Raw genomic sequence first — 129,813 nt, 5'->3', positions numbered from 1 at the left:
TGTAAACATCTATTTGAATTTACATTTTATTTAAGTGAATTACCATTTTTCTCTAGCAGTGGAATTCAGCTGAAAATGCATGACTAAAACATATTTTATGGTTTCGCATTGTCACTGCTATTACTCAGAAAAACTATATGTCATTCATCTTGTTCTCGGATTTCCGTTTTCGTAAATAATAATAATCAGTGAGTAATTTCTCATGTATCCTATCTTTCGACTAACTAACTGTGAAGCAAAATAATCTTGTGGTCAAAAGTGTAACATATCAAGATGGAAGCTTGGAAATTCTGTAAATTGTTTATCTGTATTACGTCTTATTTTCACTGTCTGCAAGGCAAGTACATTTTTACAAATCGTTTCTTTAAGATTCTGTTTCGTTTTGTGATATAATGCATATGATGATAATAAGCATTGATAGAAGTCCGTCGGGTGACTGAAAGAATTAATGAATGTAACAAGATAAACTTCAGCATTGTAGATATGTCCTCAGCTTGGTGGTGTTTGGTTTCTGTGCACTAGCCTATGTTTACATGAAATCCATTTTTGCCACTTTATATCAAAATTTAACATCTGAGTGGAAAAATTCTAAACTTTTATGCTATTCACCGAATGGTTTAAACTAATTGTTTTGTCAATTATAGTGCAGGACTTAGAATGCAGGATTCTGGTGTCTGATATCAATATTTTAATATGTCTTTCTTTTGGTTCAATAATATAAGATTCTTTCACTGGTTATAGGTGCAGATGGGAATTTCCGGTCTCGAGGGTAACTGTTTAGGCGGTAACGAGGTTCCTACCGAGTTACCGCCTAAACAGTTACCCGAGAGCCGGATATTTCCATCTGCACCTATAACCAGTGACAGAATCTTTTTCTTGCATTCCAATATCAAGATAAAATAATAAAGATAAAATCAGTCGAACGGCCTTCTTTTTAGAACTATTTCTTATAGCAGCGTATTTAAACAAAGCACGGGAAATCAACGTCCGTAAACAGGAAAGACGTCATGACGTTTCAAAGACAAATAACAATGTTTAGTTCCGGTTTTGTTTTATCAGTTCTGGCGTAACGTTATGAATTTTCGATAAAATAACGTGTTTTGAATCGAGAAATATACTATCAGGAACAAAGAGGAACTGTCAAGGTATTGGATTTTTATTCCGTTTCCGAGATAAAATATAAATAAATACATAAATCTTCTACATATATGTTGTTCGTAATACGTCATTTAAAGCACGAGAGTCATCTTACACCCTGGGGTGTAAGATGGATTTTTCTTGCATACCAGACGGGGATGTCCGGTATTTTTACCGGTGCTGGAAAAATTAGCCTAAACAGTTACCCTCGAGGCCGGAAGTTCCCATCTGCCACTATAACCAGTGAAAGAATCTTATATTCCAGCACCGGCAAAAATACCGGAAATCCCTGCCTGGTATGCAAGAAATGAATATCCGTTTATTCAATCAGTCGGCCAGGATAATGTGAATTAAGAATCAGTCATTCGTTTATTCTTATATTCAAATAAACCGGCGCTCTTCTTATTTTTTTTTCAATTCATGGCAATGTATACTTCCGTCTCATGCTAAAGTCTTTTGATAGTCTGAAGTTACGTTACGGCGGAATAACGGCGCTCGGTGTATTCGTACTTGTAGAGCCTCAGGGCACATATTTGCCGCCACAAAGGTACAATTATGCACATATAATAACACGTTATTTTATCTATACAAAATACAGCTTTATTTTCTAATTTCATTGCATTATGTATTATTGTTGACGCAGTCGCAAGTTAGGATATCTTTTTAGCATCAAATGTTATCGAATGTTTTAGAAGTTAAAATAAATCTAGCCTTCTACAATCAAAGTTCAAAATTATGACTAATGCATTTTTCATCCGAAATGCATACAAATTTGCAATAATCATGTCAAGTGCATTCTTACGTCTCAAAAGTTTAAAAGTTTACATTAATATATACAAATACAGCTTTGTGTTCGAATTTTATTATCGATTTAATGAAATAAAAAAGTGGAAACTCCACTCGTCGCTAAACACGACAAAAACGAAAATGTACTTCGAACTTCGAACCTTATGATCTATTACAATCAGTTTTGCAGTAATATTATATACATTTTGTGTCCATATTTAAAACAATATTCTTTTCAAATCGCGTTGATTTTTAAAGTATGTTTAATTGAATTTAATTTTTTGTGAATATCGTTGCAAAGTCTTATGCTTAATTGCATTTAATTTTTTGTGGATATCGTTGCAAACGTTTTATAAACTGTTGGCAATCTATTGGCTAGTGGTAATCTCAAAAGGTAAATAACCGAGAAGAATATACCCAAGATCATAGCTGGCGTTTTTATATTGAGATAAAATGTTTTCTGAAAAAAAAAAAACGACAAGTACTAAGTAAATGCTATGAAACTGCGGTATAAGTAGACGAAATTAAATGTTTAATCCTACACAAGTGTGAAAATTGTGTTCGACGTGAAGCCGTCATAGATAACGTAGCCTACTGCATAATTCTGACGAGATAATTTATCAAAAGATCAAATGTAATTTCTGTATAATTTTCAAAAAAAAATGAATCGGCATATTTTCTGTCTTTTTCATAAATGTGGACAGGGTATATTAAAGCTAAATTAATAAAATAATTCCGTATAAAATAATTCGGTACCTTTATTTTTTTGCATGTGTCACTGAAATCAATATGAGTATACTATTTAAGGTAGTGGACACGTCATATCAATCGACAATTTCCGTTTGATGACGTATTTTTCCGTGTGCGAATTTCCGTTTGATGACGTATTTTTCCGTGTACGATTCCGGTTTATTCCGGCAGGCATGAAAATCATTATGTTGAGGACAGCCGAAGACTGACGAAGTAGAATACGGAAAATACGTAATTGCACGGAAATTGCCGAGTGTCGTTAGTGAACTACCTTAACAACAACATTATATTAACAAAGCACTGTAAGCATGCTATCTTTTGTATTTTGCAGTCCTATTACTGTATTTGTGGTATGAGCTTTCGTGGGACTCCTAAACATGTCAGTTGTGAATATAAATGTCCAGGAAACCAGAATGAAATCTGTGGAGGTCCAAACAAAATGTCAGTATATGACATAAGGTGTAAGTGTGAAACTTTCTAACAACTTATAAGAAGACAAAATATCACTTGATTACCGTTATTTGTGTGTTTTAATTTTTTTTAAAGATTTGACATTTGAATCCAACAAGTAGATCTATTGCTTAAATCATCATAAGGAAATAAGATACGTCACGTCGACGTGATTTTCTGTGCCATGCATGTATTGAGAAATAGCACTTTCAAATTTGATCTAACTTAAAAAAAAAAACATTCTGTCATAACCTACAACTGTCTTGATTCTTTAAGACATACACTCAGTTGGTTATTCGCTATGTAAAATACTTCGCAATCATTTGCGCCCTAAATGAATTATTCCCCAAGACAATTTTCGGCCCTGGCTAGATAGACGACGTACCATTTGGCGACATACATGCGCGAATTAATTTTTTTTATCATATTTGATGTAAATTTAACAATGAAAGACATATATGAATCGAACTCATTTATAGCAATACACTCCTGCTGTTGCACGTCGTACGACGATCCATGCCCTCGTGAAAATATTACGCTCAACGTATAACCGACTATCTTGTATAGATAGTGTAAAAGCACAGTTGTAACACCACGTGCCTCTTTGCAGAGCATATATCAAGAAATTCAGCAATTTTTAACACACATTTATATTATTTTACAAGCTGAACCATACTAGAAATTGGTCCAAGTAATATGAAATAAGGCAATGCCTCAATCGGAATCGTTACAGTCCATCAGCTTGCTCAGAAATATGCGTTTGTATCAATTTAAAGGTAGAGTTTGGAATAAAAACAATACTGCAAATATCTGTACTGATGTGCAAGACGTTGCGGTTCGGACAAGTTATGTGGACGCTTATTACGCACACGGAAAACGCGTATTCTTCCAAAAAATCCGAAGTCAGACGCTCTGTGCACGTGCAGAAAGACCACATTTTTTAATTCAATAGTATATCTCATTCGGTATATATCGCATGTTACCGTAGAGGGATCGATCCTGATTTTTGTTCGCGACGAAAATCGGTAGGATCGATTCCCTATAAATACATCAGATTCATAAACAGATTTTGTCCCACGACATACATTTAAATGATTTACGCTTCTAAGTCGAAAATTTGTTGGAGTAGTAAATATCAACCATATCCAGAACGTGTAAACAAAACAATTAGAATTTGTCAGAGATATTTGAATTTTCTACCCTAAACAATATCCGATAAAATAAACACAATGGTGACTGGCTGAAAACTGACCTGCACGGTTTTGCTATAAATTATTTCTTTAATAAGAACTTACTGTGTTGTGCTTTTATTACAGTAATTGATACGAAATCAAAACCACCACCAAAAACTCATACATTGACAACAACAATAGAAAGTATCAACAGCTTCTCTGAACAATCTATGTACAATAAAGGTAAGGCGTGTCAACTTTCGTGTATGAGAAAATGATACAATGTTGTGAGAAACTTAACTGAACGTATTTAAGACGGTTTGTCTCATTTTGTTTGCAATCAAAATCCATTTCAACCGTCTCACTGGCAATATCTCAATGAATTAAACAGGTACGTATTAAGCGTCAAAACCCAACAGGCACAAGACTGTGACAATGCAGTAGATGTTGTGTTGCAGAAACAGTGACTGTCGTAACAGAATCGCCACCTAGCCAGCTCGAAATGTCATCATTATAACCATCAAATTTAACTAATATATCAGCTGAATGGTACGGTCAACGTTTTTCATCAAAACCAATTTCTAGGCGAATATTTCATCACGAGTCGGGCACCTGGGTAGAACCACCGAATATCGCCGTATATACCCGATTTGAAAAACACATGTTTGCTAAATTTCGCGTGACTTCGCTGCAATAATCACCAATGAAAGGTTTGTTGACGCCTACAAAAATATGCCCACTTCGCGGTCATTAAAGAAGTAATTACTCATTGATGTTAAATGATCAATTAATTACATATGTTCTATTGTCGATTTAAACTGTTTGTAGAAAAGGTGCGACATCGGCTTCATTGATTTAAGATGTTTAATGATTTGTTATGAAGGCCCTACATCGTTACAGTTTTTTCCAAACAAAAGATCAAAACTACCTCGTGCTTCGCACGTAGCATTGTAAAGTATTTCTTTTTACTTTGCTGGGTTTAACGTCGCACCGACACAATTATAGGTCATATGGCGACTTTCCAGCTTTGAAGGTGGAGGAAGACCCCAGGTGTCCTTTCGTGCATTATTTCATCACGAGCCGGGCACCTGGGTAGAACCACCGACCTTCCGTTAGCCACAGGATGGCTTCTTCACATGAAGAATTCAAGCCACGAGTGAGACTCGAACCCACATCGATGAGGGGCAAGTTTAGTTTTGGGTTTAATGTCGTTTTTGACAGTATTTCAGTTATGTAAGGCAGACAGTCAACCTATCCTGGATTCTGAAGCACATGAATCTGTGATGGTTACGCATTATTTTAGACACTTTGTGATCAACTCCTCACAGAAAACATAAACCTGGACTCAGGGCTGAACTCCATGATCCGTTTAACCAAGTCCGTGTTTATAAATTAATCTAAACAGTTATGCTATATAACATTTCGTTTTAAACATGTTTAAAGTAAAATATTTCATCAAAGTTTAAAGCGCTATTTCTTGATGCGTACACGGCGCTAAATAACACGTCAACGTGACGTCAACATAATAAAATTGCCTAGATATGCTAAAATTCGATTTCTGGTCATTTGAATAGACAATTATTAATGTTTGTCATATTACTGTGCTAGCAATTTAACCATTTGCGGGGTTAATATTTTGCTAAGGAGTAAGCCGATATGCTTACACGTTATCAATTTCTATTCCCTTTATAATGACATATTATATAAATAATGCAAGAAAATGTTAAATTGTCGAGTTGGAGACGGTTCTGAGGATGTACTTAGATCACTTTTGCTTTAATCTCTCATCGCCGTACCTACACACACGGTCAGATAATAACAAAACTTTGAAAGTCTTAACGAAAATGCATTCGGGTCTGAAATCGCAAGACCTGCTTTTCTTTGGTATAATTGTGTATCCTAACCTCATCGCAAAAGAGAATCAATTGCATTTCAATAAAGATGGGGCTGTTCACGTTTTTCGCTAAGATAATAATATGACATTCCTCATTCTGTGATAAATTGATTGAATTTTACGGGAGTGTCATCGACATTGTAAAACATGTATGTTCTGACGATTTGCTTGACATCCGGTCTTGAGTGTGAAATCTACAATAACAATTAACATGAATGAATACATAACGAATACATGACACATGATTGTACATGGCCATAAAACAAACGCGTTACGGAATTATTGAAAACAATATAGTTTCAAACCACATTGTTACTAATGAGCATTCATATATCTGATGTTATTTAGCATCTCTACTGTATCATATCAATAACAGTTTCAGGATGAATAATGGAATTGTTTATTCCTTTGTATATTATTGCGCATGATTTCTTATTTACATAATTCATTTTATATTCAAGTTTTACTTTCTTGTTATTGAAATCATTGATGCATGCATGACATTCATTTACCAACCAATCAGAGACGCTGAAGTTAAGAAGAAATACAGTCGATAGTGGGGCTTGTTTCCTAAATTATATGTCCTCTATTTTATTCGTATTCTTTTTTAATCCGCAGCGGAAATGTAGTTCAGTGAAGTCTTTATGCATTAGATCGACCAATTACAAATAAAATCAATAATAATGCTAAGATTCTAACCAAAACCATTGGCTACAATAACAAGAGATCCACCAAGCGGGACAATATACGCCCGAAGGGTTACATCAGAGGATGGGAGCAAATTTAAAGAACTTGACTGCAGTAACCCGAATGACTGGAACAACAAAAGAAAAACTTTAAAAAAGTCATTGTCCACAAAAAATATTCAAAGTCCAAATTTTTTTATCCTTATCAGGTACAGGTATGTAAAAATACACCTAAAAATTGGAGGTACCATCCATGTTGTACCACAGAAAAGTGGTCTCGGTTTTTCCCTACGACCAATAATAAAAAAGTTTCAAAATAAGCTATATTATAATATATAATACTTATTTGGATAATGTTTATAAGCACGTGTATTTAAAGCAGATGTGCAGACACCAATATCAGCTAAACAGACAACAAAAACAGCTGTACAGACAACAACAGCAACAATAGCAGCTGTACAGACAACAATAGTAGCTGAGACAACAATAGCAACTGTACAGACAAAAATAACAGCTGAAACAACCATAGCAACTGTACAGACAACAATAACAGCTGAACCGACAACAATTCGATCTACGACACCAAACACTTCCATGAAAACTACATCCGAACTTACGTCTACTGATTCAGGACAGGTTGATCTCGATACAGGTAAAACGACAAGGATAGATATCTTGTAGGAAACGATAATTAGCCATAGTAACTTCATTGTTCCATTGAATGGCACATAAACCAAAAATAGTTTTGTTTTAAATCACGAAATCATGAACATTTTGAATTAAAGTTACATTGGATTAGGAATTTGAAATTTCAAGCAAATCTCATGTAGTATCATAACCTAGTAAACGTACACTGTAAATGTATCCTTCTAATTTTGTTGTTGTTGTTGATTTAACGTCGCACCGACACATGATAGTTCATATGGCGACTTTCCAGTTTTAATGGTGGAGGAAGACCCCAGGTGCCCCTCGAATCCTTCTAAACTAAGAATTTTAGTACAATAAAGTGTATAGCAGTTTAAAACAATTTTTCGTTCACGACATCGCCTTGGTATCACTTTAAACACTACAGTATAAAAGAGTTTTTGTCTGTACACTTATCTAATTTAGCATTTTAAAAATACGTACCATTGAAACCATATTTATTTTCCCCTCATGTAGTGGTCGAGAGATAATGCTTTCAGTGCTGTCCGTCTGTCTGGCAGTCTGATCGTCTGACTGTCACAAAGTTTGTCATTACAACTTTTCATACACCACTAGGCGGATCTTCTCCGAGCCTAGTTGAGCATATGGTTTGATGACTTTCGTCAATATTAAAGTTTTCGGCTGCTTCTGTTCTATTCATAGACGGATTTCCACCAAACATTACAGTAGTGATCAATGGGCATTTTATCATAATGTTTAAGATTATTGATTTTCATTGAATGTTTGTCGTATTTTACCTTTTCCGAGCGCAATTTTCGATGTTAAGAGAAAGAAGTACTCCAAATTTCACAAAAGTAATAACTGCCGAGCGTAATAGTGCATGTCCTCGCCATGTTCCGGCTCAGTGGTTTTCAGTGAAGTTGTGGCCCTTGATTTGTTGTGTTTATAGCGTTTTCACAACTTGAAGTATGCCAATGGGCCAATGTTAACCAAAGCTCAAGAGCGGTCAGTGGGGGGACGTAGCTTAGTTTTGTTCATCGTTCATGTCGTTTGAATGTTATCCCAGGAAGCACAGTAACGTTGTGACAACGTTGTTACAACGTTGTGCTGTACGTTGTGACAACGTTAGAAACAACGTTGTGACAACGTAAAAGTGTGGAGTCGTGTCAACGTTGCGACAACGTTGTGGCATAACGTTGTGTTGCGGTCAGATACAACGTTGTGACAACGTAAAAATGTGGAGTCGTATCAACGTTGTGACAACGTTGTTGGTTAACGTTGTGAAACCACCAAAATACAACCTACTTTTGACAGCTCATGTTTAAATAAATAAGCAAAACAAAATTTCAATTACATATTTTAATTCAAGATCTAATTATAAAATTTACTAAAATATTTGTTAAAGTTCAGAAACAACGAAAGTAATCCCTTAAGCAGTATATGGGAATACCGCACCCCTTGATAATACAATATAGTTTAAAGCATACGTAACAATTATTTAAATCCATCAAATACAAAAAACTTATGTAGTTTAACAATATATGATAATTCAAGTCCAAAATTACCGGTATAAAAAGATTATGTAGTTTAACGATAACGATAATTCAATTTAATTAAATACAAAAAGCTTATGTAGTTAAACGATAACAAAATCTAATACAATGACATGCCCACAGGAACAAGGTAAATACAGACTTCATGAGCTGCAAGATCGGCAAAGGTGAACTAGAAGATGATTTTGAAGAAAAATGCATGTCTCCCCAAATGCATAGTCGTATAGGCAAGAAGTCAATAGGGGACAGGAGTAAAAGTCAAAGAGACAATGATGGTTGGCTGCAAAAGGGATCATCTACTTGGCATGTCCAATCATCCGACTAAGTTTCAAAATACTGGACTTAGTGGTTCTTAAGTTATGAAATGGAAACTGTTTCTCACGTTCAGGTCCAGTGACCCCCAAAATAAATAGGGGTCATAAACTCTGCATGTGCAATCATCCTATTATGTTTTAACATTCTAGGTAAAGTGGTTCTCAAGTTACTGATTAAAACATCTATGCTGTACCACAAAAAGGTGGTCTTGGTTTTTCCATATGATCAATTACAAAAAAGTTACAATGTAAGTTATTTATAGTAACAACTAAGGGAAGTTAATCTTTAAAAAAAAATTCCCCCCCCCCCCCCCCACCACCCAAAAAAAAATTGCAAGTCCACACAAAAATCTTACCAGGTAGAGACAGGTCAAAATACATCTCAGAATTGGATGTATCATGCATGTTGCACTACAGAAAAGTGATCTCCATTTTTCCCTACGACTAGTAATGAAAAAGTTGCAATGTAAGGCGTAAAAAAAATTGTTTGTTTCCGGTATCCCTACCTACCCTAAATTTTTGGCCCGACCCTAAATGTTTTTATGGCCTTTGAGAATATTTTTTTCAACTTTCAAAAAGTTGAAAAACTGCACTTTTTATGTTTAAAACATGGCCAGTGATGTTAGAAAACAACTTACTGATGCTCTAAAGGCATAACCTCCTTATTTGTATCCATTTTTGACACAAAAATAATTTCCGAAAAGTCTCCCTTAATAAAAAAAAAAATATTTTCCGACCTACCTACCCTAATTTTTTTGAGCATGTTACCGGAAACAAAGAATTTTTTTTTAGGCCTAAACTATTTATAGTAACAACAAAGGAAGGTAATTCTAAATAAGGGACCTGCGCATAACACTCCGTCTCATGATGGTGTACAATTGTGCCAAGTTACATCAAAGTCCCTCTATGCATGAAGAAGAAATGCTTCGGACAATGTTATTCTTGTATCTGAACTTTAGCCTCTAAGTATGACCATGACCTTAGACCTAGGGACCTGGTTCTTGCGCATGACACTGTCTCGTGGTGGTTAACATTTGTGCCAAGTAATATCAAAATCCCTCCATGCATGAAGAAGAAATGCTCCGAACAAAGTTTTCATTCTTGTATCCTTTGACCTCTAATTGTGACCTTGACCTTAGACCTAGGGACCTGGTTCTTGCACATGACACTCCGTCTCATGATGGTGAACAATTGTGCCAAGCTTCATCAAAATTCATCCATGCATGAAGAAGAAATGCTCCGGATAAAGTCATTATTGAATTTAACCTTTGACCTCTAAGTGTGACCTTGACCTTCGAGATAGGAACCTGTGGTCTGCACATGACTCCGTCTCACTGAGGTTAACATTCATGCCAAATATAAACGAGATTACTCCATGCATGTCAAAGTTACAGTCTGGACAATCAAATCCGGACACACGCACGGATGCACATACTCTGAACAGCCCTAGTGACCTGGTTCTTGCACACGACACTCCGTCTCATGATGGTGAGCAACTGTGCCAAGTTTCATCAAAATCCCTCCATGCATGAAGAAGATATGCTCCGGACGTCATCTGCCGGCCCGCCAGGGGCGTTCCCATAATACGTCCAATTTTTCAAACGGGCGTATAAAAAGGGCAATAATTCTTAGAAAATGATCCTTTATAGAGTTACCTCCTCTTGTCTAACAAATTGGGTCATCACAATAAATTATGTCAAGTATCATGTCAATACCTATGATAAGATACTGGGTAATTGGATTGAAAAAAAAAAACTGAAAATTTAAGGTCGAAAAAGTGCAATAGCTCAACAAAAAAATCATTGAAAGTCACCTAGTCAGCAGAATGAGGTCACCACTGTAAAGAAGAAAAATACCTTGTTACATTGTATTGAGAAACTGGAGACTGACAGGCAGTAAGGGGTATTACCTCTGTAAAAACAAATCACAGGGTTACCTGCATTGCAATGAATAAAATGTGTAAAAGTGAACAAGTTTTCCAAGTTTCAAATGGTTACCTTTGACAGTTTTTGAGAAAAACAAAATTTAAGTAACGCAGACGATCAATAATTTGATTTTCTGATAAAAAATAGTAAAAGAATAAACAAAGAATGTGTTAGAATCAACTCTCTTTTGACCTTTGACCAAAGTGTGACCTTGACCATGGTTATATGGATGCGACTGGTGTGCAACACATCAGAGTGAAGATTTGCGACAACAAATTTGAAATTCTCTAAGGGATCTCAACAAAAAGAGCTGTCTGTAAGACAGCGCGCTCCACTATTCGGCGATTTGACAGTAATATGGCAACTGGAGAGTCTTGCATCAGCTCGTGTTAGCGCGTTATATTATTTCACGTTATATTATTTCAAAGTGTTTGCCGATTTGATCAGTCATGATCAAATCAACAGATGCTTACTGAAGTATTAAACTGGCAGTACAGCCGGTGTAACATTAGATATTGACCCCATTGATCAAAATTTAATGTTGAAATGTTGGTGGGACCATTTCTCAACGCTGAAAAAGGATCTTTTGATCAAAATTTAATGTTGAAATGTTGACGGGGTCAATTCTCAACGTTGAAAAATGACCCTTTGATCAAAATTTGATGTTGAAATGTTGATGGGGTCAATTCTCAACGTCGAAAAGGATCTACGGGGTCAATTTTCAACGTGGTCAGTATTTAATGTTACACTGGCGTGTAATAAACCGAATCGAGCCCATTTTACAACAACTGTTGATTTCTCAGACTTCCAATCAAAAATTCATTGCTTTCCTGTGTAGAAAATACTGATAACATTATTAAAAAAGTACCATTAGCATTATACACAAACAATGAAGTTTTCTTATTTCAAAGCATTTGCTGACGATCAATTGTGATCAAATATGCTTACTAAAACGAGATCTCATTCAGCTGCCATGTGATGTTGGCGAGATTTGCTCTATACGCCTTTCAAGTTGCCAATCTATTTTTCTTTGGTATAATATACAAGTTTGTAGTCATGCTGTGAAATATTTAAAGAGCGTGAAAAGTTTTTGAGTTAATTGAAGAATATTAAGTTATAGATAATTTTTTTTACTAAGATCCTTTATGAATACAGGCCCAGATCTAGTTTAACAATATCAATAATTTAAATCACTACAGTATGTTTTTATTTTATGCCTTCTTTTGGTTCATAAATATCATTCAGAGATCAGGCCATATGATTATCTGTATCGAGCAGTGAACTTGTTCACTTTCTACAGTATATAATCATGGGCCTATATCACCAATACTGGTATTAAACAAAAGCTCATGACGTCAACAAGACCGCTTCAATTTCTTTGAGTTATGTAGTTTGAGCAAATTGTCATAGCTCAATTTTGAAAACTGACATACTTTCACACACACTAAAACCCTTGTGAAAACTTAAATCACAAGCAAGTCCACATTAAAGACATTACAGTATATCTCCAAATCCTCTGGCTGACCGTCAAATCCTCCCTGCCTGCAGTAGCCGCACCCGTCACACCTTTCTGTAATAATATTGAATGTTTTTGTTTTAATATAATTCATTAATATTAAGTACTTGTGTAAAACAATGTCAATGATAGAATGATTCTGGAGCAAAGACACATTATTTGTTTAAATTGTTTCTGAAACTTAAATTTATGTTTTAAGCAAACTTTAAGGATGAAGATTTGGTTCTTTAATTTTATATCAGTTCAACCATCCTGAATCCTGCAGTAAAACCTGAATCAAATTATGCTGGCCTTTTTAGTGCAACACCAAAAATAAAGAAGTAAAGCTGAAGATTATCAAGAGCTCAAGTTACACTGATCTTTAGATACATTTAACTGTAACCTAAGTCAGTTTGCCCTTCAAAGCAAGTGCTGTTTTAATGTTGTAAATTTTCTGACTTATCCAAAAAGCATCAACACTGAACAATAGAAAAGCAATAGAATCTATAAGCCTACCTTAAATTTCAATCCACCATTTTTGAATGGAACATGTTTTAAAAACAGCATCCTCAGCTTCTTTTTTTTGTTATTGTCTTATGAGTTTTCATAAGAGCATCTGAAAAAAAATCATTACAGTGGTGTAAAGTGGTAATCAAATTGCCGTTATCACAAAAAAGGCATCCACATTAGGCGCCATGCTCACATGTATGTTAATCTAAATCTTATATTCTATTAATGAAACAACAAATGAGATTTAAAACAGCTATTTAAATGGATTCCCGATTGATTATGATGTTTTAGATAAAACAACAAATGAGACTGAAAAATGGTTTGAGAACATGAGGCCCAGCTGAGTTTTTTCTTTTCTGAATTGTCCTAAAAAAATACCCGTCAATGATGATGATTTATGTTATCAATATTCTAAACATGTTTTTTTTTTAATTACCAAGCTACCTATCCTCTTTCTCTGGACATGTTAAAAACAAATTTACTCCACACTGTAACAGTATACAGAACTTACTCAATATTGACCTGCAGCCAGCATTGGCCTGCGGATAGGCATGCAGGTCTTCCAGTTTCTTTTCTCCTCTTGTTCCTTTCAGGGAATACAATGACCAAACCTTATTCGATCCTGTAAAACTCATCATCAGACGACATGTGGTGTCAACATCTTTGCTACCGAATTGCAATAATATTGGGACTGTAAAAAGGAAACAAAACAGTTAAACTGTTGTAAATATGTAGGTCCAATCAGTTCTACAGCAATCGTATTGACAAAAGTAGATCGCATTATAAGAACAAGACAGTACTCATTGAATAAACTTTTTATGCCATTAATGGTATCAAATGATTCAATTTCAGTCATTAAATCTTTAAAATTTAAATAACTAGAGCTATCACTGAAGGTGATGAATACCTTCATATCGTACGGCACCTAAATTGCTTATTTTCTGAAGACACTGACTTTAAAAGTATCTCAAGTCAAGGTGAAGGTCAAAGTTACATGTAAATGCACGTGTTCCTTGCGCTCATGATGGTGATGTGCATGTAAAATTATTTGAAAATTTAGAGAGCAGTTTAGAGACCTAACTGTAGATGGACAGACTGATGTGACTCCATATATAGCCATGATACTAGATCTCTAGGTATGACGTACTTAAGAATTTACATCATGCAAGCTGGTATCTACATGCATTTATACCATCTCTCATGTCTCACTTGACATGAGGATCATACCAATAAGGTATTCGCCACCTCTCCGTCGGCAACAAGGCCTGAAGATTGACAAAGAAACATGAGATAGCTTTCAGATTTGAATTGGTTTTACTATGTATGACATACTTAAATATTTACATCATAGAATGCAAGTCTTGGTACCTACATGCATTTGTACCACCTCTCCTAATCTATCCTACTTGGCATGAGGATCGTAACATTTAAGGTATTCGCCACCTCTCCATGTAAACAGGCCTGAGGATTGACAAAGAAACATGAGATAGCTTTCAGATTTGAATTGGTTTTACTATGTATGACATACTTAAATATTTACATCATGCAAGTCTTGGTATCTACATGCATTTGTACCACCTCTCCTAATCTATCCTACTTGGCATGAGGATCGTAACATTTAAGGTATTCGCCACCTCTCCATGTAAACAGGCCTGAGGATTGACAAAGAAACACGAGATATCTTTCAGATTTGAATTGATTTTTACGACGTATGACAAACTTAGGTATTTACATCCTGAAAGTCTTGGTATCTGCATGCATTTGTACCACCTCTCCTGTCCTACTTGGCATGAGGATCGAACCATTTAAGGTATTTGCCACCTCTCCATGTAAACAGGCCTGAGGATTGACAAAGAAACACGAGATATCTTTCAGATTTGAGTTGGTTTTTACTACGTATGACAAACTTTGGTAGCGTATTACATCCTGCAAATCTTGGTATCTACATGCATTTGTACCACCTCTCCTGTCCTACTTGCATGAGGATCGAACCATTTAAGGTATTTGCCACCTCTCCATGTAAACAGGCCTGAGGATTGACAAGAAAATGAGATAGCTTTCAGATTTGAATTGAATGGTTTTTTAACCTATACTGTGTTGGTGGCGTAAAACCTAAATAAATTAATTAGTTTTACTATATTGTATAAGTACTTAAGTATTTACATCATGCAAGTCTTGGTATCTACATGCATTTGTACCACCTCTTCTCGTCCTACTTTGCACAAGGATCATACCATTTACGGTACTACTCTGTATTCGCCACCTCTCCATGTAAACAGGCCGAGGATTGACAAAGAAACAATGTAATAGCTTTCAGACTTGAATTAGTTTACTATGACATACTAAGTAGACATGCAAATTTGGTATCTACATGCATTTGTACCACCTCTCCTGTCCTACTTGGCATGAGGATCGGACCAATTAAGGTATTCGCCACCTCTCCATGTAAACAGGCCTGAGGATTACAAAGAAACATGAGATATCTTCCAGATTTGAATTGGTTTTACTATAGCTTTCAGACTTGAATTAGTTTACTATGATATACTAAGTAGTAACATGCAAATGTTGGTATCTACATGCATTTGTACCACCTCTCCTGTCCTACTTGGCATGAGGATCTGACCAATTAAGGTATTCGCCACCTCTCCATGTAAACAGGCTGAGGATGACAAAGAAACACGAGATATCTTCCAGATTTGAATTGGTTTTACTGTAGTTTCAGAATTTAGTTTACAATGACTACTAGTAGTGACATGCAAATATTGGTATCTACATGCATTTGTACCACCTCTCCTGTCCTACTTGGCAGAGGATTGAACCAATTAAGGTATTCACCACCTCTCCATGTAAACAGGCTTGAGGATTGACAAAGAAACACGAGATATCTTCCAGATTTGAATTGGTTTTACTATGTATGACGTACTTAGGTATTTACATTATGCAAGTTTGGTATCTACATGCATATGTACACCTCCTGTCCTACTTGGCACGAGGATGACCATTAAGGTATCTGCCACCTCTCCATGTAAACAGGTTGAGATTGACAAAGGAACATGAGATAGCTTTAGACTTGAATTAGTTTACTAGTTTGATGCCCTAGAATGACATGCAGTTTCGGTATTTACATGCATTTGTACGCCTCTCCTGTCCCACTTGGCATGAGGATCATACCATTTAAGGTATTCGCCACCTCTCCATGTAAAAAGGCCTGAGATTTACAAAGAAACCTGACTTAGCTTTCACACTAGAATGAGTTTATAATATGACCTTAGTACTGACATGCAAGTCTTCGTATCTACATGCACGATTTAAAAGTAAATCTGTAGTATGTATTCACACAAAGTTTTGTTTGCAGACGAGTATCGACATCTATATTTTTTCAGTAAATAACAGGTATCATTACTTATTCATTAGGAAATCTATTACCAGATGGTTAGAAAATCCTTGAGGATTTGCTAGCCGTCTGGTAAAGGGATCTCAGATCGGCTAAATCTCAGACTAGGCATTCGGAAACCCGGACGGCTAGACACATCCTTGTGTTAATTTTATTAATTCAATCAGGTTTTCTGAAAATTTATTTTCATAAGTACGCAGCTTATCTGAAGCTCTGATTTAATACTTATATAGTTAAAAATATAAATATAATCTGAAAAGTAGATCCCTTGGAAGCACCGAGAAAAAAACAATTTTAACAAACAGTGAAAATTGCAGACTCAGTTTGATTGAGTCTGTTCATGAGCAGTTATGGATAATGCAACACTGCCCACGCCCCCTATCACCAGCTTTAGCAGTATTCAATCTTCAAATCTAAATCAGTAAATGAGTTGAAATCAATGATCCCGAAGGACTTGAAAATATATCAACACTGAAATGAAGTTGGGGCAACTTTTTTATGGCCGCCACACAGCACTTAACAAATCAAATCAATAATTATTTTATTGTCTGTAGATAAAATAACAATGTTGTGCTGTTGTGCTGTAAATATAATCTGAAAAGTAGATCCCGTGAAAGCACTGAAAGACTTCGAAACAGAAATTAAATAGTTGCGGACGCATTGGTCGAAAGGGCTAGCGCTAAGCGCTTTCCTACCTTGGGCAAGGCACTTTTATCACGATTGCCTCTGTCGACCCAGCTGTAAATGCATGGGTACCAGCAAATTGCAGGGGGTGAGGTATAATTGGTTTTAACTGTTAATATAGGGTCGCAGAAAAGCTCTAGAGAGCTTATGTTAATTGTTTCACCAAGCGACGGTAAATAAAACTTACCTTTACCAGTGCTGAATATTATATGGAAAGTTTCTTGTTTAACAGAAGTCGGTGGGGTAGGGCAGCAATTTGCATTCTTTTTTTTTCTTTACAGAAACTAGACTTTAGGGTTTTTACTGAATAAATTTCATGTTGCTGTTAACGAACGCATATGTAGGTTATTTGATCTGCAACAAAATCTTGACTTGGCCCAAATCTTGGGATAACTTAAATTTGCGCCAAAATGAATTTAAGAATTATCAAGATAGATCAGAGTATAAGTATTATAATTTATATGTACTTACCTCAGTCTTACGTAAAATACCAGATATATCGATAGTTAATTGAAAGGAGATTTTATTCAGTTGTTCTAATGTGTAAAAGTATCACCGAAAGACACCAAAAATACTGGACATTCCTTTTGTAAACATCGGCGCGCATGCAGATATTCAGGTCTCAGTACATCCGAATCAACGTTTCTTTTTAAGAAGGAGATACTCAAAGTAAATTTACGAAAAAATATTTAAGTTCAATGATATTACAGTATATTCGACAACTTAAATTAAAATAAACGAAATTATAAATGCAAAATATAGATTCGAACCTATCGCTACGAAGTCAGCTTTACATAATGAAATACTACAACAACAACAACAAAATATTGACACTAAAATAACCTAATTTATTTCAAGAAACAAGCTTATTTTTCAGAAGTTTGAAGTTCAGGTCATCAGTATTTCTGATGTACCCTCATAAATACATAATTTGCTTAAGCGTAGGTCCCAGGTATGATAGGGCGGGGGTGGGGTGGGGTGGGGGGCCGGGGGCATACTTCTATACTTTAGTATTCTTCTAAAAATTGACACTCGCAGTAATATTCGGGAACTTGTACAGTATATTTCTCCTTTGAGCTGAACTGCTCTTTAGAAGAAGCTCAATTCTATCCGAAAATTTAAACATCTTTCGGTCAATAAATTTATAAATTAAAGATTTGGTGTATTCCTGTATCGATATCTGAATTACAGTTTAGTCAAAACTGCAGGGTTAAACTTAGAATGCATATGAAGGTTTCTTTGTGTGATTTTCTGTCAATATTGACAACTTTGAATTTTTGGAAAATGTGAAAAAAATAAAGTGATCCATCTGTATAAAATAATTTCTATGTTTTTAATCTAGATCTACATGCTAAAGTAATGAGTGAAAAATTTCATTTTAACTTGCAGTTATGATTTAAATTGTAATTTTAACAGATCTCATACAACCAGTCTATATAAATTTATACTGAAAAATCTTCTGGACTTCAGATTTATATGGATTGTGCATATATTTACAGAATATCTATAAAAAAAGGAGAAAATTCTAGACCTGCATACAGCATATGCTGTACAAATTACCTATATAATTGGCAATGTTTTGCGGCAGAAGGGGAGTGGTGGTGTTGGAGACAAGGTGCCGGCTGCTTACCACGGAGACGTGGGTTTGAACCCTAATAATGGGTCATGACAGTTAACGTCCTCATTAAACGCCATTCCAACGAAGGTTTTCCAAGATACGGACTCAAAGCTTTATTCTTCACAATCGAGCGAAAAAAATTAGTATATAAGGGAGTAGCAAAGCAGTTCGTGTATGAGGCAGTTGACAGCTGCTGAGCAGGCGACCTCGGTAGCTCCACTAGTAGGCAGGCTTTTCTAGGCAACTGTCAGTTTTGAATATACTTTCATAACTATACCTTTCACTGAAAATTGGCAACATTGTAAAAACGTTAATATAACGTTACCTTAACAACGTTGTGATTCAAACTTGAGTAAAACGTTGTGACAACGTTACTTAACAACGTTGTGACAACGTTACAGCACTGTTACGTACACAACGTTGTAGCCCAACGTTTGCACAACGTTGTACTAACGTTGTAGATTTTACAAGATTCAGATAAAAACTCAGTGTGTCTTTTTATAGGGTCTTTTCAGTACATTCACACATTGCTTGCATAGGACTTTCTCCTATACATTTCAAATCACTACTTTGAATAGTTCTCAACGTTGTTACAACGTTGTCACAACGTTGTAAAATAACACAACTAACATACAACTAAAACACAACGTTGTCTTAACGTTGTGTGTTTGCTGGGATATAGTTAATTGATGATTTTAACTGGAGTTATTACCCTTAATTTGTGGCATTTTACAATGATCTCTGTGTATATGCTTTTCTCGTGAAAAGCAGTCTATAGTTTGTAATTGTTGCAGTAATAAAAAAGTTAATGATTCAGTAACTGCTTATGGGTCAATGATTGAAAGGAACAGTTTTTATACAGATTTGGATCAGGAAATAACATTTGAATTTAGTATTTAGTTTTTTTTTTGTTTTTTTTTTTTTGTTGTTGTTGTTGTTTTTTTTTTCTTCAATGCTGTACAGAAATAAATCAGTTTGATACGACAGTCGTAAATGTAGATTCTAACACGACCAGCAAGTAATCTACATACATGTAGAGCGAAATCTATCTCGGGTTATTCTGCAATAAACCACACGCGTGCAATGACGTCATTCCGATACAGGTGCGTAGCACGGTCGTAAAGAGTAGTTATTATTTTTTTTCTTACACTGTTGATACTAGTATGTCGTGTTAGAATCGAAATAATAAGTTCCCAAGTGTGACTTATCGTAGAATAACCAGAGTGTTTCGTTCTTATGCTTCGTGATATATTCTTACGCATATGAACTCAAAACTCAGGTTATTCTACGATAAACAACGTTTGGGAACTTATTATTTCTTAATTAAATCCAGGCGTCGAACAAGGGTTCGACAGAAACGGGTTTGCGATAGTCTGTTCTTAAAATGGTACAGAACTAGTAAAAATCTATCCAGGCAGCTAAGTGTTAGTTTCCCGTGATTGTTTTAAATGTATCAACAAGAATTATCGGATGAATTATTTGGTATATCTATCCAATGTATCCAATGTATACACAAGGCAAGAAGAGAAGCAAGAAACTATCAACTGTTCCTTTCATGTATAATTACAGAAATACGATGCTGATAATGTATATTGTACGCAGTGGAACTAAAAATACAAACTTCAAGCAAGCACTACATATTTTAGATGTATGTGTCACCGGCTGTAACAAAGTGGACTGTCTGAAAAAAGTACTTAAAGTATCATTTTCTGAAGAAGAGTTATTTAAGTGCATTATGAAACGATCATGTCAAGGAATGTATTATAGATCATATGGTGACTTTCATAGCTTTTGATGGCGGCGGAAGACATCAGGTTTCTCTCCGTAAATCATTTCATTTAGTAGAAGCACCGAGCTTCCTCAAGCCGGCTGGATAGCTTTCTCACGTGAAGAATTCAACGCCCGGAGCGAGACTCAAACCCATTCAGTGCCATCGACCTTAACCACTCGGCCGAGGGGCACTCCTCCCCCACACCCTCATCCCTTAAGGAAAGTGTAGCATTTTTAAGTGAAAATTTTTAACAAAATGTCGACTTTTTTAAGTTGAAACTATACAATATGACGAGATAGGTTTGTGGAAAAGCGATTTCTGGAAAGAGAGAGAACACTTTTTGATACCTACATCAATGCGTCAAAGTATGGGAAAAATATTTAGAAGTACTGGAAGTTAAGGAAAACAATTTCTGGACTGTTAGATGCAGGACTGTGTTATCCTGTATATAAGACAAAAGACTACTTTTCCGCTGCACTGACATAACATGTCTAGAACAAGGATTGAAAAACGGTGTTCACTCAACAATTTCACTCCTAAAACAGATTGTTTCCCTTGTATACAGAGGGTTTAATGAAAATCAACTTATTGTCACATTATGTCTTTGTGGGATTAATGTCATTCTACATTTTTAGGAAGAAGAACCAATGACCTCGTTTCCGTTTACATCTCAGTTCCAGTTTTGATCACGATTGCGGCTGCATTTACAGTAGTCATCATCTTGTGTCTTAGGCGGTAAGACATTTCAAACTATGCATCAGCAGTATTCCTAACGGTATTATAACTAATGTGAGCAAAGGAAACCAATAAATATAGCTTGGTCTTTTAGAACAATTATCACCGAGATATTATCAATACCGTTCACACTGTGAATGCTAATCTTTGCCGATCTACTTAAGGTTTAGCAGTATATCACGAAACAACAGATTTTTTTTAGCGAATGAACAGCATCTTGACACACAACTTATCTGTCCAATACATGTTTTACTGTTCTGTCCCACAGAGTTGGATACCTAAAATATTCTAAATGAGTTGTCCCCCTTTAAATAAGAATGCCATTTGTAAAGAAATAAATGTAAACAACGATGTTTTACCTAGTTATGTAAAGTTTAAACACTCGCACGATGTCGCAAATGCATCAAAATGAAGACATGTAACAGCTTTTTAAAAATGGTGAGTTTTTAAAGGCGCTGGACTGTCCAGAAGTTTGGCCCCTTCATGTAGTCCCTTTCCGGAATTCAATACATATATGAAAAAATTGACAATGGTTTTGTACAATAATATAAATGTTTTATATGCTGTTATATTTTCATGTAAAACAATGCTTTCTTTCTATGATTTGATGACGTTCGAACTTTTTTTCTCCGAAACTTGGACCTATACCTTAAATACTGTGCACGAGTGTCTACTTTTTCGTGTGAAACGGGTTTAAAATCATAAAATCGAGCTATGTTCTTTATGGTATATTATTCGATTCAAATAGTGTCTTATAACATTATACTGCAAATTATAAAATGAAATTTAACTTTATGCCGTGTATTTCTTTATAACGTCTCAAGATAACTTACGTAAGTTCCGTTTACGCGTTATTGTATCCTGCGCTGTCATCAAAATTTGTTGCACTTTAATGTAACCGAACGCTTGAAAAAAAATAGACAGATTGTCTCGTTTTTCGTTGAGCAATATTGCAACTTTAACCAAAAATAAACACATATTCTCTTTGTATTCAAAATTAGTCAGAGATCAGACATCAATCACATGTTTCAATGACTGTAGAACACAATCCGACTGGCAAGGATAGACTCATGTGTATGTTTCTTAAAGTATTAGTAAGTGCAACATTACTTTTTTATATTATAATAAATGTCTAAATTTGCAAAATTATCTTTTCTTTACATTTGAACTACATTTTTGTATTATGTTGGATTTCAGAAAAGGTCGACATATTTATGACCAACTCGTATGTTTCAGGCGAAAGAAAGTTACAAACAACAGATATCTGTTTAATTCTGCTGCAGATGATACATGCAATATGAACACTTTCAACGACTACATCAATTGTTCCCATCATTCTCCAATGGTCGTGCAGAACTCGAGTGCCGATTTATATGCTGAAATAGCGTTTGGCAGTACAGAGTCTTTACAAACATCAGAGAATGGATATAGCACTGTCTCTATTGGTCTACATCAGGGGCAATACACAACAGACGTAACCGAAGACGATAGAATATTAGACAGATATAGTGTCAAAAGTAGTGACCAGGACGACCGCTCACAGCATGAATATGACATACTCGAGCAAGAAGGATACTCTGTCGTACTTGAATAAAAATACTAAATCTAAGGCTTTCTTTCAGCGCATGCCACATTTTGTGTGAAATAAGATAACGTAAATGGGAATACATCTTAATACAGAGAAGTCAGATATGACATAATTGGAATTGTTTTGATAGCAACATTACATATTGTGTTTATAACTGTAGTGAAGAGAGAGGAGAGAGGGAGAGAGAGAGAGAGAGAGAGAGAGAGAGAGAGCGTTTCATTTGTGTGTTACTGTTGATTTTTTTCTAAAAGTACAGGTCATGCGAACATGATAACTAATTTGTTGTAGGTTTTGCAATCCTTTGCCCTCTTCCTATCTTTTTCATGTATGTTTCAGAAATCGAAAATTTGTTTTCCTGAAGAACTTTATGATTTTATTTTCTATATCATCTATATCATTTAGAAAATGTTTCATTAAGTTTAAAAATACATTCAAACCTTTTTGGGTAATTTTTTTGTCTACGGGTATTGCAAATGTGGGAACAACCGCCGTAACATTACTGAAATACGCTGTTACATAACATAAAAACGGCGTAACATAACGTTAAACCGCCGTAACATATCCTAAAAACGCCGTAACTTAACCTAATGCGCCATGACATAACTAAATACGCCGAAATGTAACCTAAATACGCTGTAACACTACACAAATAACATTGCCTAGATACGCAAAAACTTAGCCTAAACTCGACGTAAAATCACATAAATACACCACATAAATACGCCATAACATTACCTGGATACGGCGTTACATTACCTAAATACGCCGCCAATCCCTAAATACGCCGAAACACCACTTAAATACGCCGTAACATTACCTAAATAAGCAATAACATTACCTAATTACGCCGTACCAAAACTTAGATACGTCAAAACACCACCTAAATACGCATCGGCATACCAAATACTAGTACGCCGTAATATTACCTAAAAACGCCATTAAATTACCTAAAACGCCGTAACATCACATGAAAACGTCATAAATTACTTAACATTATTTAAATACGTCGTAACCTTACCTAATTACGCCTTAACATCACTTAAATACGCCGTAACTATACGTAGATACGCATTATCATCAATTAAATACACAATAACAACACCTGAATACGCCTTAAAGTAAGTTTAAAGATACATAACATTACCTAGATACGAAGTAACATCACAAAAATGCGCCGCAAAATTACCTATCTACGCCCTACTATCACGCCAAAAGACGTAACAATAGAGACAGATTTTTTGAAATAAGCTACCTATGTTACCTCTTTCTTTGGGACAGCACTTATTAGAGATTGAACGTAAGGTGGTCGGCCTATAACTCCAGGGCACTCATCAACGTTCTACAACGAAATCACTTTATAATTTCAAGTTCCAGATACATAATTTGATTCCAAGTGAAAACATTGCAAAGTTAAGGTGTTTCGAAAGTTTCACAGTCGATAACAAAAGTTAGACATTCTAGTGCTTTTGTCATATAACTAAATCTAAAAAAATGCAAAGACCGTTTTCACGGATAAGTTTAAGTAGTAAGAATCAAACAATGAACGGGTAAACTAGTCAACATCTTCATTAAGATGCAAGTGTACCTGATAACAAAATTTCAGGCAATTTTTAAGGAAATTTGGCAGGAACAACCATAGCAGGCTAAAAGCATTGTAATCTCTAATGTTGAGAGGAAATATTGTAAACGTCTACTTGATTTTGCTTTTAATTAGGTAAATCATCATTTTTCTCTAGCAGAGGAATAAAACTGAAATCTCGTGACTAAAACATATTTTATCATTTTGCATTGTCATTGCTATTACTCAGAAAAATATTTGTCATCTTATTATCTGATTTCCGTTTTCATGAATAACAATTTAATGAGTATATCATCGTGTATTCTAACTTTATTATTTACTTAAGGTGCAGCAAAATAATCTTCTGGTCAGAAGTGTAACATATCAAGATGGAAGCTTGGAAATTCTGTAAATTGTTTATCTGTATTATGCCTTATTTTCACTGTCTGCAAGGCAAGTACATTTTTACAAATTGTTTCGTTGAGACTCTGTTTCGTTTTGTGATAAATGCTGAAGCATCTGAACGATAAACCGTTGTAAATTAGATGATAAATCACAAGAAGGTATTGATTGTTTTCATTCTGACATACTCATTGAATTTGTTATAGCAATGCATATAATGGTATATAAGTATTGATAAGGTTCGTCAGGTGACTAAATGAATAAATGAATGTAATAAGATATAGTTGAGCAATGTGCACTCAGCTTCTGTGCACGATGTTTCCATGAATTCTATGTTTACCTTTTATATTTCAAAATTTAACATTTGAGAGACTTGAAAATTTGTAAACTTTTATGTATTTCACCTTATTGTTAAATCTATTGTTTTGTCAATTATATTGGAGGACATAGAATACAGGATTCTGGTGTCTGACAAAAAGTAGTCGGGACGCCATTTGCTTCCTGGGGAAAAATAATGCCATTATTTATGAATTTAATACTGAAACATTTATCGACGTTTTACCATTAAAAATATTATAGTACTCTAGTTGTTCATTGAGAAGCATTTTTACCACTGAGTAAAATGTATTTGTTTTACTTTTGGTTGTCTTTGTCAGTAGCTCTTGTGGACTTATTGCTTGAATGGATTGGTCATGTGTTTTCATAAGAAGCCTATAATTAATAAAAGGTATATCATATTAGGCCAAAGATCTGTTACAGGTAATTATGAAAACACTTGGCCATTGAAAACAAATATCAGTTGGAAAATTTATTCATTTATATGGAGAAAAACGATCATACTAACCTAATACCTTCTTGTCAAGCTTTAAACATCGCCGCTAAGGTCAAGTTGCAACACAAAGCCTGATTCAATTTTACAGGTCAAAGCTTTTCATATATTTAATTTTTTTATTTAAATAATTGAATATTCGTTAACTCAGACAGCTTGCAAAGACAATGTGAGTTATGCAACATTTTCTTTTTTATTGTTATATTACGATTAATTAGCAATATTCTTACTTTTTGATCCACTGCAATGCACATCCGTCTCCCGTTACTTAAGCGTCTCTAATTAGGTTATAGAGCACTATATTATTTATCATCTGTATTTGTAATCAAATATTATGAGTGTAAAGAAAAGTAAAAATAAAGATATCAAAATTGCGAAATAATCCTACATTGACCCAAGTAAAGTAATTTTTCTCTGACTTCATCATCATATTACTTTGGCAAGTAGCTAAGTACTGCTACAAATGCTATTCAGTTAATTGATAATAGATGCAGCTGCATTCTGTTTTTACTTGTCTTTATGCAGCACTAGAGTCATCTCGTTACATGGGCTGTTTTAAAGACGACATTTTCCGAAAAACCATTTGGTCACCGAAGACAGCTTTCAATAATGGCGATCGGTGTATTCGCATTTGTAGGACACTTATACGCCGCTACACATGTACAATCATACAAAAGCACATTCTTCTATGAATACAAAATGCAGCATTACCCATATGTTTAAATTGCATTTCATTTTTTTGCATCAATACAAATAAAATCTCACATTAATATTTAACTTCAGCAGACTGTTCAGCTGATTTGTTTCCAGTTTTTGCAGCGATTAAATAAACCCAACTTATTTGCATAAAAATCTAATACAATCATATGTTCAAAAAAAATGTGAAATGCGTTCTTATATTCAAAAATTATTAAATGTTATATCAATGTAAAAAAACAAAACAGTTTTATGCTCGAATTGTAGCAAATTTAAAGAAATTTTATTTTCTAATACACTCAGTTTTGCATTAACAGTATAATGATAAAACATTCAAGCATGCTACTTTTGTATTCTTCAGTCCTATTACTGTAAATGTGGCACGAGTATTCGTGGAAATCCCCAACAAGTCAGGTGTCAATATAGATGTCCAGGATACCGGAATGAAATCTGCGGAGGCCAAAACAGTATGTCAGTGTATTCCATAAGGTGTAAGTATTAAACTGTCTAACAAGTTACAGGAAGACAAAATATCACTTAAGTAGTGCTATTTATGTTTAAGTAAGATGTGATATTTGAATATGACTAGCAATGCTTAGATCACCACAGAGATATTATGTTGTCGTCACGTTGACGTGGTATTCTGTGCCATGTTTGTATAGAGAAATAGCGCCTTCTTAAATTAAAATAGTTTACTTAAAAACTGTTTAAAACGAACCAACTATCTTGATTAATCCACGCAAACACTGAGTTTACTTGGTTATTCGTTTTGCAAAATAATTAACCATCCTTTGCGCTCTAATGGAATTTCCCGCTAGACATATTACCATTTTCGGTCCTAGTGTGCATAAACAAAGGAGGGTAACAACCTACCATTTGGCGTCATGCATGCGCGAAGAAACAGGTCTATCATATCTAAGTATTACAGTAAAAGACATACATCATTACAATCGAAATAATTTATAGCAAAACCGTTTCTGAGCATTATTTTATACATATTACGGCTGTTGCACTTCGTACGAAATAATTTCACTTGGGCTGGATCCTCGTGAAATTATTACGCCCGACCGTGTATAAATAGAGATAAAACACAGTTGTAACAACACGCTCATCTTTACAGAGTATAGAGCATAGAAGTATGGAATTTTTAAAAACTGCAAGATAAACTTTACTAAGAATTGATCAAAGTATAAAAACATAAACTTCATAAACAGGTAAGTTATTTCTTTTAGTGAGAACTGTATTGTAACATGCTTATATTACAGTACTTGCTACGAAACCATCTCTACCAGCACAAACTAATGCATTGATATGGCCTAAAAAAAAATTCTTTGTTTCCGGTAACATGCTGAAAAAAATTAGGGTAGGTAGGTCGGAATTTTTTTTTTTTGGAATTTTTTTTTATTAAGGGGGACTTTTCGGAAATTATTTTTTTGTCAAAAAATGATTACAAATAAGGGGATTATGCCTTTAGAGCACCAGTAAGTTGATTTCTAACATCACTGGCTATGTTTAAAGCATAAAAAGTGCAGTTTTGCATCTTTTTGTTAAAAAGTTGAAAAAAATATTTTCCAGGGCCATAAAAACATTTAGGGTCGGGCCAAAAATTTAGGGTAGGTCGGGATACCGGAAACAAACAATTTTTTTTACGCCTAACATCAACAGAAAGTATCAACAGCTTCACTGAACAATATGTTTATAATGAAGGTAAGTCATGTTAGCTTTTGTATATGGAATAATGTTTTACCTTTAACATGCTAAGTTATTGAAGATATACTGTTCTTAGAAATTTGCTTGTATGTATAAAAAACAGCCTTTCTCTCATTTGCAATTTAATCCCTCACAACCGTCTCACTAGCAATATCTCAATGAATAAAATAGTAACCGTTTTACAAAATGAGTATCAATAATTTCGGGCCAACAGCTCAGTCAAAATCAAGGATCCCTGACCTCACAGCAACAGAACATTGTCATTTCTGTGCCCCCTCATGAGTGGCGGGGCATATAGATTTGCTCTTGTCCGTGCGTCCGTCTGTCCGTCCGAAGTTCGTGACGCGCCTAGCTCAAAAAGTATTTCATATAAATTGATGAAACCTTGCATGAGTCTTTATCATGATATGAACTTGCATACTTCTATTTTTCGTCTGGCTCCGCCCCCTGTTTTTAGAGTTGTGGCCCCTGAAATAATCAAAAATGTACGTTTTCAACTTGTGACGCGCCTAACTCAAAAAGTATTTAATATAAATTGATTAAACCTTGCATGAATCTTTATCATGATATGAACGTGCGCACCTCCTACTTTTTGTCTGCCTTTGCTCCCTATTTTCAGAGTTATGGCCGCTGAAATAGTCAAAAGTGCACATTTTCACCTTGTGACGCACCTAGCTCAAAAGTATATGTTATAAATGGATGATAACTTACACGAGCCTTTATCATGATATTAACTTGCATAACTCTCATTTATTTGCTGGCTCCTCCCCCTATGTTTAAAGTTATGGCCCCTGAAATAGTCAAAAAATGTACATTTTTACCTTATTATGTGCCTAACTCAAAAAGTATTTAATGTAAATTCATGAATAAATTTGCATTTCAGGTTTCTGTTTTATTTATTATGAAACATGTAAACGTTATTCCCTTCTCTATTCTTCCGACTGGTACGATTTGCATTCTCCCACCTTCTCAGTGAAATCAACGTACCTAAAACAATTACCTGTAAGACAACCAGTTGCTAGTTGTTTACGTAAATCAGGTATCCCAATCAAAACCCTATGATGACTGTAGGGAAGCGTAGATGAACCAGTATGCATCGAGCAGCTACTGAACCCAAAAAATAACCAAGTCGGTAATGGTCGCTATGACCTCAACAACAAAATCATTGAGGGCTGTTTATGACTTTGGTAAGGTTCTAAGAAAATCAAACGGATTAGACTGAAAGCAGATTCGACAGACTGTCAATGCTTAAAATGTTCAAATATTTATTTTCTTCTTTTTTTAAATCTTACGAACCTGTGTAACAAATTTTTAAAGATCTTACAAAACTGTGTAATAATTTTTTAGAAAATCTTACAAAAAACAGAGTGAGATTAAAAATTCAGTATGTTGAAGGCCCAATTAATATTCTCTGCATTTCAAGAAATCCAAAAACTGACTGTGTACACATTTGAAAATAATTGGGTCAGACTAGCAGCAGAAAAACAAAATATCACAAGAAGGTTGGCAAGACTAGCATCATATCAGTAATGAAAAATGCCCTCTAATTGTATTTTAATTATGAGTTACTACTATTTTTGCAAGTACTTCATAAAAGCCGACGACTTATATTTTAGCGGATTAATATAGTTAATATAGTTTACGTGTGTCATTTGCCTTGGTCACATGACAAATATTTATCGCCTAATTAAAGTAGTTCAACGCGTAGACAAAAATCAATACATTTATAAAATTTACATGTATATCCGATCAAAACCACATTTTTATTTAAAAATAAATTAATCAGTGTTCACATTAATTGCATATCCATAATAAATTTCATCGATCTGTTAACTCTCGTAGCTTTCAATTTCTTGTAAGTATTAAACTACTTTTACGGTGCATACATGGAGAAAGTTAGCGCTGAACCGGAACCATATGTTCTTGGTATTAGTCACGTGATAAATATTTACGTCGTAACGTAGTACAACGCCTAGACAAAGTACTTTGCAAGAACTTAAAATCCCTGCCATATTCTTCATTTACAAATCATAAGTGTTCACATTTATTGCATATGCTAAAGAAATGGTATCGATCTGTTTACTCTCAGACCCTTGAATTTCATAGAAGTACTGAACTACTTTCAAGCGTATGTATGGAGAAAGGTAGTAACGGCATTTGTAACTACAATCTCACAAATGTCGGTATACGTAGTTTGGCGACTTTGGGAAGGCTACGCTTCCCAAGAAAATGAACGCATAATGTAGGTTTAAGTATAGTTTTAGGACTATATATGACGGGGTTAAGGCCTTTGATATTTTCCAAGACGAAAAAGAAATGCATGTCTAGCACAATCCTGATCAAAGTTTCATGCTTAAAAGGACTGAACATTTTTATATCTTTTATACTTGAAGGAGAAGCAGACAGTGGCTGCTTACATCTCGGTGCCCGTTTCTGGAATTTTTGCAGTAGCCTGTACAACAGCATTCATTATCTTCATCTGCAGGTAAGTGTTTGTTTGTAAAATGACATCACTTCCATCATCATGACAAATACCTTATAAAGTGCCTAGGTTCTGTCAACAATTGCATGCTTTTAATAATTAAACTAGACAAAGCTACAATCGAAACAGTTCACGTGCATAAGAACGCATTTTCGCCCCCATGTAGATAATCAAAGCACTGTGAATACTTATGTGTCGGTGCATTTCAGCTGTATTTGTAACATGGCTTTATTTACTTGCAGTCACCTTTAAGACATTTAACATATGAAAAAAATGATGAAATACATATGTCTCCTGGCAACAATTGCAGACAAACAATAATATAGACGAAAAACAACAACAATGATTCAATGCACTGCGAAAAATATGTGCATATACGATAGTATACGGTCCCGTATATGTCTAATATACGAATATTATATAAAAGGTATCTTTCCTGAAAGTATGATCAAACCCTACGCCTTAAACATACTTTTGGACCGTGACAATCCCTAACTTTGAATACTGACATAAACTGTTGAAACGTATTTATGCTAAGTATGAATGAACGGATTCATGTGAGAAAAACATGAATGTCCAATTAAAGAATACGGGATTCCCGTATATGGAATGTTCCATATACGGGGAAAATGTTTCCGTATACGCCCGTACTTTAGGTCAATACGGAATGCGTACACTCCCGTATACGGAACCATTTTTCCGCAGTGATGGGGGAGGGGGGAAGGGGTGCGTTCAAAAGTCTTAATTTCTACAATATTCAATAATTATGGGAGGGTTTAATCTAGCTATTGTAACAAACCACAATAAAAATGCTCGTGAAAAGGTATACTAAAGTACAAGAAAGGTTTGAAGGACTATTACACGGATATACTCAATGTGGTTACGTAAAACAAGCCGCTGTTAAGGGAACGTGGAAAAAGACAAAATAACATATACCAGAGGAGCTTGTCCAAGTGCCTTGGATAGAGCCATCTGTTCCGCCAGTCATGTTGTTGAACTTTCGTATGTCGTCGTGTGATATAAAACCAGTAAAGTTAGTACTCAGGAATATTATATCGTACTTTCCACGGCCTTCCCTTTGCAATCCTAATTTTAGAACAAAACAAACATTCTATCTTTATTCAGAAAATGATAATCATGCGCTGGTGGTGAATAGCTATATGAAATTCGTTATGATCGTATTTATTTAATTCATTCCAGAAAAAGACGATCAGCCGATGACAATTATGTCTGTCACCACAGAAAACCAGACGCTGATAATTGTCATCTCTATAGGCATGCGACCAGTAATTCCCACGACTTCAATAATGTAAAGCATAAAGACAGTTCCAAGTACAGAACTGACGATATGCGGAAACCAAGTAGCAATGCATACACTGAAATACCTAGTGAACTCGTATCAGAAACATCTGAGAATGAACATAACAGTGCTTCGTTTTCTCTGCGTCATGGGCGATGTAAAACAGTTGTAACCAAAGCTAATGATTCATATGACACGCTACAAGGTCGTTTAAAAGTAGACACAAGAAAAACGACCGACAAATATAAAACCGGATATGATCACGTGGTCACGTGTTAATTGATAACCCAAATAAGCAGATTTACGGTACTGATAATTTTTCGCAACTTGATGCAGAAACGAACAATGTACATCACAACGAATTCAAAATAAATAACTACTATGTCAATGACGAAATTACATCAGGCAGGACTAGTTCCATTGGTGACCAGGATGGCCACTCTCTTTGTGAATATGTTGTTCTCGAGCTGGATGGTCACTACATTGTACATCGATGCCCTTTTCTGATATGCTGTAAAGACGTCAAATGAAATGAAAAGAAACTGAAAAAGTCTAATGGCATATAAGCTGGATATAAAAATGTTTAATACTTTTGACTACTGTTTTCATTTACAGTCTGGTGCGGAGTGAAATATAAGAAGAAATTATTAGGCTTAATAAAAACAAACGAAAAAACATCCATCCTTGACAAAACGAAATAATACCGGAACATTTGAAAAAACCAGTCAGTTCGCAGCCATTCAGTTACGTGCAGAGAAGCAAGGACTAGAGATGGAAACGAATCCAGATGGATATTTTGAACAAGTACGCAAAAGTAAAAAAAAAATAAAATAAAGGAAAAAAAGGAAAAAAGAAAGAAAGGAAGAAAAAAAAACGACGGAAGGTTACAATGTATTCAATATAATGCTCACTTGAAACTTTAGATACAATATTTGCTTCCTTGTAGGATATAAGTCATTATTGTTATAAATAACGCGCGCCGCATACATTTTTCCGTGAATGACACATTCAAATGCATAGAATGTTACTGTAAATCTTATTCAGAAAAAAACTATGATAGATTTATAATACTGCAATGGCACACTGACCCTTTTCATGTTCAAAATTATAGACCAGTAATAGAGATACAGCATACGTTTCGCAGTTTCTTTTACATTCTCTAAGAAGCTGCCCTACGTTTGTGGATTTGTGTTGTGGGGATGCTGAGGAACCTTACATTTTTTCCGTAGCTTTCCTCCCAAAGTTAAAAAAAATATTGGCTTGCATCTGTTTGATGTCATCATATTGACTTTTGAAATCATATAAACGATGTACTTATTACAGGAGTCCTTTCGGTAGTCGGTCGCTGTTTTTTTTTCAAAGGCACAAGCAATCTGTTTTCAAATTTGTTATCTACTGTCACTCATACAGAATAGAATTGTTCGAATCAAAGAACCTATATGGGCTTATATATACGATACAGTAATGAAGAACAAATGAGCCGCATCATGAGAAAACCAACATTTGTGACCAGCATAAATCCAGGTTAGCCTGCGCATCAGTGCAATCTGGACAGGATCCATGCTGTTCGCTTTCAAAGCCTATTGCAATGAGAGATACCGTTTACGTACAGCACGGATCCTGATCAGACTGTATGGACGCGCAGGCTGGTCTGGATCCATGCTGGTAGCAAATGCACTATTTTGGTTTTCTCATGATGCGGCTCAAATTTAGACCTTTTCTTGCGTGTTTTCAGCGATTTAATGTGTTCAATTATTAACTAAACTATTGTAGGCAGTTGTTTTGAATCGTTTTAAGGTTAAGAAAAAACAAGAAGCTTTAAAACAATTCTGGTATGTCGTATTCAACTTACTCGCAAGTGATACACACATATCTATATTTTACAAACTTTAAGCTTAATAGTCCACAGCCATTCGTAATCCTGCTCGAAAGTAGTTGAGAAATATAGCCACATATACCAAATTATTGCTTGGTCCAAGACAAAAATAATATGTATGTATCTCTTTTGGGGACCGCGACTGGATCCGGAAATGACGTCTTCAATATGGCGACCGTTTACGAAAATAATACTGCTGAATAATGATTAAAAATATTAGTAAAATTGCTTATAATATCGGATATGATGTTGTTAAACAAGCCAATTGGACATATCAAATATATTATATTTGCACTTTCTCAGTAGAAAGTATATTTAAGTTATTTTAATCTCTTTTTACCCCACCCGCCTAATTTACAAAGCATTTCTACATGTCGCTTCTACCTCTTGAAATAAAATATTTTCGACTAATCTTATGGCGTTGAATCCGAAATAAGATTATTTCCAAACGTTACAAGAAATATAACATACAATAAGGGAAAATACGTTATTAATATCTAGTTTTAATCAGTACCTTGAAGGAAAGGATTTTGTCGAAAATGTAATACAAAACAATGTCGGCACAAGTAATTTTCTATGCTGTTATTATTAGAACATGTACAGCATTTAGAATATGTGCATATTACATGCATTGTTTGCATTTTATTTAAACAAGAATTTAAGTACGATCAAGACGACTATGCCGTGGAAATTTAACAAATATTTTCTTAAAGTTAGATTCATAATAGTCGACTCAATACTCAGAATTACTGGTTAATCATATGCATTCAAACTTGACATCAACCACTGAAAGCGTTTTTAACTTTCGTCTCAGCTCCGCCATAACAAAAGTATCTATAAACAATATTATTTATTCATTTAAACATTTCCGTAATTATGTTTAGCTATTGCTGGAGGAGGTGCATCAGGGCATGAGATAATCATTTCATTTCTTTCTTTCATCATTCTTTCTCTGAAACGAAAATATTTCTTAACAGATCCGATTTGTGATAAACTCTGATTCATGTTAATGCAACGCATATTTGAACTGTAAAACTCTGCAGCAATGCATGTATAGGTTAGAATATGATAATTACCTGAACGAAGTAAAGCCAATAGACAGAAAGCTTAAAGCATAAAATAAAGGAACGTAGTGCGGCAAAGCCTTGGAATGTCAGTTGCAAAACAATGCTGATGTGCTTAAACAGTAGTTTGGAAATAATGCTCACACTCTATATCACCACCATATTCCAATGTTATAGATCATTGTACGTAAACTTAATCCCCCGACTGCTGAGTGTCTTATTCACACAAGGGAAACTGAGGGCAAGATATTAATTGAAACATAAAAATGATCGAGTAAATATCTACATTAAATATGTAAAAGCCTCTGGTCCTTTAGTATTATGAAGTCTGTTAAATATCATTATAATATAATTAAGCTTAAGCTGATGCTAAAGGTCGTGATATTATTATCTCTCGAAAAACTGCATTCCCTTACCGGACATCGTTTAATGAGGAGATGCTTTGACAAACTGCCTCACAGGTTCACATGAAAATAATTTTCAGCAATGTTACAGGCAGAAAAAGGCTTATCTGAAATTAAATACACAAGAAAAAGCGTTTAATTAAAGCAGTTTCTTTGTAATTTATTGGATTATTTGGTAAATAGGTATAAAGAGTAAAGGAATCATATGAAACGACGGAACAGCACACCCTGTAATTGCTGGATTTTAATTTTTCTGGGAATGTTTTTTTTTCAGAATCTGCATATACTTTGTTGCAATATATATTTTTCACATAAGGTTAATATCAGTTCGACATAAATTTATACGATTTAATAAATTAGAAGTGGTACATGTATTAGAGGTTAAATTATCTATGAAACGAACATAATCTAATTGTATATGCAATTAAGGAATCAAAAATAGTATTGCTGATCATATATGCGAGCTTTGCTTAAAAATACAAATGAAGGGATGTTATTAGTGACCAAATCTTGTTCATTGAAAGGACTCAATGTGTAGTTTTTAGTATCATAAATTTTCCTCTGTAAAACGTAAATATACTGTAGCGCTAAACGACGATGACATCATAGACCACTAGTATGCTGGACAAAAACATTCTTTGAGAAATCTTCTGATGATTCCTTTCGTAGATATCTTTAACTTAGTTTTTACTGATTGGATTTATCAATTTCAATAGGAGAATCTGCATTACAAAATAGTTTACCAAAATGTAAATGTATAAGAAAAAAGCATTTTTAAAATTGTAATAGATATTTTTTTCTATTGATTTTAAGTTCTGACCACAGTGTCGGGGCATTAAGCAGATCTGACACACTCATACAGATAACAAGGGTATATAGATACATATAATTATGCTAATCGACTATTGTAGTGATAGATTATCAGCCAGATTATCAGCCTATTTCTATTTTAAATCGAACAAACTGCGCCATTAAATAGACATTTGCTCACTTAATATCATTATTCAGTCATTTTCGTCATTTTTTGATATATATGGATATTTTTTTTTTCATTTTATGCATAATGAATTCCATCCTTTTCCATAAAAGTGTTTAATCTGCTAGAATAAACATTACTTTCACTAAATATATCAATTTTGCAATCATAACATAGTTTTCAAAGACGTTGTCACCTGTATTATTTTTTATTTTCTCTTAAGCCGCCATATTTATGACGTCATAACTTTTTCCAGTCGCGTGTCTTGAAAGAGATACATGGGAAATTACAATAACTCACTTCAATCTACAATGTGGTATAGGTCTCTATATTTCTCGATATTTTTCTCACGGCGGCTCATATTCCCACAATTTGACATGCACTATAAAGTACTTGAAGTTGCGGAAGTATTTCATTCGATTATATTTCCTGTAAGACATCTTCCTTGTTTTGTGAAATATAAAATGGAAAAATTGTGTATATTATTTATGATTTTTCTGGCTTTGAAAGGCATTCGATGTAAGTAATGTGATATATTATATGTGTTAATACTAAATTTTTTTTTTCAAAGATCTCTCTGGTATTTTCAAGAAAGTATAAGATGACGAATATTTATCTAAAACATGAAATAAACTTTTATGTCTTGAAATAAAGATTATTTATTTTGTCTTACCTATAAGTATCTGTAACCCCTGAACACAATATCTTACACGTTCATGTAAAACATTTGGTGTTTAGATCTACTACTACAACAACAACAACAACATTTACGTTTATTACTGTCAGGCTCATATACTAAGGAACAACATGACTTGATGGTAGATATTTTGACGTATACCAGGATCAAAAACATATACTCATATTATTTTAAAACGTCTGTTCAGTGAGCTAAGATAAGTTTTCCCCTTAAAACTAATTTATAAATGAACTAATAATCAGCTTATTTTGGCGTTATGTCGCTTAGATATATCATTTACGTCATATGCTTGCAACGTCAATTATGTTTTGTACAGGCTAACTGGATAAGAAAGTAAGGTAAGTAAGTTACAAACCTGGACACAAACCATTTACATCATATGTTTGCAACGTCAATTATGTTTTGTACAGGCTTACTGGATAAGAAAGTTAGGTAAGTAAGTTACAAACCTGGACACAAACCATTTACATCATATGTTTGCAACGTCAATTATGTTTTGTACAGGCTACCTGGATAAGAAAGTAAGGTAAGTAAGTTACAAACCTGGACACAAACCATTTACATCATATGTTTGCAACGTCAATTATGTTTTGTACAGACTTACTGGATAAGAAAGTAAGGTAAGTAAGTTACAAACCTGGACACAAACCATTTACATCATATGTTTGCAACGTCAATTATGTTTTGTACAGGCTTACTGGATAAGAAAGTTAGGTAAGTAAGTTACAAACCTGGACACAAACCATTTACATCATATGTTTGCAACGTCAATTATGTTTTGTACAGGCTTACTGGATAAGAAAGTTAGGTAAGTAAGTTACAAACCTGGACACAAACTAGTTACGTCATATGTTTGCAACGTCAATTATGTTTTGTACAGGCTTACTGGATAAGAAAGTTAGGTAAGTAAGTTACAAACCTGGACACAAACCATTTATGTCATATGTTTGCAACGTCAATTATGTTTTGTACAGGCTTACTGGATAAGAAAGTTAGGTAAGTATGTTACAAACCTGGACACAAACCATTTACATCATATGTTTGCAACGTCAATTATGTTTTGTACAGGCTTATTGGATAAGAAAGTTAGGTAAGTAAGTTACAAACCTGGACACAAACTATTTACATCATATGTTTTCAACGTCAGTTATGTTTTGTACAGGCTAACTGGATAAGAAAGTTAGTTAAGTAAGGTACAAACATGGACACAAACTATTTACGTCATAAGTTTTGTAATATTCCTGACGTAATCTATCCATGATTGTTTAAGCATAATTTCAACATTTAACATCAGAATGAAGTCAAATTGATAACATTTAGTGTGTGATAAAATGTTTTCGTTATGTTTTCGTCCGTACGCAGTTACACATTCACTCTTGTCTAGCTGGTGTTCAATCGGTGAAACTATATCAATCTAACACGGTTGAAAACAAACAAATATCCTGTATGTAATTAAGATATTTCACTTTGCTTTTAAAAACAGGCTCGGACGAGGAACAGGGAAAATTTACTTATCCATCCTGTGTTGAAAGTGAACTTTGGGTGCCTTTTAAAGGCAAGAGTAAAAGTACGCTTTTCCAAGAAAATAATACGGGCATTGTATGTAAACGGTACTGCTTGTCGTTACAGTACAAATTAGCTGGTACAAAGGTATTTGTTTCGACATTTTTAACATACAATGCTGTCACAATGCTGTCACAGTGCTGTCACAATGCTGTCACATTGTCACAATGCTGTCACAGTGCTTTCACAATGCTGTCACAGTGCTGTCACAGTGCTGTCACAATGCTGTCACAATGTCATAATGCTATCACAATGCTGTCACAATGTCATAATGCTGTCACAATGCTGTCACAGTGCTGTCACAATGTCACAATGCTGTCACAGTGCTGTCACAATGCTGTCACAATGTCATAATGCTGTCACAATGCTGTCACAATGTCATAATGCTGTCACAATGCTGTCACAATGCACTTAAAGTAGATTACCAGTTTTTCGTTAACATATTGTTCTAACTGAAAAAGATATACTCAATGTTAGTTTGTTAAATCAGGAAAGAGCGATAGTGTTTGAAACTATGCCTAAATCTGCTCATTCAATGTAATAAAAAATGAAGTAAAAGAATGAAGAAAAGAAATAAGTGTACTTGTAAAGAAGATGAATACATTATTGCATCAAAATATTACAGATGTTTGCACTTGCAGTTGAAGAATACTAAAAATACGCTTTTATTCAGTTGTTTAAAAAAATCTTGATCCGGCTTAAAATTTGTTTTTATACGATAGGGGAAGTTTTGCTTTTGTGGTAACCGCCTCAAAAAAGGTGTAAACTTTAGCACTTGTTCCAAGAAATGTCCAGGAGATGAACACGAATCTTGTGGAGGGCAGTACGGAATTTCACTTCATGACACTGGGTGTATGTATCGCCTTATTTCTGTTTTTGTTCAAACGGCAATTTGGTTGAAATTTGTATCATTTTAAAACTGTACTCATTAACGAGAATGACAATTATGGTTGTTATTGTTCTTGTACCTTATTTTCCTAAAACGAAAGTCACCATAAACTTTGCCATTCCATAGTTAATGTCATATCTAACTGTACTACAAATCTTGTACAGCATAATATTGTCCGCTTGTATTTTTTGTTTTTGTTTTGAAAACTGCTAGATAAGTCATAAACAAAAAATACAAACGCCGGGTTTAATACTGACTTTACAGTTCATGATGAAGGAACAACCGTAGTTGACATGACAACAGAGTCAACACAAACAACAACGGAAACTGCAGAGACGGCTTTACCACATTCAACAACAAAAACTCAATCGAGCACAGAAGCAGCAAGTACCAGAACTCAGATCACTGAGGAAAGCCTGATATCTGGAACTAAAGATACAGCGAAAACAGAAAGTTTGTCGAAAGAAATTGTTTATATTGCCGTTCCCGTTGTAATCGTAGTATCTGGAGCCATTGCTGTACTCATCTGCCTAATCGTGAGGTAAAAATCTTATTTTTATGCCTATCACAGAATAATGGAGTAAAAATCTTTTGTTTGTTTATTTGTCTTTTGTTTGTTTGTTTGTTTGGTTTAACGTCGCACCAACACAAATTTATGTCATATGGCGACTTTTCAGCTTTTATGGTGGAGGAAGACCCCAGGTGCCCCTCCTTGCATTATTTCATCACGAGCGGACACCTTGGTAGAACCACGGACCTTCCGTAAGCCAGCTGGATGGCTTCCTCACATGAAGAATTCAACGCCGCGACTGAGGCTCGAACCCTCGATGAGGGGCAAGTGATTTGAAGTCAGCGACCTTAACCACTTGGTCACGGAGCCCCCCTTATTTGTTTTTTATCTCATAAAAGATTTAATGAATATAAATGTAATGAAATACTCATAAACATTAATGTGAAGAGGGTTATCGTCATTAACCAATACATTTGTTGCATTACCTATAAATATTAAGGTAGTTCTGCATGTTTGATAAACCGGAAGTGATGGCGTAAAGTCATGTATCCGGAAAGCGTAGAATAAAGCCTGGAGTTGGAATACGGAAAGGAAAGGAATATCATTTAATGAATTTAATGGCAACCGAGAAGATAATTTATTCCAACAGGAACCTTACTTTCGGTCTAAAGTTAAAATATAATATTAAGACATTTGATACTTTAAATTAAAAAAAAAAATGCATTAAAATCAGATAGATTGAAATGCATGTACGTCTTAAATCACGGGAAAATATCTAAGAACAAGCACATGAATCAATACATTTTTCATCATATTATAGGTCACACTGTCCTGTACATCTGTAAGAAGTACCATTAAAATCTACATTGTAGAAAAAAATTGTATTCGCCCATCAGGACTGTGATTTCCCCATTGTGTCAAATTATGAAAAAAAAATGTTAGAGTCATGTTTTCAAATTAGTCTAGCAAATATTCAAACACATAACTTTTCCAAGTATATTTCGAAGTTTAAACAATCAGGGTGTAATCAAATTCTACATTGTAGAAAAAATATCCAGACGCACAGAGCTACCTTAATAATTATATTTTAAATCGTATATACTTTTTCTTTTCAAGTAATGGTAAAGCCTGATTGTGTGATCTACAACAAAGTGCATTCTTCAAACTTTTTGTTTCACTTTCTTTTTAAGGCGACGGCGAGTTAAACGTGAATGCAGTGTCAGATATCATACAGACAATCCTCATCCACCCGGTCATAATTCTGAGGTTGACAAGAACGCGGAAAACGACAGTCTCATTGAAAACCCTAATGATAACCAGCTGAGTACTAAACTTCGGGTAGAAAATTCAACCTCAGCTGCTGACAGTGTTACTGAATACAACACAGTATATTCAGCCGGAAGTCCACAATCCGTAAACACCTACAGTTGCTTGAGGACACATCCAGGTATCGGTCTGACAACATCGTCAGAGTATTCCCATATGAAAGTAATAACAACAACTAATCCTATTGCAATTTGCACGGACAACACGTATTCGCATATCGGAGATGACAGCGAAATTGGTAAGAAGTCACGAGAACAATCAACCGAAAATGTATCAGAAAGAGACAATACGTATAACACTCTACAAGCTAGCCCTCAGAAGCATGCGGTAGACAAAATTAGTAGATCTGAAGGGGATCCAGATACTGTATACGACCACGCAACCCATGCAGAAGCGGGTGTTGGATACCAGAAGGGAAACACTGCGGACGAATATGAACATTTGAATTCTATAAAAACAGGAACGGTTACAGCAGGCCAATGTAACATTGCGAGAGAGAAAGTAAATCTTGTATGTGAATCGCTGGACAGTGAAAGCAATGGAATGTATGAGGAAGCTGGACATAATTATTTCATTCTCGAGCCAAAAACATGAAACTCTGAATGAGATGATAAATTGCTTCTTTAACAAGGATTCTGAAAAATGCCTTGCTCTCTTTGGACCTCCTTAGCCAATGGCAAAACTTCCTATTAAACTCACTGGAACGAAAACGGAAATGAAAACGTAGATTAGTAGTATGTAGATGATATAGAGATAAAATATAAATGATCGAAAGATCCTTTAGAAGGAAAATGTAGAATCCAAGCAAACTAATAGCCGACACAATATATTACACCGTGGAGGCACATCTAATCCAAGTCTAGGATGTATTTCACCGTTATAGACTCGTGGTACTATAAACGTTTAAATCTACCCTTCATTATTGACCTGTTCTTAACTAGTAACCATTCAAATATGAAGTTTTTGTTCTTAAAACATCAGTAAAACACCATCTTGTCATTTTTCCCGAACCTTTAAATCCCACGCATTTTGCAATGGTAAAAATTGAATTAGTAAAACAATCAACTTTTGAATAACTGAAATGAGCCGCGCCAAGTGAAAACCAACATAATGGGTTTGCGACCAGCATGGATCCAGACCAGCGTGCGCATCAGCTGTTCGCTTTTAAAGCCTACTGCAATTAGAGAAACCGTCAGCGAACAGCATGGATGCTGACCAGACTGCGCAGGCTGGTCTGGATCCCTGCTGGTCGCAAACCCACTATGTTGGTTTTCCCATATCACGGCTCAAATGTGATGGAGCAAGTGCTATATTTAAGAGTACTTTGATCAAAGCTCTGTTTGACGTTGTCCAGTTTATTATAATATATACATATTCAGTTTACTTGTTATTTTAAAAACTGACTTCTACGCAGACTGGTGTTAGAGAGCATGGACGGTAGCATGTATTGCTATAACCGTCTGTTGACAGGCTAAGTCAAGCCTTGTGCTAGCTGATCGACATGTGGGTCCATTTTTTTCTATTTTAACGTTAGAATGTTACTTGTTGAACTTCATGATAAAATGATTATTATAGTAACTACAGTTATTACTCATGTACAGTATTCGGTCATCGACTGATCAAGAAAACAACACAAAAATGTATGTGTTTACCAGGAAGTGAAACAGAAAGCATTTAATCTCTTCCTCGGTAAGGGGGCCCTTAGTACAAACAAGCTATTCTGACACTGGAAAAAGTGCAACACAGGGGTGCCCGTTTTGTTACTGGAAACCATTCTTACAGAGACAGCGTTACATCTATGCTGAACGATTCTCAATGACCTCCTCTTAAACAACGCAGGCAGCAAAAACGACTGACTACCTTCTACAACGTGTCTTCTGTTGCCATCCAGGAATACCTTCAATGTCCTGTCTATTATCTATGCGCGTCGATGACGACATTGCATGCATCATAAACAGTAATTAACTTAATTTCAACGTTGTTTACTGCGCCTTCCGCGACCAAATGACGCTATACCCTCCATACATGTCTCCCAAGCGTGTGCCGCACTTCAGCGTGCATAATGTTGGAGATGGTTGGTAGTACATATAGAAACGTTCACCTCACGCATTTTACCTCCAAAAAAGATCTTAAATTTTCTGTCATTCTCGCATACGAGAGGTTTACCATGGTAACTTCTGATGGATCAGAATGATTTTCTGTCTGCTAAATACCTAAATTTATACACGTCATACCAGAAGTTTACCATGAAACGTCATTATCTTTCAAAGGATAATAGTGAACTCTGGCTCATTTCCAAACGAACACTGTCCCCGTGCGTCTCTTTAAATAAAAATGTGGGTAGAATAGCAGATTTATTTTCATAATGTAATCAAGACTTACTTTCGAAACTTGAAGAGAACAGCAGACACTAGTTAATAATTGCAGCGGATGTTGCAAAGACTTTAATTTTTTTCTTACTGATGTGATAGTCTGAATTATATACAGGTAGTCGTTCGGTGACGGGCAGTTAGTAGTGATTCCATTCAATGTAATCAGTTGGCTCATTCGACGAATCTATATCTGTCAAATGATCGAACTCAACCAAGCAACAAAATGGCGGACTCGGTTTGACTAAGTCTGCTCCTGGGAGGTAATAAAAAATTTAACACGTATCACGCCACTTGTACCGGCTTAAGCAGACTTTTTCCAGTAAAGATTTTTATTTGTAATGACCCCAAGGGATCAGAAAATATAACAACAGCGAATCCAAGTACGGGAAGATTTTATACAGCGGCCACATGGCACTTAAAGACCACTGTAATGATAGTCAATAGAGCATGTCAAAAGATCCTTTGGAAACATAGAACTCAACCAAGTAACATAAAAGCAGATTCGGTGTGAATGAGATACTCTTGTCTTTAGGATCCTGATACTGTTGTAGTTGCCTGGGAAACAGTTTTTAGTTTTTCGTGTTTTGCTGTCAAATGAAATACGATTTAATATCAGCTGTGTAGTAATCTAATCACGAAGGTCGAAGGCAAGACAATACGGGGAAGATATTTACACATTTAAGGTACTGTAGTGGTCCCGGAATGACAGTCGATAGTTTCCGTTCAGTTACGTATTTCTTCGTATTTGATTTCGGCAGTTTCCGACTGTCCCCGAAACCATTACTCACCACATGTGTGCACTGCATTGGCTGCCGAAGAATTCCGAAACAACAGACGAGAAAGGTAAACAGCGCGAAATTTACGGGTTCATTACCATAATGGTAGTCAGCCATTCTCGTGTGATAACGTATTTTCCGTTTGCAAAATCGGATTTCCTGGCTGGGGTTCGGAATGCCCTCTTCTCATAGTAGGTACATTTAGAGACCTAGAATGCTAAAAGTGTAATTACGGGTCCTGTACGTTAAGCTGGTTTATACAAACTGAATATCTCATAAGGGACAGGCTTGATACAAGGATAGTCTGTATATTGATCAGCACATGTCAAGTCCAGACACGTTGTTATGGAGTAACCCTCATCCCCCAAGCACTGGTATTAGCAGAAAATCGACTCAGTTATTTTACAGGGCCTAAATAATATAATAAGAACATTAATTTAGTAAGTCAGAAAATTAAGCACTTCAAGTGTAACTGTATAAATATGATGAAAAACAGCCGTTTATCATGCTTTGCTGTTTCACTTTTCGGCAATAATACGAATACATTATATTTGATTCTTAAAATAACTCAAACCTAATATATAACTAACACTGATTTGTTTCAGATGGGTTTTAATTTGTTAGCATTTTTGAAACATACAACAGTCTACTGGCTTCACATTTACACACGCTACATTTCTCTCTGACTTCACAATAAAGTGATAAAGTTTTAATAATTTTCTCTCTTAATATAATCATTGGATTTAAAGTATATAAGATAGATTTATTTATATACAATATAGTGTCCATCTGGCTCAAGTATGACATATTCGTGAAGAGAGTGTTCATCCTGGTCACTGCTACTGGCACTATTTCTCTCCGATTGGTTGTCTCCTCTGTTGCTATGATTATCCGCAATATTAAAATGTGTTTGCTGCACGTTGTTCACTTGTGCACTAAGATGGGAATAATTATCTGAAGCACAAATGCATTTAGCGTCGTTATCAGCTATCACGTGATCATACGCTGACTTAAAACCATATGCCGTTTTAGTTCTTACAGAATTTGCTTTTGAATTAGTTTGTAACGTGTCATAGTTGCCATTAGATTCAGCTTCGCCTGAAACATTGCGATCGATATCTGGATCAATGGAAACAGTGCTATATTTAGAAACACTGCTATATTTAGAAACACTGTTATATCCGTTCATTGATGTTTCAATTGACTCCGCACTCCCGAAAGTTATTTCTGTGTATATATTGGGGTTTGATGTCCACACATTTACAGCGGAACTCTTGACATCTTCGTTTTCTTCTAAACTGTTGCATTCGCAGGTTTTATCGGCTGAAACTTTGTATAGGTGAAAGTTATCATTTAAAACTTTGTTGTGGTAACATTCTCCATTGTCGCCAATTAGCCGCCATTTCCTGGAACGAGATACTTTCATTACATCATACATGCTTTCTCATTGCTTTTTGGTTACGTTATTACACATCTGCTGAACAGATCAACTTTGTTATTAAACAGAAATTATAATATGCTTTTCTCTTTTAAAGCACTATTACGACAGAATGACGTAACGCTAACGTGCGGTGACGTCGATTTTTTCTTGCGACCAAGAAAGAGCGCTACTGTATTTTTTCTACAGTTTTAGATTAAGGATTACGGGCATTTAAGAATCAGAATAATGTACAGCAAAACCGTAGTTTAACACTATTTATACCCTCAGGTGATAATACGTAGTACAAATTATTCCACTCGGGCTGCGCCTTCACAATATTATTACGCCTCACGTATAACCTCTAATCGTGTATAATTAGAGTTAATACACTCTTTTGCTATAAATTATTTCTTAATCAAAACGTAAGGGTAGATTTTCCTGAAGGAAGAAGCTCTGCTTACATAGCCAGAGCCAAATATCGCGGCAAAATAGTCCCACTACAATAGACTCTGTAGTGGAAAGATTTACTGTGACAAAGTGATGTTGTTTGATTGTTGTTGTTTTTGTTTTTGTTATTGTTGTTTTTTTCTGTACATTTTTTTTTTCGTTTTATTTGGAGAAGGGGGAAACATGGATGACAGTTCAAAGAGAGAAATCCAAACTCAGAAAAAAAAACAGAAGAAGAAAATAAAACAAGAAAAAATGAAGCCTCCCCAGATCATTATAACCATAGCACTGTAAGGGTGGACGCGCATGTTGACAGGGCAGAAGCCATGTTGTTCTTCAGACAACTACCGTTTCTATTTTCAAATGAATAAAGTCATTTCATCAACTATAGGCTGTCATTGCATGCGGGTTGGTAATTTTCATGAACGAATATTGTCGCTAATTTTCGCGACGAGAGCGACATCTGAATTAAAAACTGTTTTGATTAACCAAAAGCATTATCTCCAACAGTATAAATACCACGCAACGCAGTCATTTTAAACAGTCATGCCGCCGTTATTTTCTCTGATACATGATACAGAAACTGACAGAATTGTAATATTTTAGTAGATATTTCTATGTGTATCATATAAAATGCAGCTAAATTCCAGATTCCAGTGGCTTGATTAACACTTTTGACAGTTTCCTACCTTTTCTATTAGATGTCGTTATTGATACAAAAATCCTAACACGCTTATAATTATTTCAAATTTTCTATTTTCTTACAATTACTAGTAAAAGAATTATAAACGTAGCCGCGGGTATTCTTATATGATCTGTGTTGCTGTTCTTTTTCAATATTACATTACCGGTATTTTATTTCAGTATCCTCTCGAGTACACGTATATGGCAAGCCAATTGTTCAATAATTACATGAACCCTAGTTCACGGTCGAAAAACTAGGATTAACGATCGATAAACTAGGTTTTTCGAACGTAAAACTAGGTTTTTCGAATACTAACTTATATTTTCGAGCGAAAACATAGGATAACGCCGCGAACCATAGTTCACGCTCGTAAATGTAGGTTCACGATTGTAAACCCCAGCTCACGTTCGTAAACATAGGTTCACGTTCGTAAACTATGGTTTACGAGCGTGAACCGGGGTTTACGAGCGTAAACATAGGATAACGATCGTAAACATAGGATAACGACCGAAACTCATGGTTCAATCGAGAAACCTAGTTTATCAAACGTAAACCATGGTTTACGGTCGATATATTAGGATTATAGGATCAACAATGAATTTCGGGCGCGAACATGGGTTTACGGCCATGAACCTATGTTTACGGACGTGAACCTATGTTTACGACCGTGAACAATAGTTTACAGACCTGAACCTATATTTTCGAGCGTAAACCTATGTTTACGAACGTGAACTTGGGTTTACGAGCGTGAACTTAGGCTTACGTCCGATAAACCAGGTTTTTCAAACGTAAAACCAGGTTTTTCAAATATTAACCTATTTTTTCGAGCGAAAACATAGGATAATATCGTAAACCATAGTTCACGCTCGTAAACGTAGGTTCACGTTCGTAAACCCAAGTTTACGGTCGTAAACATAGGATAACGACCGAAATTCATAGTTCAATCGAGAAACCTAGTTTATCGAACGTAAACCATGGTTTACGATTGATATACTAGGATTATAAAATCAACTATCAATTTCGGCCGTAAACCTATGTTTACGGTCGTGAACCTAAATTTACGAGCGTAAACCTAGGTTTACGGCCGTGAACTACAGTTTACCTTCGTAAAACCGTGTTTATCGATTTGTAATTATATGGCAAGCCAATTGTCCAATAATTACGTGAACCCTAATTCACGGTCGAAAAACTAGGATTAACGACCGATAAACTAGGTTTTTCGAATACTAGCCTATATTTTCGAGCGAAAACATAGGATAACGCCGTGAACCATAGTTCACGCTCGTAAATGTAGGTTCACGATTGTAAACCCCAGCTCACGGTCGTAAACATAGGTTCACGTTCGTAAACTATGGTTTACGAGCGTGAACCGGAGTTTACGAACGTAAACATAGGATAACGATCGTAAACATAGGATAACGACCGAAACTCATAGTTCAGTCGAGAAACCTAGTTTATCAAACGTAAACCATGGTTTACGGTCAATTTATAAGGATTATAGAATCAACAATGAATTTCGGGCGTGAACATGGGTTTACGGCCATGAACCTATGTTTACGGACGTGAACCTATGTTTACGACCGTGAACCATAGTTTACGGACCTGAACCTATGTTTTCGAGCGTGAACCTATGTTTACGAACGTGAACTTGGGTTTACGAGCGTGAATTTAGGTTTACGTTCGATAAACCAGGTTTTTCAAACGTAAAACCAGGTTTTTCAAATACTAACCTATTTTTTCGAGCGAAAACATAGGATAACGTCGTAAACCATAGTTCACGCTCGTAAACGTAGGTTCACGTTCGTAAACCCAAGTTTACGGTCGTAAACAAAGGATAACGACCGAAATTCATAGTTCAATCGAGAAACCTAGTTTATCGAACGTAAACCTGGGTTCACGAGCGTAAACTATGGTTTACGCCCGGTATCTTATGTTTTCGCTCGAAAATATAGGTTAGTATTTGAAAAACCTAGTTTTACGTTCGAAAAACCTAGTTTATCGATCGTTAATCCTAGTTTTTCGAACGTGAACCAGGGTTCACGTAATTATTGGACAATCGGCTTGCCATACACGTATGCATGCACATTCAGATATGTCTAAAAAAAAAATTTAATGTACTTGGGTAATGTCTAAAAATATTAACTGAAGAATCAAAGGTTTAATTCAACATGTATCTTCGTTTGTACTTACGTTTAAAGCCTAACATACAAAAAACTTAAGAACTGCAAATACAAATGTACTCAAATGGCCATCACTTTTATTAGATCAAGTGTACACGAATGAAGTTCTCCTAACAGTCTGCAGCTACATGCATAATTTTACAATAATTTTATCAGTCTTTAATGTCCGCGTTTTAAAGTTTTACGGTGGTTCTGCACGTTACGTCATTTATCCGGAAAACCGTGATTCGGAGTACGGAAATTAATCATTTATTGTATTAATAAGAAGTGGTGAGTAGATCAATTACAATGGCAAATTTACTATGTCTCTTAAGTTAAAAAATGATATTAAAACATCCACTACTGGCAATACTACGAAAATACAATATAATAATCAGCTTGAAAAAACGCGGATCTCCCCAATCAGGGGCAAATTTCCAAACAATAAGCACACGAGCCTTTACTTTTCATTTCACCATATTATAAGCCATATACTAGTATTTATTTTCGACTGTGAGAAATTTGATTAAAATCTAGGCCTATATAGTAAAAAAAATTTTTCGTGAAATTAATTAAAACTGTGATTTTCCCCCTAGACCTGTGTGGGGTCAGGTTTTTTTTTTCAATTGGTAAAACCCGGACAAACGCCTATTTTTTTCTTTTGTGTTTTTCTATATTCTCAAATTTTCGAAAAAATTTGGTTTAAGAAAATTAAAAATTGTAAAAAAAAAAAATTTTTTCCGGGCTTGCAGAATTTTCCTTTAAAAATTTGGGGTATATCAATACCCTGAATTATTTACTCAATGAAGCTCCCCTGCTTCGTCCGCTACCGCAAGTTTTCCCAACAACGGGGACAAATGAAAACTGCTTGTTTTACGCGTTTTTCCCTTCAACTTTAAAAGGTAAAAAAAATTTATATAATTGGTTAAAATTTTCAATTTAAAAACCCTTTGCTTTTGTGCCAAAATGTGTTTATTTTGTTCTTTTAAAGGGAAAAAAAGGTTTCCCCTTTAATTAGTTTAACGAATGACCGCGCCTTGAGAAACCAAATGTGGTTTTTGCGTCGGCAGGGTTTAAACCAGCCCGCGCTTTTCGCGTTGTTCATGATCCTGTTTTTCGTTTAAAAAGCCTATCCCAATTAGAAAAACATTGCGAAAAAGGCCCTGACCGACTGCGCGGTTTTGCGGTTGCAAAAAAAAGCCTTTATGTTGGGTTTTTCTCAGGGCGCGGCTTTTTAAATAAAACGTAGTCTTGTAGTTTTGGGTTGTTTTAAAAACCTGTAAAAACTTCACGTATTCAAGGAAAATACTTTATTCACATTTCAACTGCTGTTTGTGTTTATGGAGACGATTGCAGGATAGGTGCACTTTTCCTACATGTGGTACATCGAAGGTGTCCCAAAAAAAAAGTAACAAATAACAAGTAAGTAAATTTGATTTAAACAAATCAGCCGTTTTATTTTTATTTCCCTCTTTTTAGTTTGGGTCTGTATTTTGTTTTATGGGTTAACCAATACTTCTGTGGACTTTTTAAGTAAATTTTTTTTCTCACGTGTCTTAGGGAAATTTATTTTGAAATTAACAGTTCCCCTTCAATTATAACAAAAATGTACACACGCAAAAGCATTTATTTTTAGAAAAAAATTTTAGTTTAATATACTAATTTCTTTTGTATTAAGGAATCTTTCTTCTTACCTTTCTCATGGTTAAAATGCTCGGAAGAAATTATGATATTGTCAGTCGTTATCAGTGTGCGGCTCGAAGTTTTGGGTCGAGTTTTGTTCTGTATGGCTATTGACCCTGTAAATTTGTTATCTGTATAGAATTATGTTTTATTATTACATGACTATGTGACTATAACATTATATGAAAACCCGGGCCCCATGTTTATTCGTATGACCAGTCTTTTCATTAAATTTACTCCATTCTTTTAAAAATTTTAAAATATAAAGCGGAAAAAAATAATTTGATGTCATTTTGATAAAACACTGAGCTTTTAAACAAATTTCTTTGAAAATTTGTGTCTCAGTTTAATTTTAAAAAGCAATTTTTTTATGCTCACAAATATGCATCAAGTTTTTGGGACGTCTAATGAAAAGTTTTTCCTTTTCGTCGTGTCCATGTTGTGGCCCCCTTTCAGAAAATTTGCCCTTTTTTACAGACAATAAAACCAAAAAAAAACTGCTTTAAAAGGGGTTTAAAATTTTCGACAAGAACAAGAAAATTTCCTTTCCGAGAAGCATGTTCAACTGTAGTGAGTCCTTTCCCGGTTTCTAAAAAAAGTACGTCCATTGATTCGGGTTGAGGCTTTTCTCTCTTTTCTGTAACGGCGTAAATAATGAAAAAAAAGTTGGAAAAAACGCAGGTGTTTTATCCCGTTTTTACATCTGCAAAATCTCGAGGGTTTAAATTTGGGTTCCGCCCCATCAGGGCGGGGTACCCTTTTTCCACGGGAATTCTGAAATGTTACAATTACCCTAAATACATATAGTCTTTTAAAGTAACAAAAGGGTTGGTTTTCGGCAGGTTTTTTTTAACCTATGAAAATCATAACGGCCCGGGCCGAAAACCAAAATCCACCCGTTAAAACACGGGCGCGTGAAACCCAAAGGCAGCTAAAAAACATTGTCAGTGCGCTTTCAACATGGGGCCGAGCAACGTTGAAGGTGTTATTGGAGTCATATGGGCCAATGGTCGTCTTTGGTCTTCACGTTAAATTTTTTTATCGCGAATTCCTGCGGGGTTTTTTTTAGTGAAAAATCAGGACAGGTAATATTTAATCGGAACTAAATTTCGAGTTTCTTCGTTTGGGTTTTAAAACAGCAGTTGCACCCACGATTTCAAAATTTTAGGGAATTTTGCAAGTTTCTTCAAAATGAAACTGTACGACTGCTCTTTAAACGATCTCTGGGAAGAAAATTGCTTTCTTTAAACTTATTATTTTTAATTCTTATATGCTGTCCTTTTTAAAAACCCTTACGCCAGATGACTCCGTTAAATTAAAAGCTTTTACGTCAAAATTGTTGTTGGGGCCCAAAAAAAAAAAGATGTTTTTTTTTTAAAAAACTGTTTGATTAAAGGGCATAAAAAAAACAAAATAATTTATAACTATAAAACCGGGTTTTTTTTTTTTTTAATTTTTTTTTTTTTGGGATTTCTTTCGCTCCGTCGTGAAAGGTCATTTTAAACGACTTTCCCAGCTTTGATGGGGGGAAACCCCCGGGTGCCCCCTTGTCATTTTTTCACCGAGGGGGCACCTGGGGCCCACCGATTTTTCCGTAATCACGGTGGCAACCGTGTTTTTAACTATTATACTATATACCCCAAGTGTTATCATTTTCCCCCGGTACATTTCACGCATTTTTCCATTTTTTAACACTTAAACGGTTTTAAAGGTCCTTCGGACTCAAAAAAAATAACCGGAAACAAAACCGGTATTTTCTTTTCCAGAAATTTGCTGAAATTTTATGGTAAAAATTTCCTCGTCTTTAAATTAATACATTTGTGTTAACCAAAATGTGGTAACATTGATTTTTTTTTTTTTTTTGGCCAAAAAGTTTGTAAAAAGAAGCTCGACGTTAGTAATTTACATGTTTTTTAATTAAGAAATTCACAATTATATAAAATAACTTCACCAAACAATTATATTCAAAATTTACTTACCTTGCACCAAAATGAAAAAAAAGCGTTAAACAGAAAAAGAAAATTCAATTTTTTTCCGTCCCCACTTTTTGCAAACTTTTGGAAGTTAATATGACTCGTCAAGAGTGGCATTATTTCGTATGTTTTGAAAAAAAAATAAAAAAAATAAAAATAGATACACAACACTATTTACACACTTTTTTTTTTTGTACGAGGAAATGACGAATCTAGAGCAGTTAAACTTTGTTATTTGATGGTCACGCTTTATTACTTACTTTATACTTATGTTAAAAGAAAAAAAAAAAAAAAAAAAAAAAAAAAAAAAAAAAACTTTTTTTTTTTGAAAAACAAATGAGAAAAAATTTATTTGTAATACACTTTGCCAAAATTTTCCCTCCAATTTTTTCGGGAAAAAAAAAAGCATAAAGCCTACTCCGCCCTCCCTTTTAACCTTTAAATTGTCACTAAAAAAAGCATGAAATCATGACATGAACTATGAAATAAAGTGTGACGCGGGGCCCCTTAAGTTACCTATTTTTATATTGTTGCTACTACAAGGGGAATTTGAATAGCCAGTAAGGGTTTTAAGTATAAATAAAAAAAGAAAAATATAGTAAACTTTTTTTTTTTAACACGCACAGTCTTTTTGATGGTTCATATGGGCCAGTTATGCTCAAAGGGAGAACTAGTAATTTCTTCCATCGTTTTCTCCTTCGTGAGTTCGGCACCTTCGGGTCATCAAATCCTTACTCTAGAGGTTTTAACCACTAAAATTGTTGTTTTTTTTATTAAAACTGCCCTATTTCCAATGACGACACACATCGGACCCTTTTAAAATTTCCGTAATTTAATTTCTTAAAGAATATTGTCGTGTTATAAAAATCAAAAGAAAAGGGGGATTTTTGTGAAAAGAAAAAAAAATTTTCGTCAAACACAAAAACTGAAAAATTTTGCTAAAAAAATGAGCCCCAAATTTAACTGGGGTGTATATCTAATTTCCAGAAAAAATTTTTGTCAGTTGTTATTTTCTTATAAAAATGTCCTACTGTCAAGCTAATCTGTCATGTATTTTAGAAAAAAAAGCAAAGAAAAAAAGGAAAATGTCTACAGAGCAAAAAAGCTGAGGACTTTTTTTGGTCCCCCATTTGCGACTCCCTTTTTTTTTTCGCGCCATTTTTCTATTTAGTGTTGTTTTCCATGACTACATTGACCGAAGCATGCCGAAAAAACACCCGCAAGGTGCCGAATGTCATGGTTATAAACACACTAAATATTTGTTGTTCTTTATTCTTATAAAATTGACAAAATTCCAATGACCGCAGCACACTAGGACCCATTTTAAATTTTTTTTAAACCCTACTTTTTTGAGAAATTGTCAGTACTAATAAAATCAAAAAAAAAGTTGGGGTCATTTTTTGATGCTAGAAAAATAATTTCGTCAAACACACAAACTGCAAAATCGCAAAAGAATGGACCCCAAAAAATTATACTGGTGGTGTATGATCTAAGTTTCCATAAAAACTTTTTGTAAATTGTTTTTTTCATTATAAAATGCTACCTACATTAAGCTAGATCTGTCAGTGATTTTAGAAAAAAAATTGAAAAAAAGTAAGGAAAATAGCTCTAAGAGCAAAAAACTGAGGGACTATTTGTACCCGCCATTTTTTCGCGCCATTTTTTCTTTTTAGTGTCTGTTGCCTATCACTTGTCTTTTACTTTAGGCTGAAACCACTAAATCCAGCTGTCTTTTTTTATAAAAACCCATTTACTTCATAAGGGTTTTTTTTCGACTTTTCGAATCGATTTTAAAGGCTTATATTCCCTTAAAAAACCTAGATTGCTACTTTACAAAAAAAAAAAGAAAAGGGGGTTTTAAACTTTTATATAAGAAAATACGTTGGTAAATACAACTCGCTGAATTTCTTTTTTTTTCGTTCTTTAATTTCTTTTGCGGGCATTAAATTCTTACGCCCCATTTTTACCAAAAATGCAAAGGGAACATCCCGATTTAAATAGAATGCAAATAAACATATAAAAAAGGGGTAGGGTAAAAAGAAAGCACGATCCCGGGGAACGAAAAAAAATTTTACTATTTATTTTTGGACTACTTGTGCTAGACCTTCGGGAGGCTTAATTTTTTGGGTGACAGCTTAAAGCAAACAAAAGAGCAGCAATAGATTTTAAAATATCAGTCCATGGTCGGACCTCCATGCATAAACAAAACTGGAAATAAAAGAAACGTTAACCTTCGAATAAGGTAAAATAATCTAAATCGTAAAGTAACATATGGGCAAAATTTAGGGTGGCATGGGGGGGACATAGAAAATTTTATTTATCACGTGCCCACTGATTAATTCACGTTCGCACTGTTACTATCACGTGGCAAAATGAAAAAAAATTTTTTCCTATGAAAAAGGGATAGTATCAGTGCGCACGTAAAAAAAATTTCCTAGCGAACGTGATGTTATACGTGGAAGGAAGCTAAAGTGCGAACGTGATATTTTAATCACGTGTGCAGTGTTAATTAACACGCCGCAAGTTTAGCAAACACTGCGCACGTGATAAATAAAAATTTTTCCTTGTCCCCTTTTGCACCGAATATGCCCCCGTACTAAGGGGAAAAGGGAAAATTTTTTATTCCCTTTCCATGGGAAAATTTTTTATATCGATTTTGCATGTTAGCAAAGCGTGGCACGTGTATATAAAAATTTTTCCTATGCCCCTCTACCCTTTTGTAACAAACCTAAAAGGATTTTTTCGATCTTTGAGCGTTTTGTACAGTTTTTTATTTTTTTGCTCTTTAAGAGTAAAAAAAAGTTTCTAACGGTTACACTTTAAAAATCATATTTTTCATCAAAATGCTCAAATGACACTGTTCCTTTTTTTTTTCGTTTCTGGTGGAACTTAAAAATTTCTTTGGAAAAAAAAATGTGATTAATATACTTTTTTGTATTTACGGAAGGAAAAAACCGCATCATTTTTTAAATGGAATTTTTACTATAGGGAAAAACAATCAGGGGTTTTAAAAACTTTATCAAATGTACAAATTTGGGTTTTATAATTTTTTTTAAAGCTTTGAATTTATATTCCTGGAATGTGCCCTAACCATTGTGGATTAAGGTGGGTATTTTTAAAATTTGAAGCTTTTTAATGCATTCAAGGGGTATAACCCACACGGGGTTTTTTTTGCACCCCTTAAAATGAATCGGGCAGTAAATTTATGCATAAAAACTTAAATTAGTTATGTAATCTTTTTGAAATATCAAGACTTAGTACTTTGGCCGAATTTCTGAAATAAGTTTCACAAGGAAAATTGGTTTTGAAAATCACCAGTAATGATAGTTACTGAATTGAGTAAATATGATAAATGAAGTTGTAGCTTACAGAAAAATAAGCTGCGAGTTACATATTTCAAAACAATGTTGGTTGTTGTGTTGTTTTTTTAAAAAGAAAAAAATTTAAGACCAAAAAAACATACTTTCAAGTACGCAAAATTTAAATTTCATTTTTTATTTAAGTACAAGGTTCAGGGTTAAAATTATTACAATTTCATGTCATGTAAAAAACTTGAAGAAATTTTATACTTACTGATGGCGATGGAAATCATGTCGGTCACTCGATAAATCGGGGCAAAAACTTTTCTAGTGAAAATAGTGATAAGCTATCCCGTTTGGTTTTTTTGTTTTTTGTTTAACGCATTTTCGACAGTATTTATGGGTACGTATAAAAATTTAAACCTTAACTAGGTTCCTGGATTTGTACCAGAAAAAAACCCTGTGTCCCCCTCAAGTTATTCCCAAATTTCCCCAACATGAATCGAGGAGGGGGAAAAATTTTTTAAGAAAGGGCTTCCTTTAAAGTCCAAAAAAACTCCCCCTGGGGGTTTAAATTTTCCAAAACTATTTGAAAACCCAACTTAAATAAAAATTTCAAAAACCCTTTGGGTTAATTTTTTTGAAAGCTGAAAATTTAAACATTAAAACAAACTAAAGGGAAAAGGAAAAAAAAAAAAACAAAAAAAAAAAAAACAAAAAAGCATTATCAATCTGTCTTTTTTAAAAATCTGTGTTGTGTCGGGTTATTTTTTAAAAAAAAAATGGAAATCTTCACTTTCTGGAACAGAAACATTTCTTTTGATTACAAGAATAGGTTTAAAAAAGAAAAATCAAGTTGCATCGCGTTTCGTATTAGTTTCTTCTTCAGGCAGACATACAAGTTTCAAAATTTCAAAAAAAACGTATGACGTCAGTTAACATGACTCTAACGTCAAATATGACGTTACGTTATAAAAGACGGAATCGCCTTTTTTTGGTTGCTGACGACTCTCGGCTGTAAATGCTTTGGAACTATAATATGTAGAAGATTTGTGTAGTTATTTATATTTCATTTCATAAAATGGAATAAAAATTCAATACCTTGACAGTTTTTTCTTTGTTCCTGATAGTATAGTATATTTTTCGATTAAAAAACGTTATTCTATCCAAAACTTCCATACTTTACGCTTAAGTGATAAAACAAAACCGGAACTAAGCAATGTTAGTTGTCTTTGAAACGTCATGGCATCGTTCCTGTTTATACGGACGTTGAATTCCCGTTTTTACGCTTCTTAAAGAAATAGATCAAAAAAGAAGATCGTCCGATTGATTTAATTTTTATTATTATTTCAAGAATACAGTATGCAAGAAAAGGATTCTTTCACTGGCTGTAGGTGAAGATGAGAATTTCCGGCTCTCCGGTAACTTTTTACGCGGTAACTCGACAGAGCCTCGTTATCACCTAAACAGTTTTCCTTGAGACCGGAAATTCCCATGTTCATCTGCAACCAGTGAAAAAACTTATATCTTGACTTTTAAATGTATAAAAAAAAAATGCCTCGCCTACGTACGCCGATAAACATTTATTATTACATATTTTAAAAATGTTTGCCTTTTTTAACACAGAGTATAAAAAAACTTGATCTATTAATTATTTCTCCATTTACCAGCCCATCCTATCATTTTCTTTTTCATTTAATTTATTTGTCTGTGGGGAATTTTTTAATAGTAATAGATTTTTTTAAAAACTATCTGATCATTCACTAACAAGAATAATTGGTCAACATGCATACATCAAATTTGGAGATTTAAAAAGTTCACCTTTTGAAAAATTAGAGGATTCCGCAGCCCCCCCCATATTATGATAGTGCAGGGCAGGATCAGACTGATGGATGTGCAGGCTGATCAAAATCACATTGGTCGCAAAAAGGCAGACTCGAATGTCGGATGTAAGGGATGCAATTCTAAAACCTCTTGATTTCAATATCGCTTTTCGAAAAAGTTTATTATAAAAGAGGGCAAGTTTCCTGGATTTTGCACCCGTACAAACCTTTTCCCCAAATAACTGTCAACTTTTCCAAAGAATCGAGGTGGAGGACGAATGTATCAGACGCAATTCTTTTATCAAACCCTCTCGGGGGAAAACCTAGTGATAATAGCCAGCAGGCACTCGAACTCACGACCCCCATCTGTAGACTCGCCTTCCTACGATTAAGCGGCGGGCCCTTTTCTTTTAATGTGTATTCAGGTGTGTTTTGAAAATAATTTTTTATTGATTTCAATAATCCTATTTTTGTTATGGGTTTTTCAATATTTGTTAAAAGGTTTGTATATTGATTTAAAAAAGGTAGTAATTTTATTGAATCCGTCGTTGTTGTTTTTTTTTTGTGTGTGTTTTTTTTGTGTGTGTTTTGTGTGTGTGTGTGTGTGTTTTTATACGTCCATCTACGTTCTGTGTCTTAAACCACCTGACAACCCCTTTGAAACTGAATTTTTTCATTCCATTTCGAGAAACAATATCGAAAAAACTTCTTTTCCCCCCCACGAACAGCTTGGAAAACCCTTTACCCTTATAGTAACCCTTCAGTGTTCACACTCCCGCGAGAGTTACGGAGATTACCTTTGGAGTTTGAGCAGGTTTTAAAATTTACTTTTTTTTTACTTTTTAAGGTAACCCTGTAAATATACGAAGTCTTTTTTTAACAACTGTTTTTTCAGTTTTTAATTAAATTTTTTTAATTCTTACGGATTCTAAAATCCATAGAACTTTTTTGTAAAGACTGGCACTGAACCTGGAGTCGTGAAAAAAAATCTCCCCTTATAAAAAATCCTTTAAAAAATTCAAATCATTATCTCTGACTTTGAGAAAAATGAAAACATAAAGGAAAGAAAAATTTTATTATGACAGTTATTTGATCTCAATACTTTTAAAGCCTAGATTAAAAGTAGGATATCATTCATTTTTAGAAGAAAAAATAACGATCTAAACATAGATATTATTTTTTGTTTTAATCCTGTAACTATACTTTCATACCCAAAATTTGGGAAAATGGAAACATCCGCCATGTTGGGTAACAGGGCAAAGTTCCTATTCTGCCCACAACAAAAACAACTTGTTTTTGTTGATAAAAACTTTTTTAATATTTTACTAAGTTCAAGTAATTTATACTCAAGTCTTTCTTCTAATTCTCTAAATAGTTCACTAACATTTCCTCTTTTAACGAACTTCTATTTTGACTAATTACTTCAACGTTAATTGCCTCGGGCTTTTTTAACAATTCATTTGCTAGTATCGAACATACGATTAACCCCAAATGAGTACCAAAGTCAAAGTCTGCCCCAAGTTGCTGTATTAAGGGGGAAAAATGTCTATCATGACTAAAAAATTTTTTTTTCGAGCACAACGCAAATCCCTTAAAAATAAAATGTCATAATTCCATTTATCAGTTTCAACAATTAGTATGAAAAAACAAACAATCATGCGTGGACAGGGGTAGTTAACCCCGGGCAGATATCTGACCTGTCATTTCTCTATGACCCAAATCGAAATTATTTTAAATGCATTCCCAAATTTTTGTGGTTTCTTATAACTTGACCCAAAAAAAAAAGATGAAAAATGCTTATCTAATAAGTAAAAAGAATTCTTGAAGTCATTATACGACACTCCTTTCCTTGAAAGTTTTTTTTTAAATTTTTCTTAAAAGAAAAAAAAAAAACAAAAATTCTGTGAGGAATTACATTTAAATAGGCAATGATAAAACCCTGATTAATACGTAAATTTTAATTTAAATGTTTTTTTGCCCTATTCGGAAGATTAAGTCTTTAAAAGAATTTGAATACAATGAATACAAAAACAAGAAATATAGTTTCAAAAACATGACAAAAAATACTACTCAATGAATGGAAAACAAGGCAAATAGATTTGATTTTACAATTTTTTAGATTTCACGGATTTTTTTAGTCCAGAATAATCAATTTATTTTCTTTTTGTTTCGTCCTGATTGTTTTTTTGCTTTTTGAGTCAAAACCCCTTTTAAAATTTAAAAAAACGCGATTTTAAACCTTTTTCCCCCCTTCCCAAGGGGGGTTTTTTTCCCTTTAAGATTTAACTGAAAAAAAAAATTTTAAAATTTTTTGTACACAATAAACTGTCAGAAAAATTACCTGTCAAAAAGAAATTTCTTAAAAAATATCCATGAATAGTTAGACCTGCGTAAAATGTTTAATTTTTTGATAAAAAAGAAATATTTGGTCACAAAACTCTTAAAACGATTAAAAATCAAAAATAAAATTAATAAAAAAAAATCCCGAAAAATTTTTAAATTTAAAAAGAAAAATAAAAATCTACAAAATTGTTATACTAAAAATTTAAGCAATTTCAGATCTATTTAAAACGGAACTACTTGTTTTTACGGGGAAAAATACATCATTCATTCCCCTTCCATGGTTGAATCCCCTACACCCCAGTTGCAAAAGTCGAATTTTTAAGGTGGTGGTGCCCCTTTTTGTCAGGTTTTCCAAACGGCCAGAAATACTTCGTGTGTCGCATCACTTTTTTTTGCCTTATTTTTTTGAGTAAATTTTTGCCCTCTTTTAGGAAGGGGCCTTTTTATAGATTTTTAAGGTAGCTTCAGGAATCTTTTTGTTGAGCCCTTCCCCCGGTTTTTAAAGAAGATCAAGCAATCATTTTAAACATTGTCCAAAAAATTTGTTTGTCTATATATGAACGTTAATAAGGATCCTTCTTAAATCTCTAAAAGAAAGTTTATAAATTTGTTTCCCCTTTTTTATGCCAATCTGATTTCTGTTTTTTGTTTTTCAATCTTTTAATTTTTATTTTTATTTTAGTAAAAAAAACGTCGTCGTCTTAAGTCAGGACGTTTAAAAAATCCGTAAACCCAATTATTTTTGGGAACATTTATTTTTAAAAAACAAAATGATAGTTTCTTCATAAAAGTTTTCAAATTAATTCTAATAACAGTTATCTTACGCGAAAAAACATTATTTTTTATGCCAAATTTGTCTTAAATTTCCTTAGATCTCAAAAAAATGTTTTATTCTTCTCTTTACGGGAAATTCCCCCTTAAAAAAGCAGTAAAAGCAATGAAATATTTTACTAATGAATTTCCGCTAATTTTAAAAGTCTACAATTCAATTGAAACATAACCCCAACTCTTGACTCATACATAAAAAGCAATCTCTTGCGATTGCAAGGGTGCATGCCTACGACATTTTCTTACAAATAATTTAAAAAATTTTATGTTCCCCCTCAAAACACGGTCGCTTCCTGCGACATAATTCTCCAAAAAAAACCCTTTAAAATAAAAATTTTTTTCTCAAAGGTCGCATTTCTTGCGACATAAATTTTTATAAGCATTCCACATGCTCTTGAGGTTCTTGAAAAATCATACAACGATACTTTTTTTTAATCATATATAGCGTTACACACGCTTTACAGCGTTTCAAAGATTCAAAAACTCATGGGGGTTCAGGATTTGGGTTTTATTCTTCAAGTTATCTTGTCACTTTACTACTTGAGAAACAATTTAAATGCCTTATTTCCCCATTAAAATTTAACCAAATAATGAAGCGGACTGTATATTTCTTTGTCAATTTTTTGTTTTATAAAAAAATCTGTAGAAAATTTAATTTACAGCATAATGCATTTCCTTTTGGAAATATAAATTTTTCCTAAATTTTTCGTATGAGTTTTTGTAAAAAAAAAATTATATTTGACTTAAAATTTCAAGTTGCAAATTTAAAGAATAAAGTTTCTTTTGGTGCATGAAAATCGTAAAAAAACGTTTAAAAAGGCTGAACATCTCTTTAAAACAAAAAGGGGACTAAAAGAAATTCCCGAATCATCGTTGGTTTACGAGTTAAAAGAACATCCTAACCGATGAAGTATCGAGTTTTTTTTCCTAACGATACCCGGGATGTTTGTTAATTGCCGAGCCTTAAATTGCATTTTTTCCCCTACGTTGTTTGTTCATTGGGTTCTAACCTTCTGAAGGGTTTTCGGTGTCAAATTTCCCTTTCCCGTCGCGCCAAAACGCAAGTGTTGCTATTCCCTCTTAATGTCATGGGGGCCTGTCTTAGTTGGGAGTACTTCTTTTGTTTTGTGTCCCGCCTTTTTTAAAAATTCTTTTTTAAAACCTGGTTCTTTTAAGGACAAAACAGTCCCCTGTGGTTTAACAGGGTCTAAAATTTATATTTTAGCTACAAAAACAAAACTCGTTCTGTGAAACTACTTTTTAATATTGTACTAAGTTCTAAGATAATAATACATAATTCTTTCTTCATAATTCTCTAAAATAGTTTTACTAACATTTTTCCCCAGTTATTAACAGAACTCTATTCTTCGACATAATTACTTTTAACGTTAATTGCCTCGGTTTTATTAACTAATTTTATTTTGGTATCAACATACGCATCTAATAATGAGTACCCGAATGATAAAACTTGCCTCAAGTGTGCTGTATTTTTTAAAGGAAAAAAATCTATGGGAGATTAAAATTTTTTTTTCGGAGCCAACCAAATGAATTAGAAAATAAACATGTCAAATTCCTATTTATCAGCTTGTCAAACAATTATAAAATGAACAAAAAACACAATCATGAGTGGCAGGGGGGGTTTTAAACCTGGGCGAGATATCATGCCTGTCATTTTAATGCCGTGCTGAAATATTTTAAGTACATTCCCAAAATTTTTTGTGTGTTCTTATAACTTGACGAAAAAAAAAAGATGAATAATCTTATTAATAAGTAAAATGAATTTTAAATCATTATCGACACATGTACCAATTTTATTTTTATGGGGAAAAACCCGGGAAAAAAAACCGCCCTTACCAAATTTCATATATATATGGTAAATGAAAATCAACTATCCATCCGTTGTGTTTTCCTCCCTTTGTTTAAAACTTTTTTTTAAATTTTTCCCTTTTCGAGGCTAGGTTTTGTACATTTTTTGTGGAAAGTTAAAAAGTAACAGTCTTTTGTTATTTCAAACCATAATAGGTCCATAAACAAACAAGCAATAAAAGTGAATGGTTTCACAAAGTTTGGTGCATAACATCACTCCCCCAAAAAGTTTGAGGGGCTTTTCTTTATCCCTAAAAATATTGCCCTTGCAACTAAAAAATAAAACTGCACGGGTATCACGCGCTGTACATGTTCTCGGGTAGTCCTAATCAGCTGCCCGCCGCGTAATAACGAGCGTCGAAAGTTTTGTAAAACTTAGGTCATCTCCAAATCCCAATTTCCAAGACTGGATTGATAGCTGGGGGTGAAAAGAAGGAAGCCCCCCGAGAAATCAAAGTGAAGGGAAACATTGACAGCACTGCCAACGTAACGTGAATATTACACGTTGCCATGCCGTTTCTACGCGAATATCAGACACTGGCATAAAGTAAAATCCAAGAGGCAAAACCACGCATGTTATGATTTTTCCAGCTCGAACTAATTATCAAACTCGCCCTTCCCGTGGGTTTTGTTTTGGTTTTTGTTGCCCTTTTTAACAAACTGTAACTTTTAAATTCTGATTTTTTTATATCTATAACTCGATATCTGACTGCCCAATTTAATTCAGAATGACTTTAAGATCAAATATTTGTTCATAAAGCAAAACTATTCCACTCTTAGTTAAACGAATTAGAAATTTTAAAAAACGCTTTCAAACATACCTTCCCAAATTTTTTTGAAACGAATAGACTGTCCCTGTTTTGTATTTCATTTTGAATAAATACCTGACTTTAAATTTCATTGCCAGTCAAAATAAGACAAAGATTAAGAAATGTAAATCATGCGATAACCAACAGTTTACATAAACGTAAAAGAACGAAATTTTGACGTCAAATTGTCACATGACGTCCGATTCTTTACTACTTGGATTTATATGAGTTCCGGCATATTTTGTTACAAAACATTTCATTAAGCATGTAAGAATGAAATTAGCCAATGCCTTTGTGTGGTTAATCGTCTAGTTTACCACAGTTATTTGTTCAGAGGCCAAATATTTAAGCACTCGGCCCACATGGGGTTTAAGTCTGGCATCGAGCTCCGATCTGATGTATCAGGCGATAAAACAACTTGATACCCTTTATTGTTTGTTTTTTTAAAGGTTCGTCTGTCTCACAAATTTAAAAAAAAGAAGTTCGGTTTGTATATTTAAAATTTAATTTTTAGCAAAAGATGCTTTTTTAAAATTTTATGCACAGCGTGGTTAAATAGGGCAAAAAAAATTTCCGAGGGCTAGCAAGTTATTTAAAATAAAAATTGATCGCAATGTTTCTTCGCGAAGCATGGCGCCATTTGGAGGTATTTGTTAAACACGCAGGGGCCGAAACGGTAATACGTCTAGAACTTTGAAAAATTAAAAAAACGTTTTCTTGCTTTTGAGAAAATATGAAAGTTGTGCCATGTGACATTTCGTTTTAAAAAATGTTAATAAGTAAAAAATTTAAAACGCTACTTCTTGATGCGCACATGGCGCTAAATATCACGTTGACGTGACATCAACATAACACGCTTGTGATGATAAAAGCATTGTTAGTCATATTAGAATCTATGATAAACAACGGCCGGCGCGCGGACCTGTAAAAGAGCAATTATGGCGACAAATTTGACGTCATTTCGATTTAAGACGTTTGGCTCACTACTAATCGAATATTGAAGCCCATCATAATTTTCTCCGAATATTTCAATGACCATGTAAGAATGAATGCAATCAAAGACTTCTTTACCTAGGATCATCAATCAAATGGATAAAAGTCCACTCGGGCTAATGCCCTCGTCTTTCAATTCCTGCGAATCGTGAGAAATTAAACGACAAAATGATTATATGACATAAGAATAAATTTTTGGCTGTTAACGTCGGTTTATTATATAGTAACTTACAGCTGAAATATTGTAACAAAAAAGTAGATCTAGCGGTAACCATATTAGAGGAAGGAGGTATACTTGGTCCTAGTTTGTGACCCATGTTTGTTTAAGATTAAAATTTTCAAGTCGCAGTCTATTGATAAACGGGCTCGTCGCTGGTTTTTAGCTTTTATTCTTAACCAGATCACAGCAAGTGGCTTAAAAATTAGTATAATTGGTTGTGTACGAACAACCTCCGTTGAATCTGTGATACGTCTCGAGCATCGTACCTAGCATGTGGCTGGCCTGTACCTAGCATGTGACTGGCCTGTGATTCAAACGTATAGGATCATCCTTAATAGAAAATGTGTGCCTATGTATTGAGCTTATAGCGTAGATATAGATGTATGGGATTAAAAAATATCCACAATGTCACCAGATAGAGAATCTACTTTAAAAGTAGATCTATAATCGGATAATATAGACAACGGGTGTGAAGTATCACAAAGCATCTGCTATTTTGAGTCAAGAAAAATATACACGAGTTCTGCAACTGATTGTCATTAGACCTAATAATAATGTTATTAGATTTGTATCGAAAAATAAACACTAGATTCTAGTTCTGCGATACTTTAGAAGCAAAGACATAGTGGCCTATTACTGACGCAAAAAATGATGTCACACACCCGATAGGAAATTATAAAGTAAAAAGGCCTATGGAAATGTAGACATGTGAATCATAAAAGGTCAGTAGACGTCTGCGATGTGCCACTCACAGTATTCAGTCATTTATAAGAATGACACACATCGTTTATCGTGTTTGGTTTCTCAAAAGTTTTGTGGAGGCTGCGTTTTTGATACGTGGCATTCCCTGTTTGATATTTGTCTTTTTCTTAGCCATCGTGAAATTATTTCGTAGGCATAGATCTAGATTCTATAACCTTTTTTTTTGTTTCGATATGTTGAAATATGCTAGATCTACTACTTACATCGATCAGTTCTTCATACAAACCTTATTGTTTGTTTGTCTTGGGTTTAACGCCGTTTTTTCAACAGTATTTCAGTCATATAACGGCGGGCAGTTAACCTAACCAGTGTTCTTGGATTCTGTACCAGTACAAACCTGTTCTCCGCAAGTAACTGCCAACTTCCCCACATGAATCAGAGGTGGAGGACTAATGATTTCAGACACAATGTCGTTTATCAAATAGTCACGGAGAACATACGCCCCGCCCAAGGATCGAACTCACGACCCCGCGATCCGTAGACCGTCGCTCTACCTACTGAGCTAAGCGTGCGGGCAAAAACTTTATTGTGGTCTATGGCAACTTGCATGCAAAACTTCAAGTCAAGTAGCTCTAAGGGTCATAATTTGAATCAGTTTCAACCAAGAGTTATCTAACTTGGTCATTTAAAAATGTTTGATAACTAGACCTGTCCATTAGACAGCATGGTCCTTCACTCAACAAAAAGCTATAAAATATTTTTATAATTCTTTGCTCTGAATAAGAGCTTTGCCAGTAAAAGGGGCATAATTCGATCAATATACAATCAGAGTTATGGGGATTGCTTATTCTGGTGTAGCCTTTGATAGTAAATAACTATTTTAAGTTTCAAGCCAATAGCTTCTGATAGTAACAGAGATATTGGACGTTATATAAAACTTTAACCAAACATTTCTAAGTTAAAATGGGAACTAACTCTGTCAAAATTCAAAACAGAGTTGTGGGCATTGTTTTTCCTGGTGAAGACTTTGATAGTAAATAACTAATTAGTATGTAAAGTTTCAAGTAAATAGCTTTGATAGTAACAGAGGCATTGAAAGTTATGTAAAACTTTAACCAAACATTTTTAGGATAAAAAGGGAAATAACTCTGTCAAAATTCGAAACAGAGTTATAGGGATTGTTTTTCCTGGTGATAACTTTGATAGAAAAAAAATGTTTTCAGTTTTAAGTGAATAGCTTTGACAGTCACAGAGATATTTGACTTTATCAAAAAAAAAAATCTAAGTTAAAAAGGGGCATGACTCTGTCAAATTCAAATCAGAGTTATGGGGATTGTTCTTTTGGTGTAAACTTTGATAGTATATAAGTATCTTAAGTTTCAAATCAATATCTTTGATAGTACGGTAACAGAGATATTTGACTTTTAAAAACTTTAACAAAAAATCTAAGTTAAAAAGGGGCATAACTCAGTCAAAATTTACATCAAAGTTATGTGGATTGTTTCTCCTGGTTTAAAGTCAATAGCTTTGAAAGTAACAGATATATTTGTCTTGATAAAAAACTTCAACCAACAGCGATGACAACCTCGGGGCGAGAGTTATTTAAAAGGATGTGAAGTTGAATCCAAATTAATATAGATTTACATGTATGTAGTTGCTACTGACATCCTTTAGCTGGCGCTCAGCATTAAGGGGATAGTACTAGGACTGGTCAGCCCGGTGTCAGTATAATGTGACTGGGTAGGGTATCATGCCACGTGTCTACGGCGTGATATTCCAGTGAGGCAGCACTATAAAGTTGGGCATTGTGCTCACTGCTACAAGTAGACACCGTCGTTTATATGACTGAAAAATTGTTGAACAAGAGCTGTCTCCGTAGGATGACACATGCCCCCGATGGCACTTTGAATGAATTGTTATGGCCAATGTTAGAGTTTAGGACCTTTGACCTACGGAGCTGGGTCTTGCGCGCGACACATCGTCTTACTGTGTCACACATTCATGCATAGTTATTTTAAAATCCATGCATGAATGACAAAGATAAGGACTGGACATGCCCATCAATGCACTATCATGAAAAATGATCTTTAATGTCTAAGTGTGACCTTGACCTTTGAGCTACGGACCTGGGTCTTGCGCAATGCACGTCGTCTTACTGTGGTACACATTCATGCCAAGTTATTTGAAAATCCATCCATCGATGACAAAGATATGGACCGGACACGCCCATCAATGCACTATCCTTTAACGTCTAAGTGTGACCTTGACCTTTGAGCTACGGACCTGGGTCTTGCGCACTGCACGTCGTCTTACTGTGGTACACATTCATGCCAAGTTATTTGAAAATCCATCCATCGATGACAAAGATATGGACCGGACACGCCCATCAATGCACTATCCTTTAACGTCTAAGTGTGACCTTGACCTTTGAGCTACGGACCTGAGTCTTGCGCACTGCACGTCGTCTTACTGTGGTACACATTCATGCGAAGTTATTTGAAAATCCATCCATCGATGACAAAGATATGGACCGGACACGAAAATTGCGGACAGACCGACAGACTGACAGACGGTTCAAAAACTATATGCCTCCCTTCGGGGGCATAAAAAGACGTTAAACCCGAACACACACACACACATCCTTTAGCTTGACAGGTTGTTGTATGTTAACTCTGTAAGTAAAAAATACATTTAACCCAACAAAGAGTTATCTAACTTGATTGTTGTTCTTTTTTTATATATGGATAAGGAGTTGGAAACAAATGGGTGTAGATTCAACCCAATAGAGAGACTGAAATACAACTTGATAATCTGTTGCAGGAAAAAAATCAACAGTAAGGCATCTGTATATAATTATCTAGGACTAATGAAATATTCAGTCCTTTCTAACTGATCAGTAATGTAAACAACCAAGGACATAATTTGTTTCCGAAATTGAATCTAGTATTAAGTATGTTTAGCCCTTAACCCGCTAAACTTCTAAAATGGACTGGTCTATCCTTCAATCTGGACAGTACCATTTATAATATAAAGGGGTGTTCAATGAAAATTTACTGACTGAAAAATGATCAGTGCAGACCATGATCAGAAAACAGCTTCACTCTCATTCAACCTTATTATGCTTTCAAAATCAACAAAATATAAAAAAATTTTTACATTTTTATTATCACAGAATCTTTTAATATGCTTTAAATAAATCATACACAGTGATAAGAATGCATATTTCTTTTACATATAAAACATTAAAAATTTCTTAAACAATAAAATGTAGAAAGATCATGTTTAGCACAAATGGTTTGTGCATATGTTCAATAAGTAGGAAAAATGAATTTTTCATACTGAAATTTTCTTAAATTTTTCTTTGATGCTAAACTATCAAAGAAGCATTTTTTTTTCAAACATGTAAAAACAACATTTCGAAATGCATTCTTAGTATAACTATCAACAGTCTTTCTAGAAAACATATCTGCAACATAGATTTCATCTAAAAAATATAGCAACATGTATACTTAACAATTAAATTTAACCCTTTTCTGCGAATGTATAGTAACAGAAGTATTAAATGACATACAGTCATGTATGCTTCAAAATATATTTCAATTATATTGTCATTTTCTCATGATTTGGTCAAATGTGTAATGACTTTCAAAATAAAATACAGCTTTGGACAAATTTTATTTTTCACTTAATTTTGTTGAACCACAATAATCCATATATTTCAATGTCAACTGTATAAATTCATTTTTTTAATGTCTATGAAGGGAGTTAACTCATGAACTTTCCACAAATCTCCGGAAATCTTCCAGACTTATCTTTCCTTCTGGACTTTCTGTACACTGACCAACAAGCTGAAAAATAAAATGGAAAACAAAATATTAAAATTAAATCCAATGACATTTATATCCAGAATGTGGAAAAGACATAACACCTATATGCTGAATATTATATATCTCTATCCCAAATAGAGAAATCATTTATCCAAAATACAGAAAATCTGTATTCAGTTTACAGAAAAAACTTTAATATCAAAACTATAGAAAAGCTTCATTTAGCATACAAATAAACTTTATCCAGAAAATGCAAAAGCTTCAAATCCAGAATACATAAAAGTTTTATCCAGAACACCAATAAACTTGTTTATCCAGACTACATAAAGATCGATCCATAATACAGAAAATTTTATCTATAATGCTACAACTAGAATATAAATATAAACATTATCAAGAAAAAATTACTGAATACATATAAACTTTATCAAGAATTATTATACAAAAAAGATTTACCAAGAATACGGAAAGATTTTACCAAAATACAAATAAACTTTATTCAGGATACAGAAAGATTTATCCAGCATACAGATATGTTGAAGCAAAAATACAAATAAAATTTAACCAGAATACAGATATGTTAAATCATCTATACAGAATACAAATAAAATTTATCCCGAATACAGAAGACTTTATCCTGAATACAGAAGAGTTTTATCCAGTATACAAAAGAGCTTTATTCAGAATAAAGAAAGATTTATCCAGAAAACAGAAATAATTCATTCAAAATAAAAAAAGTGTACAAAACTTACAGCATTAACAACATCATCGTCAGCTGGCAGTTGTAATCTACGTAATAAATCTCTCATATTTAGGGCGTCAATGTACCCGGTTCTGTCTGTATTGTAACGTAAGAACATCTCATCCACACGTGTTTTATCAGTAATTGCAATCTTCTTCAGCTGGGCTCGAACCTGCTGCACTAACGTGTTCAAATCACCATCTCTGCAGAAAATAAATAAAACGATGTTTTTAATATTCTTGCCTACTAGAAGGAAAAGTATACATATGTCTGAGCATACGCCATAAATAGATATTCCTGTCTTCCGCTTGGGAAAAACCTTGTCTGAAATAGCATTCGCTTAGGTGACGTCACATAGTACTGGCACTATTATGACGTCACAAACGTATAAATTAAGTTAGCTAGGAAATACCCAAATTTAGTTGTCTCCATGGTATATTTTGAACATGATAGAAAAATGATCTGACATGTCTACCTATGTAAGACAGACGTTTCCCAACATTCGTGACTGAGTTTGGATTAAAAAAACCTTGCTAACGCTCAGATTTTCATTCCACACTGTCCCTCAACTAGGGAAAGAACCCATCTTACACAGGCAGACATGTAAGATACTTATAATCTTGCACATATATGCTTTCTATTTTACATCTTACCTCTAACCTACCCTACCATTAGTTATGAATGCTAACTCAGAAATTCCAGTGTCAACATTTTAAGTGTTACCGTGGAAAATCTGCCATTACACATCTAGAATTACAAACGTCTCTATGTTTTTCAACCTTTGAATAAATTTATTTTTGCTGTTCGTGCAAAATGATCGACAGAATAGGATTAGCAAATGCATGAACTATGCTAGCAATTCATGTTAAATTTGCAGATCCTTAATTCTGTCTTTCATTTTGAATGAACTACGTTCACCAGACAGAATAATCCGCAATGTCATCTATGTAATGTTCTCCCTGCCAATACGCAGAGGTCATCAAAACAGTGGTCCGTTATCGCTAAGCATCACTGATGTATCTTTTAAGCATTGCCTTTTGTTGTTCATTAATTACGTTAAAAAATTTCAAAGGAAAAGAATAGGGTGAATTTAAATATGGTAAAACTCACGTTCTCTTGACTTTCATAGGAGCACCTTTCACTGTTTCTTTCATGATGGACCCCTCTGCTAACCTCTGTCTCAATGACTGTACTGTGCTTTCTGTAATACACAATAGTGACATGTTCAATCTTTACAATGTAAGTAATGACAGTTTACACTCAAATATACTTTCCTCAAAATTCCACTTCACAGTGCGCACAGTATGTGTGTGTGTGTGTGATGTTAAACTTCCTTGCCCAAAACTCAGTCAGTCAGTCAGTCAGTCTGAGGTTATAAAATGTGTGTTTGGAGACCAGTCCACAAATGATTCTTGCCTTACTACTGGTCAATTTCAAATTTATGATGAGAAATAACAAATCAGATGTTTGAGTATTAAGACTGGTTTAAAAAGTAAGTTCAATAAACTTGTGACCAGTATCCTCTTTAGATCTCCCGCTCATTGTACTTTCCACTGGACAAATTTGCTTACAAATATTTGAGCTGCACCATGGAAAAACCAATATAGTGCATTTGCGACCAGCATGGATCCAGACCAGCATGCACATCCACACAGTCTGGTCATGATGCATGCTGTTCTCTTTCAATGCCTACTGCAATTAGAGATAATCTCACCATTTAGCGAACTGCACGTATCCTGACTAGACTGTGCGGATGTTATAACTATGTTGGTTTTCTCATAGCGTGACTCATACATGCTATGCATACATGATAAACAAAAGCAGAAAATAATCAAGAAGCCAACATTCTGTTTAAATAATGTTCTGCAAAATCCAGGTTTCAGCCAAAATAACAATATACATTTCAGCGTGACATGTAATTGTGGAAATGAAATGTGCAGGACCTTTTGTTTGCTAGCTAGAATATTATTCCACCAAACTGATTCAACAGCCATCACATCCGTGAAAATGAATGACAGAATAGCAATGATATCATAATTAGTTTCCAAATATAAAAGCAATAATTTCTCCAATAAGGCAGCCCTTGAAAAGTTGTATTTAACTGTTCCAATAGCAAAACTTAGTATGGAAGCATGGAATCTTATTTGAAAACAAAAAAAATAGGTTTGAAGTGAATAAAGCATATTTTGGAGATAAGTCTTGGAACTCTAGGATCTGATTGGCAGAACTAAATCTTGAAATTGACCAATGGCAAGATTTCTTTTAAAGACTTTTTGGTTGAAAAACTATGTACTTTAATATGCAGCTTGGAAAAAATAGGAGCCATGCCAAGAGAAAACCAACATGGTGGCTTTGCGACCAGCTTGGATCCAGTCAAGCCTGCGCATCTATGTAGTATGGTCAGGATCCATGCTGTTCTCTAATGGTTTCTCTAACTGCAATAGGCTTTGAAGCGAACAGCATGGATCCTGACCAGACTGCACAGATGAGCAGGCTGGTTTGGATCCATGCTGGTCGCAAATGCACTATGTTGGATTTCTCATGGTGCGGCTCAATTATATATCCAAAGCGATGACATGTCACTGAATAATATCACTGGAAATCAGACGTGAAAGAATTTATCACTTGGGCACGTAATATAATAATACCAATCAGAACATCAAACAAGAGGATTATGATGGTCCTGAATCGCTCACCTGCCCCCACATGAACTGAGTATGACGTCGTTTTTTTTCTATTACTGACATAGTGACCTAGTTTTTGAGCTCATGTGACCTACTTCTGAACTTGACCTAGATATCATCAAGATAAAAATTCTGACCAATTTTCATGAAGATCCATTGAAAATATGGCCTCTAGAGAAGTCAAAAGGTCTTTCTATGTTGAGACCTAGTGACCTAGTTTTTGACCGCAGTTGACCCAGTTTCAAACTTGACCTAGATATCATCAAGATTAACATTCAGACCAACTTTCATACAGATCCCATGAAAACTATGGTGCCTAGAGTGGTCACAAGGTTTTTCTATTATTTGACCTACTGACGTAGTTTTTGATTGCATGTGACCCAGTTTCAAACTTGACCTAGATATTATCAAGATGAACATTCTGGCTAATTTTCATGCAGATCCCATGAAAATATGGCCTCTACAGAGGTTACAGAGGTCACAAGGTTTTTCTATTATCTGACTTACTGACCTAGTTTTTAAACGCACATGACCCAGTTTCAAACTTGACCTACATGTCATTAAGATGAACATTCTGACCAATTTTCATACAGATCCCATGAAAAATATGACCTCTAGGGAGGTCACAAGATTTTTCTATTATTTAGACCTACTGACCTAGTTTTGGACCGCAGTTGACCCAATTTCAAATTTGTCCTAGATATCTTCAAGATGAACATTCTGACCAATTTTCATGCAGATCCCATGAAAAATATGGCCTCTACAGAGGTCACAAGGTTTTTCTATTATTTGACCTACTGACCTAGTTTTGGACCAGACGTAACCCAGTTTCAAACTTGACCTAGATATTATCAAGATGAACATTCTGACCAATTTTCCTGCAGATCCCATGAAAAATATGACCTCCAGAGAGGTCACAAGGTTTTTCTTTTATTTGACCTACTGACCTAGTTTTTGATGTCACGTGACCCAGTTTCAAACTTTACCTAGATATCATCAAGGTGAACATTCAGACCAACTTTCATGAAGATCTTGTGAAAAATATGGCCTCTAGAGAGGTCACAAGGTTTTTCTATTTTTAAACCTACTGACCTAGTTTTTAACGGCACGTGACCCAGTTTCGAACCTGACCCAGATATCATCAAGGTGAACATTCTGACCAACTTTCATACAGATCCCATTAAAAATGTGACCTCTAGAGTGGTCACAAGCAAAAGTTTACGGACGAACGCACGGACGGACGATGGACGCAGTGCGATCATAAAGTGACAAGGTGAGCTAAAAATGACTAATCCATACATGTAAAATCGCTCTTTGAGATTGATTATTTTGATTCTTTAAACACACTCTACATCTTTCATGATACATTACGACCATCAAATGTAATGTTTGACACCACATTATAATACATGTATATGCAAACTGTGATTTTCTTGCAATTTACAACACACAGTTGTAGTCTTCATTATTTAACAGGAGATCAGATTGGGTCCTGTCTGAATTATATTTAACATATTAACTGTCATGTGATTATGAAAATCTTACCTGGGAATTGGCCAGCGTGATCTTCCATAAACCTCAGTACATACTCATCAGCGTTTGTGATAACAAATCTATGTCGGAAAACTTCAATCACTGCACCGATGTAGAAATCTTGTGGTCCGTAGAATACTGGCTGGTCAGGCGGGCAGTTTGGCTTGGCTACGCGGGTTCTTTCCAGGAATTTGCCTCCGATGATACCGGAGTTCCGGACTGGAGGCTCGTAAATGGTCATCATGTCGTCCGCTAGTCTGTATGAAAGGATGAATCTACGTCCTTTGTCTTCCGGTCTGACAGAGTCCTGATGAAAAATATAAACTAGGTTAAAAATCTGCAAAATTAACAATTTTCATTACACACCTTTGTCTAAAATATGATATACTGTTTACTCCTTGATTAAAACCCTCTCCATAAACAATGATTACCACTATATTTTTCTTAAGAGAAAGGTATCTTTTGGGTTAATTCAGACCATAAGTGTTAATGAAAGCACTGTGAAAGTGATATCATTGTTTAATAAATTCATTAGAAGTAGGAAAGACATATCAAAACTTTACTAAAATGCAAAACAAACAAAATCTTAAACAAGAGCTGTCCATGTGACAGTATGCATGACTTCTCCCAGTGCTTGACTCTGAATTAGAGCTTTGCCAGTTAAAACTTTATAAAATTTAACCTAACAGTCTAAGTCATAAGGGGCATAACTCAAACAGTGATATAATATATTCAAATCAGAGTTATTGGAATTGTTTCTCCTGGTCTAATATTTGATAGTAAATAAACTATATTAAGTTTCAAATCAAAAGCTTTGATAGTAACAGTGATATTTGACTTTTATCAAAATTTTAACCAAAAACTTTTAAGTTCAAAAGGGGCAAAACTCTGACAAAATTCAAATCAGAGCTAAGGGGATTCCGACTGTTTCTCCTGCTGCTGACTTGGATAGTAAATAACGTTATTTGAAGTCTTAAGTCAAAAGCTTTGATACTTACAGAAATATTTGATTTAGTTTATAAAAAATCTTTAACCAAAAAATCTAAGTTAAGAAGGGGCATAACTCTGCAAAAATTCAAATCAGAGTTAATAGGATTATCTCTCCTGGTGTAGACTTTGATAATTAAAAGCTATTTTAAGTTTCAAGTCAATAACTTTGAAAGTTATAGATATATATTTTACTTTATCATAAATTTTTTAATTAACCAACGATGCTGGGGCAAGTGTAAATAAGCATTACTTTTCTTTGAAAAGTCGAGCTAAAAATATTCCCAAAAATTATTTTTAGAGTCTCAATAAATGTCCCACTTGAAACAAGTAACGCCCTCTGGGGTATTAACAAGGGGATATACCAGTAATCTGTTTTTTTTTTTAATTTAAGCCTAGATGCATTCCAAAAGACACAACTAAATATAAATATTTCAATATCTATACTGGTGAGATGCAAGCTCAAGATCTCTAAAACTCTGGCCACCTTTTTCAAAATTTATATACCATTCTATAATACTGTGAAATCATTTTTATTCGCGTAGGGCAAATTTTCACGAATTTCGCGCTAGGACCGATGCGCAAATTTCAGACCGTGCTATTATATTTTTTTTATTTTATTTTTTCATTTCTAAAATTGAAAATGCGCGAATTAAAGCCCGCGCGAAACAGTCCTTTTTCACGTTTGCGCGAAATTTCATGCCAGCGAAATTAAATGATTTCACAGTATGCTTGTCTCTGTTAAAAACACGTTTTCCCTAGAATGATGTCACCTTAATGTACGATGACATCAATGTTTTTGTTGTGACTAAGAAAGCGCGCTTCTATATTTAATCTACTGTTTTAGATCAAAAACATTTTAGAATCGAAATAATTTATAGCAAAACCGTGTTTTTACACTATTTATACACTCAGAAGGTAATACCTATATGTCGTACAAATAATTTCTCTTTAGCTTTGCCCTCATGAAATTATTACACCAGACATATAACCGCCCATCCTGCATAAATATTGTTAAAACACTTTTGCTATAGCCTCCTAAATCATTTCTTAATTCTAACATGACTTAAGTTAACCAAGTAACTTTATAGTACTAAAGATCATTTTATGATTTTTTCTGCAATTCAGGTATACACATACACAAAAAAAAACTAAAAAAAAACAACACACACGCAGGAAGAGAAGTTATATTCCAACTCCCTTACCATGACTGCCTCAAATCTGAGAACTTTGTGGTCATTTTCCAACATTTTGATAAAATCTTTCTTAGGAGGTTGTGGTATCAGTGACAGACATGACTGTAGAGAATCTTCTAGGGAACCAAACTGGTTGAAAGGAGGAATTTCCTGAAAAATAAATTTTTTGGCATATGATCAACAGAGAAATGCTACAAATCCTAGTGTTCAAAACTGCAGTTTTAAATTAATTCATTATGTAACTCAGTGCTTAAAGAACTTTATCCAAACTTATTAAATCAACTTTAAATAAGTAACTGGTATACTATTAAACTCACATGCTCAAAACCAACTTTCTTCAAATTATCTCCCTTCATACACCAATAAACAATTCTTTTTTTTTTACCTCCCTTGACCTCATCTTCAAGATTTAAAAAAACAAGAGCTGTCCATAAGACAGCCAAGCTCGACTATTCGAAATATTGTCACAGAAGCAGGAAATTATTACCCAAAATGTTAAATATCAAAAGAGTTTTAAGTTCGAAAGGGGACATAATTTGACCAAAATGCATATCAGAGTTATGGGACTTGATGCTATCAACTAGTTTTATAACCCCAAAGAAACATGTTAAGTTTCAATTCAATATCTGCATTAGTTTTCGGATAGTAACTTGCATGTAAAACTTTAACCAGAATTTTCTAAGTCCAAAAGGGGGCATAATTTGCTCAAAATACATGTTAAGAGTTATGGAACTTGAAACAGAGAGGTTGGTTATTGACCTAGAAAAAGAATAAATAAGTTTCAAAGCTATATGCCTTTTGGTAATAGCTGTATGTACTTGCACGCAAAACTTTAACCAGGATTTCTAAGTCCAAAAGGGGGCATAATTTGCCCAAAATACATGTCAGAGTTATGGGACTTGATTCTATCAACTAGTTTTATAACCCCGAAGACACATGTGAAGTTTCAATTTAATATCTGTAGTAGTTTTGGAGATAGTAACTTGCATGTAAAACTTTAACCAGGATTTTCTAAGTCCAAAAGGGGGCATAATTTGCCCAAAATACATGTCAGAGTTATGGGACTTGACCCAGTGAGGTTGGTAATTGATCTAGAAAAAGAAAAAATAAGTTTCAAATCTATATGCCTTTTAGTAACAGCTGTATGTACTTGCACGCAAAACTTTAACCAGAATTTTCTAAGTCCAAAAGGGGGCATAATTTGGCCAAAATACATGTCAGAGTTATGGGACTTGACCCAGTGAGGTAGGTAATTGATCTAGAAAAAGAAAAAATAAGTTTCAAATCTATATACCTTTTAGTAATAGCTGTATGTACTTGCACGCAAAACTTTAACCAGAATTTTTTAAGTCCAAAAGGGGGCATAATTTGGCCAAAATAAAGGTCAGAGTTATGGGACTTGGTGCTATCAACTAGTTTTATAACCCCGAAGACACATGTGAAGTTTCAATTTAATATCTGCATTAGTTTTGGAGATAGTAACTTGTATGTAAAACTTTAACCAGAATTTTCTAAGTCCAAAAGGGGGCATAATTTGCTCAAAATACATGTTAGAGTTATGGAACTTGACCCAGTGAGGTTGGTAATTGACCTAGAAAAAGAATAAATAAGTTTCAAAGCTATATGCCTTTACATGATAGCTGTATGTACTTGCATGCAAAAACTTAACCAAGGTGTGACGCCGACGCCGACGCCAGGGTGAGTAGAATAGCTAGACTATTCTTCGAATAGTCGAGCTAAAAAACACAACAAATTTTGCAATAGTAATATAATTATGATTTAAGTCTTAAAGACTAGGTAATATCATATTATATAATATATATACACAATGATATAACCACAGATAAACACAATACTGCAGTATTTTTTTTCTTTTAATACAGTTGAGAGTTACATCTGTTTTTAGTTTTACTGTAGCTCCCGTTACCTTAGCATTATCCAAGAGACAAAACTTACCATTTTAGGCAGATCTTTCATTTTCTGTTTTACTTCTACTGACGGGAATTCTGAGATTCCGAAAGTATGGTAGTAGAAACTCTTTGTAAAGTTATCGCAATCATAGATCAAGAATCGCCTTCCATAAATCATCACCGTTTCACCAATCGTGAAATCTTTTGGTGTAAAATACTCCTTAATCTCATGGGAGGAGAGTTCCATCACGACCCCAGGGAATGATGACTCTACATTGTATCTATCTTTAGGAACTTTGTGTCTACCGATGAGAACTGGGAATGGATCTCTACCGTCATTGGCAGTGTGCACTTCACGGACCTCCAGTGTATCGTCTACCAAGAAATACTAAAAAACAGAAGAACCAAATTATAAAAAATACCGCGTTTCAAAAAAGTAAACATGTATTTACATATCTATAAGGTTATCTTTTTGTAAGACAGTTCCTTCATTTAGTAGTATTGTGCTGAGTTTTATCCACTATCGTGCTGGAAGTGATTGATTCTGCCTTTGCCACCAGAGTAGATTATGATCAGCCTGCACACTGGTGTAGTCAAGATCAAGATCAAGATCTGCCCAATTTCATTAGTCAGTATCTTCTTGATTAGCACACCTAACAGCTAATGATACTGTCCAAATTGAAAGATGGACCAGTTTATTACAGAAATTTAGCAACTTATAAGGGTAAAAAATATGGCATCATTTTCTCAGTAATGCATATATGGTCTCTTAAAAGGTACTGTGAAAACCCATTATTTATCACAAATTCTAATATGAAAAAAATCTATGCACATTTCCTACACATTAACATATTATTTGACACTGAAAGAACGTACCCTTCCACAATTATTGATCTGCTTCTTTTTTTACAAACTTTTAGAATCAAAATGATATAAATTGAGCAGGCTAGTGTTACACTTAATTCACACAAACTGTATATATTATCTATCATTAGGCTTGTAGACAACTAGGCACTACTAGGTTATTCCATGGGGTGTTTTACTTCCCCAATTTAAACACTCTTAAAACATTTGTTAATTAAGCTGGTCTACTACAATTTACCAAAAAATATGTGCCTTGAATGAGAGCTTCCCTACTATGTCTACTCGTACACATAAAATACATATATTAGAATTGAAATGATAGACAGCAGAACCATGTTTTAACATGATACAGAAACCATACAAGGTTATGATGAGGTTTTATGTTTGCCATTAGTAATTAGACGAGGATTTCCCTTTTTAAAAAGAAGTCTAAAACTGCATCTTATTTTGCATGAAAATGAATTTTTGTATGTCACAATTATTACAAAACAGTTTAAAATGTCATCGTTGCATGTAGAAAAAAAACCACAAAAGACAAAAAAATATTTCAGGTATGCATGTCTTCAAGGATGTGGATTCGTTATAGCCATGTTATCATGTAAGAATTGAAGTAATGATTATCACAAACAGTGATTTTTTTTTAGTTAAAATAAATGTTTATCATTAAAATGTGATTATTGTACATGTATAATCATGATAACATACACCAAATATTCACCTAATTGTTTTCGTGTTGTATTCCCTTGTGTAACTGTTTATACAGTAACTTGGCAGAGCCTCGTTGCCTCCAAAAACAGTTACCCTCAAGCCAGATATTCTCATCTGCACTTACTACCATTGAAAGAATCTTGTAATATAATGACTGTTTTATACCTTTTTGTGACTTCTTGTTAGTTTGATTAAATTCTGGAGAACAAATTTAAGTACACGTATAAACCATTATGTTAATATTCGTGACAGTTGAGCGCAATACTACCGTAACTCCTAAGGCAGAAGCTATATTGCAGTATTCAGCTCAGTCCTAAAAAATCTATTATGCGGAATGGTTTCCGAAGAGATGACAATACGTACATGTATTACAAACGGTCTCATTTCACCGAACATATTGTCCCTATCATCCCAAACGCAGAAGAAACGCAAAACTTTTCTGTCAAGCTCGAGGAACTGTTTCTGCTTGTCAAACGACGAAGGTGTTGTGTATGTGCGGAGTGCAGCTGCATTCTTGCGTCTCTCTATGTAAGGGTCTGTAGGTAGCTGCTCACTGGCATTCAAAATAATACCTTCACTGTCCAAGAAATCCTGAAAGGAAGATAAAGGCTATAGGTTAAAATTTTCATAAATATGCTGTATAAATCTTTAACTTACCAACTCCCTTTTGATATAAATTTTGATATGAAATACAAACCATTTAAAAAATTATCAAACACAATGTATATTTACCTGTCTATAAGATGATCTGGAGTATAAGACACGGTCCTTTGATTATTTCAAAATCTGCAGTATTTTGCAGTCTTTTATGAGTCACGCTTAAGTCAAGTTCAGATCAATGACAGTGACTCACAAATTAGACGATGCAAAACATAAGGTATGATATTTACATAGAAAAAACTGTCACGTAGTTAAGTAAATACAGTAACTGGAACAAAAAGACATTACTTAAGAAATAAGTGCACAAATAGGGCTGTTTACTTTGCATTGTATGAACATATATAATACAACAAGAATATAATCCATATAAATATTATTACAGTAAAGTCATATTCATTTCGTTGGCAGGAAATTTTGTGTGTTCAATTTTTTTCCAAAATGATAAAATTTATATTCTAACACGATCCGATTCATTTTCCTATTAAACAAAGAAGGCAGAAAACAGTGAATTATTATACAACAAATCACTGTTCTGACGTCACAATTATTACGTCATGGCGTCAAACGGCATAGCGGCGCGCTGGAAAAGAAACCGATTGAAAACGGGCAAATATTTAATGATTGTCGTAAAGGATGTGCTTAAAAATCCTTGATAACATGTTAGAATCGAAATAATATATCTCATTCAGTGATTTGCTCTTGAATAAATCATTGTTTGTCGTTCAGATGCGTATTATTATATCACTCGGGCTGCGCCCTCGTGATATAATTCCTTCGCATCTGAACTCCAAACAATGATTTATTCAACGACAAATCACTGGATGATATATATTATTTCTTAAATAATGGAACAATTGAACTCGTGGATTCTAAATTCATTAAATGATCAATTTTTTTACAATTTTCTCTAGTAGTTTTCAACTTCTTGGAGATACACAACAAACTACTTGACAACGCATCACCCGCTAATAGAAAGGATATTATCAAAGAATTTTTATCAGCGATTTAATAGAAATGAAAGACGTGTAAGTACACTTTAAATACTATACCAGTTCATAAATTTGAAGACATAAAAAGAGGAAATTGCCAACAATGATAAACACTTACAGATGTAAATTTATCCATGTTTACAATGTGGAAAACTTTCCCATAGAATGTAACATTGACACCATTGTTCAAATCTTTCCAATGCCAATGATCTCCCTGGTCATTCTTCGGCAGTCTTTGTCTCTTGATCAATTTTCCTACAATTTATACATATATAAAGTTTTATACTCTGTATTCTTAAGGCCTAAAAAAGAATTCTTTGTTTGCAGTAACATGCTAAAAAAAAAATTAGGGTACCTAGGTAGGTCAGCATTTTTTTAAATTTCTTTTTATTATGTGAGACTTTTCGGAAATCATTTTTGTGTCAAAAAATGAATACAAATAAAGAGGTTATTCCTTTGCTATAGAGCATTAGTAAGTTGATTTCTAATGTTTATACTGACCTGTCTGACCATGTGTAATAATTAATCATATTAAAAACTTAAGTTTTGCAACTTTTTGTTAAAAAGTTAAAAAAATATATTCTCCAAGGCCATAAAAACATAAAAACATTTAGAGCTGGGCCAAAAATTTAGGGTAGGTCAGGATACAGGAAATAAACAATTCTTTTTTTTATGCCTAACCTTTAATTTATAGTTTCATGTCAAAGTATATTCTGACAGTATTACACAATTGAGAAGGTGGCAATATAATAAATAAATCTAAAATATGATAAAATAAGGTTTAGTCTTAACTCAGGGCTATTATTTAGCAGCAGCTAAACATCTAAAACGGACCGGTTCATTCATTTATTATTCAAAAGGGGTGTTCAGTATCACTGAAACTTTACTGTCACTGATGCTGATCTTGGTCTGCACTGGTCGCAAAAGGTAGATTCTCACTTAGCGCCACCAAGCTAAAGGTAAAACCACTTTCAGAACCATCAATTTGGTAATTTGTGGGCCTTGGATGTTGTCTTATATGGCAGTTGACTAAATATAATAATTAACATTTTTTTCTGAGTGAAGAGGACCCTTGATGAGGACCCTAATGAAGAGCCTGACATAATTTTTATGTAAACACTGGCTTTTAATGGTGCCTCTGAAATTCCTTAATGGTATATCTTAAATAGAACAAAATGCATATATACATAATAATATATAACCCTAACCCTTTATTTAAGTATAGAGTATCCAGTTATGTTTGTACTCATTCATCATCAGTGTTCAGATGTTAATATTTCAAGCTGTAAGAAATTTCACTACAAATGATTAAAATTATGTGTGTTTAAACTTTTAGAATGCAATACCTTGTGGCATTCCACTGTTTTCTACATGGGGTTCTATAACTGCAATACTGTCATCCTCGAGGTAATAGAAAATGTCGACTGGGCGTACTCGGAAATACTCGTCTTTTGATTCATGAACGGTCTGCTTGAAGTAGGCATTAAACCGGAGCACCTACAGGTCAAAATAGAAATACTTAAAAGTTTAAGTTTAATACTCCTACCAAGACAATTACACCATTATCAAAGTAAATGATAACACGTTTTAAAGATGATTAAATTAAAATTATGCATATCACTTTTTTTTGCAGATGCACTGGTTGAAAACACATTTTAAAGTGTTCAAGGATCAAGCACTATCATTTTAACATAACAAACTTTTGAAAATGAACTTCTACTTGTAGACATATCTAAAGTTAACTCATTGCATGAATACAGTATTTTTCAAATACCTTCTTATCCCAAGCAACATGTCCAGGTACAAAATCCTCAGGGGGTGCTTCTTTAGCCTGACCATAAGTCAGTGTTGGATTAAAGTTGGCTAGTTCATTGAGCTCCTGTTCCGACAGCTGATTGTAGAGAATGGGCTCTCCTCCAATGCCGACAGTGGGGTGTGTGGGCAATGCGTATCCATTCTTGTAGTTCAGGGAATGACTTCTGTGGTATTTATTTCTCTGTTGAGAAAAATGATGACTTAAAAGCTAATATAACTTTGGTACTAAAAATACTGTCTCTACAGCATGTACATCATACAGTACTACTATACAGACTTATAAGATGAGACTATATAAAAGTTCAAATGTAATTCTTATTGATCTTTACTTTGTTTAATTTCTTAAATGTGCTACAGATTCATACTGAAATACATGGACACTCTATAAATGTAAAAAATATGGGATAAAGGGTCTGAGTTAAAACTGAGCTTATGACTTATGTTGAATTGTTAATGATCTAAAATGGCTTAATTTTAGTAACAAGGTAAAATATCACACAGCTGTGATGGTTTACAAATCTATGCATAACATGGTACCGATCTACATGACTGAAATATTAAGTGTCTCAAATAATAAATTGCATAATCTACGATCAACAGCTCACAAAGATCTTGTTTTGCGTATAACACCTCGTATAAATTATCTTAAAGATTCATTCTCGTACTTCAGCGTTAATATTTGGAATAAATTACCTGCTGAAATTAAGGAATCAAATACATTACAAACATTCAAAAATAATATCAAACGACATTTGTTCATGTTACAGTCCAGTGCTTAAGATAATTATATTATTATAGTTTTTACATATCATGATGTCAGTTATTTTATTATTATTTTGTTTTGCTGTTGTTTGTTTTTTTCTCTTTGATAGTCTTATAATTATGTGAGTATCTGTCGTATTTAATACATTGATCATTCATTTATATATATTTAAATATGATTTTGTGAAATTTATCGTAAATGGTTGTATACATGTGTATTGTTGTTGTTGTTAACTGAAGGCCATACTGAAAATAAGTTTACGTTTCATTTTCATGTTATGTACACTTTGTATGTTACCTTCATTAAATAAAGATTTTATTATTATTATTATTAGATCTATTATTATTATTATACATTGTACCAGTATGTCATGCCAATTTAAAATGAAACCTTATTAAACTGAGGTTTAGCAGTCTAAAAGCCAATATCCAATGAAAAGCCCAAAACCAAAATGCCCAATTCACTCTGAAAGCTTGATTTTCTCTGAAGCTCTGAAATGTGATTGTCTGAATATGAACCATTATCTGATCAGGGCAGGTTACTAAATCAAAAAGATTAAATTGCTATATAGCTCTTGGGACCAATCCAGCTATGATTGCTCAATTAGAAAAAAAAAAGATCTTGAAACATAATTCACTATAAAATGGAAACATGATCACACACATTCATTGATTTTTTACCATTATTTGGAAAGGGGTTAGTGCCCATAAACCAGATGTGCACCAAGAATTCGGTACACCTGAAATTTACCAGTACGCAATATCAAACAGGCTATTGTTGCAATTTATTTAAGTGATTGTAAGAAGCACATCCTGCCTTTCAAAATCCTAACAAAGTGCATACCTGTAAAGTGCATTCTAGCCAAGAATTCTACAGTATCAAATGTTAGTTCAAATACTTCACAAATTGCCACATGGTCATGCATAATTCATTTGACATTCTGTTTTGACACATTCTAAAATTGGTAAACCTTTATTTTTACTGGGACATCAGCATTGAACCTGATGTAGTAAACAGTTGAACGCACTGGCTGAGTGGGCTAAGATGCTTTGCTATGGAGGTGACCGTGGAGGTGGAGGCCAAAGTTTCATTCTTGAATCTTGGTTTCTATTTTATTTTTTGGTGGATGACAAAACAAAGTTGTGTCAAAATTTATCCAGAGTATTTCTGCTAAGTCTTTTCACAGAGGTTACTAGCTGGATTTTTTTTCTAATGACAGAGCTGCAGTTTATCATTTTATGTCAATGGCAACTGAAAACAATTCATGAAATAGTTTATTACTTCAACTTTTGGCGATTATTTTTCAGAAAGATCTTACCGTAGGATCAGAAAATGTATTTCCTGGTAGAAAAGGCAAGCCTTCCATTCTGTATTTCTGTGTTTTGTCTGTTCTGACTATTTACATGAGTTGTTTTGCTGTCAATCCACACACAGCTCCGTTGCTACTGTCGTTACTATGCAAACAACTATCTCGCGGAAATTTGCGAGACTTTAAAACCGGAAAAAGAATTTAGTGACTTCCGGCGAAAGTTTGTGTACATTTTAATTTGATATTTAGATCGGTAAATTGCAAAAAACACGGGACATTGCATCTGTTCAAGTGACAGACAATAACGGAATGGCAACTCCTAATGAGGTACCCCTTTTAAGCGTTCTTTTTCTGAAATCCTCGATGTTGAAAAATGATTCAAACTATCCAGTCGGCGAATGAGTCATCAAGTCGAAAGGACAATATTCGGATTCAAATACGATTCGGATAAATTCTTCATGCAGTATAAGTGTTGATATCCTGGCAGAAGGTCTAATACCCTGCGTTAAAACTGTACTGCCTGTTAAAACAGCTGGCTATTTACAAATAAAATTAGGCAGTGCTTGAGAACAAGAATACAAATCCCATTGTGTTAGAATAAAATTTATAGACTCTAGTTACTTAGTTTTTGCTGAATCTTGGACATTTCTACCCCAAGACATTTCAACCCCAAAATTTAATTTCTTGGACAATTCGACCCCAAAAATATTTCAACCCCAAGACATTTCGACCCCTCAGATATAGTTGTTCGTTTTCATTTTATATTTCTTACATTTTGCATATTTTAGAAAATATGAATATATAGATCTATGTAAATATTCTATTTTTAAGTGAATCATACACAAAATACATGTCAGTGAATAAACTGACCAGAAATGACGGGCCGTTAGTCCAACTAATTGTACGTGAGCCATAATATTGTGATAATGTTTGTATTGGTCAATATCTTTCCTCCACGTACAACATAGATACTACCTCCCATGTGTTGAGCCTTCTGTGTGTTATATGCGCGGCTCAACACAGATTTTTAAATCGCATTTAAACCATTAAAAATAGTGAAATTTTACAATACCTAGAAAGAATATCCATTTCTTCCTTCAATTCAATTAATATTTATATGAATAAACGGCAAAACACGAGTTTGTCACTGTTTTAAACAACACACCCTAAAGTTTACACAAATTTTACATGGCTCCTATTCATGTCACGTGATCGATAACAACTAACCGCACTGTCAGCGTGTATTGAATGTAATGGAGGACGTGTAATACAGCGAGGTAGACAAACTGAAACATACAGTCGCCATTTTTACAATAATGTCTGCAGAGACATTTTCTCTCCGTTATATTGCTCTTCAAGAGAAAAGCCAGGCTAAAATGACTTATTTTTATTGTTTCCATGTAGCTAGAGTGTCTGCGGACGAGAAAAATGATATATAATACATCTATATTTGTATAAGTTTCAGCATTTCCACAGAATGTGTCGCATATTTAGCCATTTTTCAGCGTTATGCTGTTGCACTGAAAAATTGGATAAACTGTGTTGAATTTTGTGGAAAGACTATGAAATGCTGAAGATGGTTTGTAACCTTTTTTACAACTTCAACAATATCGCTTTCAGGTATTTTTTATTTCAATCAAATCAGATAAAAACTGTCAAAGATACACAGCAATTTCTGCAAAACAATACTCCGTTATGCTATTTTTCGAAAAACAACTGTGTTAATTTAAAATAGGTGAAAAATATGTTATAAAATGCATAAAAACTATTAAACATAATTAGATATTTGCTTAAGTATGTTGTTTTCAATAATAAAGTATGGAATTGCAACCAAAAAATGATATTGCTAAAATAACATTTCTTGTACTTTAAGGGGTACTTGAATCAGAAGATTTGTAGTGTCCGCAACGCAGTAGATACAGGAAATGAAAGTGATCCAAATGACAGCGAGTTACTGATTACAAAATGCTGTTGTGATGCACATTATTTGTGCAAAATTATTTTGCTGCTATTCCAACAATAATATTTCCATATTAGATTTGCTGACTGTAGTGTCCGCAACGTTTTGTAGTGTCCGCAACACTTATTATTTTTAAGAAACCAATTTTATCAGCTCAAATTCTGTGTTTTAAATGTCCATATCGTTCTGTAAGACAACAGAATTTATAATTAAACCTAAAGTGCCAACAAAAATAAAAATGAAACAGGGCTATAACATAAAATGTGCTAAGAAGCCTTGCAGCTTTTGTCGAGAAGAATATTAAATACGTATATTAGTTTGTATTACTTAGGGTCCAAGATGAAACCATGAGTAGTGTTTTCAAACTAGTTTTATTAGTATTGACAACTGAAGATACAGTTGAACAGCATTTTAACTTGCAAAAGATTTTGTAGTGTCCGCAACATTTTGTAGTGTCCGCAACAGACCTAATATACTTAAATCTATCCTGCTTTTCTGATTTTTGACATTTTTTTTTCAATCAAATGACATGAGTATACATATTTAATACTGGCCTTTGCTGGAATATACCATAAATTCTAAGTCCTCATAAGGCAAGTTATTTGCCAAAAAAAAAAGGAACTAAACTTTATGAATATTCAAAGAAGTTATAAATAGCTCGTTACAACAAAAATGACACAAATTATTGAAGAAACTAATTTACTAATGCAGATATTGACTTGAAACTTCACATGTGTCTTCGGGGTTATAAAACTAGTTGATAGCAGCAAGTTTCATAACTCTGACCTTCATTTTGGCCAAATTATGCCCCCTTTTGGACTTAGAAAATTCTGGTTAAAGTTTTGCGTGCAAGTATATACAGCTAATACTAAAAGGCATATAGATTTGAAACTTATTTTTTCTTTTTCTAGATCAATTACCAACTTCACTGGGTCAAGTCCCATAACTCTGACATGTATTTTGAGCAAATTATGCCCCCTTTTTGACATAGAAAATTCTGGTTGAAGTTTTACATGAAAGTTACTATCTCCAAAACTAATGCAGATATTGACTTGAAACTTCACATGTGTCTTCGGGGTTATAAAACTAGTTGATAGCAGCAAGTCCCATAACTCTGACCTTCATTTTTGTCAAATTATGCCCCCTTTTAGACTTAGAAAATCCTGGTTAAAGTTTTGCGGTATCCAACCCTAGACATGTATATAATATAGGCTAACATAGAAGAAACCTTTAACTTTGTACTTGTACCATTACGTTACACATGCACACTTGAAGCGTCCACAAAAGCTCACCCTGTCAGTACGTGACAGGTGAGCTAAAAATATAATGAATTATTTTATCATATTAAAGGGAGGTAATAAATAACAAATGACATGCATGACATTTATATGGTACTAAAGAAACATTTTTTAAAATTACACACCATAACAAGAGGGTCATGATGACCCTGTATCGCTCACCTGTTAAACTTGGCTTTGGAATCATCAAGATAAACATCATGACCAAGTTTCATGAAGATGATCCATAAATGTGGTCTCTCCTTTGATTTGAGTGGGTGACCTAGTTTTTGACCCAACATGACCCAGTTTCGAACCTGGCCTAGGAATCATCAAGATAAAAACATAAAGATAGGGTCATAAATATGGCCTCTAGGGTGTTAACAAGCTTTTCCTTTGATCTAACCTTGTGATCTAGTTTTTGACTCAACATGACCCAGTTTCTAACTTGGCCTAGAGATCATCAAGATAAACATTCTGTGTAAGTCTGTATCAAACCAAAGCATAAATGAAACCACTATAATTATGGCTTAAAGGGCCAAAATAGAAAATTTTGCCCCTTTCAGGTGCGGTAACTCTAAGAACCCATGATAAAATCTAGCCGGTTTTCGAAAGGAACCAAGATCTTATTGAACAAATGTTAAAGAAGTTTTGAACGAACCAACATTATCCTCCAAGAGCACAAACAGGAGAAATTATTTTGTGTTTTAGTACTGATAAAATGTAGTCACTGAAAGCTAGACAGAACTGAAGTGTTGTCAAACTATTGACAGATGCAGATATTTATAAACTGACTTAAAGTTCTATTCTGTTAGTTTGTTACTGTTAATTTCTTGTTACAAACAAGTTAACTGTCCGTCCGTTGGTTCGTTCGTTCGTCACAACGTTAACTTTTTGCATGAAGGCACTTTACTCGCGAACCACTGCACCCAGGACCTTCAAACTTCACATGCTGATAGTACTTATTGAGTGCACCACCCTTACTGACCTTGAGGTCAAAGGTCAAGGACACAGGGGCCAACGTTAACTTTTTGCATGAAGGCACTTTACTCGCGGACCACTGCAACCAGGAACTTCACATGCTGATAGTACTTTATGAGAACACCAACCTTACTGACTTTGGGATCACCAGGTCAAAGGTCAAGGTCACAGGGGCCAACGTTAACTTTTTGCATGAAGGCACTTTACTCGAGAACCACTGCACCCAGGACCTTCAAACTTTACTTGCTGATAGTACTTAATGAGTAGACCAATCCTACAGATTTTGGGATCACCAGGTCAAAGGTCAAGGTCACAGGGGCCAACGTTACTTTTTTGCATGAAGGCACTTTACTCGAGAACCACTGCACCCAGGACCTTCAAACTTTACTTGCTGATAGTACTTTATGAGTACACCACCCCTACTGACTTTGGGGTCACCTGGTCAAAGGTCAAGGTCACAAGGGCCAACGTTAACTTTTTGCATGAAGGCACTTTACTCGCGAACCACTTCACCCAGGACCTTCAGACTTCACATGCTGATAGTACTTATTGAGTACACCACCCCTACTGACTTTGGGGTCACCAGGTCAAAGGTCAAGGTGCTGCGGGGGCATTTGTCACCATTAGTGACAGCTCTTGTTTCTTATTGCTATACAGCCATGTATTTTCAGCTTGGGAATAATGAACAGTTTCGGACAGAGAATGTTCCACAATTTGTTTATTTTGAAAGAGGTTGTGATAGAATTGTAATAACTGAAATATTTTACTTTTACTTTTGTTATTATTGAGAGAATCTAAATGTTATTATTCAGAGAATTTATATGTTTCTACAGAATTACTATACATATATATACTTCTTTTGGTCTTTATAAATTCTGATTTCCATTGGAAACTCTTTTGGAGAGGACACATTTCAAGTAATTATGTAAAGATTTGGTTACCATACAAGCTAGGCAACATTTCTATTTCAGTAAAGTAAGTCTGTTTATCTTCGATTATTAAAATTTAGTAAAGTAAATTCTCAAAAAAGGGATTGTTCCAGGCATTGAAAGCTAACACCCACTAGCACAAGCTTTAGCTGTATTCTATTTACACTATTCAAACAATTTAATATAAAACAAAGCAATTGAGGATTTAAACATGTAATTAATACTTGAATATCTTTTAAAACGTTCTTGTTTAGATTTTTATATTCCGGCTTGGCAGGAAAGCACACTAATTATTATGTGTAGTGTCCGCAACGTTTTTTTAAATGCCAAGTTGGAATTTGTTTTAGAGTTACAGTTTGTTTTATCTATAAAAGTCCTTCTTAAACAAATATTCTAATGTCCATGCATCACATATAACAAAGATAAACACTGCTGTTTGGAAGATATCACAAATTTTTGGCCTGTTTACCTTACAAAATATTTTTGCCAACATACTGATCGGTAAACTTATCATAAACATGGCTAATTTTTCATACAGAAGCTTACTATTTAACTTTCAGTGAACAATGTTATTCAATTATCTCATTGTAAGTGACATTAAACCATGGAATTACTTTTGAATTCAATAATGCAATTATGTAGTGTCCGCAACGTTTTTATACCTTTTCATATTCTATTTATATGGCATTGCATTTCAAACTCATGTTAAAATAAATGGCTCTTTCTGATGAAGTATGTATCAAAGTTTAAGTGTATGAAATAACATTTAATAATACTTGCTGGACTATATTTTAGAGAAAACTATCTTTTAATGTATTTTTAACACAAAATTTGGCAGTCATTCCGTTGTTAATTAATAAGTCGTTTTTCGAAATAAAAGTTGGAAGGACAGAAATATTGTTTTTTTCTTTTACCAAATGCAAGGACTAGCTTAGAAATAATGGTATATGTTAAACATGTCTATTTTTGACCAGATTATATGAGTATAACATAAATGTATGTAGTGTCCACAACGCACAATACCAGCAGTTGCTTTAAATTTCATAATTCAAGAACGGCATGTTATTAAAGGTTAAAAAATTACCATCTGATGCAGTAATAGCAAGAGAAAAAGTCTACCAAATCCCAAACTGATTGGCAAAAGTTGATTTTTTTACACCAAGTGCAACATACCTGCAGACATTATTGTAAAAATGGCGAGTGTTTACGCTTTATTAACGTATTTTACTGTTATGTTTAAACCATAAAATGATTAGGTTTTACTATGTTTTATGATTTCATCTTGTAAATACATTGCGTTATCGTGTTTTCACCTAAATCTAATTTCAACACAGGAAAGGTTGTTCTTGGTTTTGACGTAAAGGAGGGATTATGACCTATCACAAAAATATCTCAGAATCACTTTGGACGTCTAATTATTTGGACTAACGGGCCGTATGTTTATTACTGGAACTAATTGAATTGTTTCTTTATGTTTAATTTGATAATTTAAGAAGAAAATATATTATGAAAAGATCATTTTTTAAAAGAATTATATCTATTTATATACAGAAATATAAAAACGTTTACTGCATTTATTGCCAAAGCACAGTTAATGTCCTTTGAATATGTGGCGTTTACTGCATTTATTGCCAAAGCACAGTTAATGTCCTTTGAATATGTGGCGTTTACTGCATTTATTGCCAAAGCACAGTTAATGTCCTTTGAACAAACACGTGCCTCTGAGTCTGATTAGTCCTGATAGAGTTTGATTGGATTATCACACCTATTGATTATATCAATACTTGTAAGCACACACAAGTGATCATGTTACAAATAATGCCTAACAGGGTAGGTGCAGTTAAATATGATAAGCTTTTATTTAATTCAAAAGCGAACAAAATTGGGCTTAAAATAAAATTAAGTTTGTTTGACCTTTACCTACCGACCTGATAAAATTGCCCCGACTCAAATAATTTTATTGCATTCCAGAGAAAAAAAATATGTTTATTTTCTTATCAGAGGGAAAAACTTATTTTGGTGCTTGAAACTGGCGATTATTTTATTTAACAAATGCGTAAATAATTATGGCAAGTGAGAAAGTAACCCGCGGTCAGCTAGTAGAAAATCGATAAAGCGGACTGTTTATTATCTCGTGTATTCCGAAAACATGTCAACTATGCCGATAACGTTGCCTAAGGCCATAGGATGCAGACGACAATCAGACCGCTTATAACCGGAAGGCAATCTGACGAAAGGACATAATTTTAGAAATTAGTATCTAATTTACCCGCGAAACGTAAAGATACCAAAACGTCATGCCGGTAATTCTCCATTCCACGAGCACGTGCGACCTATCGTAATATCTAATTTCCATCGCTCGACGTTACTTTTGTTTACACATACACAAAAAACGCGCGTAGTGCATTCATTTTTTGTTATTATTGCATCAATATTTTTAGCACCGTTTAAGAAGTAATATAGTTTGAATTCTATAACGATTTTAATAAGATATCGACAGGAATGTAGACAAAATTCTATAAAAACGGTCAAATTTAAATTTAGTTCTTTGTAAAATTTCAAACAGTGCGATCTTAATTACTTATTTCTTTCTAAGAGTAAATAAATGATAAATTCTATGGGCATAAAGTTCTGACTTTTGACCAGAAAGTACAAAAAAAAAACAGAATAAAAAAAACTTAAATAATGAAAAAGCGTACAGATCTATGTTAGTGTGGCAAAATATCTCACAGAGGTAGGATATCCACAATTATCGTTTGACACATTTACCTGTCAGTTTATACAGGATATTGAATTCGCTTTAACAAATTAAAGAAGAAACTTTTTTATTGATTAATTTAAAGAACCGAGGCCGTATGATCAAACAGTGATATGTCATATGGCGCGAAAACATGACGTAATTCCATGACAATCTCGGGCAACTATACCACTTTGATCTCCACTTCAGATGCCATGATACCGATACACTTCTTTTAGCTCTTTGAGGGGGGTGTTAATTGATTATGAAAACAAGGACAATATGACTAACTTTATCAACAGAATAATTACTGATAATCGTTTACGCTTTTTATTTCGCTCTCAACATTGGGTGGATTATGATTATTGTGTCCATATTTTTGGGACACTTTACAAAATAATCATTTTTCGGGAAATAAGTCTTGAGAAAGTGAAAATAACTAGTCCTAACACTTTTGGAAAATACGCTAGGGGCTAAACTGTGATTATTAATACTATCGATGCAGTTATTATGGAGAGCAACTAGGTGCCAATGGAGATTACAAAAATACAGTGAAAGAAAAATGTCTGCTGTGAATAGGAAATTTAAGAAGAACAAATATGATTGATTACAAAGGAAACATAGTGTACATAAGAATATTATTTGTCTACTATGTGTTATATTTGAAATTTGCTTGTACATATAAATACTGCTTTCATAACAGTGACAGTATTGCGGCAATTGACAGGCGAGTGGTGGGAAATTTAATTATCTGTGAAAATATATTATAAAGTGAGTTAATTGTTGATTTCAAAATGTGTTTAATCAGAAATCGTTTTGAAATGCATTTGTTCGAAGTGAGAAAATCTCAGTTTTCGAATTTCAAGAATTTAACAAGAACCTAAATGTGTTGAAATATTACAGTCTAGATAGTTTTAATATTTTTATTTTGTTATGCCAGAACAAAGAGCTATAAAGATCTTATACTTCTTTTGCCAGGACAATGGCATAATAAATGTCTGATGTCGGGAAACCCAATCTTGTTTCTGTTTTTAGTAACATGACCAATACGTGCAAGTAGCTTGAAGCTAAAAAAAACATCACTTTTGCTTGCATACTGCCATAACCGTAAAACCTTCTAAAACTCATAAAAAGTTTTTATCTATTGAATTAAGCATCAAACACTTGTTGAAAATAAGCTGTAATTCAATAGTGTGTTTAGATGCCAAATATCGCGTATTTTCGCGACTATATTGTTTTGTACTTTTAAGCGCCGATGTACTGAAAACACTTTTGATATATATATATATATATATAAAGAAAAAGTATAGACATGAAAGATACTTAAAGACTTGGTGAACTTTGCCTTATGTGCAAATTAAGTATGTGCCCATATTGTGTGTGCATAAATAGGGCTAGGGCTTTATTACAAGCATACATTTAACAGAGCATCTTCAGAGATTATCTATAAGCAATAGGTATTAATAAATAGACTTTATTACTGAGACAACAAACATTTAAGAAAACTAAAATACATAGTATAATAAAATTATTTACCTACCTACCTACCCACTGTAAAAATACTGGGTCGGTAAAGGTCAAACAAACTTAATTTTAATTTAGGCCTTATGGCGATTATGGTTCATCCACGAGTGCGCAAATTTTCTGCAATAAACCCTACAAAAATACCATTTTATTTTCGTTTCGTATTTTATTCATTTATGATATATATGATTGAGTTATTTTTAAAAAAACCTTCAAAAATACCTTTAAGTTACAAAATATACAGGTGTATTCCGGTTATGGAAAATGTATTCCCATACATGTGATCTCCCGCGCGGGAGGGTCAAAATCCCGAATTTTTCACCTTGCCTCCCGTCTCCCGACCAAAACCATAATTCTCCCGCTTTTCAAAAAAAAAAAAAAAAAAAAAAAATCATTATTATGACTGGGTTGATAATTACCGAGGAGTGCCAAGCATGTTTACACAGTAAATCAAAGTGTCACGGACTGTTGTGTATTATACATGTTTGACACACATGTAGCTAGAGGAAAGAGTTGTTTTTCACAGGTGAATTTTGATAACATGATTAATTGTTTGTTTTGATAAGGGATTAGACAAGCTGGGCCTTTTCCACCTGTCTCACGGGGCCGAATATCGGTCCATTCTCAGTGCACCATTTTTTACCAGTTTGAAGCAAAAAAAAAACTCCCAGTCATAAGAAATAATTCCCAGCTGAAATGATTTTTTGATTATTCAAAGAAAAGTTTTGTTCGATAATAAAATCACATAAATAATTGTTGGAAAAACCAACCCATTGCTATTTTTAGAAAATAAATGTTATTTCCCCTTATGCAGTTACGCCATTTTCTTCCAATGTTTACCAAATTAATTTGCTAATAAAATCGGACTTATTTCATTGAAAAATGGATGAAAACACACACCCACTGATTTGATATCATCAATCTACATTATTTTGGTAAGGGTAAATACATGTTGATGTATTTCTTTTTTCTGTTTTTCACATCAAAATCATTAATGATCAGTATTTTTATACGAAAGTGGGTGGGGTAAGGAATTTACATAATATTTATGAGTTGTGTTCAGACCAATTTAGAGCTTCGTTTTTTTTTCAGTCCTCGAGTAGAATAATGTTAATGCATGTTCACCACCATTTCAGACCAAAATTGAGACTTTGAGTCTACAAATTTAATCTGTTAAGAAAGTTTAAAGTTAGAACAAGAGGGAGCTTCTGTAAGACAGCATGCTCGACTTTTCTCAGTGATTGAATTAAAGCTTTGCCAGTAAAAGGGGCAATTAAAGCTTTGCCAGTAAAAGGGGCATAATAGTCAATAGCTTGTAACAGAGATATTGGACATTATATAAAATAAAGTCCCCTTGATCAAAATCCCCTTCACTAAAAAATGACAGGGTGTTACAAAATCCCCTTCATATTTTTGCAGGGGGTATCATAATCCCCTCTACGATTTTTACTTATTTCATCAAGTTCAAATACAACTATACACAATTTAAACGTCTACTGCATAAAGCACGTAAATACAATGCCTTTACCAAACATAATAATAATTTGAAGCACTGATATCTATATATCTATAATGAAAATCACAGAGGGGATTATGATACCCCCTGCAAAAGTATGAAGGGGATTTTGTAACACCCAGTCATTTTTCCATGGAGGGGATTTTGATATACACTCAAAACTTTAACAAAAAAATGTAACTTTAAAAGTGGCATAACTCTGTCAAAGTTCTAATCAAGGGTTATGAGGATTGTTTCTTCTGGTGTAGACTTATGCCTCATTGTGTGGCCTAAAATGTTGGATTTTGTCTCTAAATTTTGTGTCCGCGCGCTTAATTTTTGTCGATAAAAAACCTCCAGTTTTGAGACCCCAGCTCCAGCTGAAAAATGGCAGACCTCCAGTTTTGGGATTCTGAACTTATCACATGTATGGTATTCCGATGTATCCCGGTTTTTAATTGGATTCCAGTTTTATGCGTGACAGAAATCAGTTGAAGTTATACTTTTAAAATCATACTTTAAATCACGTGTATTTGCTAAAATATTCAATATAGAGAAAAGTAAAATACACTCTGTATAAATAGCTTGTTAAAATCATACTTTAAATCACATGCATTTGCTAAAATATTTGAATATAGAAAAAAAGTAATACGGCTGCCACATTTTCTTTACAGATATGAATTATGATAATAATTTTTTCCCCGTTTTAAACGAAACAGTACTCACATATTCTTAAATTTTGCAGTAACGGGGATTTCTTGTTTGATATTTTACAACTGGCTGGAATGTCGTTCATAGAAAAGAAAAGAGCAGTTTGTAAATAACAAAAATCATATGCTGTATTCTGTAAAGCAAATACTTTAGATGTGTGCATCAAAAATCGCTTACGAAAATAACATTAAATGTGAAAATAAGCAATATGTTGTAATTTGCTATTGTTTTCTTTACATGTTCGCCCAAATTAAAGATAATGTTGACACATGTTTATAGATATCCAATGTCACCACAATTGCTTAATTGATTGTTAATTCCAATGCGCACTGCAGATAAATATACACATGCTGTATATCAACAAACAATCAATGTGTGATAATCTAATCAAAATATCACGTTTTTAGCTCGAAATTTCGAATAGTCTAGCTATTCTACTCACCCTGGCGTCGGCGTCACACCTTGGTTAAGTTTTTGCATGCAAGTACATACAGCCATCATTTAGCTTTGAAACTTATTTATTCTTTTTCTAGGTCAATTACCAGCCTCACTGGGTCAAGTTCCATAACTCTGACATGTATTTGAGCAAATTATGCCCCTTTTGGAAAATTCTGGTTAAAGTTTTACATGCAAGTTACTATCTCCAAAACTAATGCAGATATTGAATTGAAATTTCACATGTGTCTTTGGGGTTATAAAACTAGTTGATAGCAGCAAGTCACATAACTCTGACCTTCATTTTGGCCAAATTATGCCCCCTTTTGGACTTAGAAAATTCTGGTTAAAGTTTTGCGTGCAAGTACATACAGCTATTACTAAAAGGCATATAGATTTGAAACTTATTTATTCTTTTTCTATATCAATTACCAACCTCACTGGGTCAAGTCCCATAACTCTGACATGTATTTTAAGCAACTTATGCCACTTTTAGACTTAGAAAATTCTGGTTAAAGTTTTACATGCAAGTTACTATCTCCAAAACTAATGCAGATATTGAATTGAAACTCCACATGTGTCTTCAGGGTTATAAAACTAGTTGATAGCAGCAAGTCACATAACTCTGATATGCATTTTGGGTAATATTTTCCTGCTTCTGGGACAATATTTCGAATAGTCGAGCTTGGCTGTCTTACGGACAGCTCTTGTTTCTGATTATGGTTTTAAATACCAATATATTGAAGATGGTGACATCTTAAACTTCTTTGAGTTACAAATTATAATTATTTATATTTGGTTGAATCCCATAGAAACAAGGTGCATATATCTTTCACAAAAAAAAAAATGAAATAAAGAGGTATTAAAGATGTGACTTTATAAAAGTTATTTTTATAATTAAAATCGGTGGAATCGGCCCATGATTTATAAATATTTTTTTTAATATAGCCGTATACTAAAATAGTCTTTAAGATAATTTGAAAAAATAAATATTATCAGCACCAAGTATGAAAATATGTTATACATGTTATATGAAGGTTATTTTAAGATAGGTAATCAGAACGATTTGTTCATAAATTATTTACGTAATAAACGCGACTGATACACAGTGACTGGGAAAGCATTTTTGTCCATGGGACAATGGCCCGTCATACACAGTAACTTATGTGACATTTAAAAAATTTATGTGACATTCAGAAATTTCTATGGGACAATTGCAACTTGTAAACTAGGAACTGGCACTGTAGTATGTACACATTTCAGATTAAAGAAGCTCACAGTAAAAAACAAATATAGTAACTAAAACTGTAACAGATTCACAGCTTGTCAATAAAGAAAATTATTGAAAACTGACAAAAAATGAAAGTCTAGAATAAAATACGATGTTAAAACATGTTTTTACACACTGGAAGCACTTTGAATCTGCACACTGAATACATTCCTTTGTGTAAGATTTGCACTATTAATTTGCATTCAGTACAATTTAGACATATGACACAGGGCTAATTAGCACTTAAAACTTACCAGACATTTTTCATTTTTATGTGACTATGGCTCATGTCTCATGGGTTTCCCAGTCACTGGATACATAAATCTCGTTATTTTCGTTAATAAAAAAATATAATTGATGATTAATTTGTTATTGTGAGATAAAAATCACTCATTTTTCATACGAAGGCATGTACTAAGAAATTAAGAAAAGAATTTTAGAAAATAAAGCAATTTAGACAAAATTAATACGGCTCATTTTTGTAAAAGAAAAATCTTACTATATATTTGACAAAGGCTTAAAGCTTGACCAATATTTTCATCCACATTAATAAAGTCAGTGACAGCTCCATAATCATCAGATTTGCCCAATTTCAATATCCAGCATCGAAATAGTCAAGTGTGCTGTCCCCTTGAAAGCTCATCTCACACAAAGACATAACAAAATTTTCTTTTGTAGGCCAAAATAGGATTTGCAACATTGAGTGATGGAAAGACAGCAGGGGAGACAATTCATGGAAAGACATCAGGGGAAACAATTCAGCTGCAGCTAACTGCAGAAGTTCTCATTCTACTGAGGGAGGAGTATGTACAGAGAGAAGTGGATGTTGAGGAAAATGGAAATGAATCGGTTTTGGACAGTGTAAGTTTCTGTTATTCAACATGTATAATAAATGAATGAAGAGGCCTCTTTTTAGACTGATTTTAATCAGGTTTTCAAAAAAAAAAAAAAAGCCCTGTTTATTGGACTGATGAATGTCGTTGAGTGGGCAGGTGCATTGGGTTTTATGTGGTGTCAACGTTTGGTTTCACATAGGAATGACCTATTCTAAAGAAACTTAGCACAAGGTAACTTGCATATAGAGACAGATTTTTGGATTGCATAATGAGGTCTCTAGGGGCATTGTCAAGGTCACTGTTGCTATTAGTAGAAAACAGTTTCCAATCAATAACTTCAGTTTGCATTGATGTATTGTAATAAAAGTTGGCAGATATGTAGCTTATAGAAAATTCAAGGTTGTGATTTTATATTGGACCAGTAGGGTCAAGGTCAGCACGGAAACATAGAAAATTTCATCATGGAGCGATGGTCTTGAGCATTGAGTCAGGGGCCTCCGTAGCTGAGTGGTTAAGGTCACTGACTTCAAATCACTTGCCCCTCATCGATGTGGGTTCAAGCCTCTTCGGAATGTTGAGTTCTTCATGTGAGGAAGCCATCTAGCTGGCTTATGGAGGGTCGGTGGTTTTATCCAGGTGCACGCTCGTTATGAAATAATGCACAGAGGGGCACCTGGGGTCTCCCTCCACCTTCAAAGTTGGAAAGTTGCCATTTGACTTTTAATTGACTGTGTCTGTGCGACGTTAAAATCCATCAAAATTAATAAATGAGCATTGAGTCGAAGCTACCTTATGTGCTTTGAAAAGATGAGTAGCGGTTCAAATTTAAGTGCCTAACATTTACCTTGTGATAAAAAAGTGATTTTAATGCCATTTGGTAAAAGTCAAGGTCATAGTAACTAAAGTGTTTTTTTTACTATAATCATCAAAAAGGTGGTTTCCAGTTTATACTTAGTTATAATTGGCTTACTGTCTCCAAACATGATGCAGGTAGTTTTTACCATAGAATCAGGAATAACAGGTGGAAATGACACATCTACTTTTTAGGTCGACTGTATGAAGTATATGGAGAGCTAGCCTACTCACCCTGGCTTCGGCTTCTTTCTGAGTCCCCACCTTGGTTGAAGTTCTTTTACATTTTCTTCTTTCGTTCCCCCCACCCCCACCCCAACATAAGTGGTTGGGCCATATAGATTTGGTCTTGTCCGTACATCCATCCGTCCGTGGTTAACCAAACGGGACCGTTTCTTCTAGCATCAATACCCCTTACTAGAATGACTCGATAATAATGCAGATGTAACCTGTGACCATTCCTCCTCTTCAAACATCACCTGACCTTAGTTTGACCTTGACCTCTTTTTGGACTAAGGTTGCATTATATGGGCCATCTCTTGGTTAACCAAATGGGATCGTTTCGTCGAGCATCAATACCTCTTACAAGAATGAATTGATACTAATACAGATGTAACCTGTGACCATTCCTCATCTTCAAACATCACCTGACCTTAGTTTGACCTTGACCTCTTTTTGGACTTAGGTTGCATCATATGGGCCATCTCTTGGTTAACCAAATGGGATCGTTTCGTCGAGCATCAATACCTCTTACAAGAATGAATTGATACTAATACAGATGTAACCTGTGACCATTCCTCATCTTCAAACATCACCTGACCTTAGTTTGACCTTGACCTCTTTCTGGACTTAGGTTGCATTATATGGGCCATCTCTTGGTCAACCAAATGGGATCGTTTCGTCGAGCATCAATACCTCTTACAAGAATGAATTGATACTAATACAGATGTAACCTGTGACCATTCCTCTTCTTCAAACATCACCTGACCTCAGTTTGACCTTCCAGGGACTACCTTAGCCTGGAAAATTAGGGAGAAGTGACTTCTCCCTCCTGGGGAAATAGGGAGAAGTTTTGAAATTTTGGGAGAAGTTTGGCAAACGTGAGACAGGACATTGCTTACATGCATTAAATAACAATAATAATGTTTATTCAGTTCCATTTGTAGTATTATCTTTTTATGACATTAATAAAAATGGTGCAATGTTTCAACAATACAGTACATATTTGCACTGTTTTACTGAAAAATGTTTGAAAACTTGACACAACAAATCTTTCCACATATAACCAGTACTTAATATTTCTCGGATTTCTTCCTTCCTAGAGCAGCTTTTTCACTTATGTGAGCATTTTGAGTTTAAAAATTTTATATTAGTTCCTTCAATTTGACAAACTACAGAGTTTAAAAAACTCTCAAACTTACAATGAAATGTTATTTGTATTGATCAGTAGATAAAAGACTTAAAAATTAGGGGCAATATTTTTTTAAACTACGTATTTTGACATAAAAAATCTAAAAATTGGTTAAATGTATTACCTCCCTTTAACACATTTCAAAATGTACTAAAAGAGTTGTCTGCTATTTTTATCAAACAACAAATTTAATAGTTTGTCAAGGGCCTTATATTAAACTTATATCTATATTTTTAATGAAAGAGAAATGAAGATCAAAATGATTAGTAAGCAGATCCGGATTGAAAAATAAACGTCAGGAGTAACGGGTAGTCTACATTGTGATGGCAATAAAAATTTCGAAACGATTTTTATCCGAAACCATGAACGTCTCCTTATAAAGTACCGAGGGCGTTCGGTTGACCCGAGGTTCCGTGTTTTGACCCGCGAGAAAAACTCGAATTTGACCCACACAAAAAAAAAGTGTCCCGTGCGTCGGCTCGATCCGCGATATGCGTCTCTGGTTCTGCTTTGTCAATCAAAATCACGGTGAATTTGAATTTCAATGTTGTTCGCCGCCACAAACGGAAGTATGACAGTAGGCGGAGCGTCGTATGTAAACTAGCACGCGCCGACTGACACGTAATAATTAGGTTTGTAATTCGGAAGATAATTATCGCTGTTTTACGAAGTTTTCGGGCTCTCTGATCTCCGATTTCGGTCAACTTTAATTATTACTCTTTCATTCTTTAATTATCGTTTACTGCAATCACAATAAATGCAAACAATTAGCAGCTTATCCTGCGGCGTCAATCTGAAATCGAGTGATCATCTACTGTTGTCCTGGACACGTTTCGCCGCGCGTGCCTCCCGGTGACATCCTGTGTATTGCGTATTGTGTTTACAGACTTTACATAACCGAGATGTATAATCTCGGCGCACTTTATTGCCGATTATGTTTTCCTTTCATCCAATTTTAGGGCGACTTTAACTTCGCTTTTCTGGGCGGGAAGGGCGAAGTGAAATATTTTAAAGCGAAGTTATCGCTCAACTTCGCCTAAAACGCAGTCCCTGCCTTCAGTTTGTTTTGGACTTGCTTTGTATTGACAAGGATGCCACCGGGGGCATCATGCGTTTATTGAACCCAGCTCCTTGTTTCAACTAAAATTGACATTATCATCTTAAAAACATAAAAAGTCCTTACTGCAAGAGATTATCACAACTGTAAAGTCCCAAAAATGAGTCCACAGTGAATGGGACTAACTTCATAAAACTGTATTTATTTGCCTATAAAACAACATTTTTCTCCTTAAAAATCAGACCCGATGTTTTGCCTCATCTAATGAGTGGATCAGCGTAATTTACAGAATATGTTCTTAAAAGGTCTGCAGAGCACTGCAGATTTTAAAGTTTATATAGAAGAAACCTGCTTTATAGAAGAATCTTCCAATATACATATATAAATAAGATAGTTATGACTGTCGTATAATTTTCAGGTTCGCACAGTTGTCGTCCATAGAGAGAAGGTAGGAGGACTTGGACTGAGTGTTAAGGGAGGTTCCGAGCACAAACCTCTGGTACCAGCCATGATCTCTAGAATTATCCCCGGCCAGGCTGCTGCAAAAACCATACAACTCTATGTTGGAGATGCTATACTGAAGGTGATGGTGTATGGATATATTTCACCTTGGCGCAAAAAGTGAATAAGTCCTTCTTTAAGTCAATGGAGTTATCCACTTCTTGCACTGAGGTGACAAAATGCATTTATAATACTGGCCATTTGGAATAATATGGTACTGATAATTTCCACAAACCACCCAGATTTTGTCAGAGTCACCACAAACCACCAGTAATTGCCACAAATAAATAAGAATCACCACAAACCACACAGACTGTAAATCATACATAATCACTGTAAATCAACCAGAAACACCAAAAAACAGACAGAATTACCTTTTTCTACACAGAATCACTGTAAATCACTAAGAACCATCTAGAATCACCACAAATCACCCAGAATCACTGCAAATCATCCAGAATGACTACAAAGTCCCTGAAGCCAACCAGAAGCACCACACACCACTCAGAATTGATGTAAATTAACTAGGAACAACGTAAATCATCCTGAATCACAAACCAACCGGAACCACTTCTTTATAATGTTATAATGCAAGAAATTTATCTTTAATTTTCCTTGAACAACCTCCGTGTTAATTCTGAGTGGTACACCATTTGCTGTGAAGCATTTTGAAGTGGTAGCGATACTTACAGGTTATTAGATTTGTATCGAGAAATATGCGTTAGTTCTGCAGCGGGAATATTGCGCGACTTTAGGAGCGCATAATTATTCCGCAAAAGAACGAGTGCATATTTCTCGATGCAAATCTAACAGTCTTTTTATTACATACGCATCTACACCTAAAAATATTAAATAAATGATACAAATTTGTTATTAAGTCTGGGTAGAAATTGAAAATATCTTCATTGTAGAACTTTTAAACATGACAACATGCATGAAACTGATGTCGCACACCCGTTATGAAATTTGAACATCGGTATGGAAAAATATTGACGTTTCCAGTTTCATTGAAATTTAATAGTAAGAGTTATTAAATAGGTATGTAATAATTACTGTTAAGCTATAATAATAATAAAAGAGTAATTATTATTATGACATAATAATTGTGACATAAGAACAATGAATTGTTGTATAATAATTCACTGTTTTCTGCCATCTTTGTTTAATAGGTAAATGCATTGGATGATCGCGTAATAATTACTGTTGTGCTATATCAGAGTGTTATGAAAAGTTTCTAGAAACTGTAAAGAGCATTGTAATCATTTAAATCATTATGTATAGGCTGCAGATCAGAGTCAGCAAATTCTGTTTTTGGCATACTTGTCCATTTTGCAAAGAGCTAATTTTTACTGGGGTGGGGGCCTCCTAGGCTTGAGTGGTGGAGGTCGCTGACTTCAAATCTCTTGACCCTCATTGATGTGGGTTCGAGCCTCACTCAGGGCTCGAGTGAGACGTTGAATTCTTCATGTGAAGAAGCCGTCCAGCTGGCTTATGGAAGGTTGGTGGTTCTACCCAGGTGCCCGCCCGTGATGAAATAATGCACAGATGGGCACCTAGTGTCTTCCTCCACCATCAAAGCTGGAAGGCTGCCATATGACCTATAATTGTGTCAGTGCAGCATTAAACCCAACAAAATAAATAAACTTTTTTCTTCTTGTCAGTGTAATGGTTATATTTAAAATTATTGCATACTTACTTTTAAACTCCATTAAGTTACAGTGGAACCTGAAACGTCAATATTTTTTCATATGATATTGATGTTCAAATTTCATATTGGGTGTGTGACGTCATTTGTGATGTCAGTTTCATGCATTCTGTTGCATTTTATCGACAATATTTTCATAATTACTCAGGCTAAAGAACAAATTTATATCATTGATATTATTATTATAAGTGTAATATGTGTATGTAATAAAAAGATTACCAGTATTAAATTTGCATCGAAAAATTTGCGGCGGAATAATATTGTCGCACAATATTTCTGCTGTAGAACTTGTGCACATTTCTCGATACAAATATAATAAGCTATAGATATAGTGAATATCTGGACAAGTAGGACAATTGATTTTGCCACTCCTGCAGAATAACAACAGCTTGTAAGTTCAGTTCATAGAAGAAGAAAATGCCAAGGAGTATGAATGTCTAGTAGCTAAACTCAGTTTGTTCATCTGGAAGGCCATTTTTTAGCTCGACTATTCGAAGAATAGGGGAGCTATCCTACTTGCCCAGGTGTCAGCGTTAGCGTGAGTGTCACACAAATGTTGAAGTTTGCGTACCACCCCAAATATTTTCAAAGTCCATCGAGAAATTGGTTTCATATTTTGCATACTTGTTTACCATCATGACCCCAGTCTGTAAAAAGGAGGAGGCAACTCTAACAAGCATTTTGACTGAATTTTGGCTCCTTTTCGACTTAGAATAAATGTTAAAGTTTGTGTACCACCCCAAATATTTTCAAAGTCTATTGAGATATTGCTTTAATATTTTGCATACTTGTCTACCATCATGGCCCCAGTCTGTAAAAGGGAGAAGGCAACTCTATCAAGCATTTTGACTGAATTATGGCCCCTTTTCGACTTAGAATATGCTTATTATAATGTTAAAGTTTTACTCATTGCTTGTATTATACTATCAAGCACTGAGAATAGTTAAGCACGCTGTCCACTGACAGCTCTTGTTTTTTTAACTCTGAATCTTGATTGCAGACCTCCTACATGACATCAGAAATTGCTTTTTCCGAAGAACTAGATATTTTTTACAATTAAGCTGCAATAAACTTAAATAATGGAATGTGTTTTGAGTTATATTCTGAATTGATGTTTACATCGAAAAACAATATATTATTTTCCATCTCTCTTCTCAATAATTTTCCTTACTTGTAGGTGAATGATGTGAACATAGAAACCTATACACATGATCAGGTGATGGAAGCGTTAAAAACTGCGGGAGATGTTGTTACGCTGACTGTCCGATATTTCAAACCAGCTGCTGTGTTCCTTAACAAGTCTTCCGACCCTTGTAAGTATACTGTTTTAAACTTGAAATTATTATTAACAAAAGCTATGCTAGAGGAAATAATCCCCATAACTTTTCTTTTTTTTAATTTTTGACAGAGCTATGTCCATTTTTAACTTAGAATGTTAAAGTTTAATATAATGTCCAATTTCTCTGTTAATGTCAAAGCTAGTGATTAGAAACTTAAAATAGTTATTCACTATCAAAAACTTCCCCACTATCAAAAACTTCCCCAGAAGAAACAATCCCCATAACTCTGGTTATACATTTGATTGATTTAAGTACCTTTTTATGGCAAAGCTGTAATTCAGAGTCAAGCACTGAGAAAAATCGAGCGTGCTGTCTTACAGACAGCTTTTGTTACATGTCCCCTTATTTTTTGATTCAGGGAAAAAGAGTGCAAACTCTTTAGTTTTATTTTTAGAATATTTTGTTTTACTGTATTTTTATGTTTTACTTTTCAGCTTCCTTCAATGATAATGAAAGAGTAAGTATATGATAAACACGATTATTATTGTATATGTTAAAGGGTAATGGTAAATTCTATTACATGACTTCCTTCTTTGCCAGTTAGTAGTTTGTGCTATCGACTTGCCCATTGTTCAATATATGTTTACAATGCTAAAATCATAACTTGAGGAAAAACCTTTTAATTTCATTTCTTAGGTCATGTTATTAAACTCTTAAATTGAATGGCTTGCAAGGCAGTAGTAAAAACTATTTTTTAGAGGTCTGCAGAAATTTAAGCTTTTTTTCTATCTGTAAGGGTGATGTTTGTTTAGGAAACTTTAAGAATTCACACTGTGCAGATCTTGATTTATTTTCATATTATTTAATTATTTTAAATATTTCAGAATATTTCACCTCCTGGTGTGATTTTACCAAGACTTGAGAAACAGTGGGTTGTCTATTCATCTATACCACTGTTATATGCATACCTTACACGATATGTCGGTCAGACAGATCAACTCAGGTAACCATTTACACACTCAGTACAAGGTATATCTTTCAAAACTTACAGATTTTCATGTACATACTCAAGTACACACTTCTGTTAGCCATCATAATTTGACAGAATAAATAATCTACACAAGTCACATCTCTTGGTTTAAAGTCAAGGTCACACTTTGAAAGTCAAAGGTTAGAAAACTGTATGTCAATTTCATCTAAACGGCTGAATGGATTTTAATAAAAGCACCCTGTATTGTCCAAGTCATAATGATGACATGTAGAGGGCATAACACATGCCAATGTGTCCAAGGTCAAGGTAACACCGTATAACTATGTCCAAGGTTAAGGTCACATTTGAAGATCAAAATTTATATGTCATGATCACAACTTCTTGCCTTTCATATGTTTGTATATAAACTGCCTTGTGTGATAGCTCAAGTTTATTGTAAGCTGCTGTGATGTTTGTCCGCTGACCTGGTTTGATGGGTCTTAAATAGTATGGGAGAGTGTTGTTCTACGGATCGCGGGGTCGCGAGTCAATCCCCATGCAGGCCCCGTATGTCTGTAACAATTTGATAAAAGACATTGTGTCTGAAATCATTCGTCCTTCTCCTCTGATTAATTATGTGGGGAAGTTGGCAGTTACTTACGGAGAACAGGTTTGTACTGGTGCAGAATCCAGGAACACTGGTTTGATTAACTGCACGCAGTTACATGACTGAAATATTGTTGAAAAACGGCGTTAAACCCAAAACAAAGAAAAAAATATTAATAGTACATTTGGTATGTTTTATTCACTGTCTGCAAGGTTTTGAAGTAAATGCATATACGTGCATTTTGATAAAGTATAAACATTATTTTTAAAAAAATATTAAATTTTCTGCTCAACCAAACTTTTGTGAAATTTAGAAACAATTTAATAACTTGAGGTTTACTTTTTAGTCTGCATGAGCAGTACATTTTTCTTTAAAAAAAAAGTGTCGTCAAGAAAATTTTTTCGGCAAAATAATAATGTTAAAATAGTAAAAATAAATTACTGGCATTAAATCCTTCTGTTTTGCTGACTCAAAATAAATTTTGTCTTATCTGATCTTATCTCATCTCATCTCATCATCCTTATTCTTATCTCATCTCATCTCATTTTAAATTTCCTGCAAATATGTCTGATTTATAATATGCTGTTTTTTTTTTGAAAGGATAAATTCATTTGAACTTGTGGGAATAGATGGGAACACGTCAGGTGTGTTACATTTTGATGACAGCCACTCACTGGCAGAATGGGTCGCAGCAATAACCAATAATATCCTTAGTCTTCTCAATCAAATGGTACGTACTGGCTGAATAGGTCGCAGCAATAACCAATAATATCCTTAGCCTTCTCAATCAAATGGTACGTACTGGCAGAATGGGCCGCAGCAGTAACCAATACTATCCTTAGTCTTCTCAATCAAATGGTTCGTACTGGCAGAATGGGTCGCAGCAATAACCAATAATATCCTTAGTCTTCTCAATCAAATGGTACGTACTGGCAGAATGGGTCGCAGCAATAACCAATAATATCCTTAGCCTTCTCAGTCAAATGGTACGTACTTTTAAAGCTACGCTGTCATCAAGGCATAGATTGCCAGGCTCCTTTTCCTTTTGGAGGTTGCGGTGTGAGTGAACGTGTGGTCTCCACAATCACTTCCAAGAGACAAGTACTGGTATTAAATCCTAGAAGTATTTGTTCGGTAATTAGGTAACTTAGTGATAATTTTCTCTGTATATGTTGTAAAATAAGAGATTTCATAGAGAAAAAGACTATTAGGTATTTGAAAACATAAGCACTATCTTAATTTTGTGTTTTTGGGATGGATTGTTATATGGTATAACAGGCTTTATGTCACACCAACACAGTTGTGCTAAAATAGTTACTGAATTCCAGCTGTTATCTGTTTTATTGATACCCTGTCTGTTCTGATAGGGATATGCCAATAAGCCAAAGCTGCTGGACAAAACATTACATTGAATGAATAAAAAAGAAAACCTGCCATGCATTTAACAGAATTCTCATAATTTAACAAACATTAATAAATAAAGTGTGTAAACTGATCCCTTGAAAGCATAGAATGCAATTTAAAAAGAATAATAATAGACTCGATTTGATCGAGACTTTCCATGAGAAGTAATTAAAAAAACAATAATAGCAGGCTCGATTTGATTGTCTGTTCATGAGAAGTAATGGAATGTGCTACACCCCTAACACCCCGTAGCCCCGGCTTAAGCTGAACTCTTAATATACCCCCACCTAACCTGTTGGGAGAGGAGGGGGGGTGGGGGCGCTATATAGGAGTCGGTTTTGTCCCGTCGCATCCAGAAATCTATATCTCAATTATTACTAAATGGATTTGATTCAAACTTAAAATAGATGTTCCACCTTATCATCCTTGTCATGTGACACAAGGTGCATAACTCTGACACCATTTTTTCATGAATTATGCCCCTTTTACTTAGAATTTAAGGTTAATTTTGATGCATTTTCATTATATCTTAGTTATTACTAAATGGAAGTGCTTCAGCCTTAAAATAGCTGTTCCACCTTATCACCTACATCATGTGACACAAGGTGCATAACTCTGACACCAACTTTTCATGAATTATGCCCCCTTTTTAGCTCACCTTAGCCAAAGGCTCATGGTGAGCTTTTGTGACTGCTCAATGTCCGTCGTGTGTCATCTGTCCATCAACATTTTCTAAAGAAATCTTCTTGAAAACCACTGGGCAGAATTACACCAAACTTCTTAGGAATGATCCTTTGGTGGCTCCCTTTCAAAATTGTTTAAAGAATTGAGTTCCATGCAGAACTCTGGATGCCATGGCAACCGAAAGGAAAAGCTTTAAAAATCTTCTTGTTCAAAACCACAGGGCCTAGGGCTTTGATATCTGGTGTGTAGCATCATCTAGTGGTCCTCTACCAAAATTATTTAAATTATCTCCCTAGGGTCAAATATGGCCCTGCCCTGGGGATCACATGGTTTATATGGACTTATATAGGGAAAACTTTGAAAATCTTCTTGTACAAAACCACACGGCCTATGGCTTTGATATTTGGTATGTAGTATCATCTAGTGGTCCTCTACCAAGATTGTTCAAATTATCCCCCTAGGGTCAAATATGGCCCTGCCCTGGGGGTCCCAAGTTTTACATAGACTTATATAGGAAAAAAAGTTTAAAAATCTTCTTGCCTGAAACCACATCACTTAGACCTTTGATAATCAATATGTAGTCAGAAATATTTTCCATTTTTTGTTTTCCAGATCAAGATGATGAATAGATTACTTCTTCCAGAAGAACAGGTAAGAGTTGTCTCCCTTTATGCAAAGCAGCTACATTCATATAGAGGATATCTATTTATTTCAGATTAAGATTGAAACATCTTTCACGAGTTAACACCAGATACAGTATTTTTACGAGTAGCGTAGCCACTTGTGGTAATGTAAGATTTAGTTTTCATGAGTGAAGGATACTTTATCTTAAATACTCTCAAAACAAACAAGGTTGGTTTTTATTTCATGTTTTTACAACATTTAACAATTTTACAGTTTCATACCAGTGAAAAATATACACTAAAAAAAACAACAAATACATTCAGTGGTTCTAATATTTAGGTAATTGAATGAAGAACATATAACAAATTAGGTCACCATCATTCACTTCCTATATGTTTCATATTGTTCCAGTGCTTGGAATTACCTCAAACTGGAACTAATTTTGTCTGTCCCGCCAAGTTTCAGGGAACAAAATTTTGAGTCTACGAAAGGTGCAGCACTGTATATAGACTTAAATTCTTTCTATCAATTGATCTGTTTAGCTGTTATTTGCTTTTAGATTCAGTATATGGGTTGGACACAAGAGAGGGGGAGTCCTGGCAACAGCACACATGGTTGGAGACCCAAGTTTGTTGCCTTGAAAGGTCCAGATATATACTTGTTTGATGTACCTCCTGTAAGTTTAAATTTGTTTGCTCAAACTGGGAAAATTCAGACATCATCATTCATCCGAACGTGTTTCCAGGTCCTTGCAAATTTCCTACAAATATTGCATATTGTCCCAAAGCTTGGAATTACCTCAAACTGAAACTAATTTTGCCTGTCCCGTCAAGTTCGAATGAACATATTTTTTTTTTCATAAGGTTCAAGATTTAAACAGAATGGTTGTTTTTTTCCTTCAAAAAGTTTGTATCTGAGTTCTAAATGTATAAACTGTTATCTCATATGTGGAAATCACAAGCCAGTAATAATTCGAAAAGTTTATAAATTATACTGATCATTTGAAAATATCTTAAATTTCGGGGGGGGGGGGGGTTTATGCCCCTGAAGGTGGGCATTTAAAAATCGCACTGTCCGTCCGTCTGTGCTTGTCTGCATGTAAATTCTTGTCCTGGCTGTAACTCTGTCATCCATAAAGGGATTTTGAAATAACTTGGCATAAATGTTTACTATTAGGAGTTGATGTGTCTTGCGCAAGACTCTGACCCCTTGCTCCAAGGTCAAGTTCACACTTAGAAGTCAAAGGTTAACAGGGTCTGTTTCGTGTCCGGTTCATAACTCTGTCATCCATAAATGGATTTTGAAATAACTTGGCATAAATGTTTACCATAATGAGACAATATGTGTTGCACAAGACTCGTACGCCTAGCTTCAAGGTAAAGTTCACACTTAGAAGTCAAAGTTTAACACGGTCTGTTTTATGTCTGGTTCATAACTCTGTCATCCATGAATGGATTTTGAAATAACTTGGCATAAATGTTTACTATTAGGAGTTGATGTGCCTTGCGCAGGACTCTGACCCCTTGCTCCAAGGTCAAGTTCACACTTAGAAGTCAAAGGTTAACAGGGTCTGTTTCGTGTCCGGTTCATAACTCTGTCATCCATGAATGGATTTTGAAATAACTTGGCATAAATGTTTACCATAATGAAGCAATGTGTGTTGCACAAGACTCGTACCCCTAGCTTCAAGGTAAAGTTCACACTTAGAAGTCAAAGTTTAACACGGTCTGTTTTATGTCTGGTTCATAGCTCTGCCATGAAGGGATTTTGAAATTACTTAGCATAAATGTTCCCTGCAATGAGATGACATGTCATGCACAAGATTTAACCCTTAGCTCTGAGGTCAAGGTCAAATGTTTTCTTTTCTTTGAAAAAGGTGAGTTTTTAAAGGTCCGAAGTGGGGCCCCTATAGGCAGTCATTTTATTGAATTCAAAGTTTATATCAGTATACTGACACTTGTTTAGTAAAGTAATGTACATGTTTTTACATGCTGTTCAATTTTCATGTCAAACAACTCTTTCTGTCAATGATTTGGTGTTGTTTGATTTTTGTTTCTCAAGGCCTACTTCGAAACCTTAATAATTTTTTAAGAGAAAATCACTGTTTGAAAATTATTATTTCGATTCTCACACATCAAGGATTACTATCTACATCCTTTACAATTGCTGCCAGATATTAAGCTGTGATTTCTTTTATAGTGTGCCACGAACCTTAATCTGTTTGACACTTTGATATGATCATTGTGACATTCAGTGATTTTTTTTATGCCCCCAAAGGGAGGCATATAGTTTTTGAACCGTCTGTCGGTCTGTCCGCATTTTTCGTGTCCGGTCCATATCTTTGTCATCGATGGATGGATTTTCAAATAACTTGGCATGAATGTGTACCACAGTAAGACGATGTGTCGTGCGCAAGACCCAGGTCTGTAGCTCAAAGGTCAAGGTCACACTTAGTCATTAAAGGATAGTGCATTGATGGGCGTGTCCGGTCCATATCTTTGTCACTGATGGATGGATTTTCAAATAACTTGGCATGAATGTGTACCACAGTAAGACGACGTGTCGTGCGCAAGACCCAGGTCCGTAGCTCAAAGGTCAAGGTCACACTTGGACATTAAAAGATAGTGCATTGATGGGCGTGTCCAGTCCATATCTTTGTCATCGATGGATGGATTTTCAAATAACTTGGCATGAATGTGAACCACAGTAAGACGACGTGTCGCGCACAAGACCCAGGTCCGTAGCTCAAAGGTCAAGGTCACACTTAGACGTTAAAGGTCATTTTTCATGTTAGTGCATTGATGGGCGTGTCCGGTCCATATCTTTGTCATTCATGCATGGATTTTAAAATAACTACGCATGAATGTGTGACACAGTAAGACGACGTGTCGCGCGCAAGACCCAGCTCCGTAGGTCGAAGGTCCTAAACTCTAACATCGGCCATAACTATTCATTTAAAGTGCCATCGGGGGCATGTGTCATCCTATGGAGACAGCTCTTGTTTGCATAATGATATCACAGGTTTAATCTTCTTTGTTGAATCAGGAATGAAATCTGGACACGTAAGAGTTAGACATAGCATTCACAAAGTGGTAACTTGGCAACATAACCTTTTTGGGATATATGTCTTTCTGCATTACCTCCTGTAAACACAAAATAAAATTATGTTAAACTGGTTAGTTGATATTTACAGATGCAAAGTAGAGATTGGATGAGATGTGATACAGTCTTCCAGGTGTATGAATGCATGTTTAAAATTCTTCAGGTAAGTGGACATTGAAATACTATAAAGTCGTTTAATTCTGTATGCATAAAATTTGGTCCTGTCCACCAGAAATGCTGCATTGTATTTAATTTGAAAATAAATTCTTGTATTTCATAAATCAAAATGTTTAAATATAATAGCAGTTTTACTTGTTTGTCAGGTTTAAATTACTTCAGTTGACTAAACCACACAAATCATGAAAAAAAATGTCTCCCATACTGAGATTAGCCTTTTCAGCTATAGTGTAGACTGTCTGACTTTTGTTAGTGGTGCATATAAGAATAGTTCATGGATGGAAATCAGTTCTCTACTTGAGAGTTTGGTTAATAGTGCATATAAGTATAGTTCATGGATGGAAATCAGTGCTCTACCAAAACAGATAATATCAAAGTCTCAGCGTACACATCTCTAAAAGTGTTTCTCAGGAATAATAGGAAGGATCTAAGCTTATGTTCAAATTTAAGCATTTATCCAGCTGTATCTACAATGCAGTTTGTAAGTTGTAAAATGCAGGCTGTTTACCTCTATCCAGCTGTATCTAGTTCGTAAGTTGTAAAATGCAGTCAGTTTACCTTTATCCAGCTGTATCTAGTTTGCAAGTTGTAAAATGCAGTCATTTACCTTTATCCAGCTGTATCTAGTTTGCAAGTTGTAAAATGCAGTCAGTTTACCTTTATCCATCTGTATCTAGTTTGCAAGTTGTAAAATGCAGTCAGTTTACCTTTATCCAGCTGTATCTAGTTTGCAAGTTGTAAAATGCAGTCAGTTTACCTTTATCCAGCTGTATCTAGTTTGCAAGTTGTAAAATGCAGTCAGTTTACCTTTATCCAGCTGTATCTAGTTTGCAAGTTGTAAAATGCAGTCAGTTTACCTTTATCCATCTGTATCTAGTTTGCAAGTTGTAAAATGCAGTCAGTTTACCTTTATACAGCTGTATCTAGTTTGCAAGTTGTAAAATGCAGTCAGTTTACCTTTATACAGCTGTATCTAGTTTGCAAGTTGTAAAATGCAGTCAGTTTACCTTTATCCATCTGTATCTAGTTTGCAAGTTGTAAAATGCAGTCAGTTTACCTTTATATATAAAATGAGCAATTTACAGTGGAATCATTATTATTTTGGGAGACTAATTTTTTCAGGACTTCAAAAATTTGTTAATTTATGTTTTAATGAAACCATAATTTTCACGGTTTATGGACTTGGAAAAGTGTTTATGATGTTAAAACAGATTTTGAAATCATACATGTATGTTCATAATAAATACATTAACAGTAACTGTTAAAAATAACTTTCCTATTCATCTGACTGAAATTCATTAAGAGACCATTCCATTAAGAGACCACTTCTTAGCAGTCCCTTTGGTGGTCTCTAAATACAGTGTCGACTGTACAGTCATTTTCTTCGGTTTATCACACCTCAAAGAGGCACATTTCTCCATATGTCTCAAGAATATACCATTCGTTTCCTTGTTGTTTCTAAAATATGCCATCAAAAGGAATGTACAATTGAATCAATTGTTTCATGTTTTTGCCATCCAAGGAATTAACAGTTAACTCCATTGTCATTTCAGGATTTAACCTTCCAGAAATATTGTATAACGTGTTATTTTTACTGCTGTAAAAGTTTACGGATTTGCGGTAAAAACACATGATTTTATTATAATATACGATTTTAAAATTTATGAAATCACAAGGTCTACCGGTTTACTTGACTTTACATGGCAAATTTATACGAGGCCAATATTTATGAATCTGATTCAGTAGTAAAAAATATCAGCAGGTGAAAAATACCCGTTATATTAAAGTTAATTCCCTTGTTCTATATAAGGAATATACAGTTGTCTCCCATGTTTTTTAGGATTTTGCCATTCCAGGAATATACAGTTACCTCCCTTGTTGTTTCAGGATTTTGCTATGCAATGAATGTGCATTTAACCCCCATGTTGTTTCAGGATTCTGCCATCCCAGGAGTATACAATTATCTCCCTTGTTAATTCAGGTTCTGCCATCTCGGGGTTAATTCCCTTTTTGTTTCAAGATTTGGCAATCTTGGGAATATACAGTTACTTCCCTTGTTGTTTCAAGATTCTGCCAGTATGCAATTTACTCCCATTTGATTTCAGGATTCTGACATCCCAGGAATTTACAGTACTTCCCTTGTTATTTCAAGATTCTGCCATCTCAGGAACATACAGTTACTTCCCTTGTTCTTTCAGGCTTTTGCCAGTATGCAATTTACTCTCATGTTGTTTCAGGATTCTGCCATCCCAGGGGTAAACAGTTACCTCCCTTGTTCTTTCAGGATTCTGCCATCCCAGAAGTTTATAGTTACTTCCCTTGTTCTTTCAGGCTTTTGCCAGTATGCAATTTACTCCCTTTTTGTTTCAGGATTCTACTAGCCCAAGAGTGTACAGTTACCTCCCTTGTTCTTTCAGGATTCTGCCATCCCAGAAGTTTACAGTTACTTCCCTTGTTCTTTCAGGCTTTTGCCAGTATGCAATTTACTCCCTTGTTGTTTCAGGATTCTGCCATCCCAGGAGTATACAGTTACCTCCCTTGTTCTTTCAGGATTCTGTCATCCCAGAAGTTTACAGTTACTTCCCTTGTTCTTTCAGGCTTTTGCCAGTATGCAATTTACTCCCTTGTTCTTTCAGGATTCTACTAGCCCAGGAGTGTACAGTTACCTCCCTTGTTGTTTCAGGATCCTGTCATCCCAGGAGTAAACAGTTACCTCCCTTGTTGTTTCAGGATTCTGAGTTGTTGGATGATAAGCAGCATTGTTGTTCCATACAGACATGCAGCAAGGAAACCATCTACCTGACCTTAGAAAGTAGATCAGATCTTCTACAGCTTGAAAAAGCATGGTATAGAACCAACCACTCTGCTGTTACCAAATTAAAGGTATTTTAATATGTTTGTTGGTGACACTTGAAAACCAGACAATGCAGAAGCTGCATTAGATGTAACTGTCCTGTTCAAAAAAGACAGATAAGTGAAAGTCTACTATAGGAACAACATTTTTGTTGTTACTGGGATATAGCTGTTAAGTGTTCAACTGGACATACGGAACCAGTCGTTCTTTTCAGTCGTTTTGGCTTAGAAGGACAGAACAAATTCTGTCATTTTAATGATTGCAAATTCTGTCCACAGTTGAGGTAGTTATTTAAGAAATAATAAGTATCAAAATTAGGTTTATCATAGAATAACCTAAGTTTGGAGTTCTTAGGCATATGCTTATATCACGAAGGTCGAAGCATAAGAACAACAAACGAGGGTTATTCTGCGATGAACCTGATTTAGATATTTATCATTTTGATTCTAACATGACTTACTTCAAATAACACTTGACAAGAATCAGAGGAGTGTATTCATCAAACGTACATTACAACTGCATGCTACGCAGCTGCATTTGGCCAGAACACGGTGCATGCGCAGCAAAGTTCAAGGTTTTTTGCAGAATAACCCAAGATAGATTTTGCTCTACATGTTATTAGCTGGTCATGTTAGAATATGAAATGATTTGATACAAGACAAAACTATAAGATCATTTCATTTTGTTGGCACAAAATTTAATGGTTTTGAGCAAAATAGCTATTTCATAGGGGATGTATTAGTGGATTTCAAACTTTGAATGAAAATTTTACATTTATTAGAATAAGTTCCCCACAAAATTAATAGGAATTAATAACCCACAAAATGGATTAGAATTAGTTCTCCCAAAAATCCATAGGAATAAATTCCCAACAAAATCCATTAGAATAGTTCCCCACAAAATCCATAGGAATTAGTTCCCTGCAAAATCCATAGGAATAAATTCCCCACAAAATCCATTTGAAATAGTTCCCAACAAAATCCATTAGAATTAGTTCCCCACAAAATCCATAGGAATTAGTTCTCCACAAAATCCATCGGAATTAATTCCCCACAAAATCCATTTTAAATAGTTCCCCGCAAAAGCCATAGGAATTAGTTCTCCACACAATCCATTAGAATTGGTTCCCCACAAAATCCGTAGGAATTAGTTGTCCATAAAATCCATAAGAATTAGTTCTCTGCAAAATCCATTAGGATTTAATTCCCCGCAAAACCCATAGAAATTAATTCCCCACAAAATCCATTAGAATCAGTTCCCCACAAAATCCATTTGAACTAGTTCCCCACAAAATCCATTAGAATTAATTCCCCCACATATTTCATAGGAATTAATTTCCCACAAAATCTATAGGAATTAATTCTCCACAAAATCCATTAGAATTGGTTCCCCACAAAATCCATAGGAATTAGTTTTCTGCAAAATCCATAGGAATTAGTTCTCCACAAAATCCATTAGGAATTAATTCCCTGCAAAACCCATAGGAATTAATTCCCCACAAAATCCATTAGAACTAGTTCCCCACAAAATTCATTAGGATTATTTCTCCACAAAATCCATTAAAATAATTATTTCACTGTTAGTCATTTTTCACCACCTGTAACAGTAATAATGGCAATATGGGCTTTTGAAGCAATAAATGTCCCAAGTTTGTTGAAGACTACAGGCAATAGCCATAGAAATGTGTGAACTATGTGGGTGTTCTCGGATATACAAATGTACACACAGTTTGACTCAGGGCTCCGGAAATTTTGATAACTCAATCGGTCCGAAACGAAAATCCTGACATCGGCGCTACCGCACCCACCGCATTCCCAATATTACATATTTTGTAAAACGTGATAGGGTAAAGAAATAAGCATGTCATGCATTAAAACTGAGTTACCAGTTACCACGCGTTACCATGCAGTGAAGACAGTTATTCAGTGTTATTTGTGATCGTTACTTTGTTTAAATTTCGATGTTTTTCCGAGATAATACGAGGCATTGACACCGTGTGCGTAACTAGTCTAAAAGCCAACGCACGTGACTTCGCTACCGTATACACGGCAGATACTTTGTGATGTTTCCTCATTCTTTGATGGAATTCTATAAAATACAATGCGTCAAAGTGAGTTACACGACACATATTCTCTGCTAAACAGCCTCAGCATTTAAAGAATACTCTGCCGCGGACCGAATGTGTACGTTATTTGAACGCTGAGATCGAATTTCCCGCATGTATAGTACCAAAACGTCACGCGGGTTGGCCACGGATATTTCATTTCACTTACGTTGTACTTCAATAAGCAACTACATTTTATAAAGTTATATGCTCTTCTGATGTAAACAAAATTTCATTTTGAAACGTTTTTTAAAAGACCGATTTGATAAACAGTGCCACTCCGGTTTTCTTTATCATTCGTGGTTGCCCGTCCATTTTTTTCTTTTTTGTACAGTCGGGTTGCAAAGACGATTTTCTGCATTTGTTTCAACTGGAGCCCCAACAAATGAATCATGTATTTTTTTCAAATCAAGTAATTATAAAAATTATTTTTATCGGTTTTCCGTGTGATGTCTCATTCAATCAAAGACCTATAATGTACAATTATAGCTCTTTGATTAAATGCAGCGACCATTTGTTTGTTACCGTGATCAAACATAGCCTTTTGAAATAAACCATCCGTCGGATTCTAAATAAAAGAAGTGGATCCCGTCGAAATGATTTGGATCCAGTCAGAAACGTTAGGAAACCAGTCGAAAATATTTATTACACCGCAGTCGGCAAACATTAAAGGATGTGCCGCGCGAGCACTGATTGCGTCACGCGCTAATTACGGACCGATTATCAAAGTGACAATCAGACCGATTGACACGTTTATTGATTATCTGAAGGTGCGACCAACAATTTCATACTTGGCAGGTGATCGTGTGTTGAGATATCAGACCGAAATTTATACTTTTCTCCATTTTTACGGGACCGATTTTTTTCGTTTTTTCACTTCACGAATCGGTCTGAAAAGTCAAAATTCGGTCCAGAACCGACAAACCGGCAAATTTCCGAAGCCCTGGTTTGACTGTCCAGTCACACAGTAGATGACAGGGCAGAAATTAGCAACATCAAACCCAAACATGTGTTGCACATTTCATGACCTCTCATGATTAAGACTAATTCATGTGTATTGCACTTAAATAATAGAAAAACTGATAACAGAACTGACTGCCATATTTTGAAATACTGTTAAAATCCAATAAAAAAAGAGAAGGATATAGTTCAGTTTTAAGTAAATTTAGAAAGTATATTATATATACTACAATGAAAATGACAATGTTACCTGGTTGTTATTAGAATCTTGTTTCTCCCAGGTTATGATTGATGTGTTTAAATAGCTTTAAGTGATCAAGTTTCAAATTGTATTTCTGTTTAATTTTCAGTCTAAAACGTTTGGCTGTGTACACCATGGACGTTTATCAGGCCTAACACTAGATATTGATGTTGGTTTTTCATTGTATGACAGTGAAACTAAGGTATGTATTACCAGGATCCATTGATATAAACTTGAATTTGGATACCAGTCTTCATACTCTAGCATTTGATTGGCTGTTTCGAAGCACATTTTTGAAATTGACCAATGAAAAAGCATCATTCTAAGACTGGTCACCATTTTTCTCAGTTTTATTATCTTGGACCTTGGTATTTGGTTAGGCTGTTTTATTTTGTGAACTTGTTTGCATTTATGAGAGCTTTGTTAAGTTGTTACTAATAAGTCATTCTTGCCCCTGCGAGTTTGAGACCCTACTTGCAGTATAGAGTGCTTTAATATGGGGAACCCATCGAGCTTGCTTGTTGAACATTGGTGGATCTAGCAATGAGTCTGCACACTTAGATGTCATATGCTATGAAGTGTGCTGGTGTTATAAAAAAAAACTAACAGAACAACAGCAAAATTTCTTAGATAAACATTACATGTTTTGACTTCATTTTCTGTTGGACTATCAAGTACGTCCAGTTCATTACATGTTTGTTCTTTTAACGATATATGGCATTTGTTCTCTGTACATCTGTGTACAGATTTGCTTAAATAATTGTACATACTATTAAAGTTACTATCCATAATACTGAAGTCATTTTCAACATTCAACAAAATGTTAGATCATGGTATCAGACTAGGCAATTTGTTTAGATTTTATTCCGTTACTTTGTAACAGCTTATTTTCTATGGAGAACTTAAGATATAGTGAAATCGAAAGTAAACTGATATCCAAGAATGATATAATGTATTTATGTAAATAATCCTTATTTCAAATCTCATAAAGATTTTGGTTAGAAAAAATTGATTTTTCTAAAGGTCTGCTGTGTTATTCATACAATCACTAAGTGTCGTCGACGACAGTTTGTCAAAAGTCCGTTAGTATATCAAAAAGTATACTCATTATATCCTTTATCAGTGCGTCAGGATTGAAAGTTATAATTTGACCACCTGAATCAAAAATAACTTTTTTTCTTCACCAAAATCAATCGAACTATGGAATGCACCTTTAACAGTTTTGATTAAAAAAGATGATCTGATTTTGTTTCATTGTATGTGCAGTACCTTTGTAGTTTAGTTGTCGAGTGCCAGCTCTAAGTGCTGGAGATTGTGGGTTCGCTCCCTGGTCCCATCGTACCAAAGACCTGAAAAATGGTACTAGGAGCTTCCTCACTTGATGCTCAGCATTAAGAGGATAGTTCTAGGAAAGGTCAGCGCAGTTTCAGTATTATTTGACCGGTGGGCATTTCATGTTGTATGTCTCTGGTATGATATTCCAGTCAGTCAGCTGTATGCTCTAGGAAAGGTCAGCACAGTGTCAGTATTATTTGACCGGTGGGCATTTCATGTTGTATGTCTCTGGTATGGTATGATATTCCAGTTAGGCACTAAAAGACTGGACCTTGGCAAACTGATACAAGTAGACAATGTCAATATACTTTTGGAAAAAAGAATCTCGAAACCATACTTGCATTCATTTTGGGAAACTAAGTTTGGTTTCAAAATACCATGGATCAAACTTTACTCACTAGTGAATATGTCTATTGATAATAGATACAGACAGTTTCCATACAAATTGGTTAATACTGGTAATATCATTGCCAATGGTTAAAACTTGTGTAGTTGGAAAATTAACGAAAATCCTAATTGTAGAATTTGCAAAATGCCAGACAATTTAGAACACTTCTTTGTTGACTGTCATTTGATAAGACTTTTTCGGAACAGAGTATCAAAATTAATGCCTTTAAGTTACTTGGAATTCAAAGAAATATAGAGAACTTTAACGTATTGTTCTAGGATACAACTTTGGCAACAGCCATTACTGTGAATCTAATATAATTTTTTTTTTTTTTTTTTTTTTTTTTTAAAGTCGCCATATGACCTACAATTGTGTCGGTGCGACGTTAAACCCAACAAAATAAAATAAATAATATAATTTTTACTGTAGCAAGCTTTTGAATATATAAATCCTTTTTCTTAAGAAATCAACATTCAACAGAATTGAACATTGTCAACTTCTTTTTGTACGAAATGAATATTATTCAACAGTACTTAAAAGGGTCACACATTAAACCGGAATCCACCTAAAAACCGGAATACACCGGAATACACTTTGCATAACCGGAATACACCTGTATTTTTTAATTTAAAGGTATTTTTGAAGTGTTTTTGATATAATTCAATCATATTTATCATAAATAATTAATATACGAAAGGAAAATAAAATACGTTCACGCAAAATGATTTTATACGAGATTGAAGTTCGGCGTCCGCGCCGGAAATTTCCATAACCGAAATACACCCGTATTTTATTAATAAATGGTATTTTGTAGTGTTTTTTTCTTAGAAATCATCCGTGTTTAAATTAATATAAACAGTAAGTTTACAAAAGGAAAATAAAATACTTAACACAAAACAATATATACGAGATTGATATTTGGCGGCCGCTCGGGCAATTACCATAACCGAAATACACCCTTATTTCTTCAGCAAATGGTATTTTTTAAGTGGTTTATGACTGAATTCAAACATTTATCATAAATAATTAATTTTCAAAAGGATATTAAAATACTTTTGCGCATTACGTCTTGTACACGATTGAAAATCAACGTGCGCACTGAAAATTTGCGCATTCGTGAATGAATTTCCATGTCCTAAAATTCTCTAATATACACCCGTATTTCTTTAATAAATCGTATTTTTAGGGTTTATGACAGAATTAAATCGTATCTAAAATGAATAACTAATTTACAAAAGCAAATTAAGACGCGCAAAACTTTTTTATACGAGGTTGAAAATTTGTTGTGCGCACGGGAAATTTGCGCACTGGTGGATGAACCACAATCGCCATAATTTTGTTAGCTTTCAACTTAGGTAGGTAAATTTCTTTCAAGTTTCAATTTTTTAGTTCAAATTATTTCAAAATATTTTTATATGCTTTAATATAATATTCCTTTATGACATATTTCAGGTAACAGAGGAATTATTTTATCGCCATGAATGAAGAAATAATGATACTTATATAAATTCAGAGTTGTTAAGATCATCGTGTTTTTTTTTCTCTCTTTCAGACCACTCTTTATTTACTGAAGTTTAATAATAACCAATATTCTTGAAATATACTTTTAAAACTTATTGCTTATCGTTCTGTTAAAAGTACCTTATAATTGTTAATAACGAACAGGCATGTTATTCGAGTGTCACCTGTCAATCAACAACTTGAGCCTGTTGAGTGGACACTGATTGCTATAGTATCAATCAAAATATTTAAGAAAGTTAAGGATGTTTTTACGGCTTTTCGTTGTCAAAATAATCTGCCGTTGAGTAAATATGCCTCATTTAATAATATAATATATAAACCATAGACAGATTTCAGTATTCGAAAAATGGCTTCCTCTATATTTGGTGACAGTTACGTTACACGCCTGGAAAATCATACCAAGGGCAATATGCATTAATATATAAATGTGCCGTCTATAGTGTATCTGGAATGTGAACTCGTAAAAAAATTTAGGCCAATGTATGATTAAATCTACAATTCATCGCTGTTTTAGCAAAACATTGAATAAGTGTTGATACCTTAAAGCATATATGTATATGGCTTTATAAGCTTTTCATGTGCAAAAATAAAAATTATACTGTATATTGGCGATGAACATTTATTTGTTTATGCCAATAAAATATTGAATCTTGTACCTGTTTTTCCTCAATTTTTCAATTTGCAATAATATCGACAATTAAATGAAATTCAATAAAGCTTATCATATTTAACTGCACTTCCCTCGTTAGACATAATTTGTCACATGTCACTTGTGTGTGCTTTCAAATATACTGATTAACTGATAATCAATAGGTGTGATAATCCAATCAGGACTAATCAGAGACACGTGTTTGTTACGCCGCATATATTCAAAGGATATTAATTGTGCTATGGCAATGAACGCAGTAAACGTTTTTATATTTATAATAAACATGATAAAATTCTTTTGAAAACTGATTTTTCAAAATATATTTTCTTCTTAAACATGTTAAATTATCAAATTAATTCTGAGGAAATAATTCAATTATTCCAATAAACATATGGCCGGTCCTTTCCGATCAGCGCGGTTTATGCACTGACATGTGTTTTGTATACAATTCATTTAAAAATCGAATATTGATATTTTTTCTCAGTTTATTTTCTTTCTTATTTGTTATACGAAATCTAAAGAAATAATTAAATAATTTTCAATAGTAAACACGTTATGTCCTTTCCGATCAGCGCGGTTTATGCCACTCGTATTTTGTCTATAATTCATTTAGGAATCGAAAATTGCTATTTTATAATTCCTAATTTATTTTCTTTTTTATTTGTTGAATGAAATATGACGAAACAATTAATAATTTCAAATAATAAACATGTGACAAGCCCTTTCCGATCATGTTAAGCCCTTTCCGATCAGCGCGGTTATGTCATGACCCGTATTTTGTCTATAATTCATTTATAAATTGAATATCGATATTTTTTTAATCATAAATTATTTTCTTTTTTCATTTATTTAAATGAAATGTGAAGAAACTGTTAACTAATTTCCAATAATCAACATTCCGGTATCTAGTCATAGCGACGTAAGCGTACAACATTTCCGTAAGCTCGCCGAATTTCAAACTCGTATAAAATCGTTTTGCGTTTAAGTATTTCATTTTCATTTTGTAAACTAATTATTTATATTATACTCGAATGTTTTCTGCAATAGCCCCTACAAAAATACCATTTATTAATGAAATACGGGTGTATTTCGGTTATGGAAATTTCCGGCGCGGACGCCGAACTTCAATCTCGTATAAAATCATTTTGCGCGAACGTATTTTATTTTCCTTTCGTATATTAATTATTTATGATAAATATGATTGAATTATATCAAAAACACTTCAAAAATACCTTTAAATTAAAAAATACAGGTGTATTCCGGTTATGCAAAGTGTATTCCGGTTTTTAGGTGGATTCCGGTTTAATGTGTGACCGACTTAAAATATAAATGAGAAGAGGTACATTTATAAATACATTGTACATGTTGTAAGTTTATAGAGAATTTCTTATATATTTTTTAATACATCTACCTGAACTGACGTAGATATTTTTGGATGATATATTGTTGAAAAACAATCATTGTGTTCATGATAGAAATATAGTTGAAAAAGATGCTTAGCTGGAACACACAGTCATGCATTTTACATCCATTATGTCTTCTGGGAAAACTATAACCATGAGCTAATTTTAAGTACCATATAAATTCTTGTAAGTTATTAATTTCTTACCTGTCATCTATATGTTTGATGGGTAAATACTGTCAAATATAGAGATACTTTTGTTATGAGCTGATGCGAGACTGTCATTCTGTTACAGACATATTTATGGACATACAAGTTTTCAAGATTAAAAGGATCATCAGATGATGGCAAACAGACTTTAAAACTGCATTTTTCTTCTGATAAAGAGGGTCAAACCGAAACAAAAGTAAGTATGAGAATGTAACCTTGACCTTGGTCGCAGTTTTAGATCTGTCTGGTTACATCATTACCTTCTCATAATCACGATTTTCATTAATTTTTTTTATGTTCAGTTTGATATTATTTCCATTTAACTGGCAATAATATCATAACATTTACTGTCATTTTAACCTCAAATAATCATAAACCTTCCACATTCATAGACGTAGAAAATATACCTCTCTGTGATCTGATCAAGTCTTTGCTACAAGTGATCTTGCTTATCAGAAATATATTAGTGTAGGGATCAGTTTCAGATAAAGAAAAGAAGATTAGAAGATTTCCATAAATTGTAAAACTAGCAAACTGGGACTATCTGTTCTAGCTTTACATGGTTTAGTCATTAGATTATATTCCATCTTTCAAACAGTGAACACCTGCTTGATTGTATTTCTAATTGAAAACAAATTCCAATTCTGATTCAAATGAAAACTCTTTATTTTCTGATTTCAGAAAGTGGAGTGTTCCAGCCTACAGTTGTTGTTGTATTGTATACATTCATTCCTGTCTGCCAAATTAGCATCCGTAGATCCGTCCTTCCTTGCAAACATGTGATTCAGCCAAACATATTATAGTCAAACATTTAGTCAAACATGCAAACAGTTATAGAGAAGACCAATGGACTAGATTTACCGCAAAGCAAATATGTGATTTATATGAAATGAATAGATGTTTATTATGAAAAATTTTGGTCCTTGGTTATAAAACTTGAGTTTGCAGACCAGTCTTAAACTGCTGAAACTCAAGCATCTGATTGGCTGTTTATGAGCTTAAATTTGAAATTAACCAATGGCAGAGTTGCATTCTTAGACTATTGTCTGTGTCAGTTTTATAAACTTGGAAGTTTTGTAATGTTGCATTTTAGGACATGCTGGTTACAATGTATATTTATACATTAAAGAAGGGATAAGAAATATTATTGCATGCTGCATTTACCCATTTATTAGAAGATCCCGTTATCAGATATATTCCTTTAATTACTTCTTTGCAGACAATTTCTTTGTGATATGGGTAGATATCTGTATAAAATCACAGTAATTTGACCCGCAAAAACTTTTAAAAAATCGACATTTCACTGTTGCAAAAATGGCAGAAAATGGAGATAAAGAGGCTGAGTAATTCTTTACAGTGACATATAAAACATGTAAAAGGTAATGTGTCAAGATACTGCACTATGTTTGAACTGAATAATTTATCAAACAGTATTCTCACATTAACACACTGAGTGGTGCTATACGGTTACACTGTCTGGTGTCGTACTGTTACACACTGTGTGGTGCTATACGGTTACACTGTCTGGTGTCGTACTGTTACACACTGTGTGGTGCTATACTGTTACACTGTCTGGTGTCGTACTGTTACACACTGTGTGGTGCTATATGGTTACACTGTCTGGTGTCGTACTGTTACACACTGTGTGATGCTATACGGTTACACTGTCTGGTGTCATACTGTTACACACTGTGTGGTGCTATATGGTTACACTGTCTGGTGTCATACTGTTACATGATGTTCATTTTTATGCCCCCGCCATAAAATAGGGGGTGGAATATAGTGTTACCCCTCTCCGTGTATGTGCGTTTGTGTATGTGTTCGGGAAAGGGTTGTGTTCGTGTCCGGGCCATAACAAAACGCATGGTCCAATTTCAAAATGATTTCACACATATGATAAGCATGGATAGACCATGTGTAGTGAAGTATTTTAACCTATCTCTACCTGGAAAGGATTTTTGTGTGGACTTGTGATTTTATTTTAAAAGATTAACTTCCCTTAGTTGTTCCTATAAATGACTTATGTCTGTGACCTATCTCATGTTGCGGGTGTATCCATGTCTGTGACAAATTTCTAGTTCTGTTAAATATAGAAGGCTGAAAACTGTGTTATTAAACAACAGTTTATTTTTCTGACATCACAATTATTACTTAATTTTATCAAACGGCATAGATGCAGACTGGAAAAGAAAACAAAAGAAAACAGGCGAATACTTAATGGATGTTGTCAAGAATGTACTTTAAAATCCTTGGTAATGTATTAGAATCGAGGTGAAATCATAATTTGCCACTCAGGTGTCGTACTGTTTATTATAAATGGACATGAAGATAAAATGAGCCGTGCCATGAGAAAATCAACATAGTGGGTATGCGACCAGCATGGATCCAGACCAGCCTGCGCATCCGCGCAGTCTGGTCAGGCTCCATGCTGTTCGCTAACAGTTTCTCCAATTCCAATAGGCTTTAAAAGCGAACAGCATGGAGCCTGACCAGACTGCGCGGATGCGCAGGCTGGTCTGGATCCATGCTGGTCGCATACCCACTATGTTGGTTTTCTCATGGCACGGCTCAAATGTATCACATAGATACGTATAGATTTGAATGGTATTGCTGCATGACTTAAAAATAATTTTTGCCATATAAGGAACTACTGTATTTACGGGTCTCTATGTCTCTGTATAAAATTGGTCTATTTAATAATTTCAAAATCAGCAGTATTAATGTAGACTCGTAAACTGTGAAATCATTAATATTCGAGGGGGACTAAGTTTCGTGGTTGAGTCAATTGACGTTTTGACCAAAATCCCACGAAATGAAATGATTTTACAGTACATGTATATTCTTCAGGTCAGTGACATTGCTTCATTTATTAGTTGAGGCAAAATAAAAGGTCTGATTTTTAAGGAGGAAAACCTTGACGTATAGGCGAGTAAATACTGTAAGATATAATTTTGACTTTTAATGAATGTAGGCTTTTTTAAATGGGCCAGTATTTTCACTATTTTTTATTTGTAAGTATATAAGCATAACATTTTTAGCTCATCTGATTTTTGGAAAAAAAATGATGAGTTATTGTCATCACTTGAGCGGTTGTCGGCGTCGGCGTCGGCGTCGGTGTCGGCGTCTGCGTCGGCGTTGCCTGGTTAAGTTTTATGTTTAGGTCAGCTTTTCTCCTAAACTATCAAAGCTATTGCTTTGAAACTTGGAATACTTAATCACCATCATAAGCTGACCCTGTATAGCAAGAAACATAACTCCATCTTGATTTTTGCAAGATTTATGGCCCCTTTTGTACTTAGAAAATATCAGATTTCTTGGTTAAGTTTTATGTTTAGGTCAACTTTTCTCCTAAACTATCAAAGCTATTGCTTTGAAACTTGGAATACTTGTTCACCATCATAAGCAGACCCTGTACATCAAGAAACATAATTCCATCTTGCTTTTTGCAAGAATTATTGCCCCTTTTGGACTTAGAAAATCAGTTTTCTTGGTTAAGTTTTATGTTTAGGTCAGCTTTTTCCTAAACTGTCAAAGCTATTGCTTTAAAACTTGCAACACTTGTTCACCATCATAAGTTGACCCTGTACAGCAAGAAACATAACTCCATCCTGCTTTTGCAAGATTTTTGGCCCCTTTTGGACTTAGAAAATATCAGATTTCTTGGTTAAGTTTTATGTTTAGGTCAACTTTTTCTCTTAAACTATCAAAGCTATTGCTTTGAAACTTGCAACACTTGTTCACCATCATAAGCTGACCCTGTACAGCAAGCAACATAACTCCATCCTGCTTTTTGCAATAATTATTGCCCCTTTTGGACTTAGAAAATCATTTTCTTGCTTGAGTAT

At 34.4% G+C, this 129,813-nt stretch overlaps 4 protein-coding genes and 2 long non-coding RNA genes across 11 annotated transcripts; 4 read left to right on the top strand and 2 right to left on the bottom strand.

Annotated features, from left to right (window-relative positions):
* The first annotated feature begins 221 nt into the window (after nucleotides 1-221).
* Nucleotides 222-23,549, top strand: LOC123540359 (uncharacterized). 5 transcript variants are annotated; one of them, XM_053526145.1, is made up of 6 exons: nucleotides 222-337; nucleotides 3,005-3,134; nucleotides 4,440-4,538; nucleotides 7,255-7,527; nucleotides 21,420-21,519; nucleotides 22,717-23,549. In XM_053526145.1, exons 2-6 carry the CDS (start codon nucleotides 3,026-3,028, stop codon nucleotides 23,111-23,113), a joined length of 978 nt encoding a protein of 325 aa, XP_053382120.1. In that variant the 5' UTR covers nucleotides 222-337; nucleotides 3,005-3,025; the 3' UTR covers nucleotides 23,114-23,549. The 5 variants fall into 5 exon arrangements, with proteins under 5 accessions (XP_053382120.1, XP_053382119.1, XP_053382123.1 ...); XM_053526144.1 differs by lacking the exon at nucleotides 222-337 and adding an exon at nucleotides 822-1,684; XM_053526146.1 differs by lacking the exon at nucleotides 222-337 and adding an exon at nucleotides 826-1,684 and having other exon boundaries at nucleotides 7,258-7,527.
* Nucleotides 11,319-18,362, bottom strand: LOC123532413 (uncharacterized). The gene is made up of 4 exons (XR_008367756.1): nucleotides 17,867-18,362; nucleotides 13,829-14,008; nucleotides 13,324-13,423; nucleotides 11,319-12,882 (listed from the first exon to the last, which is right to left on the bottom strand). It is a non-coding gene; the product is annotated as an uncharacterized LOC123532413 (long non-coding RNA).
* Nucleotides 23,550-24,534: 985 nt separating the features above from the next.
* LOC128546042 (uncharacterized) lies at nucleotides 24,535-30,712 on the top strand. Its single transcript, XR_008367757.1, has 4 exons — nucleotides 24,535-25,073; nucleotides 26,954-27,083; nucleotides 27,858-28,299; nucleotides 30,696-30,712. It is a non-coding gene; the product is annotated as an uncharacterized LOC128546042 (long non-coding RNA).
* Nucleotides 30,713-34,932: 4,220 nt separating this feature from the next.
* On the top strand, nucleotides 34,933-42,768 carry LOC123540307 (uncharacterized). 2 transcript variants are annotated; one of them, XM_045325214.2, is made up of 5 exons: nucleotides 34,933-36,923; nucleotides 38,585-38,751; nucleotides 39,387-39,516; nucleotides 39,818-40,094; nucleotides 41,255-42,768. In XM_045325214.2, exons 1-5 carry the CDS (start codon nucleotides 36,683-36,685, stop codon nucleotides 41,982-41,984), a joined length of 1,545 nt encoding a protein of 514 aa, XP_045181149.2. In that variant the 5' UTR covers nucleotides 34,933-36,682; the 3' UTR covers nucleotides 41,985-42,768. The 2 variants fall into 2 exon arrangements, with proteins under 2 accessions (XP_045181149.2, XP_045181150.2); XM_045325215.2 differs by lacking the exons at nucleotides 38,585-38,751; nucleotides 39,387-39,516 and having other exon boundaries at nucleotides 34,936-36,923.
* Nucleotides 42,769-68,934: 26,166 nt separating this feature from the next.
* On the bottom strand, nucleotides 68,935-85,942 carry LOC123539808 (EF-hand domain-containing protein 1-like). The gene is made up of 11 exons (XM_045324585.2): nucleotides 85,785-85,942; nucleotides 83,663-83,884; nucleotides 83,235-83,385; nucleotides 82,007-82,143; nucleotides 80,603-80,830; nucleotides 78,714-79,055; nucleotides 76,767-76,907; nucleotides 74,587-74,881; nucleotides 71,468-71,558; nucleotides 70,368-70,560; nucleotides 68,935-69,636 (listed from the first exon to the last, which is right to left on the bottom strand). The coding sequence occupies exons 1-11, from the start codon at nucleotides 85,830-85,832 to the stop codon at nucleotides 69,559-69,561; spliced, it is 1,926 nt and encodes a 641-aa protein (XP_045180520.1). The 5' UTR covers nucleotides 85,833-85,942; the 3' UTR covers nucleotides 68,935-69,558.
* Nucleotides 85,943-85,946: 4 nt separating this feature from the next.
* Nucleotides 85,947-128,298, top strand: LOC123539809 (gamma-2-syntrophin-like). The gene is made up of 14 exons (XM_045324589.2): nucleotides 85,947-86,102; nucleotides 99,773-99,955; nucleotides 103,669-103,833; nucleotides 106,634-106,769; nucleotides 107,231-107,253; nucleotides 107,621-107,739; nucleotides 108,914-109,043; nucleotides 111,014-111,052; nucleotides 111,585-111,701; nucleotides 114,219-114,290; nucleotides 117,035-117,187; nucleotides 120,573-120,665; nucleotides 126,054-126,164; nucleotides 126,650-128,298. Exons 1-14 carry the CDS (start codon nucleotides 86,085-86,087, stop codon nucleotides 126,749-126,751), a joined length of 1,461 nt encoding a protein of 486 aa, XP_045180524.2. The 5' UTR covers nucleotides 85,947-86,084; the 3' UTR covers nucleotides 126,752-128,298.
* The last annotated feature ends 1,515 nt before the right edge of the window (nucleotides 128,299-129,813 follow it).

This window comes from Mercenaria mercenaria, chromosome 16 (assembly GCF_021730395.1).
Source record: "Mercenaria mercenaria strain notata chromosome 16, MADL_Memer_1, whole genome shotgun sequence".
In the NCBI taxonomy this organism is placed as follows: Eukaryota; Metazoa; Mollusca; class Bivalvia; order Venerida; family Veneridae; genus Mercenaria; species Mercenaria mercenaria.
Note: the sequence above shows the minus strand (reverse complement) of the source record. Positions and strands in the feature narration are given on the sequence as shown.

Excerpts from the sequence above, each read along its gene's own strand:
- LOC123539809 (XM_045324589.2), top strand. Across the intron at positions 106,770-107,230 it reads TAACAAGTCTTCCGACCCTT|CTTCCTTCAATGATAATGAA; the intron begins GTAAGTATACTG and ends TTTACTTTTCAG. Across the intron at positions 111,702-114,218 it reads ACTTGTTTGATGTACCTCCT|ATGCAAAGTAGAGATTGGAT; the intron begins GTAAGTTTAAAT and ends TGATATTTACAG.
- LOC123540359 (XM_053526145.1), top strand. The coding sequence starts at position 3,026 with ATGAGCTTTCGTGGGACTCCTAAACATGTCAGTTGTGAATATAAATGT. Across the intron at positions 7,528-21,419 it reads ACAGGTTGATCTCGATACAG|GAAGAAGAACCAATGACCTC; the intron begins GTAAAACGACAA and ends CTACATTTTTAG. Across the intron at positions 21,520-22,716 it reads ATCATCTTGTGTCTTAGGCG|AAAAGGTCGACATATTTATG; the intron begins GTAAGACATTTC and ends GTTGGATTTCAG.
- LOC123539808 (XM_045324585.2), bottom strand. The coding sequence starts at position 85,832 with ATGGAAGGCTTGCCTTTTCTACCAGGAAATACATTTTCTGATCCTACG. Across the intron at positions 70,561-71,467 it reads CCTATGAAAGTCAAGAGAAC|AGATGGTGATTTGAACACGT; the intron begins GTGAGTTTTACC and ends TATTTTCTGCAG. Across the intron at positions 69,637-70,367 it reads ACGATGATGTTGTTAATGCT|CTTGTTGGTCAGTGTACAGA; the intron begins GTAAGTTTTGTA and ends TTTATTTTTCAG.
- LOC123540307 (XM_045325214.2), top strand. The coding sequence starts at position 36,683 with ATGGGAAATTACAATAACTCACTTCAATCTACAATGTGGTATAGGTCT. Across the intron at positions 36,924-38,584 it reads GGCTTTGAAAGGCATTCGAT|GCTCGGACGAGGAACAGGGA; the intron begins GTAAGTAATGTG and ends TTTTAAAAACAG. Across the intron at positions 38,752-39,386 it reads ACAAATTAGCTGGTACAAAG|GGGAAGTTTTGCTTTTGTGG; the intron begins GTATTTGTTTCG and ends TTTATACGATAG.